General features: G+C 43.1%; 3 protein-coding genes and 1 pseudogene across 3 annotated transcripts in view; 3 read left to right on the forward strand and 1 right to left on the reverse strand.

The window, feature by feature from the left end:
- The window catches only part of PLAC8L1 (PLAC8 like 1), a 5,907-nt gene extending 3,835 nt beyond the window's left edge, over window positions 1-2,072 (forward strand). The window contains exons 3-4 of the mRNA XM_066612919.1: window positions 374-510; window positions 1,920-2,072. Of these exons, the coding sequence (XP_066469016.1) occupies window positions 374-510; window positions 1,920-2,072 (290 nt within the window). The remainder of the gene's footprint in view (window positions 1-373; window positions 511-1,919) is intronic.
- Window positions 2,073-16,270: 14,198 nt separating this feature from the next.
- On the reverse strand, window positions 16,271-97,131 carry SH3RF2 (SH3 domain containing ring finger 2). The gene is made up of 9 exons (XM_066617333.1): window positions 96,751-97,131; window positions 56,911-57,180; window positions 50,038-50,133; window positions 47,287-47,613; window positions 29,197-29,291; window positions 28,304-28,474; window positions 21,100-21,335; window positions 18,327-18,682; window positions 16,271-16,564 (listed from the first exon to the last, which is right to left on the reverse strand). Exons 1-9 carry the CDS (start codon window positions 97,129-97,131, stop codon window positions 16,271-16,273), a joined length of 2,226 nt encoding a protein of 741 aa, XP_066473430.1.
- On the forward strand, window positions 65,598-65,717 carry LOC136642434 (5S ribosomal RNA; annotated as a pseudogene).
- A 12,345-nt stretch (window positions 97,132-109,476) lies between the features above and the next one.
- Window positions 109,477-116,689, forward strand: GRXCR2 (glutaredoxin and cysteine rich domain containing 2). The gene is made up of 3 exons (XM_066618402.1): window positions 109,477-109,818; window positions 112,501-112,734; window positions 116,510-116,689. Exons 1-3 carry the CDS (start codon window positions 109,477-109,479, stop codon window positions 116,687-116,689), a joined length of 756 nt encoding a protein of 251 aa, XP_066474499.1.
- Window positions 116,690-124,823: the final 8,134 nt, after the last annotated feature.

Consider the following 124,823-nt stretch of genomic DNA (forward strand, 5'->3'; position numbering starts at 1 on the left):
TCTACAGTCCCAATGGGTGCAGTCCTGGCTCCATCAAATGTGATTGAAAGTGATTCCTATTGACTTTGAATGGAGTCCGTTTCCACTCTAGCCATCCATCACAACAGAGCTTGAATGAAAAGTGGCCTCCTTTGTAGTCAACATGAGCGTGTAGCCCATCATGTCCATGCCTTTTGTATACTTGTGCTGTGCTTCTCTGAATCATGTGAATTATCTACAAAAGAGTGGTGGACAGAGACTCTTGACACATAGTGAGAAGCCGAGGAGAGCATCCTCCATGGCTCCAGTCAGCCTGATGAGTCTATGAATATTCCAGGTACATCCAGGCATCACGATTTGATTGCCATGTCCCTGTGGTTGTGCTTAATGACAGGTGCGTGTGGTTCGCTGTGCTGTCTGTGTCTGGAATGCAGTCTCGCAAGCCGCTATGGGGAGTGCTTTTGTTTCCCGCTGCTCCTGGGTTCCACCTTGGCATTAAGAGTTGGCACCAGAGAGAGACACAAAATACGAGTAAGTCTGTGCAAGTGTTATACTCGGCTCCTGTAGTGCACTGAGCCATGTGCATCAGCTCTTAGTCCTCTCTGACTCATTCCTTGAGGATGCCATCAATGTTGTTCAAAATCTGTCAATGTGAGAATCACTTCAGTGTGCTAATGCATGGTAATCAATAGCGATGAGTTGAAAAGTTTGTCATGTTAGCAAGGGTGAAAAGTTCAACTGGAATACAGCGTTCAAAACGCAGGGCTTCACAGCAAACATACCTGCAATTCTCCTCACTTTTCCAAGTCCCCCATCCCTGCTACTTATTTGGAAAAGAGCTCTCGTTCTGCAGGGTTAGTGCCTCTTTAATGTATTAAGCTCTTGAAATAGTCTTTCTGTTTAACATAGAGGAAAAGACAACAGGCAGAGGCGTTTTATAATGGCGTATCAACACCAATGGCATATCAAGACATATGATTTTAAAGTACTGGAGTAAAAAGAGCTCCATTTCCTATTACACAGAAGTGTATTATCTAGAAGTTCATATAGAGGAAATACATTCTCCACATAATCAGAAAGCAGAAGAAAGAAGATGACTATGGAATCTGTGTTGAAATCAACTGAAACGCATGACTTTCTGAAATATCCTGTCCTTTGAAATTTTAAATATCCTTTACATATCCTTTGAAATTAAGATTTCAAAGGAAACGGGCAGCCCAATCCTACCTAACTCCCCAAACAGTGGTCCAGCCACACCAAAAAGGTATGCACTGCATCCTGAGGGGAGTTTCAGGTCCTGGAGATCTCCTCTGGGTAAGGGAACATCCTAAACTAAGTAAATAGAAAAGAGACTCATGAATGAACTTTGCTCTGCTGTGTGATCATTCATATAATTGCAAGAAGACTTTTTTTTTAAATGGATGAGCAATGGCTCTGACTGTAAAGAGACAACAGTTATTAAAGTCCTGCCTTAAAGGGAACAGGAACTGATTGACTAAGATCTGGTTCAGGTTTGCTGTTGCCTTTGGAATGAACTGGAAACAAGTAATTACAGTTGCAGAAGAAGCAGATGCAGAGAAGGAATATTGCAGGGACAGTAGCCCTGGAAAGTCTCAAAAGTGCTTTTCCAATCCACTCTGGACAGGTTGGTGCTACATTTGCTTGTTAATTCAAAAAAGGTGCCACACATTCACTTGAATACACTGGAACACTGTAATACAGAGTGGACCATGTTGTCAGATGGCCTTAGTGCAAAACACAAGTAAACAAAAAGTGTCTATTCAACACTGAATTGGCTGATGTGGAAGCAGCCCATGATGTCTTAATTTGGGGGTGAACTAGTTTAGAGAGATTCTAACTGGATCAGTGCATGGCGACATGGATAATTGGTTGCTTAGTCATCCTGATGTGGTGAAGATCTCCTCCTATTTTCTCTCCAGGGAACGCTATGTGAAGACTGGATGGCAGTTCATTGCTGCTGGCCCTTTGCAGTCTGTCAAATTGCCCGAGAAATGAAGAGGAGACCTATATTCCAGGTGTATGAAGCACACGCATCTCCCCCTCCACCTGCAGTCCAAGGTTCCTTAGTATAAAACTTAGTAAAAAAAAACAAAAACATTCAGATGAGAATATGCAGTGATGGTGCTTCTTCCCATTTCCCCTGAAATATCAAGATTGATTATTTTTAGAAATAAACATGCAATAGTGCACGAGAGCTTTCTTCCTTGTGTCCTGTGAGACAGATGTGAGTGTTAAACTCTGCTGGAGTGGCAGGAGCCTGAACTCATGTCAGTCGCCAGAGCACTGCCATGCTAGTGTGGTTTACCAATTCTGGGCTTTCAAAGACCCATTAATCTGGATTTACTTAAGGCAGTGGATCTTACACATTTAGCATCCGGACCCACTTTTTAGAATGAGAACCTGTCAGGACTCACCGGATGTTGTGACCGGAAGTGACATCATCAAGCAGGAAAATTTTTAGCAATCCTAGGCTGCAATCCTATCCACACTTACCCAGGAGTCCCATTTACTATCATTGTTAAAAGAATATACATAGTAGCTTGTTAAAAGTATAGGTCTGTTGTATTTCCCCAAATGCAGTCACATACCATGGTAGCATCAAATCTAATAGATTAAAAATAAAACATTGAAATGAATGGGGACCCACCTGAAATTGGCTCACAACCCACATAGTGTGTCCCAACTGACAGGGCGGGCGGAGGCATACAGGGAGCAGGATGCGGGGCTGAGACCTGGCTGTTATGCTGGATCCCAACCCCGTTCCCCAAACAGCACGGAGTGGATGCAAGCCTCTCTGCTCTCCTTGGACTTATGCCACCTCCGGAGGTGGTGCAAGTCTGAGGAGACCCATTGGGGCTTTGATGGCTTACCCAGGTGTAAAGGGAAGAGTTTCCCTTGCCTCCAGCTGAGCCACTTTGGGCCGCTATCTTGCACTGGATACAACGCAGGGTGGGGGCAACTTGTATGCCACCCCAAACGTCTTGGAGGAAGGGTGGAATATGTAATAAATAATAATAATAAATAAAATACTTCCTACTATTTTTGCAAGGATGACTGAGATAATGTCTGTGATGGCTTCTGAACACCCCCAAGTGCTATTCAAATATTTGGTATTATTTCTTGGTAAAAATGAGCCAATGGACAATTGTATGCAATATTGACTTGTCTTTGAAGGCTGTTGATTGATACAGCTTCATGTGTGCTCATTCTGGATGTCCTTGGCACTACAAGAGTCTCCTTCCCTTTCCAGAACTATTGTGGAAGTTGCTCAGCAGGGAGTGCATGCTGTTTCTGGCTACCTACTTCTTTTTTTTTTTTTTTTAGTGTGTCATTCTAAGCTAGTGGTTCCCAAACTTCTTCAACCAGCAGTTCCCTTGATTTACTGGGCCATTGGTCACAACTCCCCATTAGGGCTACAATCCTTTACATTGTATAGGGCAGCAGGTTTTTCACAACGATTCTGTGGCTCCCCTGGCTCATTTCCACGGCTCCCTGGGGAACCATGGCTCACAGTTTGGGAATGATTGCTCTAAGCCTCTGCGTTCCCCTGTGTGAGAACTGTGAAGAACAACAAAGTACAAAGAAACAGAGGCATTAAGCAGTATTGCACTGTATGACATGTGCTTTGCACCTTGATGATAGGTAGCAGCAATCACTTTGCTCTCTAATTGGGAAAGATACCATGGTTCTGCCCATAAGCTGAAGGTGAAGTCGTAATGAACAGGAGAACTGGAAGAAAATGGAGCAAATTGGGAAAATAGGGGCAGATATCCTTGTTTTACCCATTAAAGGTTTCAATTTTTAAACTATTTTTCTGTACCATAATGGGAAGAATTATGGAATGGAATTTGTTTCAGATCAGTACAAAAATGAACAATATCTGGTATAAACGGTTTCAGGTCTAAATTTCACAGCAATCAAAATGTGAGTTGAAAGTTTGGCCATACTTCTTAAATGGTGAACTTTTCACCTTGTCATTTTAACAAGCAGGATGCTGCTGCCCTTTTTTGTTCCTCAGAATTCCAGCATGGAAAGTCTAGTGCCCCATTAGACCGGAATTAAAACTGACCTACAGGTGATAAAACCATGTGAGCCAAAATACACAGATGGGGTGCACATTCAGAAACCGTTAGTTCTACAGTGAAGATTAATCATCAGTTTTTGTATCACGGTCTTTAACTGTGTTCCTCTGGGGACAAGAAAATCTTACATTTATTTCATATAATGATAAAAACGAATATGATCAGTTGCTACAACAGTTAATTTTATCCTTTAACCAACCCCCTCAATGATTGTACATGAAGTAAATCTCTCTCTCTTTAAAAACTGTTTCTATACAAAATGACTGTTCTATTTTATTAAGAGTTGATGCCCAGCACTAAAAACTGTTTCTATACAAAATGACTGTTCTATTTTATTAAGAGTTGATGCCCAGCACTAGTTATGTTGCACTAAAGAGGCTCCAGGTACTTGCAGAGAGCGTCTATCCAGAATCGCAGTGTGGATTCCGAGCCAACAGGTCCAACACTGATATGGTATTCTCCCTTAGACAACTGCAGGAGAAATGCAGGGAACAACGACAGCCACTCTTTATAGCCTTCATAGATCTCACAAAGGCTTTCGACCTGGTCAGCAGAGACGGCCTCTTCAAGATTCTCCCCAAGATCGGATGTCCACCCAGGTTCCTCAGCATCATCAGATCTTTCCACAAGGACATGAAGGGCACTGTTGTCTTCGATGGCTCCACATCAGACCCTTTTGACATCCGAAGCAGAGTGAAGCAGGGCTGTGTTCTTGCGCCAACCTTGTTTGGGATTTTCTTCGCTGTCCTGCTGAAGCAGGCCTTTGGAACTGCAACAGAAGGCATCTATCTCCGGACCAGATCAGACGGAAAGTTCTTCAACCTCTCCAGACTGAGAGCAAAATCCAAAGTCCAGCTGAAATGTCTGCGTGACTTCCTCTTTGCCGACGATGCAGCTGTCACTACCCACTCTGCCAAAGATCTCCAGCAGCTCATGGATCGTTTTAGCAAGGCCTGCCAAGATTTTGGACTGATGATCAGCCTGAAGAAAACACAGGTCATGGTTCAGGATGTGGACTCACCTCCCTGCATTACAATCTCTGCGCATGAACTGGAGGTTGTCCATGACTTTGTGTACCTTGGCTCAACGATCTCTGACACTCTTTCTCTCGATACCGAGCTAAACAAGCGCAACGGTAAAGCAGCTACCACGTTTTCCAGACTCACAAAGAGAGTCTGGTCCAACAAGAAGCTGACGGAACATACCAAGATCCAGATCTACAGAGCTTGCGTCCTGAGTACACTTCTGTACTGCAGCGAGTCATGGACTCTTCGATCACAACAGGAGAGGAAACTGAGTGCTTTCCACACGTGCTGCCTCCGACGCATCCTCGGCATCACCTGGCAGGACAAAGTTCCAAACAACACAGTCCTGAAACGTGCTGGAATCCCTAGCATGTATTCACTGCTGAAACAGAGACGCCTGCGTTGGCTCGGTCATGTCGTGAGAATGGATGATGGCCGGATCCCAAAGGATCTTCTCTATGGAGAACTTGTGCAAGGAAAGCGCCCTACAGGTAGACCACAGCTGCGATACAAGGACATCTGCAAGAGGGATCTGAAGGCCTTAGGGATGGACCTCAACAAGTGGGAAACCCTGGCCTCTGAGCGGCCCGCTTGGAGGCAGGCTGTGCAGCATGGCCTTTCCCAGTTTGAAGAGACACTTTTCCAACAGTCTGAGGCAAAGAGGCAAAGAAGGAAGGCCCATAGCCAGGGAGACAGACCAGGGACAGACTGCACTTGCTCCCGGTGTGGAAGGGATTGTCACTCCCGGATTGGCCTTTTCAGTCACACTAGACGCTGTGCCAGATCCACCTTTCAGAGCGCGATACCATAGTCTTTCGAGACTGAAGGTTGCCAATACAAATGATGCCCAGCCAATTTAAATATCTGAAAAAATTACTATCTTTATTTTTCATTTTTATCACTTGGGTAAACATCTCAAAGCTTTTAAAAGGCAGTGGTGGAGATGGAGAATGGGGAGATACACTAGTCTATAAGACAGAGTACAGAAGCCTACAGTTGGCTGCACAGGCAGCCGGGGAGGACTGTATGTGCTTTTTCTGGGAATTGATTGGGATGATAAGTGAGAGACAGTGCTGGTTTTATAGGCAGCGTAGCTGATTTATTCAGGGACCTGGGCAGTGTAGGAGGGGAGGTGTACCAGTGCAAACAGCTGATTTCTGGATCTTCCCAATTTTGCTGCCTCTTCGGAAGTGTGAAGATGCAGCAATGAGATCCACACACACATATTAGGACATATGTTACTGTGGTTATGATCTAAGAGACTAGATTCAAGTATTGTGTTATACCTTATCTAAATGTGCTACTGTGTTTCCACAGTCTTTTTGGGATTGTGAGCCCTTTTTGGTACAGGGAACCATTTGCTTATTTATTTTGCTATGTAAGCTGCTTTATGAATTTTTTTTTTAAATTATCAAAAAGCAGTTTAATAATAACAAACACAACAAAGCATTGGAAAAATATCATTGAACATTTGATCTTTCCTGTTTTAAAAAAATTATGAAGCATGACTCTGGCTTTAAGTACAAGGGTTAAGGCAACGACCCTATTCACAAGTGTATAGGTAAGGTAAGTGTATAGGTAAGTACCTGGGACAGGAGTAAGTCCCATTTGACTCCGTGGCAGTTGACATGCATTGGATTGTGCTGTAAATTACTTAAGCCCTGGTGCAGCAGTGCAATTGGGGTGTACGGTATAACCTGTGGTGGGAGGGTAGTTATGGAGGTCTACACAAGGGAAGGGAACATTTGTTCCCTTGCCTTGGGGCTGCATTGCAGCTGCACCGACACTGGAAAGTTGGATAGGATTGGACCCTAAGTCTCTAGGAGGAAGTCCCATCAATACAGGGTTGGCCCATCCATGAGGCCAACTGAAGCAGTTGCCTCAGGTTGCAGATTAGTGGGGATGATCTCTGTTCATCTATTCGCCTCCATGGCACTTCCTTCCACTTCTTGAATTAGAAAAGGGACAGAGAGGAAGAGGAGGTATAGAGGGAAGAAGAGCAATGAGCTAGGAGAGTAGGAGAAGCAGAGGTTGGCTTATCTCCACCTCTCAAGGAAGGGGGAAAATATTTGGCATGCTGCCTCAGGAGGTCTTGGTCAGCCCTGGTAGAACATGTGGACTTCTGAATAGAACTGTGTATACAACGTAAAATAAACCTGTCTATATAAATCACAATTTATGGGACAATGTGCAAGCAGCATGCTAGTTCCTCTGCGGAAGCACGAGAAGATGTGAAGCAGCCCTTTCTGCCTATATAGACAAAGTTCTGAAAGAGACAACCTTGCTGCTTTTCCATTCAACTGTACAGATGCAGAGAATGCATTTTATTGTGAAAAGCATAGGATGATGTGTAAGAAATGAATCCTCGGTTTTACTTGTTGCGTAGTTTGGTCAATGTAATTTTGGGTAGGCTTGATTTCATTCAGAATCGTTAATCATTTGGTGCTTGCGGTTGGTCAAGACATGACAACACAGAAATAGGGGGCAGCACCCAACCCAGCAGCCATAAAAGGTGGAGCTGAACTCCAAGGAGTTGCAGAAACCAATGCAATGCATTAAATATCTCTCTGAAGGCCTACAGACACGTTTTTCATACATTCTGTTTTTTCTGCAGCTCCTTGGAATTTGCTTCTGTTGCAAATTCTATTGCCCAACATTACATCATGCCACTCTAAGTTTCCACTATTGATGGAAACTGTTAAAAGCATCAGTAGGTCTTTCTGTGCTCCTGAAGGTTTACACAGTTTCATTTTGGATTTTCTACAATAAACTGCATATCGGGATTCACCTCTCTTTGTTTTGTTCCTTTTTTTGTTGCTGCCCTCTTTTTCAGAGCTAACACATCTCTGATCTTTGATCAACACAAATTCATAATTTTGATCGCATATTTTGGTCAATTGTATGGTGGCTTGCTTGCAGTGTCATGGCAAATAGGTAACTTCTTGCTTTTCTGTATTTTTCTGTTTGAAGATTTAGGGACAATCCTGTTCAATTTTCCAGTGCCAAAGCAGCTGCAATGCAACTCCAATGTTCCCTTAGCTTGAGGAAGCCTCCATTACTGCCCCCTCTCCCAGAATGCAGCTCACTCCATTGGCACAGTGGCATCAGTGCTGGAATGTTGGATAGGATTGGGGTCTCCATTATTTTATGAGTGGACCATGAGGTAGTTTGAAGTCTTCGCATCAGGAAGTTACCTTCCCGCCTATATATTTGCAACTTGGATGTTTTATTTTCTACATGAAGACTCCTATGCCCTTCTAAAGCCTTTGCACTTTTACTTCATACAGTAATGTTATTTCACTGACAGAAGTTGGATTCAGACAGGGTGCAAACTTAGATGTGTCATGACTCTCCCTACATCACCTATGGCAACCTTTGTGAGAAAATGGAAGAGGCAAAATTGGCAAAGAGGTAAAAAAAACAACCAACCTTGAATTCTCGCCCTGAATAACCTATGTAGCATGTGTTTGGAAGCAGAAGGTATCTATTTTGGCGGGGCAAGGCCGGCAAGGACAGGCAACACTGGGGGCAAATTCGCCTTGTTCTACATTGAGTATGGAGCTAGGGCACAGGGCATAGTTTCATGGAACATATGCCAAGTTGTAGGACAATCCATAGTGAGGATTGGGGAAAACCGGGCAATAATGTCCTAAGGGGTTGAGGGAGGAGTTTAAATTAATCACGTGCATAAAGGCAGAAGGGCTAATTCTGAACACTGGGGAATTGGCATGAGCCACTCTGTTTTTCAGGATATGTGGGCAAGCAGGAGGGCAGGAGAGGTTAAGACCTTGCTTAAGAATGTGTATTTTTGGCACAGCACACTCCCATGCCTTTCCAGCAAAGATGCAACCAGCACCTGGGTATCATTCCATTTTCTTCTCTTTTCTCATTGAGGACGAGGTGGTTGTTAAGTAGGAAAGTGGGTGTATTTTTTACAGCTTTTAAAAAAAGATCCATCAGTGTAAAACATGTCCACCCCCACTCTGAACTCCTCTCATCCATCTTGCTCTATTTTGGTCTTTCCAAGGAGCCCATCACCATGGCATCAAAGCACTGAAGCATCCCGCACAAGCAACCTGCTTTAGATATCTCCTGCCCTGGCTCAAAATAGCTCCATGCTGTTCTACAAAAAGCTTTATCATCTTTCCAGCCCCTCACGCTGCTCTTAAATTAACGTGACTGCATGTAAGCAAAATCCCTCTTCTCTTGGCAATATGATTCAAACTGCTTTGTGGTCACAAGGTAGTGAGTATGATGGGAACACGTTCTAGAGAAGACATATTAAATAGGTGATGAGGACCGGAATGCATTCATCAAGTTATAGCTGTGATGGACATTAGCTGCAAAACTGGCATTTCTTGTATCGGTTTCATTAACCTTCTCTCCTCTTCTATAGTACTGTATGTCAATATGGTGATTTCAACAAAAGGAATACATGTGCACCCAATCCCTATGCTCTCAAGTCCCTCATGACTTCACCCCATGGGCCCTATAGCTGCAGGACCAACAAGGGCGATGTGACCTGCCTGGGAAGAATACTGCTATCAGTGTGCAAAAAAGTGATTGAGCAAGTGTTGAGCCAAGAGTATCAAATGCTGGAGTGGGTGGATGTGCTAATGTGTGTTCCTGTGTGCATCTGACCCATTATCAACACTAAGTGCTTGTCTGCATTATAGATGATTTGTGGAGTCATTGTAATGGCAGGAGTTAGCACGGAGTTCTCCCCTTTATAATACTCCTGGACAAAAGGGAATGTTTTCTCAGCTGTTTGAAGCAGGAGCAGTACACGCATACCCTCTGCATGTCCCCAGCCTTATGGCTGAATGCAGACTTTAAACTGTTGCCAGGATAAACTTGAAGTTAGTCAATGATCACTAGATGCCCAAACCCTGACAACCTAGGGATCTTGGCAATTAGACCCTTTGTCCCAATAACCACTAGCATTTAGCACATGCAAAATGCAAAGCCACTTAACATGTAACTGGTAGGTGATAAGTAAAATATGAAAAAGGGGGGGAAGGGTCATTTTCTGGTTCTGTTCTTCTTTTATATTTGAAATTTATTTTTGGAGTTCTGGTTCCCTGCAGCACTTATTGCCAGCCATGGGAGTTTATAGTTTCTCAACCTTTCTGAAAGCCAAGTTCTCAGGGGATTCTTTGTTTCAGCCAAAGTGCTTCAACGGAAGATCCAGCGAGAGCTTAGTGTATTTCTGTTTAGCTCCCTTATTTTAATCCCATTGGATTGAACACCCTGCTGCAGGAGTGAGTTTCATAATCTGTTTCTAGCATGTATTTCTGGAGGGCAAATCTGTTACAACTCCGGGATAAAATTGACCAATCATTATTTTCTGTTCACTTGAAGTTGCTGGAAGCAAGTTTTGCTCTGTGACCGTTGTTGGAGGGCCTCAAATGCCATCTACATCCTGTGCCTTTTTGCATTGCTTACCAGTTGTTTCTCCTTCTAGAAGTAGTAGATGACTGTTTACCCCCTCTGTTGAAAAGCTACATCACAGGGAGTTACCAACTAGAGTCAGTATTTAGCAATGTAGTTACTGTCTTGTGATCCCTTGGGGGCTAGGGATAAGAATAGGCCCTCTGTTTGGCTGTACTGTCGTAAGAGGCAACTAAACAGCCATCAGGTAGATGGGATTCGTCAGCCTGGGAAGGCAGCTCATCTGAGAGAAGGAAAACTCTGATCCCAAACCTCCACTGCCTTGTGGCTACATCCAGTTATGGAAAAGGCTTCAGGAGTCAACCCCGAGGCAAAATCCGGAGCCGGAGTCCCTGAGACAGTTCAGTCCCTGTGGCTGAACACAGTCACGTTCTGGCAATTCCTGCGACGCCACTGGAACCAACCGTATTGGCCTCTGCCTTTCCATTGGACCACTTCAGCGACGTGGAGAGGGGGGATTTGCTGCATGGGAAACAGTCTATCCTCCATATCTACTTTACCCAGGCTTCGCACACTGGAGAGGACACTCTGTTCCAGAACCACCATTCAGAGCACGATATCATAGTCTTCTGAGACTGAAGGATGCCAACAATACTGTCTTGTGTCACCATTGCTGCATCAATCACATGGATCTTGTTAGAAAGCACAGGGATGGGAAGAGTCTCTGTAAGTCTTGAAGATGTAAGGGACTCTGTTATTCAGCATCGGCCTCTGCATGGGAACTGCCTAAAAGTCGACATGTGGAAGTCACCTCTTCTTCTCTCCCCCTACTGATCCCTACTCTGCTTTATACACAACTTTCTTCAGGTTGCTCTTGCATTCTGGACAAAAGTTCAGATGCCCCTCATATACAACATCTGCAAATATTCTTTAATATAGCCTTTCAGGCCTGGGAACCACCTTTGGCTGTAACATGGAATTCTTGTAATATGGGAACCACTCTGTAACATGGAACCCTTGTTAGTGATCTGTATGGCTGGTTCCCCCCATCTCTAAAACAAGCAAACAAACAAACAAACCACCTTGAACACACCAATGATAAGAAAAATGGTGGTAGAGTTGCCAGATTTTGAACCTGTTTGAATAGCTAATCATGTTTACCCCCAATCCCAAAAAGTTCCAGTTTTGTGCTGATTTTGCCACTTTAAACCTTGAGTAATAGGAGTGTCACAGGTCAGGTCAACATCTCTTTTGAGCAGCTGGAAATGCTACTGACCCCTCTTATGTCAATGTGTGACCCAGTGGAAAATCACCTCCAGGTGATTTAATCTGGATCTGCACTGCCTCCTTAAGCTTCATATTTACAAACACTAATGTGTGTTAGAATCTCCATTGCCCAGAGTTGAAAGGTGGAAATGTGTGTCTGTTTTATTACTGTGTAACTCAGATTGTTGTGAGTCTAGCAGGATGCTGAAGGGAGTTAAGGGACAGCTAATTCATCTGCTGTTTCACAGTCCTAGGGCCCTTGGGCAGTCTCAGAGTTTCATGCACCCTGAAGCCAGAATCCCAAGGTCAGGGTTATATCTAGATCACAATTCTGCAACACAGCCTAGGAAATACTCAGCTTAGGAAGGGACTGGGTTTTGTTCTGCTGTGTCTGCCACTGCTTCAGGTTGGAACAGCTGCTTCAATTGGACTGGAAAGGGTTCTCTTTGTTTTCAAATAACTCCTCTTGGTGAATAATTACAGTAGCATACAGTAAGCTCAAGCTTTCTCTGTGCCAAGGCTCCTGCTGCTGAAAGGCAAGCAATCATGAGATTGCCATGGTTTTGTATCAGGGCTGTCAGATCTTTGGACCACATACCCTGTCTGATGCAGCATAACAGCCTTTCTGGCTCTGCAAACTCTGTAATCAAGTCAGCTAGGTTTGGCTTCAGAACCATCCAGGCTAATGTAAATGGATGAAAGAGGTGCCCCCCCCAAAGGCTCTATACAGGCTCTAAAAATGCCAACCCCACTTTCCACGTTTTTGGTCTCTCTTCCCAGCTGGCGTCTACCCACCACTATTTTCAGTGAACAGAGCTTTTGCCAGTGACTCCATCTGCATATTTAATTCTCAAGCAATGGATATTTTTGGCTTAAGTGTGTCTCATGAATGTGTATGCACATTTTATGAGCAAGCTACAAAGAGGCAAGAAACTCAAAAGAATCCTGAAACACAAACAAATGCACCCCAATTTGATTTTGGCAAGCACCCTTATGCTATTCTATGCACCGGTTATCCTTGATGCAGGTATGACCTCTTTGTTCATTTTTTTTTTAAAGCTTGATATGCAATATTCTTCTTTGCTAGCCATGGAGGATGGCTTCATATGTGTCTAAATGTCTCTGGCTTAGTAACAGGGTTTGCACATGCAGCTTATCCCTCCCTCCACAATGAATGTCCACAGACACCATCACGTGCAAAATGGCACACATTTCCAAATGCATCCACATATGTCTGGAAGACAGAGGTTGCTGCAACTTTCACATACATGGAAACAAAGCAAGACAGTCAACTTGCGCTGAGCCAAAAAGGCTCTTTATTTGGGACTGTTATTGTACTGAACAGAAAGATCTCCTTCCCCCTCCTACAACGTACTAGATGCAAGGGTTTACAATTAAAAAACCAGTGAGGAAGAACCTTTCACCACCAAAATATATTGGTCACTTTTATTTATTATGTTATTTATACCCCGCTTTATTCGCCAAAGGGTGCCTAAGGCGCTCATGCTTTTCATTAAAGACCTTTCTATGATAGGGTCAGACTTGATGAGACACTAGAGATCTGTGCCTGGATTTCTTTTTCTTTCAATTTTTTTTTAAACAACCATGGCAGGGTGGGGATGGGGGCGTTACTCATGTAACTGAGTTTTCTTTAATGGGCCAAATATTAACTCACAGATTATTTACATTGGGAAAGTGGCACTGGGGAAAAGGATTAATCCTCCTTCATCATCATGGTTCTGATTCAATTCACCTTATTGACAGATGTCTTTTAAAAAAGGTTTAAATCTGCTCTACTCACAGTTCTGACAATAGATCTGTAGTGATTCATCTAGCCTGGGCTTCAGTGTAATGAAATAGGTCAGAGCATGCCAACTTCAAATCTGTGCTCTAACATATAATCAAGGCTATACACATTTACTCAGAAGCACACTATACTGAGTTTAGGTAAACATGCATAAAATTGCATTGCAAGTGGCCTTGGATCAATCACTATCTGTTAACTTACCTCACAAGATTATTCTGACAATAGAATAACAGCCTAATCCTATGTGCATCTACTCAGAAGTAAATTCCATTGAGTTCAATGGTGCCTACTCCCAGAAAAGTATGGATAGGATTGCAGCCTAATAACTGCATGTACCAAACAGTTGGTGGGGCTATCCTCTTAGTGGCTTTGCACACCAAGGTAGACATCTTTGTGATTTTTCACAAAAGACACTGCACATGATTGAACGCTGTTCATGCCACCCACCTCACACCTGCATACAAAACCTATGCAAGTGAAATGTGTGAAACTGCTCTGAATCAAATGTCAGTAAAAATAATCCGTTCAGTGTATCCAGCTCTATGCCTACCTTGTAAGTGTTCCCTAATTTATCAACACCCCACAGCTGCTCTGTGCATGTACACTGGAAAGATTTCAGCATTCTTGTATTTGCAAAGGTAATATGGAGGAATCAGCACAATTCTACAAAGGTCTAAAAAAGAGCTGACTTTGCACGACATAAGATCCAACATGTAGAGTAAATCTGAAAACGCAAATGATTGTATTCTGTTATGAATTAAGATGACACAGTGATTGGTGCAGCCTAACAGGTGGTTACAGGGCTGGCCTTATGATGAAGTGAGCTACAGCATGTGCTTTGAGTGGTGCCATTATTGAGGCAGTAAATCCACCCCTGGATCCACGACGGCAGTAGCACTGCACTTCGCTGCACCTCCTCCTATTCAGCCCAGCTAGCAACTCCACTGTGGCAATTATAATTTTGCGGTGCTGTAACCTTACCCCCACCGTCCTCAAATCCAGCCTGTGCATACATGTTGTGCTGACAACATGTACTGAGCATGTACTGCATGCAGCACTGTCTGTGGCCTCAAGCAACTAGGTGCTGGTTTCAGAGGGTACCATCTTATGTCTCGCCTCAAGAGGCAAAAGTTTTGGGCTGACCCTGGGTAGTTTTCTCCTTCACTCGCTTTTGGAGTCCAATGAAAACTTTGTCTTCAGGCACTGTTCAAATGTTGCATGCAAGCTGCAGTCATCCATTGTGTCAATTTCATGGGTTTTATGCAATCATCCAAGAATGTTAGCTCCCAGCCTTTATTGAAATGACACAACAGGAGCCATTACAAAATCTCATGCTCCCTCACTTTGGCTAGAATGTGTGGCCTTTGAACTAGCAGTGGGAACAAAACAAACAAAGCTCTACCATACAGCACTATTCTAAACATCAGTCACAGCTGGGTTAATATGACACGGCATTTTCATTTTCATTCTGCTTATTGCTGAGGCGAGGTAGCCGGGGAGAACAAGAGTGGCTGAGAGTAAGCAAGCATTGTGTGGATGAGATCTGCTGGTGATGGGGTGGGGGGAAAGTAAAGCCTTCTGCAAGACAGCACTGAGTCGCCCTCCTGTGACTCCATGTTGCTGACAATACAAAGGGACTGAGGACAGAACAGGGAGGAGAGATTGGATTCGGTGGAACATGAAGGACATTGTGGTCTACAATATGGTAGGTCTCCACCTTCATAGTCACTGGAAAAGCTGACATGTGACTGTACCATAAGAACAGAGAGTGCAGCCCACTGGTATTCTTGCTCCCTTAGAAGCAAGTCCTATTACGCGTGCTTAGGATTACAGCCCCAGATCATGAATTTTTAAAAATATGTCGACTATCTTATGAAGAGCCTGCAGCTCCTCTTCATAGTATCAGGGCATGAATTTCTCATTTAAAGTATATGCAGGATTTCATTTTTTAAAAATAACATGGAATGGGTGCTGCTGTTGAATCATAGGGCTACAAAATCCATGACTGAAGAGAGCTGATGGATAAGTTGTGTTTCATTATCAATTTTGATACATTATGTCTAAGTTTGAGAAAATATTTTATATTTGTTAACAATGCTTTTCAAATCAGAATATAAATTAACTCCAAAGTCTTTAAATGAAAACTGAGAAGTTAAACTTTCATAGGAATTTAAGACCTTGGCAACAGGGTACTGTTTCATCCACTCTGGGACTGAGAAGTGTAGAGAAAACAATAGGTTTCTTTTTTTCCTGAAAGGTTTGTTTTCCTATTTCCAACTGTATTGTACACTAGTGCAAGTGAAGTGGATTTTGAACAGCCCTCCATCCTCCTAATCACTTATACTTGTATATGCTGAGAGCAAATGTGTTAGCTACATTGTCACAGTCTTTGCATATGGCGAGAAATGCATGTCCATGACATACACTTGCAATTTGGGTTGTAGATCAAAGCCATACAAAACAAGACCCTTCCATATATGATCAGTGGCATCCAGCTTCCTTAAAGAGGCATTGTAGCTTCTTTAAAGAGGTCTAGTTCTTCTGTAAGTTAAACATTTTTAAATTGGGAGGAAAAAAGCATTGACAAATTGGACCTGAGAGTTTTGGCATATCTTACTGTGGGTTTTTTTTTTCTTTTCACAGCAAAGAATAATAGAATATTTCCAAAACGAAGCAATTAAGATTAACCTTTTTCAGTTTTAGGAGATGCTGTTGTAATGCTTTTTTGTTGGAAAGGTTAGGTGCCCTGCTTGACTGGAAAGGTCCAAAGATGAAGTCTTGAGATGTGGTATCCTTCTTTGATGAACTGGACTAGAGCTAATACGGTGGGAATACAGGGCTGACATTTCGGGGCTCTTGTTTGCTTCTGCTTGTGTTGTTTCTGTGACCCCTCCTTGCTCAGGTTTGCCATTGTGGAGGTTTGGTGAAGGTAGAGAGCTATGTCTCTTGGATGGTGGAGGGCTGTAAGTCTGAAATCTCACTGTTTTCACTTGCTGAAATAGAATAGAGATAAGGAGTTATTTTATTCCTGGAAGACTGTCAGCAAAATTGTCTTTGTCAACAAACTAAATTCAGCTTTAGACCTTCCCCAGCAATGTATAAGACTGCAGGTTACCTCGCTTTCCTAGTAAATATTGTCCCAGGAAGTGGTGAAACTATTGGGAGGGGGAATGGCACATTTACTAAACATTTGAAAGAGAAGTTAATTTAACACTCATTCTTGCTTGTATCTATAAAACTCAGACTGCAATCCTATACATACTTTCCTGAGAGTAAGTGCCACTGAACACAATGGAACTTACTTTTGAGTAATATTTATTCTATTTGTACTCCGCCTTTCTCCCTGAAGAACACCCAAGGAGGCTTGACATGAGTAGACATGCATTAGATTGTGCTGTTTGTTGTTTTAGAAATTATTAATCAAAGAGCACAAGTTTTTATAAAGTATAGTATATGAGTAAGGGCCCAATTCTATCCAACTTTCCACTGCCGATGCAGCTATGCCAGCGGGGCATGCATGGCATCCTGTGAGGGTCATATGTTCAGTGAGTTATGGAAGCCACCTCAAGGTAAGGAAATGTTTGTTCCATTTCCTCAGGGATGCATTGCAGCTGCATTGGCACTGGAAACTTGGTTAGAACTGGGTTCTAAGTTACATGAGCAGTATAGTTTTCACTTGCTTTTGCCTTCCCCTTCAATCCTGACAGATTTACCACTGAATTGTCGTTTAGAATAATTTTCAGGAAAATAATCAAAGAATAATACATAATCAAATTTCCTAGACACTGACGATAGGCCAAAGTGGAGACTGACCTGTGCAGCAAGAAGTCCCCAGCTTACATCTCACTTCTGTTTTAGATATTGCCATTTATTTGCTTGAGCCCTACCTTGTTTGCAAAATACAGATAATACTATTTTACCTTACAGGGTTGTGGTAAGGATTACTGAGATAATGTATGTGAAGTGTTCTGAACACTAAAAAATATTATATGCATGCTTAGTATGTATTTTTTTCTTTTCTTTTGTGAACGCTGATTTATACAGAGGTTCTTCTAGCATTTTTTTTGGACTGGGTCTCTGATAAAAATCCCAGAGCCCAATTTTCAGGAATAAAGAACACATGTGCTAGAACACATATGCACCCACCATTTCCTATAGCAATTATAGGATAGCAATTATACATTACTTCCACCTCTCTCATATTTCCATATTTCCATTCCAATCCAAAACCCATTTGCTCAGTGCAATATGGAAGATCTTTCTATGCTTCCTGAGAGAAGGGAAGTAAAGAAACATCTTGATATGCTTTATATGATATATATATATATATATATATATATATATATATATATATATATATATATATATATATATATATATATATATATATATATATATATGCTTTGTGAGATTTCATGAGTGATGCAGGCAGGGCCTGATACAGATTGTGAATTCTTAGAAGGTCTGGTTCTGTCAACAAAAAACTCAGTGTGGTTTTACAGTAAATATCCTAGCCATCAAGCCAACCAGGTAATCCTAGCCATCAAGCCAACCAGGTAATTTGAAGTTATTTGAAGTTGAGGTAATTTGAAGTTGAAGTTGAAGTAATTTGAAGTTGAAGTTGAAGGTAATTTGAAGTTGGCTGGAATCCTGTTTGGCTGGAATCAGGTGAAATATTAGTTTCAAGTCCTTCCATTAATCCTAAAATGTGACATGTAGAACTCCTCTTGTGTGATGAGTGAACCCCATAGTTACCTTCTCAGTGGTATTTCTGGAGGTGTCTGGCTTCACCAGTATTGAAGGTGGAGCAGATGCAGGTGGCCTTAGAGTCAAGTCACCTTTTGTTGGCAGTTCTTTGGTGTCCAATATTACTGAGCTACACACAGAAGGAGCTCTGCTGTTTCCGCTCCGGGGCACTACAACTAATGAAGAATCATGGGAGGAATTCAGCCTGGTTCCTGTGTCAGCTGTGCCAACTGCTCGGGGCAGAGTGGAGACCTGTTGATATGCTGGAGATTGCTGGGATCGCGGTTGGGTTGCAGAGGTGCGTCGAAGGGAATTGACAAATGGAATAAGAGCTGCGGGCTGCACAGGTTTTGGTAAAGATCCATCTGGGGAGACAAAATGCAGGTAGTGATGTCTATTAAGGTGACAAACTGCTAACTGTCAATCGCTGAAACATTCACATCAAAAAAGATGGGGGAAAATTGCTGGGAATGCAGTGCTTAGCTGAATTTCAGCATTTATACTTATTGACACCCACCCCATATATTCCTAGCAGTTTCAGGGTTGACAGAAAATTGCAAGGAGCTATAAGGCAGGCAATAAGCATTGCATGCAGAAGGTCTTAGGCTCAATTCGAAGTATTCCCAGTTCAAAGGACTTTGGGTAGCAGAAAGAGTCACTGCTAGAAAGAATATACAACAATAGGCTAGATGCCCCAGTTGCCTATCTTGGTGTAAAAGAGCTTCAGGCACCTGTCTTCGCTTGCTCTACAATGCTGACAGCTGCGTGAAGTATATTAAAAAGCTGAATGCAATGGAGATCCCAGCATTTTCTTTTGTTGTTTTTACAATGGTCTAACTAATTTTTAAGGCTGAGAATACAGGTTATGCCTCATTATTCACTGGGGTTTTGTTCTGGAACCCTCTGTGAATAAAAAAAAATCAGTGGATACCAAATTAGTGGAAAAATAGCTTTAAAGACCCCTTCCAGGTTTCTTGCTTCTCCATTGTTGCCCCAGAATGCATTGCTATAGATGCTACACTGCATTCAGTCACTAATGGGGTGAATAATGGAATCTAATGGAATGAAACTATAATTATTTAACAGTGTGAAGGGATTTGGGTGCTTTTTTCCTTGTTACAAGGCATGTAAATGTGGGCTCTGGTATCAGTGATGAGTCAAATTAGTGGATACCAACTCAGTGGAATCTGAGGTCCCACCTGTATTTCATGATCCAAATGTTACTCCTTCTATAAGAGTCAGGCATGATCCAGAATGCATGCTGTGCCCCCCTTTTTGTTAAATAGTGCTTGTGGCATCTGAAATGGAACATGGCTGCAGTGAGGAGTTTGGGAGCTTTAGGACTCTGCTCCTGCTGTAGTTCTGATCCCAACTGCGCCCCAGCTTGCATGCTACTTCTAATGGAAAAAATGTCAACTGAAATCCAAAGCAAGGCTCCCCTGCCCCACTAAAATGGCATGTGTGGGATGTTTGTATGTGTGTGATAAGAATGAATGCCCTACCTCATTTTTGCTGCATTTCATGGCCTGGCCATGTGCTATTTATAAATAAAACTAAAACCCCATTGGGCCATGCTATGCACTTAGCTTAACAAGTCGTTTGACCCTAAGCATATAGCAATACCTACAACAACATGGGGGATCAGTTCCTTGAAAACCAAATACTGTCTGAAACAATGCTATAGGACAGTGATTCCCAAACTTATCTGGGTCACAACACCCCCACTATGGCAGCACCCAAAACTTGCGAGATTTTGAGAGATCCAAGATGGCAGCACTCAAATCTTGGATCTCATAAAATCCTGCAAGATCCAAGAGGGCAGCCCCAAATCTCGGGAACAGGAAGCAGAGGTGACTTGTGGTACCCCAGTGAGGGTGTTGCAGTGCCCTAAGGCATCATGATGCACACATTGTGAACCCCTGCTATAGAAGATAAGACAGAAAACTGGTACTGACTAACCAGAATACACTGCTCTCTTTGGCTGCAGTAGTTATCAATCAACATAGGATGAAGAGTGGTATAGCAAAACAGTGGTAAGGAAAGCAGCATCACTGGAGATATTACTATATTCTGTTCTTATCCTATCTTCTGTGGAGAAAGAACTCAGCATAATTAGGGTTGCCAGCCATGCTTTTTACTAGCCCTGTGCTTGTGCTTTTATCAGTAGCTAAAGCAATTTAGTAAGTGGAGCTTTGCTCACCATTTTGATCTCATCACCAGGAAAACATTCACCTCTAAAATTGCTTAATGTTCTGATGTAGCTAAAGTCACAGGAGCAGGGCTGGCAAAATAAGGTGGCAACCAATTTGTTATCTACCATTTTCATTTAAGACAAATGCATTGTCCTTACTGTCAAAGATCTCCATTATAACACTGAATGTGACCTTTGCTTCTGCAACGTTGTCACCTTCAGTCACACAACAATCTCCTACTCCCTTAAGTAGTTTACCCATTCTCCCTTGCTGCCCCTTGTGTCTGGAACTCTTTCCTTGGACATGCATGTGGTGCCACGTCTTTTCCTTTAACTCATTTCCAAAATCAATGATGTCTTTGACTAGGTTGTCACCCCAAGTAAAAACTAGTGTGCACATGTGCCCCTGGTGGAGGAGACTTTCAAATCCAGCTGTATGCATGTAACCAAGGTCACAGCTCTGCAGGAAACTTAGCCTTGCATTTATGCTTCTTGCATCAGCCCTGAATTTCAGTAATGCTAATTAAAGCTTTCTAGTCATCTCTCTGCCACTCAAGAACAGGTTCACATGTCTCTGTCGCCAGCACTTACTCTTCCGATTGCTGCCACGTCCTCTCCTCTGTGATGCAGTTTGCCCAGATGTGCTTGGCACAGAGACATTCCTCACAGGCGAGGCCAAAGGTGTTGGCATGAAGGCATTCTTTGAAGGTTTGCTTTGCCTTGGGCCGTTCTCCGAGATGCTTCCCTGGGATGAAAGCGAGGAAGTGGATAATGTCCAAGTCGCATAGAGGGAAGGCATTTTTGAATCAGGGAAGCTGGAGGACTTCCTGGTGGTTGTTCAGGAGAGACAAATATGAGAGACTAATTTCAGATAATTAAAGAGCAAATACAACTGCACAATTGAGATTCAGATTTTTTTTGTTATCTAATTAGAAGCAGAAGGCCAAAGTGTGGAATCAGATCAGCAGGCATTTGTATTTTCTGAAATAAACTAGCCTAGAATCCTTGCACATTCATCCTGTTGCCTCCTACATGCTCAGAAGGAAGGCATACTGTATACTCCCCTTTTTGCAACTGATTCATGCAACTTTTAATGCATGACTTCAGAATTCTTTTGCACCATTTCTATGCTAACATTTCACAATAGCATCAGTAGGCAGAGGATTTATTTTTACCTTTAAAGAAATGCCACCAATGCCATATCTGAATATAGCAGGCTATGAGATATAATCCCATCCTGGTAGTTTTCATTTAATAAATCAGAATGTCAAAAGTACAAGAACATCACTCAAAATTACATATCACTCTGGTTCAAAATCAGCAACACAAATATTTCCGTGGAGTGAGCAAATTCAGTTTGTATGGGAAAGATTTCAGTGCTCACATGGCTGCCAACTCAAGTGTTCTGAGTGAATTAACCTATTTTAAAAGGTGGGATGGCAGGGCTCTCTGTAGAGGGTGCAGGACCTGGGGCAAGCTCGGTTCCAATTGCCCTGATAACAGCTCCCAAATATTCTTCCTCCTTTAAACGAAAATTGCATGCATCAACCTTAGTGCTCCAAGCTCCTTACCACCACCACTGCCTCCTCCACCCACAGTGCCTGATACTTCTTCAAAACAGACAGGATGGGAGAGTGCTGGAACTAGAAGAAGTCCTCTTTCACGCTCAGCATCCTCATGCCAGTCATGCCAGTCACCTCATGCCAGTAACTGACCAGACAATGGAGAAGGCCTGTAAGCGGTGCCTGTAAGTGGAGTGGGGAATGCATCTCCATTCTAGTCGTTCCCCTGGAAAAGGAGCCAGTAGAATGGGATAGCAGTGGTCCCCTTCTTCCACCCCCACTGCAATTGCTTAAGGGATTGCACCTCTGCTCCTCTCATTTTCTTGTTGGCTTTCCTTTCAGGAGAGCCAGCAAGAAGAGGATCAGAATCGCAGGAGGGAGAAGCATGGTAGCAGCAAGAAGCTGTGCTCTTGTGTCTGGAAGGTGCTCAGTGCCCTGGGGAAGCCACACGCAGCCTCCCTGGGCCTCAGAATGCCTTCTAAGGTCTCCTAGTGGCCTTAGAATGTAACTTCTGGTTTTTCGGGAAAAAAATGGAACACTCTAAGGACACTCTAAGGACACTCTGGACAGTCTAAGGCCTCCCAGAAGCTTAGAGGGTGTTCTGAGCTCCAGGGAGGGCACCCTCTGGATGCAACCAGAGCATGAGTCCAGTAGTGTTCAGAGTTCTTGCGTGCGCTGACCAGCGGATTTGTTTATCTGTGGGCTTTAGCATCTGTGGGTTCTGGGAATTGAACTTCCATGGATGCCGAGGCACAATGGCAGTTTCTGGTTATGTACTGTACTCAGTTTGAAAACTGTGAATGCACAGGAATGGTGGGACAACTGGAGCAGAGGTGGTGATGAGGCCTCAGCCAAGCCGTTTGCCATTTTCTGACACTGATATTTACTTGAAAGCAGAAAATGACAGCCAAAAGGAACCCGGAGGTGGGTGGGAATGGCACGTAAATAATGCAGATGGACATTTATATGTGCAAATAATTCAGAAGCAAGGCAAATCACTCAGAAGTAAAAATGGGGGAAAGGCAGTGATGATAACATGTATGTACAAACATAGTCAAAATTTATTTCATATTTTCTAGTTTGCATGGAGGGGTGCACATGGAAGCAGCTGCAGAATTTATTCTGTCTAGCAGTGTATAAGTCAGTAGGGAAGTAGATAAAATGTTAGCGCTCATAGATTAGATTCAAGCTATTGCACAGCAATTTTTTTTTTTTTTGCAAGAAAGAGAGCACCACTAAGGAGCAAATTAGGCTTGGTGAATTAATCTTGCTTCATTTTATAAAGTGCTGCTCTTCGTTGTTGTTTTTTTGCTGTTCAAATCCCACGGCCACTGGTGCTGCTCAGTAGGCAAAAAGAATGGGTTGTGCCCTACCAATTCTCCTGAATTGCCTGAACAGCTGGGGACGAAAGGAAGCAGCTTTTAAACTCAAATGGACTTCCTGATGGGATATCAAAGCAAGCAGCCATCCTGAAGGAAAGATTTGAAGGCGTTTTTGTACTCTTTGCACCTTGCCATTCCATTTCCCCAGCTGTAGACCTTTTGGGAGTTTTGTTTTATCCATGGTGAGTTTCCGTCACATTTAATTATTTCTTTCCTCGTCTACTCTCCCACACAAGGCCACGTGGCTCTTCCGCTGAAATCTGCTAAATTGCTGAGAAGGCCATCCGTCTTCCACTTGAATGGGGTGCTTAAGTAACCTCCCTTGGTGCTCCTAACTTGCTGAGAACCTGAGCCACGGAAGAAGTGTCTGTGTCAACTCCTCGGAGAGAGACAAACGGCCTCAACTTTTTGCTCTTTTTGCTATGTTCTACTGGCTGCTCTGCACTTTGGAAAAATGATTTATCATTTAATAATGGGGAAGTGATTCATCAAAATAACCAAAGCGTCAATTTGTTATGAAGGGACTTCCAAAGGAGGCTACGCAAGGCTACAAGTCCTTAAAATTGGTGCTCGTGACTGAGGTACTTTATGACGCTGCTTTGGATGTCTCAGGGCCATGCTTGGGACTGTTTGTTTCTTCAGTTTATTGGTGAGGCGGGGCAAAAGTGTTTTCAGAGGCTGTATCATGGAGAAATGAGCCAGAGAGATGAAGAATAATCACTATCTCTCCTTAATGTGAGGGGTTTAGTGGATACCTGAAGGGATAATTCTGATCCCAGTGGCTGTGGTTATCTCCAATTCGAACTGAGCAATTTAACATGGCAAAATATAAGCTAGGGAAGAAATGAGTAAAAGTGTGTCTTTGGTAAAAGTAATAACATGGACAGTTAGGTTTCCAGTAGGCCATTCCATAACACTGATGATAGACTAAACAAATTCTACAATTCATTACTCTTGTTTTTCTGCAGTTTGTTATATTACAAAAGCTTATAATGTTGTAGGCTTGGTTCAATCCTATGTTTGTGGTTGAGGTTATCATAACCATCTCAAACTAAACCATTCTAAAGAAAGACAAATGTTCCTCTTAAAATTAGCCAAGGTTAAAAAATGTACAGACTTATCTGCATTAATTCTACATGTGGTCATCATGGTTGACATGCATTAGCCAAGCTTCTATATTCACATGTCCTTTCTTTCATTTCCCCTGGTTGCTGTTGTTTGGTATATAGAAACTGGTTAGGCATTAAACACCACAATGTTCTACTTGGTTTCAGGTTTTCATTTGTTCTGTGAAATTGCACCTTTTTCACAATTGCACTATTTTGCCTATGTTGTTTGTAAATCTGGTCTGCAAGGGCAATCGATGAATGACATCTCACCGGTGAGGAACAGAGTCTATGATCAGCTAACACTTAATAGCTCACAGCAACAAAAGAAAGATGAGACACCATACAACACAGACTCAACAGTATAATATAGTGCCTAAAGAGGCACTCACATTTTTTTGGGGGGGAGGGGCCTTTTAAAACAGCACTCCATCCTCCCCTTCTGTTGTTGTCTCCTCCTCCTTGCCTGCCTAGTGCAAAGACAGCTGGGCCACCCATACAGGGAAAGGAAAGCTATTTCTGCCCCACCTCCCGCAGTGTGCCTGTCCAGTCTGGTTTTAAGTGTTCTTGCAGGTCAGGAGATAAGAACAGTGGAGCAAATGGAACAAGATTGGAGGCACAGCAGCTCCATGATTTCCCCTCCAGCCCTGCCACTGCTTCCTTGCAGCAGGGGAGAAAGATGCGAGTTGCTGCTCAGTATCAGTGAGTGAGGAGTGCAGGCTGAGGTAGGTGGGTGGTCGGTGGGCTGAAGGAAGTGGCAGCCAGGTACAGCATGCAGGGCGCTCTTGTCAATTTGCCATCTCCCAGGGACTGCTGCCCAAAGCAGCTGGTTCACCCAGTCTTATGGGTGGGTCACCTTACTAACTTCTGATTCTCATTTAACTGCAACCAGTTGGCTTGTTACTAGAATCCTGTCTTAGAGACCAAGCCATGCTGAGTTCTCTGGGCTTTGTAAATTGAAGGTTTAGGAGAAGTTCAAGCTTGCACTTTGAATCTCAGTGGCTGAAGGCAAGAAGTTTTGACCAGGAACTACACACAAAATAACACAAGGTACCATGTGATCAAGGAGCGATAAAGAATCTTCCTTGCCAAATAAAAACAAACACATTATGGTACTGTCATAGATAATTTGTTTCTATAGCCTGGGAGCTTTTGTGCGTCTCTTTGCAATAAATTCTACCATAATGTTCCTCCAGCCTTTTCTACAGAATATGTTAATAATGCCTGTCTCCTTAGCCATTTACTTTAAGTGCCCTTTTGTCCAAACTCATTTCTTCTCTAGCTTATATTTTACCATGTTAAATTGCTCAGTTCAAACTGGAGATAACCACAGCCACTTTGGGATCAGAATTATCCCTTCAGGTATCCACTAAGCCCCTCACATTAAGGAGAAGTAGTGATTATTCTCTATCTCTCTGGCTCATTTCTGTTGTAGTATGAAAACAACTAAATATATGCAAATAAATAGGAAATCATCACATCTTTCTTGGCTCTCCCCCTCAAACAGGTAGGGTGACCTTGTATTCCACTTTTCTGTGTTATGTGGTTAAAGATAAATTCTTCTTCATCTTCGTTGTCGTCGTCGAGGTATGGAATTCAGAATATTCATGTCTACCTTGAAATATTGTTTCACAAATAAAGGCAGGTGCTGTATACATGAATTTCAAATCTGCTGTTTCAGTTATCCACAGATGCAGAGTGTGCGTGCATGCATCAACACTATTTAAAAATGTAATGTGGGGTGAGGTGATTCTTGCTTTAACAGACCGCTGTAAGTATTTAAGCTTACAGCATGATGAAATCAGGCTCCATTTAAACAGGCATCCCTTGTATCCACGGTTTCCGTTTATCAGTGGGGGGTCTGTGGAATGGATCCCCCACAGAAAGGGGGGCATGCCTGTATTTAGATTACTAAATTAAAATGACAATTTCCTATCTCAGGTTGTACTATCAGGATCAACACTCATCTCTTTACTACTTGGATTGGCTTCAGCAACTCATCTCTTTTGCTGGTACTCAGCCTTTCTATTTCTTTTCAGAGTAGTAGTTTGCTGAACCCATGAGAGATGGCCATGCTATTCTGATATGATTACATATGAAAGAAGAGCTGGCTAATTTCGGAAGCTATACCCACAGGCCCTCAACTGTTCATCCTTGTGCAATACACTCATCATAATGTCATATCCATCACTGTCTAACCTATAATAAGTACTACTGGGAGGTACTACAGATCCACAATGAATTTTTCAGAAAGCCAATCTGCTGAAGACCAGACATTCCTAAATCATCATGTCTTGTAGTTGTCTGTCCCTTTTAGGGAACCAAATTAAATGGAAACCACATTCCTCTGGTGTCTGTATATTCTGATCCATGTAATTTATCATTTTATTGGATTCTAGTTTTAGCTAAAATAACAGTTTCTCTAAACTTGTTGATTTATTTTTTGTAAGAAGAGCCTTGCTGGATGAGACTGAGGGTCTATCTAGTCCAGCATCTTGCTTCCAACAGCAGATGCCTTGAGGAAGCCTACAAGTAGAACTCAAAGCCAATAGTACAACTTTATTGTATGATACCCCACTCCTGTTGCTGAACTCAGCGGTTTCGTCTTGCTATTATTGCTAACAGCTATTGCTAGGTCTATCATCCATGAATTTATAGAACCTACTTTGAATTCCCTTGAAAGTGTCTTAGTTGAATTCCCTAGAACAGTGAACCCCACCAAATTGTGTATTATGTGGAATAGTCTTTACATATTCTGAACCTAAAGGGATCAGTTTCATGAAGTGACTGGAGCTCTCTGCAGATATTCTAAATGGATACACCACATATCTGATGAAGTATGTGTCTGTTTGTGTGGGAGGATTGAGACTGTGCCCTCTGGCAGCATTCTATTCTAGATCGGTTGGCTGTTTTTGTGCCTTTAGCCATTTGTTCCACAAATTTCCTCCTTACTTGCTTAAGAGAACTGTTGGAAGATCAGATGGTGAAGATACAGAGCAACTGGCTTCCATAATTAATATAAAAATAGTTTTTCATTTGCATACACCTAGTGTTACATGTTTAGCTTCCTTATTCTGTCTGATGTGGATTCTACATCTCCAGGAGGATCTGAAGTGCCAGTCTTGGACAGGCCAATGTCTATACAATGTTGTTAAAAGGTTAGATTCAAAAATAAGAAAGGAAAAAAATCTGACCTATGGCTCAGTTGACATGGCCCATATCGGAACTTCTACCAATCCTTGCTGGTATTTCACTTTTTATTTATTAGTAACAGTGGTATACTAGTACGATTTATAATTTGATCTTTTCAGACTGAGATAGAACTTCTATGTAGGCCACATAAACACCTGTACAACATATGAAATGGTAAATGACTGTTGCTCATTTGCTACCAGGTCTTGGATAAACTTCTCAATCTGGTCTCCATGTGCTATCTATTTTGACAGTTCAAACTGAACTCTGGCTCACTGCTGAGTCAGTACAAAACTGCTTTTGTATGAGGTTGATTGTTAAATAAGCATATATAAAGACTGGTTGCTTTGGATTGTTATAGAATACCAGCTTCCCTTGTGATTCAGAAAAGGGAATCACCCTACCTGGAGATTCCAGAGATTGAACCTAGTTCTTTAGAGCTTTGCAACCACCTTGCAAGTTGGTCATGATCCCCTTGGAAGTCCTGGCCCACACTTTGAGACCCTCTGACCTCTATATGTATTTCTCTCTGCACAACACTGTTAAGTCAAACCTGAAAAATGGAGTGACGTAATTGCTGGGGAAGATTCCGACTTTTCCTGTGACCAGTGACATTCCCTTCAGCCAACCTTCTTGGTATTTCCCCAAAACACGAACGCCTTCTCCTTTTTGCAATTCTAGTTCATCAGGACCATGAGCTGTGTACGAGTGCAAAGCAACACACCTGGCAAAAGACAAGGGAAATAAATAGCATATAGTACTCCAAAGATGCAGCTCAGTTTGTGCACCATAAAATGAGCATATGACACAACAATCTGCTTTCAAACCACACCAGGAACTGTTGCTGTGACTTCTGCTACATTGGAGATGATGTGCCTTTTTAACAAACACTTCTGTCACGCAATGTGAGAATGCTTCAGAAGGTGAGTTAATTAGATGAATCAAAGACAACTCAACAGGAATGCTGAACAGGCATTTGCCAATGGAATGGTATATACATTACTGAAGCAGTAGAGTCAAGATTCAGAAATCCACTGTACTTCATTATGGTTGGGGGAGGGAGGAAGAGTGCAATTCAAACAAAAGGAGTTGTGGTTAACAACACAAAAGTATGAAATGAGGCTGAGTGCAGAAAAACTGCATAGCATTTAGTAGGTGTCGCAGAATTATAGTCCATAAAAACTTATGCTGAAATAAACTAGTTAGCCATCAAGGTGCTACAAGACTTGCCGCTGTTTGGACACCAATATGTTACAACTGTGAGTTTTTCACACACACACACACACACACACCCCACTCTGTACTCATTCACTTCTGGGAATTTCGGCCCAGTCTTTTCTCAGGACAGGGAAAAATAGCAGTGTGCGCTATGGTTGCTAGGCAACAGCACCTCTGGCCCCAGCACAATGCCCTCCCCACATAATTAATGATTTCTTTGTAACGTACATATTCACCGAAAGGTGTTGCTGTAAATGGGGGAGGCTGACAATGGCTGTCGAGTGCCCCAGGGATCTAGGTGAAGAATAATAGGAAGTGCTGACCTGCAAATGAGAAGAAAAGAATTCAAATAAGCTCCATTATATGCTCTCTTCAGAGGAAGTATGCCTGAAGAAGAACTGTCATTAAAGCAAAGCAACACATCCTGTTAAGTGGAAAAAAATACCTATTTATTTGATTCATGCAATTGATTCATTTAGAATTTTAACATTTTATTCACCCACATGGCAGTCAACACGTCAGACCGGTGTGGTTGTTGGTGGTAACGACAGAGTCCGCAATCAAAGACACAAAATTTAGCAGTCCACATTTCCCTGTGCTGCTAAGTATTTTGTAACTGATGTGGATTGAGACAGCACAATTCCCACATATCCATTATGTCGAATTCTTAAGTGTCTAGTGCTTATGTACAACCGCTAAAAGGAAGGGGCAGTCCTTTCTCACCTTGAGTCCCTCACTAGCTTCTTGTTGAAGATCATACATTGTGATACATGGTGGTTCTGGTATGCTGTACACAGCATGACAGGAGCTTAGACACTGATGACAGATAAGGAGAAAAGGCTTTCTGTTGAAGTGATTATCAAGATGGGTTTCAACTTGAATGCCATTAACAGAAAAGTGACTTTCACTGGGGAATACAATACAAGGGTGCTTCAGGGTTTAACATTTTCGTAGACAATTGTCATCCACTCTGCCAGTTGTGCAGGAAAGTCAGGACAAAAGTGTCCTGATCCTCATGCAAAATATTTTTACTCTATCCCATATAAATGTATGAACTTTGTCCCATATAAATGTATTTTGTGATTTGTAAGGTAACTTTCTGACAGGAGATGTTGCCATAACTGAGATTGATGAGCTCTCCATAAGGATATTGCACTGTTCACACAAGTAGACCACTCCCATGAATGAAGTGCTGGGAAGGAACATCTTTCAGAGCAGTCACTGTGTTAGTCTGTTGCAGCAAAAACAACAAAGAGCCTTAAACACAAATACATTTAATAACCTAAAGCCCAATTCTATGGGTGCCTTTTGGTGATGAAATGAGTACTCAGACAGCGAAAGGTCTACTTTGTTGGCAATGCAGCTGCGTCGTCAATATGCACAGCAGGAGCACCAGAGTGAAAGGCTGGCAAATGTGCATAAATGCCACTGTAGCACCCAGCCACCACCAAAGATGAATTGGCGTGGGGGTGGGGGTGAGCTGTGGCCAAGGAGAGGGAGGATCGGGATGGACCCAAAAAGCTAATGCAGATCCAAGCAGACCCATTGGGAAACATGAAACTGCAGAATAGGTAAGAAAGAATTTGTTTTCTTACCTCTCCATCATGCCATGGTCCCTGAACAGCCCGCAGGATGCAATAGAATCTGTGTCAGTGCCACTATGCCCCACAGGCTGGCCAAGGATAGGATTGGGCCATAAACATTTTCAAAGATGCATACATTGAAATTTAACTTTTAAAAAATGACATTTATTTCAGCACAAGCTTTCACGGACCAGAGTCCACTTCATGAGAAGTATGATTTTATTCTCAGATACATTTGCGCACACAGAAATAGAGAAAAAGAAAAAATGGTCAAAGGTGATGGTCAGTGGGCTATGGGATTCAAGAAGTAAATCAGTGGCCTTTATTATGTAAAGTTAAATGGAATAGTTAGGTATAGTGATAATTCCTTGTACTTATTTTAGTACTAAAAGTAAGTAGTTAATCATTCCTTATATTGCAGTAGCCACGAAAATACTTGTTTCTCACTAGGGTACCTAAAATGGAACTACTATTTTTGGTTCATGAGAAACATGGTCGGTTTATACAATATGTCTGCTGCCTATCCTCATCTCCAGGGCAGAGAAGAGGAATGCACACCTCGCCAGCATGCCATCTCTCCCCACTTAATTGCCAGTGGGACAGTAGGTCATCCAAGCCTCCTGTGAATGTGCAGATGAAATATTACAGTATTTTATTCAGGGGTGGTTCATAAGACCCTCCTCCCCCATGAAATTAGGCAGTGGGGGGATGGTGAGGCTGGTGGGGGAAGATAAGTGTGCCCACCCATCTCCCCCATGTCATAAGGACAGCCAGTGGATATATTGGACCAACTGGCTGAAGGAAGGAGAGAAGCAATTCTAGCCCGGCTACTACATTCTATGTTTTATTTGCACAGAAGCAGCAGAGAAGGGTCAGCAACCCAAGAGTCCATGTCACTCATATTCTTATCTATATCCCAATGCTAGGACTGTCTGCTAAACCAGCCTGTACTTTTATTAGCTTTTAGCAGATAACGGATGTGGTTTGCCTGCCCTGAAAAAGGAATGGTCACTGAACAGTTCAGTTAACTTATCAGGGAAGGCACAGGCAAGTTAGGGTCTCTGAGTTGAAGCTAAATCATATATAAATTTCCTAGGAAATGCAGTTGAAAAACAAGTTGTATGGCTCCATAAATGATCCCACCAGCATTGACCTTTAGCAGATAACCAGGTGGTGTCAGCAATTACTCAGCTCATGAAGTGTTGCTGGTTTGGTGAATTTAAGCTTAAGGAAAGCTTTAAGCTGTATAAATGGGAAAGAAAAAAAACAACACCCACTTATAACCAAGTGTCCAGTTCTGGTTGCCACATCTCAAAAAGGACATAGTGGAAATGGAAAAGGTGCAAAAGAGAGCGACTAAGATGATTACTGGGATGGGGCACCTTCCTTATGAGGAAAGGCGATGGCATCTGGGCCTCTTCAGCCTAGAAAAGAGGCGCCTCAGGGGGGACATGATTGAGACATACAAAATTATGCATGGGAAGGATAAAGTGGATAGAGAGATGCTCTTTACACTCTCACCTTACACCAGAACCAGGGGACATCCACTAAAATTGAGTGTTGGGAGGGTTAGGACAGACAAAATAAATAAAATATTTATTTACTCAGCATGTGGTCAGTCTGTGGAACTCCTTGCCGCAGGATGTGGTGACAGCATCTGGCCTGGATGCCTTTAAAAGGGGATTGGACAAGTCTCTGGAGGAAAAATCCTTTACGGGTTACAAGCCATGATTGTGTATGTGCAACCTCCTGATTTTAGAAATGGGCTGTGTCAGATGCAAGGGAGGGCACCAGGATACAGGTCTCTTGTTATCAGGTGCGCTCCCTGGGGCATTTGGTGGGGCCGCTGTGAGATACAGGAAGCTGGACTAGATGAGCCTATGGCCTGATCCAGTGGGGCTGTTCTTATCTGTCCTGGGACTGGTGCTTTTCAATCTGCTCATAAACAACCTGGAGACAGGGTTAAGCAGCAAGGTGGCCAAGTGTGCAGATGACACTAAAGTTTTCTGAGTGGTGAAGACCAGAAGAGATTGTGAAGAGCTCCAGAAGGATCTCTCCAAGCTGGCAGAAGGGGCAACAAAATGGCAGATGCATTTCAATGTAAGTAAATGTACAGTCATGAACACTGGGGCAAAGAATCAAAACTTCACATATAGGCTAATGGGTTCTGAGTTGTCTGTGACTGTCAGGGCCTCTCCCAGATGCCCTGACCCCCGACTTACCCTAGAGCAGGCACCCGATGCCCAGGGTGGGGAGGCTTCCCTACCCTTGAAGGGGGCAAAGAAGGTTGGCTCACCCCAACCAGCCAGAGGGGGCTGGCAGGGCAAACAAGGAACATTGCAGTAAACAAGCTAGGAACAGGAAAAGCCTTTTCTGCCCCACCTGGAGGAAGGGGAGGGGCCAAAGGGGGTGGGCTTGCTCCATAAAACAGGGAGGCCAGGGATGAGAGGCAGGCAGTGTGAAGTAGGGAGTTGTGAGGTTAACAGCTCCTAGGCCAGGTTTGGCAGCTCTGCTAGGGAAGAGGACAAGGGTGCTGGAAACCCCCCTCCCCCTCCAGCCAATCTGAGGCCGCCCTGGGGGTGGAACAAGCCTGCTCCAGGTCCCTCCAGGGGTGGGCCCCTACAGTGACAGATCAGGAGAAATCTTGGGGTGCTAGTGGACAGCTTGATGAAAGTGTCGACCCAATGTGCGGCTGCCGTGAAGGCTAATTCCATGTTTGAGATCATTAGGAAAGGCATTGAGAATAAGATGGCTAATATTATAATGCCATTGTACAAATTGATGGTAAGGCCACACCTGGAGTACTGCGTCCAGTTCTGGTTGCCACATCTCAAAAAGGATATAGTGGAAATGGAAAAGATGCAGAAGAGGGCAACCAAAATGATTACTGGGTTGGGGCATCTCCCTTACGAGGAAAGGCTACAGTGTTTGGGACTCCTCAGTCTAGAAAAGAGACACCTGAGGATTGAGACATACAAAATTATGCAGGGGATGGATAGAATGAATAGAGAGATGCTCTTTTCCCTTTCACATAATACCAGAGCCAGGGGACATCCACTAAAATTGGGTGTTGGGAGAGTTAGGACAGAAAAAAGAAAATATTTCTTTACCCAGGGTGTAATTATTCTGTGGAACTCCTTGCCACAGGAAGCAGTGATGGCATCTTGCCGAGATGCCCCTTTAAGAGAAGATTGGACAGATTTCTGGAAGAAAAGTCTGTCATGGGTTACAAGTCATGATATGTATGTGCTAGCTCCTAATTTTAGAAGCAGGTTACCTCAGAATGTGTGATGCAGGGGAGGGCACCAGGATGCAGGTTGTGTCTTGTCTTGTGTACTCCCTGAAGCATTTGGTGGGCCACTGTGAGATATAGGAAACTGGACTAGATGGCCGTTTGGCCTGATCCAGCAGGGCTCTTATGTTCTTACAGGAGAAGTGTGGCATGGTGAATAAGTGTATATTGAATGAGTAAACATATGAGAGAGTGAAGGGGAAATGGACACACCAAAATGGACATACATCACATTATACACACCTCCATTTGTGAATGCCTCATCTATTTTGTATCATTCAGAAGGTGTGGATGCCATTGCCCTGCCCAAACCTTAGCACAGGTGTGGGGAGTCCTTGGAACTGGCTGCAGTCTGATGCATGGCAGAGTGGTTATGTCATTGCTCAGTGTCACCCACTGGAAGGATGCAGACAGCTGAGCAGCTGTTAGTGATCTAGAGAAAGAGGGGGAAGAGCACAGGCAGGGAAGGCAAAAGGAGGGAAGGGCAAGAACTAGGGGGAGAGGCAAGAAGGAGGCGGGACAGGAAAGGAGGGGAGAAAAATGCATAGGAAGGAGGAAAGAGAACAGGAAAGCCTCAAAGGGGGAAGGAGAAACAGACTGGGAGGAGAAAAGAGGTGGCAAGAGGAAGAGCCAAGAGAGGGGAAAGAAGAGCAAGGAAAAGGGGAGCAGATAAAAAGCCAAGACACGGGGGGGGGGGGGGGAGGAAAAAGAGAAAGACCAGCCTCTCCAGTGGGAGAGGGAAGGGAAGCCTCTGGGGAAGGGAACATCTTAGCCTTTGGTAGCCTGAGGTTTGGGGGCTGACACTCATAGGCAGGAGCCTGAGGAAGGCCCCAGAACTCCCCCCTCTCTGTAGGGTGGATGCAGACTCTCAGAGCCAGGGACAAGTCCAAGGAGGCAGGGGAACTGGGGAAAAGGACATCTCTTTTCCTGTCCTATCCATGAAGAAGTTCCCAAAAACCTGAATTCTGGAGAACCTGGCAGTGAACCAGGGGCCTTAGAGGTGTACTAGTGGACTTGGAGCATTCCCCATGATGGGTAACTGTAATTCCCTTGAGAATAAACCCTCTCAGCAGCACCTTATTTGTCTTCTCTGCCCTGGGAGCTCAGCTATGTCCTACCCTACCTGTGCCATATAATGTAGAAATAGCCCCCTTCGGATGACACTGGGGGGGGGGGAGCAGAGGGCCTGCAGAGGGTCTAAAAGCGAACTGCAAAAGTCATAATAAATAAGTGGTTGAACTCTGGTGTAGAAGAGTCTCTTTTCCACCAAGAAGCTTAAATGTGTCCAACTTTAACTCCAGGCAGATTGTCCTCACTATTAAGCATAGAAACAGCGGTCATGTAAAGGCCCTGCTTGATATTAGAATTTTTAGTCAAGGGAGTGTACATGCAGATTAGTTCCATGATAAAAATTGTAACAGTGGAAAGATTTATGCACATTCCTGTTATAGTGACTTCCCCCCCCCCCTTGCCAATATGAACATGGCTACCTTTGTGAGCAAGCTCTTATGAATAAAAGTAGCGAGGCTGGAAGCATACATGGTTCACAAGCATAATATTGTTTCATCTATTATCTTCCTTCCTTCCTTCCAATATGCTTTTCCTCCACATCAATTCTGTCCTGACACCCACGAAGTTGGTATGTTCCAGTTCATTTTACAGTGTAGTGTGTTATGCCACTTGGTAATGGCACAGCACTTTGCAGTAACCTTAGGTTCACATTACGTCAACACCACCTATTGTAACAGTGGGGGAGACCATGGGAGTCACGCTGTATCAGCTGAACTGCATTCAGAAGGGGAAGCAAAGACAGAGTGCCACTAATGGAAAATACTTAAGAATTTCTTATCAGCAGGAAAAATAATCAAGCAATTACAGTGGAATTTGGCCAGGATACCAAAGTAAATACTCTGCATGCATTCCCCGCCCCCCCTCTCTTTCACATTTGCCAAAGCAGTTTGGCCCTTTGCCTCCCATCTTCTCAGAAAATGTGCTTTAATTATCATGCTAGTGCATTTAGTCCTCACTGCCATTTGAAGCAAGTGCTTATTATTCAATCACAAATTCTACTATTTCCCTTCTGCCTGAGTCACGTAACAGAGTGTGAGACTGCAATTCTCATATTACATTGTCCTCGCACATACAGCAAGCCAAGTATTAAGCAGCTTGCACTCCCTTTGTATTCAGCAACCTTTAAGGGCACAATCCTAACCAACTTTCCAGCACTGACATAACTGTGCCAATGTGGTGTGCACTGCATCCTGCAGTGGGGAGGTAGTCAAGGGGGTCTCCTCAAGCTAAGGGCATGTTTGTTACCTTACCTTGGGGGCTGCAGTGTGGATAAGTCAGTGCTGGAAAGTTGGTTAGGATTGCACCCTAAGGGACTTCTCTGAACCAGCCAGCAAGAGTTACATGAGTAATTTCAGGGGTGTTTGAATTGTTCAGGAATTGTGAAGAACGTTCCATTCTATTGGCCTTGTGGCTTCTTTTCTTTCCAATTGTCATCATTGCCACAAAATGGCAGGAGGAAAGGGTCACTTCCTGGTGCCCATCCTCTTTTTGAAACAATGGGTGTGGCTTGAGTGGTCCAACAATGGAATGCCTTCTCTTTCTTTTCTAAACCCTATCCTTTGAAGCAGGTTAAAACCTGTCATAGTCAAAGCAAAAGGAGAAGAACTACAGTCTAGAGATGGGAGACAGGCACTACCCAACAGTAATAATCACACACTACACTAAATTTCAATAGGCCCCTGCAACACATGCCCAGCCATATTTCACAAAGTATGCATAGTCACAATGGATGTGCTATTGGGGGAAGAATCACAATAGTGATAGAATCTAGTGACAAAATGTTCAACCATTATCTATCATGGGTTAGATTAAAAAAACAACAACTATGAATGGTGGGGAAAAGAATGACTTGGTATTGGGGGTTGCATTACAGTACAAGAATCAACACGAATAAGGAAGATACAGGTTTTAGCACAGAAATTCTAGCATTTCAAAAGCAGATCTTGGCAAGAGCTTGGGCAAAGTAATGTCCATAGAGCTGGGGTTGCTTATGTCATGAAATGTCTTTCTGCTAAATTGGAAGTATCCCACTGTTGAGTGGAAGAGCCGTTCTGCTAGCAGGAGAACACCTTGGATCTAAGCCATAATTCCCAGGACAGATGTGCAACCTTGAACAAAGATGTCTACATTTTGATTGCCAGTTGAACAACAGCATGATTTAGAAATGTTCAGGGACAGTCCATTTGCCAGGGCTTTGTGGAGCCATGTGTACTAAGGAAGCTCAGTTTCATTGGAGAAATGTCTGCTCTTGTTTATCCCTTTGGGGCTACTTTGAGATGCTCCTGCTGCAATTATCTGCACAATTACTGGGGAGTAAGCCCCACTAAATACTTCTCACTTCTAGGGTAAGCAAAGGACTGCTCTGTCATTTTCAGTCTTGAACATGCCTTTTAATAATGCATTCTGTGCAACATGTAGTTTGGCCCTCTTGCTTGTGTTGGCCTTACCGTTGGGCTTCCAGCCTCCACCCATAGCCTCACACACAGGAGTGTCCTTAGGTGTGTTTTCATCTGTACAGCATTGGAGGATATGCCTTCCTTTGAGGTTAAGTGCAGTCTAATCACAGTAATTCCTTCTTGTCAGTAAATAATAATTTTCTTGACTTACTCCTACTTCCCACACTTCTAAGGTTTTCTTGGGGATTTCCCCATCCTCTGTTAGCCCAAATACCTAAAGTCAGCTGTTAGTCCAAATGCTTTTGTTCCTTTCAGCAAGCTAAACTTATTTTGTCTCTGCTGCCTCCTCCATTTATATAGGACAATGAAACTAGGCCTCTGCCTCAAGAGAAAAGAAAATTCCACTCTGGAATAGTTTCCAAAGCAGCTGATTTCAGAGCAGAGGTGAGCAGCTGCCACACAAAAAACAGCAGTGGGAGCAAAAAGACTTGTAGGTGTTGCTGACTTGGGTAGTTTCTGTCATTTACAGGAGCAAAGCTTCATCTCTTGAGGTGTGGCACCCTGGGGCAAAGTACACAGTTCCAACACACAGGGATCGAAATGACAGCCTCACCTATCTGTATGTGGAGTTTGCCTGACTCTCCAATCCACTGAGGGAGGATAGCTGTTTTGGACATCTCCCATATACACATTGCTGAGGGGATGATTACACAGTATTCAGGAGGACGTTAACACTGTCATCCACTCCCTTTGTTCTGAGTCTATTTTCTACTTAATTCACCCCCTTTTAGTAAAACCATGGATTTCTGCAGTCCTGTGGAAAACAGATTGAAAACTCAAAGAGGGTAGCTGAGACCAAGCTGAATTACCGAGACCCCCCTTTTTTTCTATCATTGTGTTCTACAGGCCCATTCAATTATACTGTAATTAAAGGGTGTACAGTCTCAGTTTTGCTCAAGGTGCATGTGTGTGTGTGCTGAGTTATTATTAGGGCAAGATATTTAGATGTTTAGGACTCGGGTTCAGGGTGCTATTAGGAAATACGTACGTATCAAATCAAATACTATACAGTATGTATAAATCATGGTTTTTTCTTTTGAAATATATGCGAGGTGACCCAGAACATGGTCTGAATGCACACCATGCAGCAATCTTGTTGTAGATAAGTAGGGCTGGGTGTGACCAACAGCATAAGGCCAACTGAGGTAGGGCACCCAATGTCCATCTGCATCTGTCCACTCCTCCTGTTTTCCATGTCTCCTGCCCCCTGGATTTGAAAAGGGGGAGAACAGAGCAGAAGAGAAAATATGCAGGAGACTGATGAGCTGCAGCTTCTTGATGCTCCAGACCAGTGGTCTTTAACCTTTTTTGTGCCATGACCAAATACATACATACATACATACATACATACAGGGGACCAATCGTTGGTCCCACCCCCCTCCTGGGAACCTATCTGCCCCACTCCCTGCCCTTTTTGCCCCCCACTTCCCACCCCTGTTATAACCTCCCAGTACTGTTCACTGTAACCAAATATTCTTACTGAAGAGAGCTGAAAAAGTTACCATGAAGCCTGACACTAGTGAAAGCTATTTTAGCACAATTGCTAAGAACCTGAGCAGGACTGGGACACAATCTCCTGGTACCTTAGGGGTACACCAGATCCCTCCCCTTTTCCCTGGTGGTGTTCTAGGTCAGTGGTCTTCAACCTTTTTCATTCCTGTCACCCCACAACTGAGGTTTCATGAGCCCATTGGGGTCCCGACACCAAGGTTGAAGAACACAACTACTCTCCTCCTATGCTCCACAATTCCTCTTCTACTTCATTTTGTTTTTCCTTTTGGAATCCAAGGAGAAACAGCTGGAGCACCCCGAATAAGAAGCAGGAATTTGGCATGCCACCTCAAGGATTGGGAGAGCCAGCCCTTGTGTATTAACACTTGGACAGGAGAACACCTGGAACAGTTTCAGGCCCCTTTTATGTGTTTTGTTATTGTTGTGAAATCTATATAGATGTACAGCATTTGTAATTCCCATAGTATGTGTGTATTTTGTCCTGGGTATCCATAAGTCTTGTAAAGTGCTCTGTAGTCAGTTGCAGCAAAGAAGATAAAGAGCCCTGTGGCACCTTAAAGACAAGCATAATGCTACATCAGCATTGGCAGGGGAGAATCTGCTTCTACAGCTGCAAGATGATACATCAAATGAAGTGGATTTTTGCCTACAAAACCCCAGGCTGCAAGAAGAAAGGATGCTTTTGCACATGAGATTTGCTTGAGCCTCTCTTGTGCTATTTATAATATGAATGTGTGATACTTGTTAATGCCAGATAAGAGTGCACAGAAGAGGCATTTGTCATGCGAATGAGCATCTGGTCAATGTATGCTTCCTGTTTGCATTTCAAAGAGGCAAAACCACTATAAGGCTGTGAGCCTAGGTACAGGATCCCAGAAATAAGTCAGTGGAACTTGCTTCAGAATAAGCATGTATAGAATTGGGCTATACACTTTGTGAAAATGCATTTAGGGTGCAATCCTATGCACACTTACTGGAAAATAAGTCCTACTGAGCTGAGTATATGTATTGAGGATTGCAATGCAAGAAGTGGCTTAAGATTTTACCTCCTCATCTGCATGTGAGAAATACCACATCAGTGGTTAGGAGCAGCACCAGTATGATTAAGGCTTTCTAAATTCTGATATTCACCAAGACCATAGTGTGTGGCAAATTATACTACAGTAGATGGTCTTGGTTGTAACCAGGTGGCTTTGTTATAAATGACTAACTGGGCTGTGCTTATCAGGATGGGAGAATATTTGAACAATCCTTTGAGACAGTTTGTATCTGGGTGTCAAGTGATGATTTCACAGTAGATTCATCTGCCTCCTTTGCCTGGTACAGCTGGGGGAAGAGATGTGACAGCTGGCTGAAGTGTGTGGAGAATTCTAATCAGAAAACAAATGGTTGTCTTCAAGAGAGCACCCTTGGGATTCTTGAGCCAAAGGCAGAGATAATGGAGTCACAGCTGGTGTTAATTAAACAGAAGGATTGCCAAAGCCAAAGATTAAGAAATTACGAGTTAACCCCTCCCCCTTCTCGGAAGCACCAGTTTCAGATTATAACAATGGGACTGAAACCACACTGATGTTTTCCATTGTCACTTTTCATGAATTTCTCAGCAACCATGAAAGCCAGAATGTTATTCACTGTACGTTGAATGAAAGCTGAAACTTAGCAATAGTATTTTAACAGGATGACAATGATAAAAGATGCAAGTGCTGGCACTGTAGTTAACTATGCTTTGCCAGATTCCTTCTGTGCAGAATTTTATATCAGATAACATTCAATGTCCCACCTTAAAGGATGTCCCAATATTGTCACAGTAGTTTCAAGTAAATACACTGAGGTTTAAGACATAAATTAGATATGCGTGAGCATACATAGGATCCACATGCTTGTTGGCAGATAATCTGTATCTTTTATTGAATAGACCCTGAATTGATGCCAATGGGAGGTCTCTCCCCACCCTGGGTAAATAGTAGCTGGATTAGAACAACAGTGTACATTAAAGGTTAAAGCTACCCTTCAATGGTCCTGGTCAGTGGAGCTAGTGGGGGGAGAACGTCCAATTCAGCTGCTATTCACTAAAGCAAAATTACCCACCAGGGCTAAAGATGCTTTAAATATTGGTATTCATGTGAATTGTCTATTGGTTTCAACAGAATCTTCTGCTCTGGATACACAAAAAGATGTTATACAAGTCCAACTACTGGAAACATCAGTTCTGCAGTGAATGAAGACAAAGGCATCATGGGGACCTCCTCTAGGATTGGCGGTATGTACTTGACAAAAGCACGGAAGACATTGGGTTGGAATGGGAGACAGATGGGTGTCATATTTTGTGATGCAGGTTAAAACAAGTTCCTAAGAAAAGGGTAGGAGTGAACTTAATTTTTTTCCTTAACTGAAATTATCACAATCTGTATAAACACAGTGAATGCAAATTGCTTTCACTCACATATTATCTATTTTTTGTTCATGTTATTTGGGATATTTTTAATGGCCGAAATACAGCATTGGAATGTGGTGAGCTAGAGCTTGAAATCTGTAAATGGAACATCATTAGATGCTACCTGGGTTGTATGTGTTCCATGAGCACATGAGATGACCAACTTATCATGAAGTATGATAAGTTTTCTTGAAGTATGTGTGTCCATTTGTGTGTGGTTGCCAGTTGCTCATAAGCTTTTTGCCCAGAAAATACAGCAGGAGGTGCTGCATCCAGGTTTGCAAAGTGCCTTTCCAAATGCCCACCTCCTAAATGTTACCTTGGTAAACATGTGGTCCAAACCTCACATTTGCTTAGATAAACAGCAAATGTGAGGGTGGGGTCACTTACAGGGCAGGATCAGCCAACAGGAAGGAGGATGCTTAATTCTCTGCTAGGTCTGCTGAATCTTCACTGCAGATGCCCTCTCCAAGGCCATTTTCCCCACAGCTGGGCACATTTCAGAGTCCAGCTGGGGAAAATACCCTCAGAAGGTTCTGGAGGGGGGAGCATTTAAAGGGGAGAATTGGCAGATTTGTAAGATTGAGTAATCCTTGCAGCTTGCACATTTCCCTCTGCAAATATGCCCCTGCAGACCTCACATTACTATTGTGAAGGATGTTTCATGTTTTCCTCATAATATCTAGTTTGGCCCTCATGCCCCTATCATATTTCCAAAATGCAGCAAAGTGAAAATATGGTGTGTGTGTGTCCCCCACTCACTCACCCACATGGCTTCAATTTTTGTTATGAACCAATGACATCCAAATGATATTGATGAAAATAACAAGGCAGTGCAAAGGTTATTGATGGGTAGTGGGTGGTGAGATTACCCAGAATATGGCATCTCCTCTTGACAAGCAGAAGTCAGAAATGAGTGGAAGGGACCCTCTGTATGAGTGGAACACTCCTGGTCTCTTAGAGGGAACCTGTGTTTACAGAGTAGGCTTCCATTCATGGAAGTGTTATCCTGGATGTCACCCATGGTGGGGGCAAAAGTCATTGTTTACTGCCAAGCCTGTTGAACAAGTGATTGCATAGTCTGGCAATATTCATAATGAGCAGTAACCATAACTAACAGTAACCTCCAGCAGTAACCATCTCAATGGACTCTTGAAGCCCCTTGTGGTTCCTTTACACGAATGGACAGATGCTGATCAACCTTCACTTTTCAGGGTCTAGGCTAAGAGCTGCAAATGCTTTCAAAACTAAAGCAAAGCTTTGAAAGCTGTTTCCTACTGTGCTCTTTTCACTTAAAATAATGACTTTTTTTTTACTTCTTACAGAAAAAGGTCGTAATAATCCCTGCCCCTTTTACACACAAAAAAAGCATAGGGTACAGGTTACAATCAACAATGGGTTAAAGAATAAGCAACTAACCTCTCAGAGAAGCCAAATGAACCCATTCCTTGAAGCTGACATGAAGATGTGGTCAATCTCAAGCTATCCTTTGAAGAAACTGACAGGCTCACTGCTCACCAGAGGACAAAACAACTTGCCAAGTCCACACCCAAAAGCTAGGAATTCATCCAAGGCTAAAACACCTCTTGGATGCCTCCAAGAGGTCAGCTTCCTGATTAACCTCTCAGGGAACTGGAATTCTGAGCAAGCACTTAGGCACACCTCATGTGCCAAAAATGTTTCACAGATTTTTTTTCCTTACAGGGTTGTTACCTTATTTTCTGACACAGTTCCTGTGGAGAGGTTCATCAATGGATGTTTTTCCCAACATGGAGCTGCATGTGTTAAATTTCTGTATGCTATGGAATGGTTAAAAGCTCAAGAGACCTGAGAAGCTCAAGATCTGAGTAGGATCTGAAAACCCCACTCAAAAACCGACCAACTTACAATCTGAATACTATTTCTGATGTTACTAGGCCTTTATATGATAAAATATTATACCTTGGGCCAGCTCAGAGAAATGTTTTAGTTTGAAAAACTTCACCTGCCATTAATTTTTTCCATTATTATTTCATGGCTGACGGTGCCAAGAGCTGTCATTCAGGCACAGAAGAAAATAACAAGGACTTTCAAATGGATCACTGGGAAGTGCAAAAGTATCCAGCTGAGAATGATGTAGGTGGGAAGGTAGGACCTGCATTCATTTATTCTCTGTTCCTGCTAGAGCACCACTCAGGTTGATCTGCTATAAACAGCAGGAGGCTGGTCCCTGGCACAGACCACTGCTGTTCTTTAAAGTGCATGGATTTGCTAGAGCGGCTTTCTGGTTATCATTTCATTTTATATCTGTATGGCCAGAAATGACTCTGCGACAAAAGAAGTGGCTTCCTGTTCCATCACCCTTCTTCCTTGTAAGAAGTAAATATTTTTAATTAACATACATTATCCAAATGGGTAAATCTTGCTGGCCAAAGTTTGAGTCAGCATGCACCTCCAGCTATATAATTACAGAGTCTCGTGAAATGTGTAATCCTCTTACGTGTGCCAGCCCATACTGTACAATGTCAACGTCACTATCGTCCTGCTTTGTGCATGATCTTATTAGCAACCCATATATCTATAGGAGGGTGGTCCAAATTTAAAAACTACAGGGGCCACAAGACCCGGGCATCACCTCCCCTGATTGTGCTGACATGGAAGTAATTGGTGGTGATGTGATGATGAGAATATTTCTGCTGACGTAAACGTTTGTAATTTTCGTTCTGGTCATTTTTATTAATGTTTTAGTTTAGACCTGAATAGAAGTAAGAAAAATTCTTACTAAATTATATATATAAGAAGCCTCTAATACCAATGGTTGTTTAACAAAGGAATGCTATTTGTAAACACACAGTTGTCTTTTACAAGAGCTCTACAGAAGTTAGATAGTAGGTAGATACTGGTAAGAACATGAGGGATAGATTAAACAGAATTGTCCCCTGAAGATTTTAGTTCAGAATGGCTGAACTCTACCTCCATCTTGCTGTAGGGCAGATCTGAAAATGATAGATGTCGCGCACTAAAACTGGTTTAATAATCCTGCAGGGCCAGTTTGGCTAATAAGGTTAACTGGTCTTACCAACCATGCAATAAGGGGCATGAATGCTCAGATCCTCTCCCTTCTCCTGCTGCATTGTTCCAATCTGCATGATCTGAATTGCCCATCATATGTACTGAAATACTACATTTAAGTAATATTTAAATTGGGTGGTTACAGGTGCCTTGAAAAGTCCACTCCCATGTGGTTATACAGAGCAGAATGGTGCACTGTGAAGGGAGTGGGATGTGTATGTCCATTCCATCCTAGCATGATGGGTGCAACAGGCTGGAACATCTGAACTGGACCTATTTCTCTATGGGAAACTGGAAACTAGTTCTGTGAATGGAGCTAGGAATCTGTAATAGAATTCTCAGTGCCTTGGCCAAACTATAATTCCTGCACTGCTTTGGTGGAAGTCACAGCAGTTAATAAACTGGTATACAGTTCCAGTGTACAGTGGGCCCTCAGTATCTGTGGAGGGTCTGTTCCAAGACAACCCGTGGATACTGAAATTCTACTAACCCTAACCCCTCCTCAGCCTTTCTATATGTAAATAAACAAATATTACAGAAATATCTCTCAAGTCTCCATGCTTTTCACGTTACAAGATAATTGACCCTGTAAGGCTGCCATAGAATCTCCTTTTATTTGGGGTAAATGCAAAACATGTATTTCAGGACATAGCAGAATATCTCATTTCAAATCTCAATCCTTTTTATTCTCGAATTCTGCTTTTCTAGTCTTGACAAGTAACAAATAAGAGCACAAATGAATGAAGCTTGTTCATCTTTAATTTCAGCTCCTCCTGTATAAATCATTGGTGGCCTGAGTGACTCATGAGGCAAAACTTTCAATTTCAATGGGAGCAAAAATGTGTGGCACTTAAAGGATGTGCATTGCCTTATGGGCATTGTTAATACTAGTGATTTATCTCTCTTCCCTCCCCACCTTTGTCTGACACACATGTTTTAAATTGAGTCTTTAATCTTTATTATTCTTGCTCTAGAGGCTTTAAGAATGCTTAATAGTCCTGTTCTTTGTCAGCTAACCTCCAGGTTGAAGTAAACTAAGGCACACAACAGGCTGAGCCAGTTCTAGAGGAGCTCAAGGCCAGTCAACTCAATGCAGGAAACAAGTTTTTTTTCCCTTGATAGTGAGTTCCACCCATTGATCTGGTGCTAGATTCAGAGTTGGAAGGAACTCAAATGGATCATCTGGTACAACCTAACACAGGACAGCCTTGGTAACATGTTATCTATTCAGCTTTATATTTAAAGATGTCTAAGGGTGCAATCCTAACCAACTTCGCAGCACTGGCATAGCTATGCCAGTGGGGCATGTGCTGCATCCTGCAGTCAGGGGGCAGTCATGGAGGCCTCCTCAAGGTAAGGCAATGTTTGTTCCCTTGCCTCGGAGTTGCATTGCCCTTATGTCAGTGCTGGAAAGTTGGTTAGGATTGTGGCCTAAGAAAGGAAATTCAACAACCTCTGGGATAGTCTGTTTGCATAAAAATATTCAGTTAGAAGGTATTAGATTTAGTTCAACATCACCCCTGAAAATTAAACTCAGTTGCTTCAATTTACCATGAATTTAGCATGTGCTTGACTGCATCCATGCATATAATCCTCTAAAATATGGTTTTCAAGATTAGCTTTGACAGATTAGCTTTGACATCACCTGTTTGGGGTGATGACTGATTCCGGGCCTTTCCTTCTTTTCAATAGAGCATCAATCCTTGCATACAAGTAAAGGCTTGTAGCCTTTCCTTGCCCTTTCTCATCTCCCCCCCCCCCACTTTCCCTCCTCTGTCCTTTTTTCTACAGGCAAGCTGTTACTAAATATGTTCTTGAGCAGGGGGTGAGTGTGGTTGGCGACAGTAACCCTAGAGTCACTAGTCAAAACAGGTGATTCAGTTTGTGGGTGGAAGGTACTTTCTGGTAGTTTGGGATTCAAGCTAAAAAAATGATGTGATGGAGGCTGCTAGACTGTTGCCACCAGGGCTCTTTGTTGGGCCCTGATTCAAAAGAAGCTGAATCAGCTCTTTTTTCCCATGTGCTTGCCAGGGAACATCCTCTATGATTCCCCTTCCTTTCTGACATGCCTGGGCCAGCACTGGAAAATCTATTGATAAACACAGTCATGAAGACTAAAGCCGCCATCCTCTGAAAATTGGAGAAGTCACTTCTAAAACAGACACTTCTCCCCATGCCAGGTTATCACATAAGGCCCTGATTTCCATTATACCATTTACTCAGATAAGATCACTCAGATAAGAGCCAGTAAGTAGAGCCATTTTGGTGGCCCCTTTGGAATGCTGTTCTTTGAGGCCTTAAGACCTTTGTATACCAGTTAAGGGTCTCTTTCTCTCCCCCTTTAAAGTCAGACTATGGGCGCAATTCTAACCCCTTATGTCAGTGCTTTCCAGCACTGACATAAGGGCAGTGCAGCTCTGAGGCCTCCGTGAGTGACACCCAACTGCAGGATGCAGCACATGCCCCATTGGCACCGCTACGCCAGTGCTGGAAAGCACTGACATAAGGGGTTAGGACTTTGCTCTATGTTTGTTAACTCTGTTTTTATGGCCTTCACATTAATTGCCCTGAGGACGTGGAGGTGGAAAGAAATTCACACATTATAAATAAAAAAACAAATATCAGCTTTGTGAGAAATAAAAACTGTGTACAAATGAACAACTACATCCTGGGCCCAGTGAGACTGCCGTAGCTCCTTTAAATCCTAGCACAAGAGTTTTTACCACAACAGATACAAATCTTTAGAAGCCAGAGTTAAATCTTCCTAGGAAATGCATCTGTGGCAAGCAAGGTTGGCTTTTCAAGCCACGACTTGCTTACCTAGCAAAAATGTGTCTGTGCAGTGTCTCCTCTTAAGCTTCCTGTTTGCTTAATGCTTTCAGTCTTACAAGAAACACCAAAAAAGGAATTTGGATTTACCTGAACAGGAGTGCTGTATGGGAAGTCTATCTTCTCATTGTTGTGGAGAGCTACAGAAGGGTTGCTGGAGCTGATGAGCACAGGCGAGCTGATTTCTAGAGTCTGCCGCCCTGTGGGTGAATGGACCATCCTATTGAGTGTATTTAAGGCAGTTGTGATAGAGAATTGTTTCATGCTCTTCCTCCTAGAGTCAGGACCTTTGCAGAAAGTGGGCAACTCCATGCCTTTGGCTCTGGGCAAGGATTTTCGCAAAGGTGAAGCATATTTCAGCTGGGAAGATGAGTAACTTTTACTTGTTTGTAGAAGTTGCTGTGCTGTTGCATTTGGCTAGAAAGAAAAAAAAAGGCAGACGTGGATTTGTTGTTACTGAAGCTCAAAGATTCTACGGTCCCAAACTCCAAGAATAATTTGATCTGGTATCTTCAGGATTGCTCACATGTAAGCTGTACCCTGTTGTCAACATGAGAAGACTTTTAATGTTAGTGATGGGGGAGCTGACATGGTGAACTGGACTTGGAAATGCTGATGCACTGCAGTTGTGGCTTGCCATGCCCTGGTTCAACCTAATTTTCAGAAGCTTTGGAAGCAGTGCTGGTACTAGATTGCTGCAGCTATGGGACAAAATCCTGCTGTGGGCCTACCATGCCACCTGCTGGTACACGGAGTAGTACCACTGCCACCCATATGTGGCATTCAGGGGTGTTCCCAACTGGGTGAGAGTGGTGGTCCTGGACAGTGTTGGGACCAGGGGGCACAAAAGCCCAAGGTGCCACACCTGTGGGGCCTGTGGAGACAGCACCACTGCACCCGCTGCTGCAGCACCGCTGCCACCTTTGCCCACCCTCCAGAGCCCTTCCAAAGGTTGGGGAGGCCCCACGCTGTGTTCACTGGCCCTCCAAAAACTTTCTGAGGCGTCCAGTGGGCTGTTAAACAGTACTCCTGTTTTCAAAAAACTGTAAATACTGTTTAACAGCCCTTCAGAGGCCTCAGAAGGATTTCAGAGGGCCACTGGATATCGCGCAAGACTCCATAACAGAGGTAAGTTTCCTCTCTGGGGTTGGTGGCATTTTGCAATCCTGTGCCCCTGGGCAGCACAGGGGCCAGGTCCACAACTGCTGGGTGAGTCCTCTTATAGACAATAATCCCTCTAAAGGGTTCACAACAGTGCGCAAACCCCTTCAGATGCTGTGCTGGAGCCCTGCAGCATTTCCGGACATATTGTGATGATGTCACACATCATTGCTGGACTTCAGGAATGCTGAGCTCTAAGCTGCAAGAAGCTCGCCTTCCCAGGGCTTTGACCTGTGTGGCCATATGGCTAACTGGAGCAGTGCTCATAGGTCCAACCTGACGTCACTCTGTTTGCAGGACATGATGAGCTGTGATTTAGATTTGTAGTATTCACAAGATTATGCCCCAAGGCATCTGAAAAGCCAGGCTGCTATTTTTTTCAGTATTCTTTAACCCACATGTGAATCAGCATCATCTACATTTGGACTCCTTTCCAGGTTGGCTTTAGAGAACTTAAATAGCACACCAGAATTACCAGAGCTCTGCAGGGCTGGGGATGATCAAAGTGCAGCATTGCCTTATCCTGGCCTGAAGGTGCAATCCTAGACACACTTACCCAGGAATAAGTACTATTAGACTCAGTGGGGCTTACTTCTGAGTAGACACACGTAAGATTGCACTGTTAGTTTTCACTTTCCAAATCTAGCATTTGCAGTATCTTCGAGATTCCTCTTGTTGTCCATAATGACAAGCCGGCACTGGGAGGGTTAAAGTAGCTGTAAGCCTTGAGGGTGTAAAGAGGGTGCCAGCATTGTTCCTGCTCCTGCCATGCCAGCCTGGCAGGAGTGTCAGAGACGCTCACTATGGCCAGAGCCAATACACACCCACACACGCATCCTCCTCTCCCTCCCCCAGCAGTGCTTTTGACAGTTTCCTCCTTCTAGTAGCTTCCTCCCTCCGCCTATGCGTCTTCCTCCTTCCAGCAACCTGGAGCCTCAGCAACCTGACAGTGACAAGATGATGTCATCACATCACCAAACTTTCAGGCTGGTGAGCTCTGCACTGGGTGACAGCACCCCCTTGACATCCCTGGTTATATATTTGTATTGTATTGGCAACCTTCAGTCTCGAAAGACTATGGTATCGCGCTCTGAAAGGTGGTTCTGGCACAGCGTCTAGTGTGGCTGAAAAGGCCAATCTGGGAGTGATGGTTATATATGCACAAGAGATAAAGCATTATTCTGGTTTTCAAAGTTGGCTTCCACTCATAAATACTACTTAACATTAGCATAGGGCATTGCATATATTATTTCGATAAAATCTTTACAATTTGTAAGGTAAGCAAGCACTGTTACTGTCATCTTGCAGCTGGGGAGCTGAGGCTGAGAGAGAGTGGCTTGCCTAAACCCTCCTGACAAATTTGCACCAAAGGTGAGTTTCCAATCAGCAAAGTCACAGTTCTGTCTTTTAGCACTATGTCTCAGCATTGTATGCAGTGCTTGTCCCAGCATTTAGCTATGGGGATGGGGAAACTCAACTAGTCCCTCTAACTTCCCTTCTTCAACAAACCGAATCACAAGCCAATTGTGAAACTGAAATTTGAAAGCTCCCTCCTCCCCACGCTAACCTTGTAATTCCATCACTTCTTACTGCTTAGAAAGCCCATTTCTGAGATGAAATGGTGCAAATACAAGTGTTGACAGGTCAGTGCTTTGCATGTGCTCAATACATTGCTCTTACCTCCACAAACAAGATGGGGAAAATTCCAGTTTTGTCACCCAGTTTGCCCTCTGCCCAGTTCTCATCCACTTGGCTGATTACAGTGATTATGTCCCCCTGAAAGGTAATAGATGGTTACCAACATTCTTGCCGGTGCTTGAGAGATAACAGATGGGTTTATCTTCTCTATTATTGCAAGAGATGAACCATGGTAACCCTGGCTTTTACACCATTAAAACATGAAATAATGCAACATACAATGACATTTGTCAGGTTAAGACGCTTAAACACTGGGAGGCACTTGCTCACTTTTTCTGTGCGGGATTTATTAGTCTCTCTCTTCCCTTTTCAAGGTTTCATGTAATTTTGCACTTAACTCTGTCTTGTTCTTTTTAAATGCCCTTCAGGTTTTTCTGCTCCTGTTGAACAAATCTATAGAACTGAATAGGGAGTTAATTCAACAACTACCATCACTGTTTTGACCACCAAAATGCATGAGTTGCAATGAAAGGCACACCTGCATTTTGCAAAACTATTTTGGCCCAGCGAAAGTGTAATAAAACCATATTGAGGACAATCTCAGCCCAGTACCTGCTTAACAAAATTTGGTCAAATACTGTAATTATTTAAGTTTTTTGACACCTATGCTTGATATGACCCAGGTTTAACTGAATGTGGCTCTCAGATTCATGTCCCATAACCTGCTTCCAAAACATGGTTGGGGATTCAGGACTCCACATGAGTCCTGTAATACAGCTGTGTTAGCTGCCACATGGTGAGAACATGAAATGTATGACACATTCCTCTACATTGTTTAGGATTCAAAGTGCTCCTTAGATTCTTGCAAGTGTACATTTATTTTTGATTCGATTTCTATCCTTCAGCTTAGCTAAGATAGTTGGGGCAGATCACTGTAAGTATAGGGCAAAACATTACTCTTAAAACAGGGTTGGTAATGTGTAGAGGGACAGTTTGGATGAACTCTGCACATCACAATTATGTTCAAGAATCCTGATGTGCCACAAGTGGGCAGGTTATGGATGCTCACAGTGCTAAAGAAGAGCCAGTGAATAATAAAAAAGTAAAACAGTCTGAAAAAGCAAGATTGGAAGAGCAAAAGCAAAGTATGAAGGAAGGATAAAATAAGAAATTCTTGGACCACCATATAAAATTCTACCCAGTCTCTTATTAATGAAGACAGAGTTTTTCTGGAAGACACATGAAAGGGCATGCACTCTATGGGGAAAAAGAAACAGTCTTGACTGACCTTTTATGAGGTTGCCACTGGGTACCTTCTGGGATCTGAGTATTGTTAAGAACAATCTCTCATATATCTTTCTCCATTACCCTTGCTTAACATCTGAAGATCTGTTCTGTGATCCTCCGTCTTGTTGGTGGCCTCAGAAGAGAGGATCATTTCAATTATAGTGCCAACTTTCTAGAATTCTATCACAGGAAGTCCACCTGGCCTCATAGTTATTAACTTTTCCATGCCTGGTAGACATTTGACTCTTTAGCTTGGCCTTTGGGAGCTGATAAAAAGATATTTTACAAGGCTAGAAAGACACAGGGCCAATCCTATCCGACTTCCCAGTGCTGGTGCAGCCGCAATGCAGCCTTGAGGAAAGGAAACAAACTTTCCCTTATCTGGAAGAGGCCTCCATGATTGACCCCCCCCACCACCACCGGATGCAGCTCATGTCCCATTGGCATGGCTGCACCAGAGCTGGAAAATTGGGTAGGATTTGGTCCACAGTACAAATTCCAACAAAAACTAAAAATGACTCCTGGCTATTATTCTCAATGGGCCCCATAGGTCTAATTAAGAATAAAACCTGTGATAGAGTAGAAATTCCTGTCTTTGTTTCTACTTTTTCTTTGGGGAGGGGGAAAGAACACTTAGGTGTCCAAACACAGCCATGAAAAATTGATTTTCTCCCATTTTTTTATGGGCAGTTCTCATTTCTGTCCAAGGAGAAATTTCAAAACAGTTTTTCAGCGTGAACCAGGAAGTGACCTGTACAGACAATGAGATCTGGTCTTATATCTCTCTCTAGTCTTCTTATATCTCACTGTGGGCAATTGTTGATTTCTGTTGTTGATTTTATTGATTTTACCTGCTGTTATACCATTGGCATTTCTGTTGCTGCTAAGTCTTCTGCTTTTCTGCTCTCAAGTTTCACTGGCTATATTGTTTTCAACATTTTAACTAGTTTACCTTTTTATTCTTGCTTTGATTTACTTGAAAAGACAGTGGGTGGAGGATCCGGTGTCTGCCCTTAGGCAAGCAAGAGTTTGGGGGAGGGAGGGGAACCAGCTTTGGTCTCCAGAGGCTTCCCAGCTTGGGGATGCAGGTTGGTAAACCCTCAGGCTTGAATTGTGACACCAACCTTACAGGCTGCCCTGCTTGAGGCAGGCAGAGCAATTCAGCTTCCTTGACCCCTTTACACAGAGGCTGGCAGTGATGAAGCTGGCAGAGCCGCAAGTTGACCCTAAGTTTGAAGACAGGATGGTTATGCCCAAAGGTGGGCTTTGGCAGGTAGCTCTTTTCCTGCACCAGAGGGTGGTGTGCCATGGGCAGGACTCTGCTGCATTTACCAATTGCTGTTTCACTTAAAAAACAAAAACAAACCAAAAAATAGCCCTAATTTCTACCCCCAAAATTCTGTGTCACATATGTTTATGTGGGAGAGTACCTTGGGCAATAGATACATACTGAAAAACAGGATCTGTTTAACTACTATTTTGCAAGGATGTTTGGAAGTTGTTTTCATCACAGTCCCAGTCAAGACATAGCCTGACTCATGAAATTCTGAACTTCATAGAACCTTGTTTTTCTTTCATACCCTGCAGGAGGATCAGTCACAGGAGCATCCATTTGAAAAGTGTGAATGGAATTGCACCTGAATCCAGTTCACAGGGCTGGGACGAAACTCCTAAGGGTGACAAGAGTGAGTTCTGCAGGGATATCCTGCTATAGGTGGGTATGAGAAAAGAAGGCTACTTACTCTTTGGAGCTTTCAAAAGGAATTAGTAAAGCAATTGTTAACTTGCCTACCCCTAACCTGCAAAGGTGTTCTGTCATCATCAGCTACAAGTATGAGAATATATTTATTCTCCCCTTGCCGAAATGGTGTCTGCCTGTTTTATGCAAAACAGTAAATGCCAGGTTTGTTAACTGCTGCGGAAGTGGAGAGGAGCTTTATCTACTCCAATAGCAAATAAATAGAATGAGAAAGCACCAAAATGAGGACAAATAGAGAAAATAAAAAGGAGAACAAAACAAAAGCAGATGGCATGAAATTGAGGCAATGCATACAGCTCCCTGAACAATGGCCCCTTCTCCTGTGCTACTATCAGTGACATGGGAAGCCACTTTTACAAGCGTTGACACTGACCAAATGAGTAGCATTTATTTATTTATTTATTTATCCATCCATCCTATGGCATATAATACATGGACTTATACAACAATTAAACTAGATCAAATATCAATGTCCAGTTCATCCAGCCATTCAAGGACAGAGTTACCTTCTAGCAGCAGAGTAGCAGAACATGCCTCAGTGAATTTCTCTTCATTCTAGGTTGAGATGACAACTGGCTCTTTTATATCTGAGCCATTCCTCTACAGCCTCCCCCGAGCCCATCCTATACTCAACTGGGTGTTGGGAAGCATTCTTAAAGTGCGCTTTGGCCTCATCACTCAGTTTGCCATGTTGCAATCATATACCTGAAAGCTCAAGGCTTGGTCAATATTATTATGCTATGAGCCAGTTGCTTATTTAAGAATAATACTTGCCATTGGTATGGCACTACTTTCTGAGTGCAAAGTGCTTCACATGTATTACTGGGCAGTACTCCTTACAACAACCCTGTAAGGTAAGTAAGGATTATTAACTCCCATGTTGTAACTGGTTTGCAGAGGCTGTGAGAAAAGGGCCTGCAGCTACATACCAAGTTTATGGCAGAGGTGAGATGCAAACTAGGGAAGTTCTGATTTATAACTCAGGGCGAAATCCTGAGGCGCCCATGGGCCAGTGCAAGTCCCTTGCGCCGGCCCAGGAGGGCTGCAAACATGTCTTAAGTCACGTTTGAGCCTCCTTGGGAGGAAGCCTGGCCAGCGCTCAGAGGTGCGCTGGCCTGCAGAGGCTGACACAAGCCTTTGTGCTGGCTTCCTCGGTGAGCCTTGCATCGCCGAGGGGCGGGGAGGAGGCAGGATTAAGGCGTTCCTGGGCGGAGGGAGGGCAGGTGGTGGGTGGCCCTGGGGGTGGGTGGGAGGTGGGGATGGGATCCAGCACTTAGGCTGGATCCCAACCCTCATTCCCGGGGAGTTTGGAGCAGCGTGAAGCCGCTCCGCTCTTCTCGGACTTGTATCACCTCAGGAGGTGGCGCAATTCTGAGGAAACCCATTGGGGCAAAGGTAACTTACCCGGAAGTAAGGGATAAAGTTTCCTCTCAACTCTGGCTGAGCTGCCTTGGGCCCCTATCCTGCGCTTGATACAGCGCAAGCCTCTTGACTTGCCTGTTCCAGAGTGAGGTAGGATTGTGCCCTCAGTCTTCTATCCATTATGCTACCTACATGGCAAAGTATATCTCTTACCATTTGTCAGATGTTGTCAGACGTTGAGGAGCACATACTTAAGAAGAAAGAATGGCAGCCTTGTTCATTATGCTTAGTGCAAGTGGCAGGATTTTTACTACAAAAAGTTAATATAATTTTGTAATGCAAAATATGTTTAGGATATCTGCAGTGTGATGTAGAAAATGGAGTGGCTGCTTCTCAGAAGCCTGCTTGTGCTCTCATTCTCTCTTCTAACATCATCCTAAACCGTTTTCCATTATAACAAAATGAGACCTTGCCTGGAAAAATGACATTTCCAGTGTTCGAGGTTCTGGGTAATGGATATCTGTGCATAAAGATACTATCACTGGTTATGAAATTTGCTTTCCAACAGCCCAACATGTGAATTTACAGTCCTAATTTCATAATGTATCAGATGAAGCAAATATACAGCAATAGGTGACAGGATGGTGAGGCTAGTAGGTGAAAGCTGCGATTATGCTTGAATTGTATAGGCCTCAAGTATAGGGATACATTGATATAAGTATGTTTCTAGAGTGTTTTTTTTTCTCCAGAGGGAGCTGCACCCATTTAGGGCATGATCCTAACCCACTTTCCAGCACTGACTTAAGGGCAGTGCAGCTCCTAGGTAAGGAAACAAACATTCCCTTACTTTGAGGAGGCCTCCGTGAGTTGCCCCCAATTGCAGGATGCAGCACACGTCCCATTGGCACAACTATGCCAGTGCTGGAAAGTTGGTTAGGATTTGGGCCTTAAAGGAACTATCGTATTGTCCTGTCATCACTGACAGCACACATAAGAAAGGGGACCCAGTGAGTTTTCATGCTGGATGCTCCATGCTAATTTTCTGACAGGACACTTCACTGTAGCAAATCAGCTCATCTTTTAACCAAATGGTAATGCTGGTTGTGTGGGAAACTGGTTAAGATTGCAAACTGCAAAACTGACCCACCTGACTGACAAAAATGTATTAAGCCCTATGAAAACCAAAATGGAGCTACTACTCATGAGTAGGCAAGCCTGCCTTAGTTCACTTTGGAAGGTAGGCCGAGAGGAATGTAATGCCACCAGAATGGTACCAATCCAATGAATGCAGGCCACAAAAAAAACTCAGGAAGAAATATCTGCTGGGTCCCAGCCCTGCCTCCTGCTCCCCATCTGCCCTTGGGACTGCCCTCCATCTGCCCTCCCCACACCTGAGAATGCCTCCCTCCCGCCACCTCCCTGCCCACCCCAGACCCTTGCATCGGTGGAGCTCAGCCGACGCAAGATTCCCTGTCAGAGTCAGTGTGGAGGCTGAATTCAGCCTCTGCGGGCTGGTGCACGTTCCTGCGCCAGCCCAGCCGACTCTAGAGGAGGCACAAACGTGCTTTATGGCACGTTTGTGACCCATCTGGGCCAGCTCAAGGGCAAGCTAGGATTGCGCCCCTGGTCTCATAAAGCTAGGTGAGTCCTGGTGCTAAACCACTTGGGAACCACTCATCCTTCTATTGACTATACAAAGTTCGGCGGTCTTTGAAGGAAAGTTTTCACAATGGGAAGTGAAGCTAACACAGTGAGGGATAACAGAAGTATAGTAGGATCAACACAGACAGTGAAGTAATAGGTGCTCATGTGCAGGATGTCCCTAAGCCATGGGTAGCTAACCTGCAGCACAGCCATAGTAAGGAGGTTGTAGCTCAGTGGTAGAGAACATAACTTGTAAGTAGAAGGTCCCAGATTCAATTCCCAGCATTGTCAGGCAGGGAAGAGAAATATTTTTGAGAGCTACTGCCAGACAATGTCGAAATACAGTATTGAGCTGAATGGATCAACAGTCTGACTCAGTAAATAGTAGCCTCCCAAGTGGTACAGGTACCAGGAACATGTAACACACCTAGATGGGAGCAGTAGAGTCTATGGGTGTGGCTATGGGACTCCTGCTGACCTCTGTGGTGCTCTAGTGATCCCTGTTCCTGGCAGCCTAGAAGAAAAACTATTCCAAGGTGCACGTGGCTGTGTATACAGTATATACTATGGAATGCATTAAAATGCATATGGTGTATTGAACTTGTGGAAGACTTGTAAAAAGGGGTGGCCACCACTGCCCTACTCCTTAGTCATCCAAAGTTGCCATGAGTGGCAGTGATTGACACAATGAGCATAGTTGCCATTACCTTTTGCTATTCACTGTTGTGTCAAGTACTTATCCCTGATAGAGACTAGAGATTCTGGCCATGATAAATCACTGATAGAACATCTGAAATACTGTCAAGGTAACTGAGCATGCTGTAATGAGATCTCCCTCCTCGGCTCGTGAATGCCAAACTTACCTTGTGAAATGTCAGGCAGTCTGATTTTTCATTTTTATTCCTGGATTTCAGATCAAAGTTATAAAGTGCTCTGCAGAGGGGCAGTGGCTGCGGCAACTGTTTGATCACTTGCACGGAGTTTGTTGGGAAAACGCCGCTGACCCCATTGATCTCTCCTAGGTACCAGTTCTCATCCAGCTGGCGGTGCAATATAATGATGTCACCTTTGTTGAACTTCAGTTCTCCAGGGTTGTGTCCTCTATAGCTATACAAAGCTTTAGCTTGGGGAACCTGCAAATGAAAGATATGAGAGAAGTGAGTTTGCTCATGATCAGCTGATACAGTATTGAACAATGTGTGATTTGGAACCATTTATGTTTTCAAGATTACAGCTAGTAACATGGAAGCTGAAACAATGTCTGAGGTTCTCAAGCATCTTTAAAATGATAGGTTCTGAACTGGTAATTACTGATTTTACACCCCTATCTAATGCCACTGCTACCAATGAGTAACATAAATCCTTCTCAAGTGGTTTTGTGGGATTGAAGTCTCTCTCGTAAATGTAATGCGAGTCTCATACCAGCTTTAATTTAACAAAATTGTTTTGTTTGGGTTTTTACTGTTTCAGTTTAAAACACCTTGTTGTTTAGCTTTAGAAGCAGAAGTAAATATTAGGGAGTGCTTTAGTGAATACGGAATGTATGAGAAGAGCAGCCATCTTTAGATCTCAGTTCAACTCAGCATGCCTTGCTAAAACTCATTAGAAAAACCTTGTGCATAATCATAAATGGGGGGGGGGGATCCAAGTATAACTTGTCAGTATGGACTGTGTCTAGTTTCCAGCCCATCTGGGTTGAAGACTATTCAGGCACCCAAAGAGATAGTACAAATCAACCATTCACAGAAGCTTCTACTGCAAAGCTGGAACTATCCCCCGGTTCTTTCACATGGCCTTCTCATGCTGAGGCCTTCTAAGCATGCCTCTTAAAGAGGCAGTACACAACATACACATCTGTGCACTCTCTCTGTGTCTCTCAATGAAACCAGGGGACATGTTGAACTTTGACTAGATTGTGCCCTTATTTTCCATCCTATCTTTTACTTTCCATATTTGATTTTTCCAAGAATTTAACTAAGGACAGGATTGCAAAGGGCAAAGAGAAGGGATTAAAATAAAAAAGGCATAGAGCTTACAGGTAAGTGCACAGTTAAGAGAAAGATGTATATGCAATAAGAACCACAGGGTAGGACAGAGAATGTGTGCTCCTAGAAGTCCTAAATCAAACATCGACAAACCCTTCTAACCTAACAAAAGTTAAAAATAGTTTTTGTAATTGAAAGTTAAGGGGTTAATAGAAGCTGAGGTATGTCCCGCAATAGCAGATTCTGCTGCTGTTGCCTCCTATACACAACTGAGACAGTCCCTATACACAACTGAGATTGGAGAGGCACCTCCATTCCTTTCCCCAGCCTGCAGAGTTCCTACTTCCATTGAAATGAAGGAAGCAGCTTGTGTGCAGGAACATTTGTAAAACCTTTGCATTTATACAAGGGTTTTCTGGAGCAGGGCAACAGAATCCTGGCATTTCCTGAGTGGCCTGATTCCCAAAGACAATGGTAGTGCTTACACAAAGAACACAGTGCAAAGTACACAACACAATGATGATAGAAGCAGCTTGTACTGCTGACCTTGAAGCAGAATTGTATGCTTGCCAAGCAGGACAGAGTGAACCAGATCTGCCCTCGTTTCTGAGAAATGCCTACAAGTCATTGGCACGGTACAAGAGGGTTGGGTTTGTCCTTTATTTTTCCAACCTCTCCTTTTCGTTTGAACCCAAGCCAGTTCTGTGTTCTGCAAATCTGCTCTTCTGCTAGCCAAATGGCAGAAAAACAAAATGTACGGCCACCAATCAAAATGTCCCTGTTCAATGTGGATTTGAATCCCTGTTTATCAGTTTCTGGATTTTCTGTTTTGGACCATGCTGGGTTTGATATTTCATCAGGGGCTACTCCATATAAAATCAGTGTGGGAAGAATTTTACTGGAATCAGGAGAGTCAAGAAAACTTCTTTTTAAACAAGTTTTTTTTTCCTTTTGCCACAATCTTCAAAGTAAAGTGACTGTTGGGTTAAAATATCTACTTTACTGACCCGAATCCTATTTTATTCACTCCAAAACTTTCAATTTAACATACAATAGACCCAGATCATTTAGATTGCTGGAGCAAACCCATGGCCTTCATTGGATTCACTGTTCCTTTTGCAACTACAATCTGAGAGCAGCCGTGCAGTTTTTCCTCTCCAGAAGAAGCATAGCAGTGATAAGCAGAAAGGTACTGTTCAATGCACAGTGGCTCCAAATATGCGACACACACTCCACGTGAATCAAGCAGAGAGAACAAGTAGATCAGAAAATGAGCTTGCAAGTGCCAGGAAGTGACTTAATGATACAGACTGGTGGAAACACTGGGCAGGATTTGAGCCCTTCTGACATTCCTCATGAAAGCAAATGGACGTGCAGCTTTACACCGACAGGTTTACAGAGGACGAGCTAAATGGAACATTAAATTGCTGACTGAAATATAAACTGGCTGCGAAGTTGGGACTGCTAGATGGAACGTTCTACCCACAATACATCACTGTATGACTATTTAAAAATTAGGCAAATTCAGCCATCAGAATGGGTTTTTCATACCGTGCTTGTAAGCACCCCAGACCTGCTTGTATCCACCCCATGCCTGGCTACTGCTGGGAAGAGAACACAGAAACAGATTGGAAGGCAAAGGCCAAAGCCAATTCTTCAGTATAGGGGGCCTGTTGACTCAGCACATAATTACAGAATGTTAAAATTGGAAGGGACCACGGAGGTCACCCCTGCTCAACACAAATGGCCAAAGCATCCCTGACAGGTGGCCATCCAATCTCTGCATGAAAACCAACAATGAGGGAGAGCCCACTACTGTACAGGGCAAACTGTTCCAGAACTGGACAGATCTTACAGTTAGGACATTCTTTCTCCTGTCAAGACTAAATCTATACCCCTTTCAAGCCATTGATTCAAGTCCTGCCCTTAGAAGCTACAGAGAGTAAGTCATCCTCTTCCTCTGTGTGAAGCATGTTCTACACTGCCCTTGTGGTCACCATGTGGTTACAATGAAATCAACCTAAGTCAAATGAAACAACAACAAGATTAAAGGATATGTACAGAACTGTCTGCAGTGAATCTGATTCATAATGTACAGCTTTCACCCTGGTCCACCACCAGCTCCTTTCCTTTCTGTACATTCTGTGTCTGACATTGGTGTTCATATATGGCACAACCAACTTTTTCTCATACATACGTGGCTACTGTATTAGAAATCTCTCTACAGCCAGAAGCATGGCAGTATTATGACCCTGGCATCTGGCCCTTTAAGTATAGAAAAAGAAGGGGAAAGGAGCATCTGCATTGTATGAGCTCAGTGAGGTTTTCCTTATTTTATGGCTTTGCGGTTTCACTTTTGCATATTTTTGCAAAATCAGTTATAGTTCATGCCTCGTTATCCACTGGGGATGCGTTCTGGAACCCTCTGTGGATTAAAAAAAAATCCGTGGATACCAAATCAGTGGAAAAATGGCTTTAAAGATCCATTTCCAGGTTTATTGCTCCTCCATTGTCTCCCAGAATGCATTGGTAAAGACGCTATACCGCATTCAGCCACTAGATGAAGTGAATAATGGAATTAATGGAATGAAATTATGACTGAATGCGGTATAGTAGTGGTTTCCAACATTTTTTCACTTGCATACCTCTTGGCAGCCCATTTCCATAAATTTTACCCCTTATATTAGCCCCGCAAGGAATTCTAATACCAGCCCGACAAGGCATTCTCATACAGACCTGCCTTTTCTGGCATTATTCAATTCTTTTTCAAGTACCCCTAAAGGTCCTGGCAAGTACCCCTGGGGTACACATACCCCAGGTTGGGAATCACTAAGATATAGTGTCTATACTGATGCATTCTGGGGTTACAATGGAGGAGCAAGAAACCCAGAAGTGGGTCTTTAAAGCTATCTTTAACCCCGAGAAGCTTGCAACGAGTGCTGTTTAACAGCACAAAGGCAGGAAATGGAATTTTTACAATTTTTTTTCCTTGTTACAAGGCATTTAAAGATGGACCTCAGTATCAGTGGTGAGTCAAGACAGTGGATGCCAAATCAGTGGATAATGAGGATAACCTGTACTGGAGTTATTGGTTAATGGAGGAACCACAGAAAAGTTACTGGGGGAACTTCCTGAAGGACAACCCAAAGAGAAAGTGGGATATTATCTTATAGGAGAGCTATTTTAAAATCCTAAGCGCAGGTTAAGATAAATTTCTTTAAGGAAATAAATGCATTTAAGGAAATAAAAAGAGCACAACAATAATTTTGCCCATTTGACCACACACACTGTCAAATGTATTGAAACTTGTTTCATGGTTTTTCTACCTTCTTGGATGGTGTGCCCCAGCAATATGTGCAGACTGTGCTTTTACAAACTGGAATTTTGAAAGAGATGGCCAGAGACTAATAAAATCTTCAGTGATCACCTACAAAGAGTATCATCTGAGATCATTCACAAGTTGGAATTTTAGTCTTTCAGGGATAGTTGTATCCTGACTTGCCACTTCTCAATATTTGAAGGAGACAGTGAGAGCCATTGAGTTCCTGCAAAAAATTGCTAATATAAATCAGAAAATTGCTTGCCTGTAAAAATTTGCCTGTAAGTTCATTTTGCCATTGGTCCTTTCTTAATCCTAGTAGTGTAAATATATTAAAAGAGAATGTTGCAGTTGCTCTTCTGTTGTATAATAGTAGAATTATGTTATATAAGTATATGAAACTACCTGCCCTTTAATATCTGAGAGGGAGGCTCTCTTGCACGGCCCACTAAGATTAGGTTGGTAGTGAGATGGCCTTCTTGGTGGTAATCTTCACCCTGTGAAACTCCCTGCCACGTAATATGCATCTGTCTCTCCCCCTTTGCTGTCTTCCACCAGAGATGTGGTAGAAGACCTGTCATTATGGGTGACAAAACTTGGCTTTTTCAGCAGGCATTTCCTGAATTTCTGTTATCCCCTTTGATTATTTTGCTGATTTGTCATGTTCCTCTTTTTGTAGCTATTGGATTTTATTTAAGAACATAAGAACAGCCCCACTGGATCAGGCCATAGGCCCATCTAGTCCAGCTTCCTGTATCTCACAGCGGCCCACCAAATGCCCCAGGAGCACACCAGATAACAAGAGACCTCATCCTGGTGCCCTCCCTTGCATCTGGCATTCTGACATAACCCATTTCTAAAATCAGGAGGTTGCGCATACACATCATGGCTTGCACCCCGTAATGGATTTTTCCTCCAGAAACTTGTCCAATCCCCTTTTAAAGGTGTCTAGGCTAGATGCCAGCACCACATCCTGTGGCAAGGAGTTCCACAGACCGACCACGCGCTGAGTAAAGAAATATTTTCTTTTGTCTGTCCTAACCCTCCCAACACTCAATTTTAGCGGATGTCCCCTGGTTCTGGTGTTATGTGAGAGTGTAAAGAGCATATCTCTATCCACTCTGTCCATCCCCTGCATAATTTTGTATGTCTTAATCATGTCCCCCTTCAGGCGTCTCTTTTCTAGGCTGAAGAGGCCCAAACGCCGTAGCCTTTCCTCATAAGGAAGGTGCCCCAGCCCCGTAATCATCTTAGTCGCTCTCTTTTGCACCTTTTCCATTTCCACTATGTCTTTTTTGAGATGCGGTGACCAGAACTGGACACAATACTTCAGGTGTGGCCTTACCATAGATTTGTACAATGGCATTATAATATTAGCCGTTTTGTTCTCAATTTATTCTGAATTGCATTGATTGCTTTTCATGAGATCTATAAATCATCTTTGTCCTCTTTGCATCCTGCTTTCTTTAGCATACTGATGGTAGATTCATCCTTTCCACTGCAAGTTGTGTAGCTTTGCTGTTGCTTTGAATAACATTTCTGCTTTGTAGAGTGCTGGACAGACTTTAACTTGGTGGTTCCTGCAACAGCTTCTAGGCGATAAGCTACCATTATTTAATATAAAGTTACTCTATTTTTCAGAAGAGGAACAGGACTGTGAAATAATTACCTTGCCAGATGTGCCAAGGTCATATATGGCTCTATGAGCAAAGGGATGTTTAATTCCCTCCAGTTTTCCACAACTTCCTATGATCTTTTTCAAACAAAAAAGCCTCTGTGCTCAAGCTTTGACTCTCTGGATGCAGATCAGTTTGAAGCAATCGTGGTGAGAAGCAGGATCAAAGCAGGATCCTTTCCTCCTTTTCAAGTAGAAAATGCTGAAGAAAGTAGAAACAGTAATTGCTTCCGCTTTCACTGCTCTCCAGAAAGGCCCAACACTCTTCCTCCATCTGCAGTTTCTAAGCCAGGGCATCTACTCTTTCTTTAAAAGCCAGTTTGCACCCAGGAGTGGCATAGACTAAATATATAGTCAGCACCAGAAATGCCAAACTTCCCACCTCCCATGTTTTAGATACCAGATTGATATTAACTGTTCATGCCAAAGACAGCAGATGCAAATGCCTCCTGCTTTTTATAGCTTCACTGTAATTTCCAGAGGCCTTAAGCCTAACCTTCACCTTCTTGCATTTTTCAATTTAGGAGAAGAATCCATGGGAGAAGAATCCATGTACAATAGCTGGCAAGGAAGCTTCTTTAAAGCATCAGGAAGTCTGAACCAGAGTATTAAGATATGGCATAGCTCCTTACATTGCTCTTCTGTATTTGTTAGCATCGAGTGTTTCAAATGGGACTGATGCCATCAGATGAAAACTAAATACTGTTAATGAAGAAACACTAAAAGTTTCTAAATGTTGCACAACAAAATACTGTCTGCAAAATCTACCATTTATGGTCTGATCCTATAACAGTATGGTGCGCAGGACATATCTGGCTGAAATGCCTGCCCTTTCCTAGGACACCTATTGTACAGCATAATTCTACAATATCAGGCCAAAATCACAAAAACTGTGGCTCAGATAACCATCATCACCTCCCAAGGTACAGGGAAGGGGGGAGGGAATGTAGTGGTGCTCATTGTTGAAAATATGTCCTGAATCACACTGAAAATGATTACTTTTTAAAATCTAACTATTTTTCCATTTAAGTACCACTAAATTGCTCACACAATGATTCACTGTTTCCAAATTGCCCTCCCACAATCCAGCACCAATCCAGCCTGTCAAAAAGGAAGCTGAGAGCACAGGTTTTGAAATACTGATTCTTGAAAACGGCACTGTGTTTAACAAAACTGAAAATCCAGAAAATGTTTGAATTTAATCCTTCTCACTAGCTTGCAAATGCTGTAGCTGTTTCATATACATAACCTTTAACCTTTGTTTGACCTGCTGATTTGATCAATGTCTTTGGTTCATATTTTGTGGTTTTAGTTGTCATTCCTACAGCCAAATCCTAACCTGCGCTAGGCTGAGTGGGCTACGCTGTATCCAGTGCAGATTATTTCCCCCTTATCCTGCATAGCACTCCAGTCACTCCAAGGGGCTGCTTGGATCTGAGCCAGCAAAATTGCTGGCGTAAAGCTGAGCAGCCCATGTACTGCTGCTCAGGCCAGGGAGGGCTGGGGGTTAGGATATGGCCTGTGCTGCCATAGCTGGTCCCACCTCCCTTCCTCCTGGGCCTGATCCGCCTCCCAGAGCACCCCCTCCTCATTCCCGTTCCACCCTCCCATCACCCTCTCCCACCCTCTGTGTCTGTCTGCCCAGGATGGTACAAACTTACCCTATCCTTGCGCCAGCCTAACTGGCTCAGAAGTCATTGCAAACATATTTTATGGCATGTCCACAACACTTGTAGGCTGGCACAGGGGGCCTGTGCTGGCCTAGAGGGTGCTTAGGATTGTGCTCCTAGCCTTTGAAATCATTGCATTGAAAAGCAATTACAAATCTTTGTTAAAAAAAATACTGCAGAATATGCATTTGCATTAGGTATATGAAAAGAAAATCATGCAAACTACAAAGCTAAAGTATTTGGTAGATGTTTAAAGATGAGTGAGAAAGATGATTGAGTGAGCGAGTTGTGATCGCATACAGTTTTTCCTGATGAAACTGTGCAAACTTCTAAGTTGGACACGATTCTTTGTCCAGGTGGAACAGAAATGGTAACCTAAGATGAGTTTACAAAACTAGTGAAATAAATAGTAAATAAGTAGTAAGCTTGGCACACCTCATACTTCATTAGCTAACTGCCGGGGGGGGGGGGTAAGGTTAATCAATGACAGCTGATCTATGACAGATTTTGGCTGTGTTTGCACTGGCCCAAATCCACATGCTGGTTGGACATCAGTTGCATGCCAGTGTGTGAATGACCAACATGATCTACACTGCAAGATGAAGCTGATTTAACACACTGATATACGTACAACCAACAGTTTTGATATCAGGTAATTTTTATACCATACAAGTTCTGGCTGAAGAACTGTGGTCTGTTCCTAAATAAAAAGGTGCTGGGGTGCAAGCCTGTCTAGAAACCATACTCTAGAATTCAGCTCTTTAATCCTTGAATTTCATTCTGATTATTGGTAGCAACAAACTCTGTGCATGCACAAAGTGCCAACAGGACAGGGAAGCAAGCATATAATCGTCCCCTCCAGTTTTGTCCGAAGACACTCTTCTTCATGATTCTTTCACATGTTGGCAGCAACTGTTACCCTGCACATGCCTGATCTCGTCTGATCTTGGAAGCTAAGCAGGGTCAGGCCTGGTTAGTACTTGGATGGGAGACCACCTGGGAATAGCGGGTGCTGTAGGCTTATACCATAGTCTTTCGAGACTGAAGGTTGCCAACCATCCAGCACAAGCTCTGACACTGAAAACACAAAGTAGAGGTAAGCCCTGGCCCTAGTTAAAACCAGTAGTCCTACAACATCCAGCTGTCAGTCTGTCCTCCCTTCCACAGTATTCCCTTCAGGACCTGCAGTAGCTGACAGACATGTTTTCATACTGGCAACAATTCCACTACATATATGAGATAGGCTCTTGTAATACAGCATCAAAAGCTGGAGAGGTGTCAAGGTTAAGAGTGATTGCTATGACCCAGGAGGTCTTTGGGTTTTGAATGCCAACTCAGCCATTAATTTGCTGGGTGGCCTAAGGTAAGCCATTCTCTCACTCCCTCATTTGCAAAGTGGGGATAATGATTACTGCGGTAACATGCGTGGGTGTAATTTGACACTATAAAATATTGTTATTGTTATTATTATTGTAATGTGAGTATATCTCTGTCCTTGTTACATGCAGAGGAAATTATCATCCTAATGGAAAATAATTTCAAAGAGGACTTGTGTGCTTATTTCTCAAGTTACTTCACATAGTTATTGTCACAGTGCTGACAAGTCCAGAGAGAGACAAATAGTGCTTTCATGTGGCATCATGTTTCTCTAAAGGTTGCTGATGGACACCACAAATAATTTACACAGTAGCATGGCTAGAGAACCTAGCGCTGCAGCAGGCAAATCAGACCATCAGCCCGGAACAGCTGATTATGCCTTCTGCAGACAGAGCAGTGTGGTGTCAGGAGGGGGTCCACCCTGGCTACACCAGTTTTTCACATGAGATTGCTTGTTGCCTGTCACTCCTTTCCTCCATCTCTTGCCATGTTAGGGAGATGGTAAGCAGAAAGGTACCTCTTCAGTGGTGGTGACCCATCTGTTGAATACTCCCCACAGTGAGATTTCTGAGATACCGTCATGAGGGTATTTTGAAGAACATTGGATCAAAATTGTCTGCACAACACTTCCAGATAGCCTTCACTGAGTGAGGTCTGTTTTCAGTGTGTTTCTTTGATTTATGTTCTGGAAACAAACACCAAAAATAAATTGTGCACTGTGTTAATTTAACACGTTGTGTAAGCATCTAAAAAGATTTTCTCATATATACATTTTCAGTATTTGAACTGAAATATTTGAATAGGAAAAAGATTCACTGAAGCCTTTGGCAACATACCACAGACCTCCTTCCCACAGTAACCAAGCTCAAATACAACTGAAACAGCCTTCTATGATTCCCTGTCTACCCCTGTCTCCAGTCCCCTCCCTCCCTCCCTCTGTTGTCTTCCCTTGTCAAGAAGTAGACTGTACTCCCATTGGGGAAGGAAGCTATCTTTTCATTCTACATAAACAGATGCCCAGGTACGTGAATTCAGGCATGTGTAGCACAGCAACATTCTGGCAAACAACTGACTACATATACAGTGGTGGTCCTGCTAGCTTTCTTCCTGGTTCAACTGGCTAACCAGCGCTTCACGCACTTTCCACATGTCCTTTTGCCAGCTAGCTGCCTTCTTCCTGGTTTCCTGGCTCTGCAAGGCATTCTGGGACACAACCCAGCTGTCATTAGCAGTTGCCCTGACAGCAACGGATGTGCCTTAATGATATGTTTGCAGAACATGTCCCCATAGTTAAGCGGTGAATACGACTGCAGCCTTAACGTGTGATTTACATGTTTATATTTTCAAACAACCTGAAGGCTTTCTTTAGAAATAATTTTTGCTAAAACATTGGTAAATATTTTAAGCCATGACAATTCAATAGCAATGCACTTTCCTTATACAGTTTGTATACTGGAAAAGGAAAAAAAAAAGACCTGAAAGCCCTGGAAACATGTCAGTAGCCAAGTTTTAAAGCACAGAAAGGGGTTCACTTAGTTTACTTGGCTATTGCCCTTTGGGTAAATTCAGAGAGATAATTTGTCCTAGCTAATAAGTAGAAGGAGGCCATGCTGAGTATGTTTAACCACAACTGAGTCTGTCTGTAATGAAAACAGTCTCATCTTTCAGCATCTGAGGCAACTGGTAGAACTTTAAACACTTAGCAAAGTATTGTGTAAAATGCTTACTGATCGATTTTGTATTCACATATGGATCTTAAAAGCACTGAGAGATTTGAATCCACATGACCATCATGTGATATGATTTACAGAAGGAGAGGAATTTCCCCGAGACCCTCTGCTACAAGAGGCAATGTAGGAGAACAGAGAGCCTGAGGGTGCCAGGGGCCTGAAGCCCACCCCAACCTGTGGCTGGAAGGACCCAACCCTTACAAACTTGGGTCTGCTACTGAGCCTCCAAATGGGTTGAGACCTATGCCTCCTCTGCTGCCCAATCTCAGGAGTAGGAAGGCGAGCCTCCGTGTGAAAGCCAGGGAGGAGCAGCCTGCCCAGGGAAGGTCCCAGTCCAGAATCCATGCCCAGCTAACAGTGACAAAACCCCACTGAGGGATGACAGGATCCCCATTCCTTTGTTTATGTGAGTCCTTCCCCTTGCATCATTTATGCTGAACTGTAATAACATAGGAACACTAGAACACACTCTGTGCTTGCCTTCTACTAGTTGGAACATGGCCTACACAAGCCCAGTTCACTGTGGCCTACAAAAAGCTTTGAGGTTACCATACAATTGCAGAAACAACATGCTAGCTTATGCCTAAGCTGTCTTGGAAGTTGAATCAAAACTTTATCTTCCACTTAGCCAGAAAGTTTTCCAGGAATAATTATGTATTACATTCCTAACACAGAACTCCAAGAAATACAACTAGTATTTAGGCCAAATCCTTTATATGCTTCTATAAACTTTTTAGAAGAAGAAACCAAATGCCCCACAGCTTCCCTCTAGTTTTGCAACTTTGGGATATTTTAAGCAACCTTTTCCTTTCATATCCTCCTGTGATTTTTCAAATATGGCTAGTGCTTTATGCTGTCTTCAATGGAATAGTCACTCTATTTCTCAGCTTCTTTGCTGCATTTTAACTCTTGTACCAAAGCTGTACAGCAGCATCTGAGAATGGGAACCACTGGTGGGAAAAGCAAAGCAAGGGCTTCTTATAGCTTCCCAGGAAGCCTAAATTCAATTTCCCTTGCCAGCACACTGACAACACATCCACTCCAGTGCTGATTAGAATTCTGCAATTCATTGTTGCCTAGTGTGTAACAAAATCTTTGCAGCTGCTTCTTCTAAGGAAAATAGCTTGGGAGGGGGAGTGAAGAAGTGGCAGGGGAAAGAAAGCATCCTTAATCCTTTCCCCAGCTGCCACTTTTCCTTGGTCACTCTTCTTCCTCAAGCTGCTTTCCCTGGATTTCTAGAAACATGTTTCTGCAGGTAATTGGTTGGAGTGCTGGCAATGAAGCAGTGGAAAAAAGGAAATGGTAAGGATGTAGCCACTCACACTTCCACCACCACTTCTGCTCCAGCACACCAGTACCATCTCCTGAAGTCACTTTCCTTTAGAAGTTTTGGCAAACATCGTTGTGCATAAAATCTGACTAGTTCTTTGTATAGAATACTGGTATAACAATAGTTAATGCTCCATAACAATGGTTAACGCTTTCTGAGTGTGCAAAGCACTTTACAGATATTTGTCCTTCTGACAACCATGCAAATTAAGTAATGATTATTATCCCTGCATTGCAGATGGGGACAACTGAGGCTGAGAGGGAGCGGCATGCCCAGGTAGCATATGAAGGGGGGAACTGGGGCAGTGTGCCCCTCTTCGTGGTGCTCCGGGTGTTTCCTGGACTCCCCAGTGGGGATGGGATGGGTAAGCATTGCAGAGTTGGGCCCACCTGCTGTTCCTCCACTCTGGAAGCAGGGGGGACGGATGTAGCAGGTGGAGGGGTGACATGGTGATGCAGGCAAGTGATATTTCTGTGTCACCACATTGTCCTGCCCTAGGTGCCAGGAGGCTCTGGGACACCACTGGTTTTCCCTAAAGCCATACAGTGAAAACTCATGGCACAAGCAACATTTGAATTGGGGAAGTCCTGATTTGCATTTCACTCGCTACTCTATACTAACTGTAGGAGTTTGAGTAAAGTGTAATCCACTTTCTATCAGGGTGCATGCATGCTCCTGCATTCACATAGACAAATTTGTCATTAGAGCACTTTAATAAGAGAGTCACTGAGTAAGTTAGTGACTATGTGAGTGGGTTCATTGGTAATGGTGAACTCATCTGTGTAGTCAGTTATATTGAAGGAATTATCGAAGAAACACTTCAAGAACGCTGGCAGACCGAAGAAATGATTTGGCACACCAGACGGTTCAATTAGTTCTTTTTCCATTTGGGGAGAAAAAGCAATTAAGGGGAAACTTCATCCAGGTTGTAAAATTATGAATGATATGGGGAGAATAGAGAGTGAGATTTTTTTCTCCCCCTCTCATAATATTGATTGGAAATTGCTTGACAGTATGTTTACAAGGCCGCCATCCTAATCACTCATAGCTAGGAGGAAGCCCTTTGAAAACAGTGGATTTACTTCTGAGTAAACATGCATAGGCTTGCACAACATGCATTTCACTTATGAGGTTTGGTGGACAAACAGTGAAGGATGAACTTGTGGATCTACTTGTGGGCTTTTGGGATGTGTCCTTGATCTGATTCAGCAGTGATTTTCTTACGTACTTAGAGTATTCCTCGTGCAAGTTTTGGAATATGCCTGTGGTACAAAGAGAGAATACATTTTGACCTTCATAAAAATTGTTTTTTTCTCTTATTCGTGCTATAATCCTTCTTATCTTCAATTCCTTGTCAAGAAATGCTCCCCATTCAAAATTCTGTTTAAATTCCCTGTTCAAAATTCAGCTTCTCAAAATTCTGTACTCATCAGTTAGAGACCTGCAGTGGGTCTCCATTGCTTTTTATTTTGGTTCTTCCCCAGTAGGTAGCAAGGCAAACCCTTAGGGGGTGTGTGTGTGTGTGTGTGTGTGTGTGTGTGTGCGTGTCCCCTTCCCCATCCCTCCACAGGCAGCAAGGAAAACCCTTAATGGTGTGTGTGTACCAAGCAAGCCCTAGAGAACAGACTCAACAGGGGACAATTGGATTTGCTAAAAGGAGCTGATCTAGTTCACTGTAACTGACATCTACAAAGATAAACAACACAGTCCTGTAAACATCTGAAAGACTGGCTGTTTTATAATGGCATAAACTTTTCTGAACTAGAACCCACTTTGACAGATGCATGAGGTGTTATCTCCAGCCTGAAGAAAATACATGGGTACTGAGAGAAGGTGTTTGTCAGCCATGGAGCCCAATGCAGATGCAATGGGCAACTGTAAGTCAGTCACATTTCTGTGCAGTGTCCAAATAAGAACAGAGTTCTCTATTTACAGCAGCCAAAGCAGAGACAATTAGAGCCTTTGCATCTTATGCATCAGAACTAAGTGCCATTTTGTCCAACGAGGATTACAATCAGGGAAGTGTGTACAGGTGGGGCCTCGGTATCCATGAGGAATCTGTTCTTGGAGCCCCCACGGATACCGAAAACTGCAGATAACAAAATCTGTGGTTTCAACCTCTTTAAACTCTCTGAAGGCAACTGGAGCTGCACTCCAGTCACCTCCAGAGGGCTTTCTGAAGGGCCTCCTAATACCACAGAGGTCATGAGTGGATGTGCGCAGCCTCTGTGGGCTTCAGAAAGCCCTCCAGAAGTGACAGCTCTAGTTGCCTTCAGAGGGTTCAGGTTGGGCCAAATCTGGCTCAGTGTGGGTCAAAGGCTCCAGGTAAACAGGCTCCACGGGTAAACAAGCTCCACCTGTATAGGATTGGAGCTTATTACCTCTTTGTAGAGGTAAAGATGCCACCAATCTCGCTTAAGTACAAATGGAGTAGAATTGAATTTGATGATCATTTCTAGTTTGGCAATTTCACACTGGAGCCTCTCTTTTGAAGTCTTTTTGTTGAAGTCTCATAGCCTTGAGGTCAGCAGTACAGTGTGCAAGGAGATTGAAATGATCCCCTACTGGTTTCTGAAAGTTTGATTAGAATCCCCTCTGCCATTTGTTGACAAGAGATTGATAGTGTGAGCTGTGACAATAGCAGCCAGTTTCTCCAGTATACCTTTTTCAGCTTTTTTTTTCTTTCTTCATGGACAGATGGACAAGAAATGTCATTTTGTGGGCTTCTGGGATCTACCCTGGTACCAGATGCCCTGCCCCCATTTTTCAAGGGTGGTCAGTCTTGTGACATCACCAGCCCTGCTTCTGAAATGTCAGCTTTTTGGATGCATCCAACCTCATAATCCTAGCTGTAACCCCTTTAAAAACTTTCTGTGTGGGTCCATCTGTGATCTGGGCCAGTTCACAAATTACGCAGAAGTGACCTTGGGATTGCAATTGAGCCTACACTCAACAGGAGTAAGGCTCCTGTTTTTGTTTTTTTTTTGCAAACGCATTTTGGTGACGTTCATATACCACATTTTTAAGTGGACACTAATAAAACTTACGTGAACATCTAAAAATGTAATGTGTAAATTAACCCTCAGCACCCAAAGGATTTCTAATCCTGCTTTCATGAGCTGCACAGCCCTTGCTCTTGCCCCCTTTGTTTTGTGTTGCTTTGTTCCTTCTCTGCTTGGCCTTTCCCCTCCTGCCTCTGTTCTGCTTCACCTCGTCTCCAGGCTACATCCCTTCATGAACTATCTAAATACATCTTGTTGACTGCACTGCATTACATGCTTCCTTGACAGCCACACATCCTTATCCCCGATGGTGTGCACACATCCTACTTGTGAAGCATTATAATTTGGGTGGATCCTTTCTTGTCATGGTAGTGACGTTGCAATAGGTATTAATTACATTGACGATTTCTAGTACTTGCTTTCTCTATTTTTCAGGCTCTGCTCTCATTGTTTCACATAAAATAGCTTTTTTCCCCTCACCCTGGGCTTCCTTTCTTCCTGTTTTTTCCCCTAATGTTTATATTCCAATTTTATTTTTTCACCTAAGTCCCAACTGAGACTTTCTTCCCAAAATATTTTCACTTGAACAGCTTGTAGAGGCCTAGGAGCTTCAAATCAATCATTTGCTCTGCTCCCCTTGCCTCCAGAGGGTCCTCTGAGCCCAGCAGAGGCCATGGACAGACGTCAGACTTAAGGCAAAAAAAGCAAGTTCCAGTTTCTCTGTGAAACCGGACGTGATGTTTTTAATTCCTTCTAAGGCATTAGGAGGCCCAGGTAGTCCTCAGGTTCCCCTCAACTCTGGAGGGTGGACGGGGGAAGCATTCACTTGTATCCACAGTTTCACTTAACAGTGGTGGATTCTGAAGCGGAACCCCCATGGATACGGGGGCACACTTGTACTTAAGATGGAGCTCTTGCCAATCCTGGTGCCATGACAAGTGTATGCTTATGTGACAAAGTGGTTCCCAAGATATTTTTGTTGTAATCACACTTAAATTGTATAATCTAAAAAAAAAAATATTCATGTGAAGAGGCTCTACTCATTCCTTGGCTCCTTTTGTTCCCACAGGTTTTTTTGCATTGCTCATGTTCAAAAGTCCTGGAGACAGAAACATTTCCTGAAGTACACACCTCTGACACCATAGACTAGATCAAAATCAGTTGCTAAATAAGTATTACCTCTTATGGAGCAACACCAAGATCTATAGGAATGCAAATAATAATAGCTAATTAGAGGTGTTTTGGCTGCAATCCTGAGTATACTTCCTTTGAAATATTCAGTCAGGGAACTGGGACATTTCTGAACAAACATGGTTAGGATTGGTTTCTTAATTCAGTATCTATAGTGTGTTTTATTTCCCATCTGCTAATATACGCACAGCAGGGGAAAGACTTGATTGCACCCTTCCTGCCCATCAGGAAGACCTGTTTGAGACAATCTGTTTGAGTAGAGATAATGGTAGTATGATTTTCTACAGTTTCTCTGCAATTGGGTTTCAAAGACACACTGCCTCTAATCCTGGAGGCAGCATACAGCTGCCAGGACTAGTTGCCATTGATAGGCCTGTCCTCCATGAAATTGTCCACTCCACTTTTAAAGCCATCTACACTAGTGGCCATCACATGTTTTGTGGCTGCAATTCCATTCATTAATTATGCACATAGTGGAGAAGTCTTTCCTTTTGTCATTCTAGGGAGGGGAGAGTAAAAAACACCCAGTGAGGAAATGCACCCCCAGATCTTTTCATTTTTTGGTATGCCTTCCTAAGATTAGTTAAAAAAGCATATACAGTCAGTTCTTGTTATCCACTAGGGTTAAGTTCCTGGAAAACCTAGGGGATATGGTGGATACTGAATCACTGAACCTGTGGGAAAAATGGGGTTAGGTTCCAGGAGACCCTCTTCATCGTACACTCTAACTTTATGAACCTGAACCTTAACTTGATGGGGCTGGGTGATAGTAAGGGCTCATCAACATCTCCAACATCTAATGCTTCCTTCTCTGTGCTAGCTAACCCTCTACTCATTGAAGGCTGCTAGTCCAACAAGGTCTCAAGTGTTCAGCAGTGAAGAGGGGGTTGCTTTACCCCTCCTCCTCCACCACCTGTCTCTTGGCTCACCCCAGCCCCAGAGTAGCTCTCAGGTAGCCTTCCAGAAACCACTCATCATAGGCCTAGATGCCTTTAAAAGAGGATTGGACAATTTCTGGAGGAAAAGTCCATCACAGGTTACAAGCCATGATGTGTATGTGCAACCTCCTAACATTAGAAATGGGCTATGTCAGAATGCCGGATGCAAGGGAGGGCACCAGGATGCAGGTCTCTTGTTGTCTTGTATATTCCCTGGGGCATTTGGTGGGCCACTGTGAGATACAGGAAGCTGGACTAGATGGGCCTTTGGCCTGATCCAGCGGGGCTGTTCTTATGTTCTTATGGTCTCTCTTTGCCTGGGTTGTGAAAACTGGAATCCCCAAGATGGTGGGGCAAGTCTGGAAGTGGGCATAAATGATTCTCCATGGGCCAATATCAATGCCCATTTGATGCAGAAAATTGACCCAATCCAAACAACTTACTAAAAAAAACTAGGAGTACTGTATAATTGAAGGATCATACTCTGAACGTAATTGACTGGACGTGATTACCACAACCCCCTCCCACATCAAACATATACTGTATAGATGCCTCTTCCTCTCCCCCCTGCACAGCACTGACACTACATTCTGCTAATGTAGAATGTAACCACTGTCTCTTCTCTTTCTCCTCTCAAAACCTATCTTACCCCCACCTGTCGGCTCACAGCTGTGCTGAGCCCCCATCCCCCTGCCCTGAGTGCACTGGCACATTATTCACAGATAAGAAGAACAGAGTCACAGATAATGAGAGGTAGGTGGCAATTCTGCCCCTCAAAGATAAGAGAATTCACGGATAATGAATTTGCATATAAAGAGAACTTATAGTGCATCAAATTAGTGGACTTGGAATAAGACTACCATATATAATGCCTGAATATGTGTTCCAGAAAGAGCTTCCTTGCTCTGAAGCTCTTTCTCTTGCATTGAAAATGTACTTTGCGATTATACATTCTTGTGGAGCGTTTGCATCTGTCTGGTCTGCATTCAGAAGAAGTGGTGCTTAAAACCCAGCAGTTACTCTTGGTACATTCTCAGAAATTGATTCCTTGAACCCTTTTTCTCCTGATGAAACAGCAGTTGATTGTTGAAATGTACTTGAACTTTGCTGAAAAGCAGTGTAATTTACAGAACAATACCTTTTCATCCAAGCAATTAATTTGCTCACAAATATAGCTGCTGGGATCAGGGACAGTCCAACTGCATCCACCACCTGATGCCTGACCCACTGCAGCCACAGCTATTGCACAAGCTACCCTGTAGGTTATCCTGCAGAAAACCAAGGAACAAAAACTGCAGTTGCTTACTTTGCTCCTTCCTGCAGAATCATTTTGGACAACACCAGAAATGCGGGTCATGCTGGGAACTCCCTGTGTGCCCCATACTTTCTGTTCAGATGAAGGAAACTAAAAGGAAGGAGTGACAGAAATGGCTGATTCCTTCCTCATGCAGTCTGTTAAAGGGATCATGTTAGGAAGGAGCTAGGCAAGTGTGAAGGAAACAGATTGATGCAGTGCCACGTGTGGTAGGCTGGAGAGAGGCAGTGGTATCCTTGGGCACTCCATGAAGTGGCACTCCAAGTTTGCTGCTGCATTTGTCACCACCAGCCACTCATTCACATCATGGATGAGTGGGCCCTGACTGACTAATTGACTGACACCCACCTACCCACACAACCTCATGAACAACAAATGAATAATCAATATAATAATTTGAAAAAGTGAGGTTTCTGCATCATCATTCCCTTGAAGCCCTGCAGGTTTATGTGACCTAGTCCTAGAACTATCTCAGACTTGAGTCACATCAATTTTACTGCAATTCCCAAGTATGCAGTTTTATTGACTACTGGAACAAGCAGCCAATTGAGGCTGAATATATGTTCTTCTGTGGCCATTTGGCTCTGGCTTTAGCCCTGCTACAAGAAGGTTTCCTAGGAAGTTATTGAGGAGATTCTTGACTTTTATGTTACCTCTGTTTGTGTGCACATGTGCAAAGGATGAAGAGCCAATAAGACCTCAAAAATAGTGTTTGCGGATCCTCATAATTGCTGACCCAATTCTGAATTGAGATGAGGGGAGTTTGCCCATCACTACCTGAGAAAAAGAAGATGCTTCTAATGTATGTTTGGGCTTCATTAAGGGCTAATCCAGAGCTAATTACACTGGCCTGTTTTTAAACCAACTTGATGGAAAATGCTGACCTAGTTTGTATCTTATTTTGCTCTTCCCTGAGCAGGAGAATATTTCAGGACAGCCATTTAAAGGATTAAAAAAAAAACTTTTTGGATGAGAAAACACTGTACCCATTGGAGCCCCAAACTTAATATTATAATGCCGTTGTACGAATAGATGGTAAGGCCACACCTGGAGTATTGCATCCAGTTCTGGTCACCACATCTCAAAAAGGACATAGTAGAAATTGAAAAGGTGCAAAAGAAAGTCACTAAGATGATTACTGGGCTGGGGCACCTCCCTTATGAGGAAAGGCTACAGTGTTTGGGCCTCTTCAGCCTAGAAAAGAGACGCCTGAGGGGGAACATGATTGAGACATACAAAATTATGCATGGGAAGGATAAAGTGGATAGAGAGATGCTCTTTACACTCTCTCATAACAACAGAACCAGGGGACATCCACTAAAATTGAGTGTTGGGAGAGTTAGAACAGACAAAAGAAAATATTTCTTTACTCAGCATGTGGTCAGTCTGTGGAACTCCTTGCCACAGGATGTGGTGACAGCATCTGGCCTGGACACCTTTAAAAGGGGATTGGACACGTTTTTGGAGGAAAAATCCATTACAGGTTTCAAGCCATGATGCGTATGCGCAACCTCCTGATTTTAGAAATGGGCTACGTCAGAAGGCCAGATGCAAAGGAGGGCACCAGGATGAGGTCTCTTGTTATCTGGTGTGCTCCCTGGGGCATTTGGTGGGCTGCTGTGAGATACAGGAAGCTGGACTAGATGGGCCTATGGCCTGATCCAGTGGGGCTGTTCTTATGTTTGTACGTTAAACTTTAAAAAAAATTAAAATTGCAGTATCTTTCTTTCTAGCCACTCCCAAACTGTTCTTTTCAGTCTCATATGTTTTATGAGTCATTCAAAGAGCCAACATTGTTGCTCTCAATCAGAGACTGCTGTCCAGTTCTATCCTTGTACACAAAAATCTAGAGCAGCCATTTTCAACCACTGTGCCGTGGCACACTGGTGTGCCGTGAATGATCCCCAGGTGTGCCACGGGAATTTGGGAGAGGGTCATTTATCAATAGGACCATTAGGGGATGTGAGCCCTCATTGACAGCACAGTGTGCCTCGTCAATTGTTAAAAAGCTGATGGTGTGCCTTGACCATTTTAGTGCCTTGCCAGTGTGCCGCGAGATGAAAAAGTCTGAAAATTACTGGTCTATAGACAAGGGGCATTTTGCATAAGGGTCTGCCACAATTCTATTTATATGGTCAGCTGGTCATTTGAGTTGTTTACCATGAGCCCAATCATTGGTTATGCCCATGGTCACTTGTCAGGTTCCTTCGCACATGACTCATCAAAAAATTGCTGAAGATCATACAGGTCAGCTTGGTCACCTACAAACTCTTCAGTTAGATATGTGTGGGACACAATATCTAGGAAGTATAAATTTGATCCATTTACTCATGCCAAATTAACTCTTTGGGTCTAAACTAAAAATAGGAAGGAAGTCTTTTTTTGTGGAAGAAGTGGACAGAGAACAATTTTTACCTTGGATTAATTAATGTATGATATAGTCTTGGGCAGTCAGGCAGTGGAGGTCAAGAGATCTCTGGCATGTCGAAGTCTGACGTTCAGGGGGTCAGGTTCCAGTTGTGTGGGGGGGGTCTCACTGCTTGGTGCCCCCCCTTAGGCTCAGGTACTTCATCCTGCATTTCAGCAGCAGGTATTATCACCCCCCCTTCCAAATCTGAATCTTGGCTGTCACTCAAGGTCAGGGTTATTATGACAAATACTTACAAATGTAAAAAGCTATTTTGTGTATTTGTACGTACATTATTGTCAAATACTAACTACCACTGTATACCGTGTTTTCAGAAACTATCAATTCTCTGTTATCAGAAATGTTTCTGGTCTCAGCTGAATTGTGGTGATGATCCGATACGCTTGAATTTCCCAAGGAGGATGAAGAGGGGGTGGGACACATTGTGTAAAGAAAGTTCTTCAGAATCTCTCTTCATAGCTTGAGGAAACATGCACTATAATTACGGCTAATGAGCTAGTTATAATTTCCTTTTCTGTTGACATTAGATTTATAATAAAATTGCCTGCTCATATTATTAGAAGGAAAAGGGAGGGAGGGTCACTAACTTAAGAAAGAGAAATAATGCATCAATAATATGTTGGATAGAGAGGGCTTATTAGATAATGCAATAGTTCACCTGGAACCTTTCTAATTGTTGCCTCTCAGTGTTGTCTGCATGACCCTGTCTGTGGAAGCCCTGGGATCTCAAAAAACACAGAGAAGGCCGCATCTCAAAAAAGATATAGTGGAAATGGAAAAGGTGCAAAAGAGAGCGACTAAGATGCTTACGGGGCTGGGGCACCTTCCTTATGAGGAAAGACTACGGTGTTTGGGCCTCTTCAGCCTAGAAAAGAGACGCCTGAGGGGGGACATGATTGAGACATACAAAATTATGCAGGGGATGGACAGAGTGGATAGGGAGATGCTCTTTACACTCTCACATAATACCAGAACCAGGGGACATCCACTAAAATTGAGTGTTGGGAGGGTTAGGACAGACAAAAGAAAATATTTCTTTACTCAGCGTGTGGTCGGTCTGTGGAACTCCTTGCCACAGGATGTGGTGATGGCGTCTAGCCTAGACGCCTTTAAAAGGGGATTGGACAAGTTTCTGGAGGAAAAATCCATTACGGGGTACAAGCCATGATGTGTATGTGCAACCTCCTGATTTTAGAAATGGGTTATGTCAGAATGCCAGATGCAAGGGAGGACACCAGGATGAGGTCTCTTGTTATCTGGTGTGCTCCCTGGGGCATTTGGTGGGCCGCTGTGAGATACAGGAAGCTGGACTAGATGGGCCTATGGCCTGATCCAGTGGGGCTGTTCTTATGTTCTTATGTTCTAAGGTACTGAGCCAGGGACACCATAATAGGTGTCAGAAAATGTCTTAATTTATCCAGCACTTATTCTACACATTACACAGGCTGACACAGACAACTGAGGTGACAGAATTCTGAACTATGTCACCTCAGATTGCAAGAGGGGGTATATTTTTAAATATTCTCCCATGTATTGAAGAAAAAAACAACACTTCATGCTCCTTGCATGCAGAAAGGCTCAGTGTAGCTCTGTTGCTGGTTCTTTTTCATTTACAGCAGAGAGGGCAAACTTTCGACTTTAGGGATCCTGGACCTTTAACCATTGTGTAGGAGAGAGAATTTCAGCTGGAATTTCTGTACCTGCTGAAATTCCCTCTTCTATACAATTGTTAAAAGTCCAGGATCCCTAAAGTTGAAAGTTTGCCCGCTCTTGATTTACAGCATTCAGGGAGTTCCCCCCCCCCCTTGGAAGAGCATTCAAAAATATGACACCTCACCCCTACAGATTGAAGTGGCACTGTCCAGAAGTGTAATGCTCTCCTTCATCTACCACCATGGTTTGAGGCTTACCAGAGAACATGGGATGTTTCTCACCTGCTGATAGCTTTGGCAATAAGCCAATACCTTGACACAGACCTCAGTTCATCTACTTCATCTACCTCAGTTCAGGATTCTACTACTACATGACAAAACATTTGGGAGACCGGTTGGATCTCTCTGTTCCATTCAGGCATGATATGTGAGGAGAGGGGTATAAATGAGAGCAAGTCTGCTAGCCACACAACAGCACCTTCCTGTATTTGGGACTACCTTCCACAAACAAGCATCAAATGCATGGAGTACCAGGAGGTAGCCAATAAGCACATCAGTGCAGGGGCCATGACTAGCCAGTGAATTTCCATTTCCCTCTGCCCATGTTCAACGTATGTGAGGAGAGTAACAACCAAATTGGAGCGACGGCACTGAGGAATGGGATATGTAATCACCTCCTCCTCCAAGCTGCTGCTGATAGCTAAAAGGTCAAGTCCATTGTACATTGCCTTGAGTTTTTCATAGAAAGGCAATTAACAGATAAATGAACACATTACTGTATTTAACACACACACACACACACACACACACACACACACACACACACACACACACACACACACACACACAACTAGTCCATGCTATTGTTCAAGACAATCAATAGCAGTTCCTCCCATAGCACTTCCATGAGGAAAGGAGGGATTCTTATTTACATATACTTTGTGCGATTAGCTTGCACAACTCCAGAATCTCTTCATGGTAACTTCATTATAATTTCAGTTCTGTTTTTCTGCTTTTTATCAGCTTCAGTCTTGTCACATAGAACAATACTGTCAAACTGTGCCCTTGTCATTTCAATCTCTCTTCCTATAATTATATTCCGAGAATTCAAGACAGTTGGAGTTTCTTTGACGTTACTTTTTCCCTTAGAAAAACTACAGAGTTTCCCTCAAGGAGATGGTGGAGAACAAAGCTCATTCCCTGTGAATGTGTCTTCATATGGTGCATACACCAAAACCTTTTTAGTAATGCTTGGGTTCAGGAGGTCAAAACTGTAGCTACTGATAAGAAGGCTGATACAGAACAACTCCCTTTTAGTTCCTGAACTTTCTTTCATGCACTACAATGCCTACATAGCATCCACTAAATAGCATCTTTTGAAGTGTGAATATAATTGTCAGAATATTGCCCTTCCCCTTCGCTTATCAGCAGGAGGAAGCTTTGCCCTACTTGACCCTGAAGTCAGGGTGCTAGGGTAGAAATAAAGATGCACACACTGGGGAGCAAGATCAAGGATGCAATTTCTTTAGGCTGATCCTTCTTTCTCATGCCTAGTGTTGGAGCAAAATGGGTGACAGCCTGCCTACCCAAGGATAAGCAGCATGGGACCGACCAATTGCTTTTCATAAGGGCTGAGCTGGAATCTTCTGCTCCTCGCCAGGTTGCAGAGATAAAGCCCTTCCTCCTTTTCACACTGTTCTGGCAGGTCGATAACACAGGTTTACACACATTTTGCTGTCTTAAAGTTAGACCTATTCTTGAGTATATTTGGGGTACTGAATCCAAACATGGCATCTTTACCCAATTAGCTCTATTTCTGAGGGTACAGCATAGCCACCTTATATGTTGATTCAAGCAGTTTCCTTGTGAGGAAGCCATATTGTCAACTTCTTCACGAGGGAGATGCTTGAATCAGCATTTAAGGTTGCTATGTTATACCCCCAAAATGAGAGCCAATTGACGGAGGTATTCTAGGGCAGGGGAAGAGTGAGTGGCAGGCAGGCCTGTGGCCGGGCTGGGACAGAGCAGGTTGTGGGGCTAGGATTTGGCACTTAGGCTAGATCCTGACCCCCCAGGTGACCCAGCATAGCTCCAGAGTGGTTGGATCTGCACCACTTCTTTAGATGGTACAGTTCCAAGTAGCCTGATTGGGGCTGCTGCCACATTACCTGGAGTAAGGGGAATCAATTCCCCTTGCCCTTGGCTGAGCTGCAGACAGCCCCAACCCTGCAATGGTCAATGGGGCTTACTCTCAGGAAAGTGTGGGTAGGACCACCAGCCAAGGCTCGTCTGCCTACTTGCGAGTAAACACGACCGTGAGGCTGCTTCACTTTCCATAGGGCTGGGAGGGAGGGACCTCCTTCTCCCTTTTCTGTTTTTGGGGGTTGCATTCATTGGATCAGGACCATTCTGACGTCCTTGGGGTCCTCTCAGCCTGCCCTGAGTCCTCTCAGTCCTTGTCTGGACTAAGGCAAGTTTGCCTACTCACGCGTAAACGCGGCCATGTGGCTTCGTTTTGGGCTCAATAGATGCAGCTGGGAGGGAGGCAGGGACCTCCTTCTCGTGTTTTTGGGGGCTATATTCATTGGATCGGGACCATTTTGGTGTCATTGGATTCCTCTTAGCCTGCCCTTTCCAACGGACTATGGCAAGTATGCCATAGATTTTTAGATTGTGAGCCCTTTTGGGACAGGGAGCCATTAGTTGTTTGCTTGATTTTCTCTGTAAACCACTTTGTGAACTTTTTGTTGAAAAGCGGTATATAAATACTGTTAATAATAATAATAATAATAATAATAATAATAATAATAATAATAATAATAATAATAATAATTGTGAGTAAACGCACGATACGGCCCACTTTCACTTTCCATAGGGCTCCATGCATTTTTTCTTTCTGGTTTTTTCGCCATAACTTTTGAAGGAAAGAAGCTATTTCAATTCTGTTTTTGTGCATTGCACTCCGCTGGACATTCCGCATCCAATGGTGTATTGCACAGTGCGGTAGCTCTTGAAGCCGCAAAGTTAGCGCATCCTCCCCCAGGGCACGTCACCCCCCCGCGTGTCACCAGGTGCGGACTGCACCCCCCGCACCCCTTAGCAATGCCAGTGCCTGGGTGGGTTATAAGAGAGTTGCTCTGCTACTACCACACAAAAGTAATCTTGGAGATCAGCAATGAACCCAATGAGGAAGACTTCTAATACCAGCCCTGGAGTAAACCAATCTGACAGTTTACCTCCAGAGGACTGTTTGCACATTATGCTGCACTTGAGTGCACACTTCCATGTGAATGACAGTGCCAGGGTTCATTTTTACAGATCAATAATCCGTGTGTGTTGCACATCATAGCTTGTACGTGCATTGAATAGAATTTGTGAATAACTGTACCCAGTACAGTCACATGTGAATGGCCCTTTAATCTTAGATCTTTTCTTCTCCAACCTGTCCATTTTACCAGTAGCAGATCTCTGGGCCCAATTTATCTGTTACCTTGATGACATGATAGTTGCAAGAAAGGTAGAACTACACAAATTGCATTCTATACGGGAAGCAGTTGGTGTGAATTGACTACCCATGTAGTCAAAAACCTATGTATTTGTGATTATATTTTAACACCACCAGGGGACCCCTTTACTGAGATGTGGGTTGTATTGGTATGGTGACAATGACTGCAGCCATGTAAGGAGCTGTTTCACACATGGAATGCTCCCCATATGGGTTTATTATTCTGTGAGCGCCCTGCCACAGAAGTAACATGAACCAGGCTCTTTATTGATGATTTGTTGCCAACAGGGTTCTAGAAAGAACAATCCTGTGTTTTAGCTCACGCAAGCTCCCTGAAGCTCTTCTCAGCTCATAAATGTTGATTGATCTTGTCCTATAAACTAGGAGCCAATCCTTCTCAAAGTGAGAAAGTGTGCACTGGGTGTGTCCTTTCCCATTAGTGTTCCACAGCAGCAGAGCGAAGAATGCTAGAAAGTCAACAGCAGCCACTTGTCTTGATGATCTGTGTAATAGCACAAGGAACAGCAAGCAAAGTAATTGGGGTTACCTGGGATGGATCTATTTGACTATGCTTGTTCAAATGTCCTGGTTACAACTAATCAGGAAAGGAATTCATGAGGGTGGGGGGGGGGGAGGAAAAGGAAATGGGACATGGAACCTGTGAGCCACTTCTAAGGCCAAATCATGGTTGGCAATCAACAAGCATGGCATTTAAGCCCAGCTTGTGACCTAGTTCTTATAGAAGTGGCAAGTCTGTGCTTGACCCTGTTCCACTTTAGGCTGCAGATGTGGGTTCACATGACTGAATGCTATTCTCCTATAAAAAACATCTCTCCACAATATAGTGTTAGGGATAAACTGGAGACTAAAATGAGCTGAAAGAATGCAAAGAACTCATAATAAAATAGCAGCTCTTGGAGTTTCCATGCCATGCCAGGACAAAAAATTATATACACCATGGGGATAAACTAATTGCCACACTTGGCTTCCAGGATGTACACAGCATACCATGCTTGATATGGGCCTTGTTGTGGTTTCTGTCAGTCAAGCAATGGAAATAGGACGTTTATCAAGCATCTGCTGGTCTGCAATACATAGTGGGTACACCATGCATCTTGCATAAATCTCATGTTGACTAGACCAAGCTGTTCTTTCTTGTATGCAAACAGTGGTAGAGTACTCAACTGCATGCCAATGGACAATTTGGAAGGTTAATTTTGGAAGAACCAGGCAGGAAAATCCCATCTGTGCCTTCCAAAGGGGAACAGGGTGGTTTTTTGAAAGAGAAAAAAGTACCAATGCACATATATAGAGGGATTTGAGTGAAGGTGGCAGTGCTGGAGTTGGGTATATTTTTATCTTGGTGGATGATGAGTTATCTGTCTCATCAGAAGTATGGGAGGGATGTCATTCTCTCTTTCATACATTGAGGGTACTGAAAAGGACTTTTAAAGAAGCCTTTTTAAATCACAAAGGAGTTTTGACATCTGTTTGAGATTGTAGCATTGAGATGTTTCTTTGACTGCCCCAGTTTGATCCAATGTTTCTTGACCTATATAACATTCACAATAACCTAAATAGCTCTTTGTCATTCATGAAGCAAATTCTTGGCAGGAAGGAGGAAGAATGAAATGAACACTACTACATCCATGGAAGCAGTGCTTGTGCAAGGACCCACAACTATTGAAGTATCTCTATACATGTTCCTAATTTGTGCCTGTTCTCTCCTCCTCCTTCCTTTCTTTTGATTCAAGGCTGTGCTTCCTTAGAATGTTACTATATTTTGCACACACAGAGAGAAAGAGAATAGATTTAATGGTCTAAAGCATCATATTTTAAATTATTTAAATTCCCTTGTGTTCTGCTCTTGCCAAACCCTTTATTCATCTGGGCTAGATAAATTGAGTTCCCTGCAACTTACTTGTGTGTGGAGGGAAAGTTTCCTTTCTGAGAAGCTCTTAAAAAGCAAAGTCTTGTTTGTGTGCCTAGGCTTTAAAGATCTAAAGATGCTTCTCTCTAACAAGTGATGATTGCTCAGATTTTTTGTGCGTGTGCCCAAATTTCCCTTGCCTTCTGACTGAGAAGTATACTGTATATTATTAAAGAATTTCCATTCAGAGGTGACTGCATAGCCATGATGCGTGTGTACCGATCAAAGCAGTGCACAAAATATGCACCTGTCTCTAGGAATATTTTTCAGATATTTTTCAGGCAATAGTTAATTAACAGTATTTATATACCGCTTTTCAACTGAACGTTCACAAAGCGGTTTACAGAGAAAAATCAAATAACTAAATGGCTCCCTGTCCCAAAAGGGCTCACAATCTAAAAAGATGCCAAGGAATACCAGCAGACAGCCACTAGAACAGACAGTGCTGGGGTGAGGTGGGCCAATTACTCTCCCCCTGCTAAAAAAAGGAGCACCCACTTGAAAAAGTGCCTCTTACCCAATTAGCAGGGGTTTTATTGCAAATCCAAATTTAAAAGTTGCAACATTATTTTCTATAGAAGGAAAATTCCTAAATCTTTCTACCACCTATATCTCATCTAGCGTCATCACCTATACAGCATTTTGAGTTCATATTTTTTCATACCTAGAAATCATGAGAAGATGCACCTGAAAGCTGGTGTAGAGCAGTGGTTAAGAGTCAGGACTCCCCCAATTCAAATCTCATCTCTGCCACAAGTGCATGAGGTGACCTTAGGCAAGCTTATCACCCTCAGCTGTATTATAAGATTATTTACATACCCCAAAGAGGAGTTGTTAAGAGTTACATCAAGCACGTTTATATGAAGTGGTCTGCCCATTCAAAAAGCTCCATACAAATGCTGAATATTATTATTACAATATACTGATCTTAGTAATTTGTACAACAACTTTGGGAAGAATACTGGTCTACTTTACACAATGCAGATAGATAGTGGTGACTGAGGACACGATCCAGTGTTGATGCAGCCGTGCCAATGGGCTTGCACAGCACCCTGCAATGGGGGAGGGGCTGGTCACAGTGGCCTCAAGTTAAGCAAATTTTGCAGCTGCAACGGTGCTGGAAAGTTGGATAGGATTGGGCCTTGACCCTGAGAGACAGTGCCTTTTCTTAGGCCACTCAGAGCTGAGCTTTGGACCAGGGACCTTCTGGCTGTTTACCAGTTTCTATCTGTATGCTTGAAAGAGACAACCACATGGCTCAGGGGATTCGTAGTCAGGGCACAATGGCAATACAGATGCAGCCTATTTATCCACGGATTTTATCCATGGATTTTTTTTATCTTTATCTTTTTATCTTGTAGCTTGTAGTTTGAGGTACAGCTTCTCTGAAAACAAGATTGATATTTTTGCCATCAAGCTTAGAAACCAGGTGTGCATCTGTTCCAGAATAAACAGGAAACAACTCAAATGGGGTCTATTCAGTCACTCAGAGTTGACTGTGCTACAGAACTAATATAAATGGATATAAAATATAGCTTGTCATTTTTCAGAAACCTGTTGATTTTTGTTATGATTCAAAAAAAATCTTACTTTTACAAGTGGTTTGTGTCACCACCTGCACTGGCAGCGGTAAGAACTCCCCTATGCAGCTATCCTCTAGTGGTGGCTATTTTTACTCATATGCCCTGGGACAAGGTTGGTAAGATATAAGTTACTGAAGGGAGGAGGATGACCACTGAAAATCCTGCTGCTGCTATGCTAGGCAAAAGCAAAAGCTACTTGTAAAAAAAAAGGGGGGGGGAATAAAAATAAATGGGCCCAAAATTAATGACAAAAATATAAATAAAGTGGAAAACCCAAAAAGAAATGGGCCTCCTAAAATGAAAATATTTTGAATGCCATTACACAAACAGTTTTTGTTTGTAGAACGAAACGTTTTGAAATCTTGCAACCTGAGCCTCTATTAGGCTGCATGTATTAATGGATAGCTTGTATTCTTGTATCCTAGAGCCCCTTCAGCTTTAAATTCCTCACCCACCTTTGTCACAGGGTACATCAAAACAGCATCTGGTATGTCAACTGATACTTGGCACATTCTGAAAATAGAGTGAATTTTTCAGTGGGCCTCTGAAAGTGTTCCGTAGTATGATCTGCTTTCCCACGCTCACTGCTGCAGTATGATGAAGCAGGTGTATTTTCTGTCACTGTGTGCTGACATTACTTTCTATTTCCTCAAGGAAGGGTGAAAAGGGGACGAGAAATAGCTGTGGTCCAACACAACAAGGCGACGCACAGACACGAGGCACAAGAACATATAGAGGAAAAAAGATGTGACATCAGACAGGAGTCTGAAAACATAACTAAAGGAATAAGCAAGCAGTTTCAAAGATTTGACAGTTTCCATATACATGAGGGCTCCGTTGTGGAACCCCCCACGGTTATGTGAGACCATAGATATGGTTTCTCTGCATAGATATGGTTTCTCTGCTCCCCTGGCCTCTGGAGGGTCCTCTGAGCCCGACAGAGGCTGCAGACATCCATCCATGGCCTCTGCCAGGCTCAGACTGAGCCCAACTGTTTAAAAAACATGACTTCTGGTTTCTCCCTTATAAGTCATTAAAAATGTAACTTCTGGCTTCACAGAGAAATCAGAAGCTGCCTTTTTTTAAATGTCGAGCTCACTCTGAGGCCATGGATGGATGTACGCAGCCTCTGCTGGGCTCAGAGGACCCTCTGGAGGTGAAACGCATGGGGGGGGGCATGGACCTGATCCGTGCATTAGTGAATCCATGGATACGGGATCCATGGATACGGGGCTCCCTGCACATTCTGATAATCAAATTGCACACAAAATGAATATGAATGAATTTTTGTTATACTGTATTTCGAGAGTAATTCCCCTTCTGTTATCTGTGGAATGAAATCTCATTCCCTTTTTCCTTCTTTTAGGGCCAAGTCAAAAAAGCTACTTCCATTTTGGGTGGATATGTTTTCAGTGGTACATAAAAATACCTTCCTGATTTTCAGCTGTTTATGAAAGTGTTCAATTTTTTTTTAACACTGTCTTTCCTTGTGCTCATCTCAGTAGCATTGATATGCTTCAGTCGATTCTATAAAACACACTGGAAAATTGCCCACAGAAAAATCCCATTTTTATAAATGCCCACATGGAAAAATACACACAAATAGTAATTTTCAAAATAACTGTAACCCATTGAACCCCCCCCCCCCCATCTTAATTATTTATATGCATATTTTTCCATGTGGGCAATTTTCCATGTGGGGTTTTCCATGTGTGGGCAATTATGATAGTGGGGTTTTTCCTGTGGGTTTTTATAATGTGCTTTTTTCTGGTTATTATTAACAGTATTTATATACCACTTTTCAACAAAAGTTCACAACGTGGTTTACAGAGAAAATCAAATAACTAAATGGTTAGGGCTTAAGTTGCATTGTAGCCGATTAGATGTGGTCATACTATAGGCTGTGACATTTTGTTCACTATGTGGTCCCTTATTGGCTAAAGGAGAAAAGAGAAAAAAGCAGCCACCAGTAGGATTGAGAGCACCAAAGCATATAGGAAAAAAAGTTGAATATTTCCATGTCAGGGGAACAGGTTCTACCATACTGAAACTGCTACTTTTGAACTGAAAAACAAAGGTAGAGACTATTTGGTGCACCTCCCTGCCCCATTCCTAGGTTGAATAGGACCCAAAGCTTGAGCTCTCTTCCCTGGATTCTTGCAAAACAGAGAATACTGTACAACTCTTTAAGTTCTCCAGTGTTGTACAAGTCATTTGATAATTTTATTTGTACTTCAGCTTCTTTAGGTCACCTTAAGTGGTAGTGTGCTTGTGTGTACAAATGCTTTATTGCAGAATTGGAAGTTTCTCAAGGTCTTTGACTGGGCCCTGATGTGAACAGTCTTTCCAATGGAAATAAAACTAGAATGAACTCAACTCCTCATGGGGAGCGGACTCCTGAGAAATTCAAAGTGTGAATTGAATGTCTACCAACACTGTCTTCCTCACTTTCACCTCACTACAAGACCTGCGAAGAAGCCAATTTTTCCGGTGTTGCTGTGATCAAGCCTGTAAGCAGATCAAGCCTGTAAGTGAGTCGCCAGCTGCGATTCAGGAAAGAGCAGTTTCCTCAATGGAGGAGTGTGTTGAATTGGCCTGATGTCAGAAGACAGAGGTATGAAACACAAGTTAGAAGAGTCATGTTAGGATCAGAGTTTGTTATGGGTGGTGCCATCTTGTGCAGGATTGCAGCTAGGCAAGGAGGGAAACCAGGAGGACAAGTTGAACTAAAGGTTAAGCGTTTCTTCAAATACTTGATGAAATTGGCAAGCAAAGCCTTGTGTCTTAATATGCATGAAACAGGACATTTCAGTAAAGACAAGAAGGGCAACAGACCTTAAAATGATGTGTGTTTTGATAATGTCTAACTTTTTTTATTTTTTAAAGAACTATGAACATTGGGTCATTGCAATTACACTATATGCACCACCCATAACAAACTCTGATCCTAACATGACTCTTCTAACTTGTGTTTCATACCTCTGTCTTCTGACATCAGGCCAATTCAACACACTCCTCCATTGAGGAAACTGCTTACAGCAGGGGTGCTCACACTTTTTTGGCTCGAGAGCTACTTTGAAACCCAGCAAGGCCCGGAGATCTACCAGGGGGGAAGGAAGCGTCTGACAGACACCCCCTTTAATGTATGGAGCCCCTGCTGGAGTCTAGTCAGTTTTGTTGCTGCATGCCTGAAGAGCAGCTAAAATGTCAGTTTCAGTGTCAGTTTAGTGTCAGCTAAATATGTCAGTTTTGTCTAGTCACTAGACGAAACTGACATATTAACAGTTTGGAGAGACAGGGCTCCGCGATCTACTCATTTTGCCTCGCGATCTACCGGTAGATTGCGATCCACCTATTGAGCACCCCTGGCTTACAGGCTTCTCATTCATAGGCTGAATGAATGAGAAGGGTTCTCATTCAGAGAAGTGAGATCATGTAAGCAGATCATGTAAGCAGGCTCCATGTTGCTTTCACTTCTCTGAATCTAAGTAGGAGTAAGTCCTATTTAAAGCATATTTTACCCTGGCCCATGTTTGCGCAAACATGGGCCAGGGTAAAATATGCTTTAAATTGCTGGTTTTCTTAGGCAACAATTCTAGACAAACTTTCCCCACTGAACACAATAGGACTTACTTCTGAGTAGACATGCCTAGAATTGTGCTCTTAAAATTATTACTTATTGCTCTTAAGAACATAACATAAGAACATAAGAACAGCCCCACTGGATCAGGCCATAGGCCCATCTAGTCCAGCTTCCTGTATCTCACAGCGGCCCACCAAATGCCCCAGGGAGCACACCAGATAACAAGAGACCTCGTCCTGGTGCTCTCCCCTACATCTGGCATTCTGACTTAACCCATTCCTAAAATCAGGAGGTTGCGCATACACATCATGGCTTGTACCCCATAATGGATTTTTCCTCCAGAAACTCGTCCAATCCCCTTTTAAAGGCGTCTAGGCTAGACGCCAGCACCACATCCTGTGGCAAGGAGTTCCACAGACCGACCACGCGCTGAGTAAAGAAATATTTTCTTTTGTCTGTCCTAACCCGCCCAACACTCAATTTTAGTGGATGTCCCCTGGTTCTGGTATTATGTGAGAGTGTAAAGAGCATCTCCCTATCCACTCTGTCCATCCCCTGCATAATTTTGTATGTCTCAATCATGTCCCCCCTCAAGCGTCTCTTTTCTAGGCTGAAGAGGCCCAAACGCCGTAGCCTTTCCTCATAAGGAAGGTGCCCCAGCCCCGTAATCAGCTTAGTCGCTCTCTTTTGCACCTTTTCCATTTCCACTATGTCTTTTTTGAGATGCGGCGACCAGAACTGGACACAATACTCCAGGTGTGGCCTTACCATCGATTTGTACAACGGCATTATAATATTAGCCGTTTTGTTCTCAATACCCTTCCTAATGATCCCAAGCATAGAATTGGCCTTCTTCACTGCCGCCGCACATCGACCTGTCCACCACCACCCCAAGATCTCTCTCCTGATCTGTCACAGATCTTCTCTCTGCAGGCAGTAGCAGAGCCAGAGGGGGGATGAAGCTCTTATACAAGACCCACACAGCTCCAAAACTTGCCATGTAAGATACCCCTCCCACTCACTTTCAGGACCATTCAGAGAAGTGAAACAACATGCAGGAGATGCCTCCACGCTGCTTTTGCTCCTTGGAATGGCTCCTAGAGTGGGTGGCAGCTTACATGGCAAGTTTCAGAGCCATGCAGCACTTACAGCTCTGGCCCCCACCAGCTCTGCTACTACCTACAGGTGATGTTTTGATATTTTTCTTAATCTCGATTTTGTAATCCGGTCATTACAAGACAAGGAAGCTGTCAAAATAATATGGGGAACAGTTAACATTTCAGAGGTTCTAACATGCTCTATATGGGCTAAAGTCACCTTTGTGAATCAATACCTTGTAAATTTCCTTTCTATAGGTTATGCAACAAGATTAATGATGCTAGTTATCTTTGATGTGGTTTAAAATCAACCGAAAAGACTCCACTAACTTGAAAGGGATGTTGAAAAGTCTTCTATATGGTACACTCATTATCTAAAAAACTCATCAGATAATCCTAACATTTGGAAGTTGTTCCCACAGAGCTTATTAAGGGAGGGGACATACTGTGATTTAGATAACTAGAATTTTTGGATTAGTTAGAGGCAGGCTAGACGCTGCATTTGCCATTCCATTTGCATGAAGTTTAGGTTTTTGTTTTCCTCTAGGAAAAATAAACAAACTTTTTGCAAGCAGAGGTGGCAAATGCAGTCCCTGCCTGCTCGCTCCTGCTGCTCCGCCAACTCCCACTAGCAACATCCCCCTCCCACCCAACCCCTGAGCAAGGGAAAGGAGTGGAGCACTAATTGCTATCTGAACCAGTGGGGGTGGGGCATCCCCAGAACTTCTCAAGAACATGTGAGTCACCCAAAAAGGCTCCATGGGCCATATCTGGCCTGTGGGCCATATGTTTTGACACTCCTATCCTAGGTCTTTATAATTCAATATAGACTCGTGTCCAGAAACACTACTCTGTTTTGTCCATCTTTCCACCCAAAAGCTGACTGTGAAGACAGGACAGCCTGGCTGGTCCCTTCATTTCCTCAGGTATTCCCCTTAGTTGCTCATTGTATGATCTGTGAAAGGGCTGGGTCTCCTTCACTATAAGCTTTTGGGTGATGACTTAAAGCAGGGTATTGAACATATGTCCCATGGGCCGTGCATGGCCCGAGGAGTCTTTACGGGCAGCCTGCATGCTCTGGGGGAGTTCCAAGGTCACCCCACCCCTGCTCGCTCTGACCTCAACCGGAGCTCTGCTCCGGGTCAAACCTGGAAGTGACATTTTAAGGCCTTCCAAAGCCTCAGAGCATATGTGACATCCCTCAGAATGTCCTCTGGAGGCAACCAGAGCAGAGCACTGGTCATGTTCGGGCAGTCAGCATAACTTCCGGGGGCACTTGGTAGGTGCCATAAATTCGATGTGGCCCCCAGGATGGAATGAGTTTGACATCTGGGCTTAAAGGAATGTCACCCAAGAGCTCTTGCTGGAAGCAAATCTGGAAACCTCATCTTTGATATCATTACTATCTTCTCCTCCTCTGTCTACTTATCATCTAGAAGTAATTATGAAAACAGGCTTGACATCTTCACTGAGTCTTCTACTGCCAACTTTAGGCCATGCTCCCCACCTCACAATTTCCAATAGTATTTGGTGCAGATGTTCAAATAAGACGATTCTCATCATACAATTGAGTAAAAGTTATTAAGAAAACAATGTGCTTCTTAGAGGTAATATTGCCTGTTTCTCCCTCCCTTCAGTTATATGAAGTATTAATTCTGTCTTCGCACATGTAAACTGTCCATTTTTTTTTCCAGGCATACCCACCCATGAATGGTATTGCATGAAAAAACCTCAGTATGAACTAGGCTATATATGCAACCAGACTGCAGCAATTTCCATAGAACCTCCCCCACCACTTTATAATGGAAGTGATTATGGATTGTGTTCATGTACAGCCCAGTACAATATCCTACACAGGAGGAATTGCAAGGAGAAAACACATGACCAGTTCTCCTGTGTGAACCATCTCATAGTTTGTTTCTAATGTTAGCAGCATGTGTTCCTTCTTCCTGTTATCTACCATGTACCCTGCCAACAAACTCCATATGCCTACATACCCTAGATCTTGCACAGAAATGCATGCAAAGTAACACAACATACTCTATGAATTTTGGATTTGTAGCAGAAATTAGACTACTAAAATCTTGCCAGAATGGAAAACTAATGGTTTCTTTCACAGTCTAATCACAAACTAATGGTTTCTTTTCACAATTGTATATATACATCAACAACAATCTCGACCACTTAAATATCGAAAAATTCACTAAAGTCTTGTGAAATGAGTTTGAGAGTACTGTGTGTATATGTGCCTCCAGCCCAGCCCACTAGTTAAGGAAATATAGGTTTTCAGTTTTTTTAATCAGTCACCAACATGACAAGGCAGGGATTCTTCAAGCAGGGCCTAGGAGAGGGGGGTAAAGGGGGTAATTTGTACCCGGGCCCAGGGTCAGAAAGGGAGCCCAGGAGCCAAAGAAGGGGGCCCAGAAATTTCCTGGGATCTGACATTTTCCAATTTCACGCAGACTCACTGCCTACGCGGGATGCTGGGGTCTTACCGTGGGCCCGTGGTGGCGGATACTGACGGAAGCCAAACACACCAGGCCCAGGAATGCATACATTCCTTAACAGTGTCACATCTGGGAGGAAATTGGCTGCTCCAGTGCATCTTTAGCTTTTGGGTCTGCTAACCACGAAGGAGTGTAGAGGAGCTCAGGGACACAGCTGTGGGACTGCAGCTGCTGCAGAAGTACACAGTGTACACAGGACACTTTCCATTCTAGTGTGAGTCTAAACACAATGCTACTAATCTCCTGCAATGATTTTCTATATTTGAAAGGTTTTAGAGAGACTTAGGAGTGTGTTTGCTTTTCCATATCGAGCTGCCGATGCTGGGCAGGCAGGTAGACCTGAGTTCTGCATTAGGAAGACTGGTACACCTGGGCTCCAAAGACTATTCTGGCTGTTGCCACTTTCTCCCTACCTGTTTTGCCCCCAATCTGCCCACCCAATTGCCATCCCCCCAGTCTGTTTCACCGCCTCCCTCTTTGGGAAGGGGTCCAAAATAAACTTTGTACCCCCTGATAAAATTCATCTCAGAGGCCCTGTTTTCAAGTTCATCCAGCACCTGAGATACCAGGCCAGATACCACCTCCATTACCAGTGAAACAGCACTGGAGGTGCTCTAGCCAGTTCCTCTCCTCTGCTGTTCCTCTTCTGCTCCGTTCCCATTTTCCTTTTCAAAATCAGAGAGTGGGAGGAGTATTGGAAGCGGGCAAGTGGACAGAAGTGGCCACTCCCTCAATCTGCCGCCTAAGGTATTGCCTCAGACCTCATGATTTGGCTGGCCCTGGTGATTCATTTAAAACAAACCCTTAATTCTGTAGCTATACAATATATAATTTTGTGATGTAATTGCATATTATCAGTAGGAGGTCTTGACTTGTCCTGAACAATAAGCAGTAGTGTATTAATCACCTTTCCGCAAAAGAAATTGTGGTGATATTTAACCCAGCGGTGTGAGGAACTGAGAATCCAAATGGGAAGAATTCCAAGACCTTCCTTCACTAGGTAAATTCAGCCCATAGAATTTAAATCCTGCAACTTTCAACCTTTACTTCTTAACTCAGAGATTTTCAGGCCATGTGCTGTGGCACACTGGTGTGCTGTGAATGGTTCACAAGTGTGCTGTGGGAGGTTGGGTAGGGTTATTTATTAGAAGGGGGGAGTTTATTAGTCATTGTCTGTGTGTGGGGGGGGGTGAGCCTCTCACCAGCAACACGGTGTGCCTTGTCAATTGTCAAAAAAAACTGATGATATGCATTGACAATTTCAGCACCTTGTCTGCATGCTGTGAGATGAAAAACATTTAAAATCACTGTCTTAACTATTTGCATTTAGAGTCATCTCTTGATGGCCAGAAGTGACATGCTCATGAAGTTTTTCAAGCCTTGAATCCTGTCCAATGTAAGTTGTTAGGGAAGAGTATAAACACCCAGCAGGGCATTTAATCTTTAATCAAAGCATTTTGAAGTGATTGACTCCAAGCATGATTTGAACAGGAAGAATTACAATTTCTAGATATAAGATTCTGAGATGTTTTTTAAGTTTCTTAACTATGAACTTGAAACCTCGGTCCACAATGCTAGACTTGCTGGACTGCATTTGCCTCCTGATATTTGTGAAGCACACTACCAAGTTCATTTCAATGTGGTTTGTACAGGAGTGCCATGTGGTAGGTTCCACCCTTTCTGAAGAAGTTGTAATACACCCCTTAAAAATATTTTGGATGCCTTTGCCATGTGATGATGATCTGGTGGGTGATAGGAGATGACAGGTCAGTGACTGACCTGGATACTGATAACTTCAAGCTTGCAGAGATGGAGAGAAGAGACTTGGTTGCTTTCACTCATTCTGACTGGCTCTAATTGCTTATCTGGGCTGCAGTTGCCCTAGTAAATAAAAATCAGCTGTGATGCCACACAGAATTAAGAGGTCATGGGCTAGCCTAAACCTAACTTTCTTTGGGTTGCAACATCACATAATAAAAATTTCCTTAAAATCTCTTTTCCTTACCCAGTGAGTACTCAGTTGGTTGATCCTAGATGGCAGCTGTGAAAGAAGACTGCAATATTCCTTTAGGAAATACAAGACATAGCAAACTGCAGGCAACTCTGAGCAAAGTCATAGCCTTGTAAAACTGTATTAAGATGCACACCCAGCAGCCTATAAGTTTGTGCTTCTTAACTGCCCTGGTACACAGAAGCCCTTGCCTTTGCCAAGCATCCAAGTTTCCACACGCTGTGTCTTCACAGTAACGTGAAGACAAACATAGGGGGAAAACCCCCTGGTGAGATTTTTGTGAAAGTCATTTGAACACAGAAAGAGACTGGTGGGACTGGGAGCAGGAAGAATCTAGGACACAGCTGACCTACTTTTATCCATATTCAGACACAGCCACTTCTCTTTGGAGAATCAAATAACTTGATTCTAGTCTTATAGAAGATAATTTTTTTCTGCTTATGTGGTAATCGTACAGGACAAAGCATTACTTTTTAAGTGTTCTGCAAAAATAAAAAACCTCATCTGTCCTCAACAGGTGTGAAAGTAGCTTTGCTCTTCCTCATGTACACAAATTCTCCATTCCCTGATTTAATCTAGGTCTGGAAATAAAAAGTACAACAATTCACTTGAAAAGCCTCAGCACAATTTTGGGCTCAGCTGGAGATGGCAATCCCCTGAAAACCCACAAGCCAGATTCTTAGCTTGAAATTGTTCCAGATGGAATAAATTTAAACTTAAAGAGAGCTCCTGCATAAATTCCAGGTAAGATAGCAGAGGAGCAATCAGCCAGCTCTGTAATTAAGTGAATTCATTAAAACCCTTGAAATGAAAAATGGCCTAAACATATCTGGCTCATAAAGTTAGTGGTAGGCAAGAAAACAAACCATCCTTACCCCTTCCATTGGAATCCTGGGACTGGAAGTCAGCCTGTATGGACTGAGTTGCAAAGCTCTTGGATCTCCCTTGACTCTCCTGACAGAGGCAGGAGAAGAGAGAACTCCTGATCTTTGGAGTGACCCAAACTTCATCATACTGGATCCAAGTCTGATGCCATCCAGTAAGCGGATTAATAGCAAGTTGGATGGAAGATCTTCAATGTTGCAGAGGACCAGTGTTCGACATTCAGGACATCTCAACTCCTTGTGCGACTTCAAGATCCTCTGGAGGCAAGGTTTGCAGACCGTGTGCTGGCATGGGAGTACTTTGGCTGAGACATCCAGCTTTTCTAGGCATACTGGGCACTCCAACATGTCGAATAAAGCCAGGTCATCCATGGTTGGGAGCTTTATCAGCAAAAGATTCCAGTCTCAAATAGCACCAGAAAAGTCCACATAACATTTAGCTGAACACAAGGGCTAAAGAGGAACCTTCTCTGATGTTCCACTTACAGTTTTAGAATCTGAAAACCACCATCCTGTGCAAAGAATAGAACAGAGAGCCAATAAAATTACAGAACCTGACTACTCACTGTTATGAAATGCATAGCACTTATAGTTCAAAGCAATGACTTATGAGCCAAATTGTATGGTATGCTCTTTTCCTTCATTATCTGAGTTTAAGAAGAGTCATTTGTGCATGAGTACCAACAAGCAGAATTCTATCCAACCTGTGGCCAAAGTGTGACAAAAGCCCCAAGTTTCACTCACTGGGACAGGAGAAAAAAGAAGACCTCACTCATTCCATTCAGAGTAAGGTGATTCTATCAGGGCTAAACATTCCTTTCTAGATGAATTGCAAAGACAGCTTTCTTTATTGCAGTGCAGCCCATCTTAAAATCATGTAATCCAATAAATAGTTGTGGAAGTAGTAAAATGATCACACCAGATAAAGACAGAAGGTGTTCTGGTAAAACACATGGATGATGAGCACATTCCACCCTCCTCTCCCCTTTTCTAAACAGACCAGTCCTTACACACAGTCTCTCAGAACCACCCACAGTGTTTCATAATATCTTAAAAGACAATTCTTAAAATTTTCACTATTTTCTGATAGACAAGCCACTTTGATGGCAAAAATTACTCTGGCATACCTGAAAGTGAAAGAGCTGTGCCTGATTTCAGGAGAGTGGCAGTTTTGCATCTTGCCTCATCTGAGCTCTCTCAATAATCCAAAAACAGCCTGAGAAATCATTATTCCTCCCACAGCATAGAAGTCACTCAACCTGTTAAGCACCTTTCACCAACCATATATACCATGTTGCAGCAAAACAAGATACTTAATTCCAAATTCAAGTCATGGCCTGCAAAAACGAGCACCATCCTATATCACACCAAGGGTGTGTGATTGTGAGAGAGACTGCATAAAAATCTACCCTGATTTAGTTTTCAAATGTTCCTAATTCTGACACATTCACTTCCCCTTGAAAATTCTGCTTTATGTACTTCCACTCATTACCCACTGAACAAGTTTCACACTGATGAGGAAGGGTCAGAAGCTTGGGAGCCAAGCCTTCTTCCTCAGTGCAGCTTCGATCTGAAGGAAGCTGTGAAAAAAGAAACTGGAGCAGGTTACTGATTTTTGTGTGCGAGTACCACTAACCTTGTTTGTGACCCCTTTAAAATGGGTTCAGCTCACCAGATAACAGCTCCTGATCCTGCCTTTTTCTTTCTCTCTCGTTCTCCAAATTGCAGCCGCATTGAAAACTTTAACTAGGTGCATTACTCACTAAGCTCAACTTAACACACACACACTGCCTGGTTAACTCCTGTGTTGCCAAGCTGCTACTCCTACGCACATTTCAGACAAGGAGGAATAGTTCGATCTGATTCTGAACCAGGAAGTAGATTAAAAAGAACACAACTTGTGAGCTCATTTGGCTTGGTACCTCTGTCAGTTAGATTGATCATTTGCTTCAGTGACTATTTTGCAAGGGGCTGATTTTTGTTTTTAGGAACAGAGGAGGAGGAGTGGAAGTGGATTATGGAAAACAAAACCCAAAAGAGCCTGCGCACAATGGAATAGCAAACACCAACAGGAATGAGGAATGCATTTTGACTGGATTTAGTTAGAAGGTAAAATGAAACCAGCCACAATACAGTATCAGCTGTAAAGAGCAGAATTCAGTCACTGTGCTTTTAAAACTCCACTCCTTATACAAGTGAAAAAGCAACAACACAAAGCAAGCTCAAGAACGGGCTTTCTTTTTTTAAAGCCTTCGTTTGATTAGTTTAGCTCTGATTAAAAAAGACATGCTGCATCCAAGATGCCAGCTCTGATTTCAGCGTTACATAAAATCTGTCGGATAGCTAATTTTGGATGCTCTCTTCTGTGGGACATTTGTTCTCCATAATAAGAGCTGCTTTAGGAAAATCTTGACAGCATTTGAAATCTTGATTAAAATTACTCTTTTTTTCCAGGATATTTTGTACCACATCTCATGCTCAAGGGTGCTTGGATGCTGATGCTTGAAGCACCCATTTCTACATTTAGGGGCTTTCAGTTGAGTAAGAACTCGGTATTTTCAAGTCAGGATTACTGGGACTTTGGGGGAAGAAAGCATGAGTCAACAGGTGGGTGCCCCACCTTTTTAAACATGAAATGATACAAAATGATCCTACACCCAACCCTATTATTGTTATTGTTATGTGACAGCTACCCTCAGAGGCACTACTGTAGTTTTTCAAGATTTGATAATTCTGCAAAAAACAAAAAAAGCTTTTTTGTATGCACAAATTTCATTTTTTGCCCCATAGGACAGATCACTTGCCAACCTTCAACTTCTTGTTTAGCCCTTTTAAAAATGACTGGGTTTTCACATAGTTGTTTTAATGGATTCTTCCTAGAAAATTGTAATGGAGCATTAAGTGACATGACTGAACCAAACTGGTATAACACTAATTATTATAGGCAGCCATTTTGTTTGGTTCTTTGAGAAAGGAGTATTTCTGTTTTCAGAGACAGAAATTGTTAGTGTAAGGATGTAAGGATGACAGTTTACCCATAACAGTATTTTTGGTAGGTTTGCTAACTGACCAAGGAAAAATTGATTTGGCTATTTTGTTTTGTTTTGCTTCCTGGCCAGTTTTCACAAAAAACAGTACCCCCCCTCCCGCTTTTTTTCTTGTTGCTGGTCACCATAGCTAACATTTTGTGTTGGGCTTTTGCCCCTTGCCCCAACAAAAACCATTAGAATCTGCCACCTGTCCTGCCACAAACTGCCAGCTCTCCAGTTCAATTCATAGAATCATCCTGGCCTGTATTGTGGGGCACAATAAGCATTGCCCTTGGGCCCTTCCCAAGTTTATTTCAGGTTAGCACTACTATTTTAATGATATGGTGATTAAGCTACAGAAACGTTTTTCATTCCTTAAGAGCAGTGGTAGTTAAAGAACCCAAGTGATGAGACATGAGCATGAAACGTTTTGATAAATCTTTAAGTATCGTTTTTATTGCTAAAGCCAAGCAGGCCTAGGTCAGGTCAGTGACCAGATGGCAGACCAAGCAGAGTCCCCATTTTTGCCACTTTGGGTTCCATGCTGGATGAAAAGTGGGATATAAATATTGCAGCAGTGATCCTTGTTGTGCGTTGATAGTCAAATTATTGTTTTGTGTTGTTTTTAATTAAAACTACAATTTCCCTGCAGTTCCCTGCAGTTGAAGTAAAGCTGAAGGAAAGGGGATGTCTGAATTGCTGCTACAGCTGAGTGAAGACTATGCATTCCTCCTATAAAACAAGATCATCTGGAATAGTTCCTGAACCCACTCAAGTGAACTCCAAATCTGGTCTAGATCTGGTGCTTAGTTGATATTATAATTATCAGCATAATTATTTAGCTGAGGGCCCAAGCCTATGCGGGGGAGGGGGGAACAGAGAAAGATTCACATTCATGGAACATTAGATATTTTTAGGGATAGAAATCAAATTGTTTTAAATGTATCCTTTAAAGAAAAAAAGAACGGTGACAAATATTTTTGTAAAAAAATGCATCCAAGTATACTTGTCAGGGGCCATAAATAGTTACAGTTCCCTCATAAGCATATGCTCAGTAATAAACTTGAGCCTGCCTTGTCATTATTTGAGAAATGTCCCTCAGCAGCTCCAGATCTCTGTCTTATTGAGTATGTCATACTAATTTGACAGCTTGCTTGAGTGAGACAGACTCAAGCTAAAAGTCACAGCTCTGGAGAGAACCAGCACTTCCAGCTTTGTGTGAACTTACCATGCTTGCACAAAGGGAGAAAATCATTGTCATTATTCACATGTAGGACTAAGTCCTAAAAGACACGAATGTGAGTTGTAAGCACACACAGCATGTTTATACTACAGTTTCTTTTGTCTGGCTGTCAACCATTTGGCAAGCATAATCTTGCGGTGTCTGCCCATGTCTGGGAACTTTGGATGTTGCCAAACTTATCTCAGCACTTACTTAGGACAATAGAGAATAATACAGCCTACGTCAACTTTTGACATCTTTTTCAGTTAAGTATTTTACTGGTGACCTGGAAGATGTTATCCTTGAAAATGTTCACCTAATGATATGATAATCATTTAAACTCCGTACTGCATAGAAACTGTACATCATTCATTCAACTCCACTTTCCTTCAGCATCAGCAGACGCAGCTTGTAGCAGCCAAGGTAGAAGTGTTCAAATTGTGGCTGAAGACCCAGGTCAAGCCTCTGGGGATTTCCTGATCAATTATGGGGAATTCTTAAGATATGGATTCCCTCCTGCACTCTTTCCAGTGCTGTCTTCTTCCTCTACTTGAGTGCAGGGTGTGTGTGGGTGAGTATGCACACGCACCGGATGGGTGTATACTGCTTTTGCTGTCCACACTGGCGAAGTGCTTAGGGCACAGTCCTAACCAGCTTTCCAGCACCGAGGTAAGGGCAATGCAGCTCTGAGGTAAGGGAACATTCTCTTACCTTGAATAGGCCCAGTGAGTGCCAAATAACTGCAAGTTGCAATACACCGCTATTGGCACAGCTATGCCTTTGCTGGAAAGTTGGTTAGGATTTGAGCCTTGGAGTCAATAATATAGCCAATATACAGTCAATATAGACAGTAACTGTATATTCTTCTTGAGATTTATTATGTTGGTCATATTGCAGCATGATGATGTTGCCCATTGTTAGTGTATCAAGTCTATTGCCTGTTCAGAGGCTGAGATCTTGCATTTGTGGCTTCAAAGTTGTGCCAGATTGCTGCGGTCCCTGGGGCATGTTGTCCCCTCTAGCACCCTGCTCCCCCCCCCCCAGATGGAGCATTGGGTGCTATCACTGGTAATGCAGAGTCAGCTCAATCTGGCAGGCAATATGATGGCTGTGGGCCCTCAGCCAGTGCCTGAGCTGGCCCACCCCTAAAATCAATCTCCAACGTGGTTGACCCCTAAGCCTGTTTCAGAGCTCTTTGGGCAGAACCTGCTCAGAGTTCTGCTAAAGGATGTTCTGTTCCAGGACACTCTACTGGCTTGCCTTTGTTTGAGGGAGTTGAGCCTCCAGAATGGAGTGCCTTTGCCTGTCAGCCTAATCGCACAAGCTGTTCCCAATATCTCAGACAGCATCAATGCAATGTGCAGATCCAGTATTTGGAAACAGATTTGAAGTCTGGGAAGGAAGAACACAGAAACATTTTGTTATCATTGTCTCTTATGCAATCAGGGATAAGTGAACAAACAGATCAAAATCTACATCGTATCATATTTTTACAGTGCAATCCTATGCAGGTCTATTCCAAAGTAAGTGCTATTGAGGTCATAGGACTTACTCTCAGGTAAATGTGTACCTATTTGGCCACAGCAGAGGGAGGGCTGAAAGATTTATCCCTTGGAAGAGGGAGTCATGTGCAACTGACACAAATCTCCCCATGGTGAAGGTTTAAGTCCCTGTGAGGGCATTTGCGACCTAGAATGAACTTTTTTTTTTTGGCCAGGATTAGGCCTGGGGCAAGCCACAAGGGGAGCTTCAACACACAAAGGCAAAGCAGCATCCTGATAGTTCACTGCACAAAGACACAGACTGGGATCTGGGTAAAAGCGGTTCAAGACCAACCAAGGAATGTCCCCTAACTAGCAAGGCACTCACCTTTTCCATGACTGACTACAAAAACACATAGCAGAAACAAAGACAAGGGGGAGGCAGGTTCAGAACTCACATCAACTACACAAAACTCTCTCTAACCACCTGCCACACAATCTCCTCATTCAGCATTTTGACACCTTGCATCACTGCAAACAGGGACACCTGGCCAGTAGGCTGTAGCACAGAGACCTATCAGAGAGAGCACTGCATGTGCCGATCACCAAGCTGGCATGTGACACAGGGTGCCTCCTGCAGCAGCATATCCATCTGGCCACACCACCCATACACCCCATATCCCATTTTTCACTGCTGGCACAGCTATCAGTAAGCTGCTCTTCCTGTTCCACTGACACTGTTTGCTCCTGTGATAGAATAGTTAACAGTTTTGGTTTCTGGGAGGATTTTCCTGACAGAGGCATTCCTGGGGGTGCCAGCATCTGGGGCAATCCCCCATTTTCCATCCCCTACACCTCCTTTTCCACCCCCGCCCCTGACCCGGAAGTAATTGTAGTAACATCATCATCACCACAATTACTTCTGCACAGCTACCTCCTCCGTTCCCCCTTTTCTTCAAAGGAGGAACGGAGGAGGCAGCCGAGGCCCTGACGGAGTCTTCTGCGCCACTTGTAAGTGGCACGGAGGTCTCCACTGGAGCGGTCTGGGGCTGCTGGAAGCAGCCTCAGACTGCTGCAATGGAGACCTCCAAGCCGCTTACAAGTGCTGCGGAAGGCTCTGTTAGGGCCCGGGAAGCGGCACGCATCTCCCCCAAAATTGGAGGGGACATGTGCTGCTTCCTCTCTGCCTCTCAGGGACACCCTCAGAGGCAGAGGAGGGCACCCAGGAGCACTGTGGAGCAGCAGTAAGAAGCTGCCACTTCAGCAGTGCCTCAGCACCAGACTGGGCCACCCCCTCCCCTCCTCCTTTATAGGAGGAGAGGAGACAGGCGCCCTAGAGCATCAGCGTGACGGGAGTCGCAACTCCCTTTGGTCTGCCTCTCTAGGGCACCCCTTTCCTCTCCTCCTATACAGGAGGAGGAGAGAGAGAGCGGCCCAGTCCGGCACTGAGGCGCTGGAGAGGTAACTTCTCTGTGCCTCTCCACAGCGCTCCTGGGCGCTCCTCCTTGGGGGGGCAAGGCAAGGAGGCACCCCTGGAGGGTTGGCGCCTGGGGCTTTTGCTCTGTTCACCCCCCTCCAGGTACGCCAGTGTCCCGACAATTTCCATCTAGTTCTGAGGTACTTCATTTTCCCTCCAATTCTGAGGTGTTCAGGTTTGAAAGGGGAGCCAGACAATTGGAGAGCTGGGAATGTGGGGCTGGAAGAAGGTCTCTGAGCTTGAGGAAATTTTTTTTTTCTCTCTCTCTCTCTCTCCTGGTGCTTCAGCCTGGGCAAGTCAAGGAGAGCCCACTCTCTGATGAGCAGCGTGGAAGACTGCTGGGGACAGCCCAGGGAAATAGAGAAGGGACCAACAATAAGATAGGCATGTCAGATTTTGTGTGTGTTAGTTTGTCCTCCCCATCCAATTGTTGGGATCTCTTGGTCAGGGCGTACCCGTGAGAAACCAAGCCTGTTTAGATTGTTTTTTCTCAACCTTTTTGCTTAAAATCTCTGCCATGTTCTGAAAAGCGTCGCTCACTCCTGGGAGCCCAAGGGTTCAGGGAGTAAGAATACTGCACACCCTGAGAACAGAGTGTCCCCTCCACCCCCAACGGAGTATGATCCTGAGGTTAGCTGAGATAAGAAACAACCAGGGTGGGAAGAAGGGACCCCTGTCTGCTAAAAAGGAGACAACAAGGGTGATTGTTTCAGCCGGAATAAACCTCTGGGTTCACTCCTACAGAAGCTGGTAATGCTTTGCCCCTAGAACTTCACATGGGAAGTGGGGCACGAACACACAATGATATTTTTGTACGCAATGTTTTCTCAATGTTTGTCCTCCATCACACCACTTCACATGGTCCACTTTTTGGAAGCACCACTGGAAGTAACTGGTGATGGTATCATTACCAGATACCTCTGGGTTGGGAGGCCAGATGCGAGGTGACAAATACCAGTAAGATGCTCAGGGTGGATGGGAGGGCTTTTTTTGATCATGGAACAGCATGTTTTGGAGCTCTGCCCACCAAGCAAAACCTCCTACTGCTGTCTGTTTCATTGCATTGCTGGTCTCGCTGCCAGGCAGCAGGTATCCAGGGTTCCCATGCATACTACCAGACACTTCCTCAAATACCAATGGTGGTACCCATACCACTGGTTGAGAAACACTGATATACACTCTTGCTGGATCAATCCAGGTCCACATTGTCCAGCATTTTTTGCAAGAATTCCAGCATTTGATTTACCTGCAGAAATTATTATTAACACTATTTATAACAGTATTTATTAGCTAATAGTCTGCCAGTGGACAGCAATCAAACTTCTGCCCACTCTTACCCATGATCACTTTTGCACCTAGCGGCTTTGCAGAGTTTTTAAGGCTTTGCAAGTCTATGCTTTGCGAGTCTATCAGCGTACCTACCAGTTGTCTGCATGTGGTATCCAAAACATGCCTCTTTTGCTTGTCTGTTGAAGGGGCTGATGGTTTAAATCTCTTGCACTAGCCTAGAATGCATTGTACCAAATTTCCACAGGATATCACAGTTTCAAGAACGCTAGACTGCAGTTTCTGTGATCCAGGGACAACTGTCCCTTCCAGCTCATGTTACTGAGTTATCCTATAGTAATGCAGAGAATCACATGACAATTTCAGTACAGACCATGCTGAGTGGTGTACCACTGATCAACCCACATTTCCTCCAGAACCTAAAAGCATCAGAATTCCAACTACTTCATATGCAAAGACAGTCACTTCTGTGCATGCTGAACCACAGCTATAGCGCATGGAAGTGGTTGTGTTAGGTGGTCATCATGGAGAGTCCAAAAGGAGAGGGAAGGGAGAACCAGGAAAGCATTTCACTTGGAAATTTATGTTGACAAAGACTTACTTTGTAAATACAGTTCTCTTTTTAGGGAAATCTTAACAGCCTCGTTCCTTTTTTTAGATCCCCAAAGATAGGGTGAGTAGGGTGCTAGTTACAAGCTACTACAAATTATAGATCTAAAGCTAACTGCTTGTCCTCCCACCCATAAATCAACACTGCACAGAAGTCCTCTATTTCTGTTGCCTTTGAAGCTTGGCAGAAAATGGAAGATGCTACTTACCTGTGTCTTGAAATTTTCTAACTAATGTCCAGAAGAAAAGGACTGAATCAGGTTGGTCTTAATTGTTCCAAATTTTGAAGGTTGCAATTTGGAAAGTAGAAGCCAGAAATAAAGTAGTATTTTTAGGTGCATCTATCTGCACCTGCCATTTTTCCCCGAAATATGGCTAAGGAGATATCTAAAGAAACCACAAGAGGAATTGTATTCCCTGCAGGTTTATTGCTTGAAATTGCAGCCTGGTACCCTAACTCACAAGCATGTCCTCTTGTGTACAAGGTTGCAATCCTATACGCATTTTCCTTGGAGTAATCCCTATTGAACAATGTTGGTCTTACTTCCAAGTAAATGTGCATAGGATTGTGCTGTAAGAATCCTAGCCTGCTGTGTAAAGGAGGTACATCTACCCAAACCTGGATGCTCTTCTAGTCTTATGAATAAATACTCCATCTGATTCCTTTTCTTTTTCCTGAGTTTGCTTGCAACACCACTGCCACTTCATGGGGTCCATTTCATGGGATCCTTAGAGAGCTAGCAGAACTTACAAAGTAGTCCTATCTGCAAAGGGAATCTGAATCCTGTCTGTCATGCAATAAGAGTAAATTAGTACATTCTATTTACCTGCTTCTTCTAGCATTTTCAATGTAAATATTAATACAGTTTAAGTGCACTCTTACTCGTGTTTCTTCAGAAGTCTCACTATGTTCAATCAGTCTTATTCCCAGGAACGTGTACATAAGATTAAAGCCATGGTTATTTAGCAGAAGTGTAGTTAGTCAGCTCTAGCACATGATGCCATTCCTGATCCACTGACCTCTGATTTCCCACCCAGGGAGTCCACAGATCATGCCACCACTACCATCTTGGATTCTTTGGAAAGGCCTGGACAAAGAACTTTTGGAACTTCATGAATGCCTCTAAGCCAAGCTGTGTAAAAGGCAACATTTTCATCCTTTATGTTTCTGCCATTTATGCAGCATTTTCTCCTTTTCTTAATAAGTTTATGGATGTCTGTTGCACCCACATTGGATGGAAGACATTACCTAAATTACTGGATCACAAGCTTTCTTAAAAAGGATCCTGTGGCCAGATCAACCATGAAAGCCAGAATGCACTCTTCTCTCCACGAGACATTAGTATTCCAAGTTTTCCGAGGAGCCTATTTTTAAGACTATGACTTGAATCCAAAGGTGCCCTTCAGCAAATGGAAGGCATCTTCCCAGAAGAGCTGCTTTATACTTTGCCCTAGATTGAACATTGCATGGGAACAGTGAAATCAAACTGAAAGATGCTCTTCCATTTGTGTGAGAACTGGCACAAATCCTTACATAAGGCAGGTCAACTGCGGTAGAACCTACATTCTAGCACTGCAAGGACTCTTCTTCCACAAGTATTCACAGAAAAGCATAAGCACCTATTTTCTTTCTGCTTATGGTTCTATGGATTCAACTTCATACTCAGGGTTACTGACCTCCCTGATATAAGAAAGGCTGGTGGGCTAGTTAAAAAAATGTCTTGCCAACTCCAAATAAATTTGAATGTTTATACCTGTCTAAATGTGACAAGGAGGTTTTTTAAAGTGGAGAAAAAAAAACCCACCAGATATAGACACCGTATGGAAGGTATGTGACGATAACCCACTCTCTCATACACGTGTTTTCAACCACATGTGATTTATTCCTCAGAAACACTGTAATCTCTGTTATCTTTATAAGGCATAATAAAAAGAAACCACAACCAATGCTTCCAGTATACATAACTTCTTGCCGTTTATTCTTAGATATATTGAAGAGTAGACCTTTGAACCTTGGCGTGACTTTTACTCATGCGACTGCACTATATGAGATCTTTACAGCTCTTGCAAAACTCATATTTCCATGTTCAATGAACTTGCTATTGAGGAGGCCACTTTTCTCTTTCTAAAATTGTTTCTGCCAATCTCAAAACTTTCTCAACCTTTATAATTGTGAATTGTCATCACGCTTGTCCCATAAAACTTGGGCTTGTCACTAGATGAGGCCACTTTCATTTTCTACCATGTGATACTCCTAATTTCAGTTTTGTGTTCTCTCTCTCTCTCTCTCTCTCTCTCTCTCTCTCTGTGTGTGTGTGTGTGTGTGTGTGTGTGTGTGTGAGAGAGAGAGAGAGAGAGAGAGAGAGAGTGTACACACATGATTGCCTACTGGACCTGATGATCTGATGAGGTGGATTGTAGTCCACAAAAGCCTGTGCTGAAAAAGATTTGTTCAGGTTTAAGGTGTCTCAAGACTTCTTGTTTTACTGCTCGATAACACCTGTATGGCTGATAGATTACCAACACTCAGAGACTGCAATCCTATCCACACTTACCTGGATAGTAAGCCCCACTTACCTGGAGTAAGCCCCACTGAATATAATGTGACTTACTTCTGAGTAGGCATGCCTAGGATTGGGCTCTTAGATTGTCAAGGGACAAACAGATGAAAGGGGGAGAAACTAGATGAGGGGAAAAAATGGGAAAAGGTAGGCTTTCTAGCCAGAGCAGATCCTTGAGGCCATCACATCAACTTTTGGGGAGAGACCTTTGCATATGAAAAGGTTTGGGTTGGCACTAATTTGAAGCATTTTATGCAGCAAACCTGCTGAAGCTCCACAGGCCTGGGTCTGGTCAGCCTCTAAATGGGAGATCATCTGGGACTCCTATCTATGCTATCTCGGGTTTGAGAGAAGAAATTGGGATATCAGTAAATAAATATATAACACCCCTCCCTCCTGAAATAGCACCTCTCTGCTTATAGTTCAGTCTTACTGCTTCATGTTACTTCAGAAATAAGTTCCACTGAGTTCAATGGTGCTTATTCCTAGGTAAATGGGCGTAGGGTTGTAGCCTTGGTCTCTCCCCTCTTTCTTGTGATCCATCTGAGAATTTTTTCAGCCTGGTGTTGCTCTCTTCAATAGTCTGCTGTTTCTTCTTTTGAGTTTTGTATCCGTACTATGTACAAACCGAAATGATTGTAACTATAGAATGTGCCTGTGTATGCATCTATATGAGTATTTTCTCTGGTTATACCTTTAAGATATTTTTTGGTGCTCATGTGAAAATGTACTGTCACCCATGATAGACAGTAAAGGAATATGCATAACCTAGAGTTTCATGAAGAGATCTGTTTTAACATTTTTATGTTTGGTGAACCAACACATTCCCTTTTCACTTGAGTACATGTCTTCTTGTGTTTCACTGCAATTGTTCCCCCCCCCATGAGACTTTATCAATGTTTAATATCAAGGTGTCTTCTTAGACTGTAATGCGAGAGGGCTCAATAGAACTTTTGAATTATACATGGCACAGATGAATGTCATCCGCTTTCTTGTACATTCAAAGCTACCCTTGTGGACTAATTTCTGGAGGGTACTGTGAAAAAGCCATATGGATGAGCTTCAGAAGAAACTGAGCCAGAGGCACGATGCAAGACCCCGTAAAGTGAGATTCAAAATCTCCTCAGCATACAGTGGTCGAGTCTTAAAGCAGGTCTATGAAGATGGGCAGGAACTTGAAATCCCTCCGGAAGAATTTCCTCATCGTCTTCGACACAGAAATTTTGAACCCAGAGACCGTTTCTTTGGGCTGGGTGAGGCACCGGAATCCAGGTTTTGCCCACCAGCTAAACTGAATGCCCAGAGGATCAGCGTTTTCAGAGAAGGGGGCAAGTATACGCTCACAAATAGCCCTTCCCTCTTAAATGACTACCAGGCAAATGATAGCCGTATGGTAAGTACTGCTAGTTTTTGGCTCTTTGGCTGACTAAAAAAAAAAAAAAAAGATTGGCATGTAAGTTTATTAAGTGAATGTGAACATTGTAACAAAGTCCAATTGACCATTTGGAGTAACTTCTGAATTTGTGGGCTCAGCTTCTTAAGTCATATTTGCTAGTTAGCTTTACAGCAATGTGCCCAAATGGTGTATATGAAGAACACTGGGAAACAGTCACTGATATGCTGCTGAGTGAAAATTAATGGATTAATTAAGATTAAAATGGATGGATTCATTATGAAAATGTATGGGCTCATTATGGTAGCTAACAGCCAAACAGGCCCCTAGAGTTTCATCAGGACCATTTTGTGGAATCAAAATATTTATAACTTCCAGATGGGTGGCTATATTAGTCTATGGAAGAAACACGCACACGCACACGCACACACACACAAGTCTTGTAGTACTTTAAAGGTAAACAACGGTCCAGATCAGATGATACTTTAATACCCTAACTAGTCCCATACAATTAGTTAAAGCAATACCTTAATCCCTGAACTAGCTCCATGAGATAAGTGAATGTTTTAGCTCCTCCCCTCTTCCTAGATAATTTTTCTGAAACTACTTCGGTTTGGCATTGAAGTTCAGATCCCCCTCCCACGCACTGTGAATAGCAAAACAAGGAAGGAAGGAAGGGGAGGGGCCAGAACACTCATGTCTGCAGTATGAGTGTGTATATAACTAATCACATGGGGCCAGTTCAGGCATTAAAGTACTGTCTGAATCATGGGACTAGAAAAAGGGGGAGTTGTAAACTTTGAGTGAAAGGGCTCTGGGATGGAAGAAGTATAATCAATGATCATTATTATATAATGCTCAGTTGCAATTCACAACAGAAAAAGCAGTCTTCCTGGCTATGCTGGAACTGGGTTGCAAACCCCCCCCCCCCCCCCAGAATTGACTTGCAGTCTTCAGGTTTCAGCACAAATCTCCAGGAGACCACCAAAAGCAATCCTGGAGATTTAACAAGGCTCCTTGGCTTAATGATCTTACATCACATCATGCTGGGGGAAAAAAATAACAAGGAATAGTTTCAGCCCAAGATGGCAACCACTTATTTATTTAGCTATGTAAACTGTTTTGTGAACTTCTTGTTGATAGGAAGTATATATTCTTAAGAATAATGAATTAATCTATCTCTTTTATATGAAATTTCTGTATTTCAGTGCAGATCTAGTTTGCCCAACTTGTGATCTAGCAAACAAAATGCAGTTCACCATCCAGTATGGTGCGTCACATATGGCTCAATCAGCCTGTTTTATTGTCTTCCTGGAAGTGCAAAAACAGAAGTGTTGTTAAGCAGTAAGGAAGCCACAATACATGGTTGGCGGCTTTTTTTTTTTTGGTGTGTCACAATTTGCACTGATTATATATGGCCAATTAAGGAGGTAATAATACTTTTCAAATGACAAATGCTACAGGGAGAAACACCATAAAGGCCTCATTTTTGTTAGTAACTCCCCCTTTAGGATGTAACTTTTTCTCTTCTGTGGTGTTTAGACACAGACATGGGAGCGGTGTGTAATAGGAAGCACAACATGTGTAATACAGTAGGAAATAGAAACTGCTACAGAATACACCTAGGAAAGAGACCAAGAATATGGGCCAGCTGGGTAAACTTACTGCAATAGTCAAAGTGTACAAACCCACAGTGAACATAAAAATCGATAGCAAACAAGAGAATGCCAGAATTTATGAAACACTTTATTCAATCTTACTCCTTGCTGTTAAAAGTGAAATCCAATAGGACGCAGACCACTTCTGATCCCTGCAGTGCTTTTCCTTCAAGGACCAAAATGTTTTGTAAAAAATGAATGAACTAAGTATCAGTAATACCGTTTATCTTCTCCATCTCACAACACATTTACATACATGGAAGCTAGAGTTCATCAGGCATCATCTTGCTAGCTTCAAATGTTTTTTGACCGCACTTTTTCATTTCTGAAGAACCTTATGGTACTCAAGCTACAAAACCGAGACCTGCATTTTGTTGGATGCATTCAGTTAAAGTAGAACCCACTAAGGATTGCAACCTACTGGAGAGCAGAAGACACAGTACAAATCCTTCGTTCTTTGAATCCACCTCTGTTCTCCGTTCTGCTTTTTGAAGCCCAGTGGTACTCAATATGAGGGACTTAGGTGTCATTGCTGCTCGTTTTTACAGTCATTGAAGTTTTTAGTGCTAAGACAATATATTGATGCTAATTACCATATTGCTCCTTTAGTTCATTCAGAACTATCAGCATTTCCTTTCAGGTGAGCAGAGCAGATGAAGTATGAACATTGTTATGGAGACTGATTAGATGAGATTTTGAGCCTAGGTTTAGAATCTCAAATCCAGATTCAAACATTTCCCAACCAAATCGCACGCATCCTTTTCATGTTAAAACAATAGCCCTTCCAGCATGGAATTATTTTTTTTAAAAATTTCACCTTGGAAATGAAAGGTGAAGGTGAACTTTAGTGGGTTGCATACAGAACTCAAGAGCGTGATTCCAAAGATCTTGGATGTTGATGGAAAAATATTTTATTGACTTCACAGGGCTTTGGTGGAAAGTTAGCTTATCTGTACTGAGTATCTATTGACCTCATATTTCAGGTTTCAGCTATCTTAGACATACAAATCCTGTTCCATTTCAGCATCCCCCTATTTTAGATTTTGGAAAGATTATAATCTATACTAGCAATCTGAAAATCATCCGAACTTCAATGAATAAGAACGAGCTGGTGAGAAAAATCATGCAGAATGAAAGTATTGATGACTGGTCCTTCACATGCCGTGATGGAAGAGGAAGAACTAGTGGCAGCAGCAACCAAACTGATGGAAACATGAAAGATACTGAAACCGAGCCTGCCCACACTCAGCAAGTACAGGTAAGAAGCGTCTAGATGTGGCCAGAATCTCAACCATTATTGCATCAGCTACAGTCCCATCCTTTGCCACAAAGCCTTTAATCACCTCGGTAATTACATAAGGTGTCATTGTTTATGACGAACTTCCTAATTCATTCAATGGTCAAAACAACCCTTGCTTAACTCCAAAAACAAATGTAGATTTTTCCATTTCCATGACCACTGGAACAGAGGGAGAAAAAACCCTTCTAGTGCTTGCCATGAGCAATTTTCTAACCCATTCTACGCTCATAGAGCTCTACTGTAGAGAATGTAAGTAACCTAGAACAGAATATAAAATTTCACTTCAGGTAATTTAGGTCTTCTCTGATTATAGGTACCAAATTACAGGAATCTATGTTTACCTAGAATATTCTTTTTCTCTGTGATAACTTACCCTGGACTGCAGTTTTTTTTGCTACAGTCTAATGACTTCCCCATCCCATATCTGGGAGATGGAAAACTAGTTCAGTTTATAAATTCATCCAATTACTGTCATGCTTGTTCCTGATTCACATGTTCTGACCTCACCCCATGCTTCATATTGACTGTATCATTCCCTGAGGTCCTCCTTTGCATTGTTAAGTTGTGAAAAGGAAAGGACAGTAGGATAGGCTCCAGGTTTGTGATGTAACTGGCACTGAGCAACTGCATGTCCATTTAAGATAAAGCCAGTCTCAGGAAGTTCTGAGATCTGATCTGAAATAGATCAGGTTGGGGGGGTGCCTAAAATTCAGGGTCTGAACCTCTAGTGCTCTGTCAACTATTAAAGCTATAGATGTGATCTCAGAATGCGTAAACAAGTTGGGTTTGCATAAGTATGCGCATGTTTGTGATTAATATCACATGTTTTTAAAAATCTATACACATTTGAGGAACTTCCTCTAACATACAAACAATTCCCAATGAGAAGCATGTATTATCCATCCTTGAAAACCTCCTTTTTCAGATGTTATTGAACCATGGATTCTCTCCATAGTCAGAGATGTCCCAGTAGTGCAGGCAAGCCCACCCCCCATGTGCTCTGTAGCTCTGCTCGTCACTCTCCTTGTGAACTGTATTTGTCTACATAGACAAACACTGATCATGGGAAGAGAGTCTCCAAGTGATTTCAAATGCTGGAGACAAGAGTATTTGTAAACATGGGAAGAAACATTCTTTGGGGATAAATGCTGCCCATAGGGAGAGTCGGGGCAGACGAGGGGGGCTTCTCAGTGCATTCCCAGACATATTACAGCATATCTAAATAGGATTGCAGCCTAGCCTTGCTCCTTTTCCTTCTGCCTTGTTGCCCAAAGGCAAAATATTTCTCATTAGGGAAGATGCTGTCACTCAGTATCTGCTTTACAGACAGAAGATCTCGGGTTTAATCCCAGTATCTACATATAGTGCTGGAAAAGACCTGTGTCTGAAACCCTGGAGAGTCACTGCTGGTCAGTGCTGATAATGCTGAGCTAGATGGATCAATGGTCTGACGGTTCAAAAGAGCTTCATAAATTCAACAGTATGAAGTTGAACTTCATAATAGGGATTATGATGGGGGCAGGTTCTGCTGAAGTTGCCACAGCTTTCCAACTTGGGTGCGCATATGCAAGTTAGTGGAGAATCAGACTGTGCAGATGGTAGCAAGTGAAGCTACATGGCAAGGTCTCTTACAGAGAGGTAGAAGGAAATCAAGCATTCATCATGCATCTTACTGGGCTACTGTATTTTTTTATAGCGAGAACAAGTAATCACAATTTAGAGAGAATTGCAGTAGAGTCCTCCCTTTTTTACAGTTTGTGATAAGCCACATTTATCTCAGGTTAACAGAGAATGAAAGCCAGGCGCACTTGCCAGCTGCAGACACAGACCAAAGTTCAGAACCTTTTTTCATGTCTCCTATTTCCACATTGACCTTCAATCTCCTTTTTGTATCCAAATCAAGGCTGCGATGGCACTCCTCAACCAAAGTGGCACTGGGTGTAATTGCCTAGATGTGCCTTCTAGTCAAACTGCCCCTACCAGACCATCGCCCCACATTTCTTCAGATTGTTTTTCAAGACATGAGGGTGAGAAGTTAGGTCTTAACAAAAGTACTTGGTAGAGTTCTGGATTCTCTCTGACATTGCCAAATTCTGTTCAGGAGATTATATTTCTCAATCCACAATGCAACTGTGGCCATTCTTACTCCAGGCCTTTGGCTATCACGAAGGCTTGAAGGGAGTGCAAAACTGTACCAATTCTAACCTGAATAGCTGCCAGCCTGGACCCATGTACTCAGGGGCAGCGAAGGGATCAGTCAACTGGCACACTGGCCAAGGGTCCAAGGCTATCAAAGGTCACATGACTGCCTCTTTGTGGGGTGGGGGATATACCTTAGTGGTGGCAGCGGCTCACAGTGCTCTTTGGCAGCCATGCTGGATTCCACCCTCTTTGTTTACCAATAATGCAATGTCCCTCCCAAGGGAAGAGGCAGGAAAAGATTCAGACAAACGGGCATTTCTTTCCACACCAACTGCTGCCAGTCCTCAAGCAACCACCTGTCCTTCCAGCTCACTTCCACTTTTGTCCACTTAGCTGCCCACACTTACCGCTTCAGTGCATTGCCCAGCTAATGTAAATCGAATTTTGTTTGCCTCAAAGACAGTTAAAATTAGGGAAACGTATTTTGATGGGTCTTCATAAATTTGATGGGTCTTCATAAATGACCTGGAGACAGGGTTGAGCAGTGAGGTTGCAAAGTTTGCAGACGACACCAAACTTTTCCGAGTGGTGAAGACCAGAAGTGATTGTGAGGAGCTCCAGAAGAATCTCTCCAGACTGGCAGAATGGGCAGCAAAATGGCAGATGCGCTTCAATGTCAGTAAGTGTAAAGTCATGAACATTGGGGCAAAAAAATCAAAACTTTAGATATATGCTGATGGGTTCTGAGCTGTCTGTGACAGATCAGGAGAGAGATCTTGGGGTGGTGGTGGACAGGTCGATGAAAGTGTTGACCCAATGTGTGGCGGCAGTGAAGAAGGCCAATTCTATGCTTGGGATCATTAGGAAGGGTATTGAGAACAAAACGGCTAGTATTATAATGCCGTTGTACAAATCTATGGTAAGGCCACACCTGGAGTATTGTGTCCAGTTCTGGTCGCCGCATCTCAAAGAAGACATAGTGGAAATGGAAAAGGTGCAAAAGAGAGCGACTAAGATGATTACGGGGCTGGGGCATCTTCCTTATGAGGAAAGGCTACGGCGTTTGGGCCTCTTCAGCCTAGAAAAAAGACGCCTGAGGGGGGACATGATTGAGACATACAAAATTATGCAGGGGATGGACAGAGTGGATAGGGAGATGCTCTTTACACTCTCACATAACACCAGAACCAGGGGACATCCACTAAAATTGAGTGTTGGGAGAGTTAGAACACACAAAAGAAAATATTTCTTTACTCAGCGTGTGGTCGGTCTGTGGAACTCCTTGCCATAGGATGTGGTGATGGCGTCTAGCCTGGACGCCTTTAAAAAGGGATTGGACAAGTTTCTGGAGGAAAAATCCATTACAGGTTACAAACCATGATGTGTATGTGCAACCTCCTGATTTTAGAAATGGGCTATGTCAGAATGCCAATGCAAGGGAGGGCACCAGGATGCAGGTCTTTTGTTATCTGGTGCGCTCCCTGGGGCATTTGGTGGGCCGCTGTGAGATACAGGAAGCTGGACTAGATGGGCCTATGGCCTGATCCAGTGGGGCTGTTCTTATGTTCTTATGGTCCCTTTTGTCTTTCAGGAAGGAGATGATGAGAACTGTTGCTCCCAATGTAAGGGATCAGGCTCTGCACCCTGCTCTGTGTGCCATGGAAGCAAGTTTTCAATGTTGGCAAACCGATTTAAAGAGTCCTACAGAGCTCTGCGATGTCCTGCATGTAATGAGAATGGCCTGCAGCCCTGCCAGACCTGTGTACAGTGACTACACCTGCTATGTGGCTTCTAACTTTTGCTCCCTGTTTTGTGTAGGAAAAAGAATCCTTCAAATGTACCTCCTATGTACCTCTACTATGTACCCCCTTAATGATGATGGGTACTCAGGCACTTTTACTATAGGAAGACATTTAAAGGTGGTGGCATGGTGCGAGTCCGTAATTTGAAAAGAGCATTGCCTTTCTGCAGCATGGAAAGTGCTTTCTCTCACTATCAGCTTGTTAACAAACTGAACCATAATCTAGCCAAAATAAAATGTTTTCAAATCCCATTGATTTCAGTGAGCAAGATTTCCACTTACCTCTTCAAATGAAATAAATAAAACTTAGGAGGGATAAACTCTGGCTGGATTGTGTCCTGAATTCTTATTCTTTCAATTTACTCTCCAATTATAAATTGGGATCTCTAATTTATTGTTATGAAGAAGTAGTAGTGAATGCTTACTAACAGTGCTTGAACTCAATGAGAAAGCAAATAAGAGGCTTTCCCTGTTGCAGAATTGGGATTATTTGAATAGAAATCTCTCTCTCTCTCTCTCTCTCTCTCTCTCTCTCTCACACACACACACACACACACACACACACACACACACACCCCTTTACTGCTTCCCCATAGGAGATATTGAGGTTGTGCACCTGTAGATAGATAGCTGTCGTTCAGTAACTCTTGAGCACATGTTTATTCCAAGCTTCCATATGTTTAGCCCATATGCTCATCATGAATAGATAACACCTTGTATTTTATGGCTGTAGATGACAAGGATTCTAGGGCAGGAGTTATCCTTGTGCAGCTTGCTAGAACAGAGCAGTACCAAACCTTAAATCAACGTTTAGGTGCAACCACTACCAGAAGCAACTGCAGTTCTACGAATGAAATAAATTATATGATGCTGTATGATAACAATTTCCGTTGCTAAGCAAAACATTCCTTTCTGTTTAACATTCCTGGGTATTTTCAATTTACACACCATTTTGTAATTAGTTGCACATTTATCCCTCCAGTGGCGCATGCATTTTCCTGCTGATCCAGCTCATTTCAAATTTACTGTTATGAGAAAACACTGTTTTCTGCTGTTGTATGATTTACGCAGCATTTCCCAATTCTAAATGGTACTGTAGAGAAAAAACAACAACTCAAAGTTGAAAAAAGAAAAGAAAAACACATGTTTTATGGCCTTTTTCAGACAGATGCTACATCTGAAGTTAAATGGAGATGTTCTGTCTCTCACAGGATTTGGTTGATAACAAACTGAACTCCTGTTCTTTAAAACAAATTCAGTATTCTGTTGTAATTTCTAAACCATGGACTCTGATGGGTTTAAATGACAATGCAATACTGAAAACCTAGCATGTTATTTACCAAAAGCAACCCCCTCAACTTAACAAATAAGAGAACTCTCTCCCAAATCCTATTGTTTATAGTGACAATGTTAATGTCAGTGGTGGCTTGCCTTACTTAGGAGATCTAGGACCCTTAATTAGCAAAGAGATTTCTCATAAGCTATTTGCTGAAGTTGCAAGTGTAGCCATAACGACTGATGGCCAAATTTGTACTTTGGGATAGATATGTTAGAAGATTTCTTGGAAACAAACATATTATTAGCTCTTAATGCCATCATATTTCTGAAACCTGCCTTGATTATCCAATGTCAAATTCACTGTTGCATATCCCATTCACATAAATACAGCTTTCAAGATTGTATTGTAAATGTATAACTACAGGAAAAGAGGAGGGTTTATTTTTCCCTTTAAAAAAAGAAGAAGGCATAATATAGAAAATTTTGAAATTTCAATGGAAGCATGGTGAATCTATGATGGGGGAGAGGCTGCTTTGAATATTATATAACCTTTTCATCCACATGGATCTTAAAACCCAGTTATATTTCAGTTCTGAATTGTTCCATGCATGTCAGTTTCACTTCAGCAATGTTACTTTTTACTTTATTCCCAGGTCATGACCCTGAAAGCATAGGATTACATGGGAGCAAAGATCTGCATATACCCTGTAAGAGTGGTGGAAAATGATTTTTCCATTAGCAAAACTAGGAAGCCTGTGTGCTCTTAGGACCCAACGTGATAGTCATGAGGCACATAGGAGTGTGGTCCTCTTGAGGTTTGGGACCCAGGACACCGAGATGATGACATTGACCTACATTTTTCTCAGGAAGACTCCACTTATTTCTGGTATTGGAAACCAACTGGGACAAAACAAACTTAGGAAGTGGACTGCAGAGGTAAGAGTAGTTGGCAGTGAGGGTTCAGGACCCCCATCCATGTATTTAAACCAGGCCTCCCCGCATCTTAGTTATGATGAGGGCTGACCTGCAATTGAAGACAAAGGTCTTCAATTGGCAAATCTAGTTTGAGTTGCAGTAGGGAAAAATTTATATGCAATTGCCTGTTACCATTGAAAAGTGACTCACAGGATAGAATCCAGTACAAAAAATTAAGGCTAAACTGTGTTCCTAAACACAATACAAGGAAAATTCAGCAACAACTCTTGGTATACCTTGACTCAAGTTTTTAGCTCTGATTGGAAAGCTTCATAAGAGCTCTAGTGTCCACAGTGGCTTATCACTCACTTGATTGTCAGTGACAGTTTTGTGCACACACAGTGGGGATGTATATTCAGAGATGTTCCCACATGGGAACACTTCATTGTGTACTGAGTGCTGCAACCTATATGCCCACAGAACTTCTGAATAATTTTGTGATTTGCTGTCAGTCAGATTCTTTTCCTTATACATTATGTCACATTTCTACACATATTTCCACACATTATTGGGGGGGGGGGAACTGTTGAAATAAATAGGACTTACTGCCAAGTAATGTGCTTGTAACTGTGATACAGATTTCCATGAATGCTATTCATTCCATAAATAACAATTACTGTATTGCTTTGTGGGAATGCATTCATTAAAATAGAGCTAACATTTTTTAAAATACTATTTTTGTTTTTTGCTCAGTGGAGTTATATTTACTGCCTCAAGCATCTTTTCCATAACTATTTCAAGTTTTTTTTCCTTACAGATCACAGTTCTGTTTCCTTTGATAGAAGTATTTGCACTAGACAGCTTTTTTCAATGTTTGTCCCCCTCTGTCCCACTTTGCATGGTCCACCTATTGGAATACCACCAGAAATAACTGGTGATGATGTCATCATCATCACCGGTTGATTGGGAGGCCAGACATAATGCAACAAACACCAGTAAGAGGCTCAGGGTGGATGGGAAGGTTTTTTCCATTGCACAGAAACTGCACACTGGAGCTCTGCCGATTGAGCTGAGCCTCCTATCACTGCTTGTCATGTTGCTGGTCTCCCTGCCGGGTGGCAGGGTTTGACCATCCTGCACATACCACCATACACCATCTCAAGTACCACTGGTGGTTGAGAAACACTGCACTAAGGTTAATGTTTTACCAGGGTCATATATAACAATGTTATTTCCCTGCTTTCTCTTGGTCATGCTGCAGCAGGGCAGGACATAAAAGACAACATGTCTCTGTGCCTGAAACATAGAAATACATTGCATCATCTCCTGAATTATCTGGCATTTGCAAAAGATGTCAGAATAAGGTTTGTTGGAGGAAGCCCTGCATCCTGTATGCTTCAGTCTTTCTTGTCCAGCATCAGCTAGGGCAAGATGATGGGCTGCGGGATATAGCAGGGTGGAGAAGCTGTGCCTTACAGCCTGTCTTCTATGCCTCTGGTGACACAAGACATGGGTGCAGCTCCAGTTCTGCAGGTTCTACTCCATGCCTTTCTCAGTGGCACTACCAGTGACTCAGGCCCAAACCATATGTTCAGAAATCCACATGGTAATGGGCATTTCCCATGGAATAAGAGCTAATTAGGAAGCAATACTCACATGGGTTTCCTCATCCCATGGGCTTCATGCCTTGGAATATCCAAGTATCTTTTTGCCATTCACCAGAGAGGGCTCTTAAGCCAAGGAGTGAATTTTCAGGAACAAATGATGATGGTGGGACATCAGCTTCTGCTGGGACTCAACTAATAGGAACAAAGGAGGCAGCAACAGAGAATTGTCCAAGGTCATGACAACAAAGGTTGAAAAGGAGCTCTGTAATTAAATAGCTCTTTTGATAACTCTGGTATTTCATCTAGAGTCACCTGTGTACAATAAGATGCTGTATGCAGTAAATACTGCATGTGATCCTTTGATGTTTGCCCCTATTAGAAGATGCCAATTGCCTGGGCTTGAAATTTTCTGTTCACACTACTCAAAAAGCGTACACTGCCAAATGAACATTGCTGCCATGTGTGCCTTCTGAGAGGAAGCTGGGGCACAGCACTGCAGTGTCAGATGGTGCATTGTGGGCTTCTGCCTTTAAGGGCTTCTGGCCTCAAAGGCAGAAAGCTCGCTCAAGTTCAGAGCCTGACATGGCACTACCTAGCCTCAGGCAGCAGCCTATTATGTTTCCTAGCTGGGACACAGCAGAGCTCATTGCTGGCTGTGTATTCTTCCTTTCCCAGTGGAAGAACTTGGTAGCTGGTCATGCAGCACTGAGGTTGCCTGGCTCTTTTTAGAGATGGGAAGATCAGCTAAGTCACTTTTTGAGCACTGTGACACCATGGGGGAAATGCAGTTCAGTACTGAGGCACCAGCTCTGCCTGGCTCAGTTTTTGTGCTTCTGGAGCTGAAAAACTTGCAGTGTCACAAGAGCCAATGAAAGCAGCAGTAGGAGGGTGGAGAGCAACAGTGGAGGAAGATGACTACATGTTGTAGGAGAGAGGGTGGGGATGGAAATGGAGCAGAGCTTAGTCACTATGATCAGGGAGTGGGCAAGAACCACCTGAAATGTTATCTGTAACACCAGCAATCACACTACAAGACTGGGATGGTGTACTGGCTAAGAGAGTGAGCTGTGACTCAGGACTTCTCTGGTTTTAAACTTGTCTCTTACATAAACTCAGTAGGAGGCTTTAGGTAAGGCACTCCCTCTCAACCTCAGTTCTCCAGCTGCAATACAGGGATAATGATGCTTACTCACCTTACAAGATTTTTCTAAGGACAACTTCAAGTTAATAAATGTAAAGTGCATTGCACACTGTGAAAGTGCAATACAAAGATTAAGTATTTCCCTGAGCTACAATGGTCTCTAGCAGTGGACCTAAAAATCCATTATGTCAATCTGCACAGGATTCACCTGCATGCAGTAGTTTTGCTCTTGTTCTCTGTGGGATCTGTTTTTTTAGGGGTGGCATATGAAGAACAGCTACTCTCTCAACACAACTCTACAGAAGAGGATTACTGGACCAGGGAGCCTGTGTTTACTCAAGCTTTCCTTGATTGCGATATTGATCCACCACTGAACTTCCTGTATTGCTCTTTCTAAGCAGCAATACAAAATACCAGCACCACAATTCCTCATTCTGGCTTTCTTATCCACATGCTTCTTTATGGGGCTTCTGTCAGGGTCAGATCCAGACAGAAGAGGGCTGCTTTGGGGAAAACAGTGTGGCAGAGAGCCCCCTCCAAATCCCAGGGCTTCTCTGAAAAATCTGATGGTACTGGGTCGCAAGCAGTCTGCGAAGACAGGGCAACCAACTCGCTCTGGAGTGAACTGAGACCAGGGAGTCAAAACAGTAAAATGAAAGGTGCTAATTAAAAAGGTTCATCCTAGGATGGGTTGGAAATAAAGACAGGAAAACAAGTCAATTTTTGAAATTAAGCAAGGTCAATGAATATGCAGGTTGGGAAAATCTTGGAATGGAGGATAAATGCCAGACTGAAAGCAACATATACATCTAATGCCTTTCTGGAGAATTTCTCTCCATTAGGAACTTTCTCCAGTCCAGGAGATTGGTTCCTGTGCCCCACACTGGGTTCAGGGGCTCAGACCTTACCTATGCACCTGTGGCTCCAGATAAAAGACCAGGGCAAATGTGGACCAGGGCAAAGGGAGATGTCATTACTCTAAATTCAGGAAGCTGGACTAGATGGGCCTATAGCCTGATCCAGCAGGGCTGTTCTTATGTTAAGTCTTATATAAGAATTTCTTACACTTTAAAATCTGTGGGTGTGATCTAGATTTATTTGATCAGTTAGTTACTCGGGGTCACCAGAGACCTTTGAATTATCCACTGTGGGGTATCAGGTGGGCTTCACATCCCAAAGAACTGGTTCCAAACCAAGTTCTTTGCTTTCTGGTCACTTTGGGAGGAAGGAGAAGGTCAGCAACAACTAAGCAGAAATAGCTGCTCAGTGGCGTAGCTAATGAATGTGTAGCCCGGTGCAGAGCTCAAAATGATGCCCTGGAAGTAATGTCACAACCAGAAGTGACATCATGCCCAGGCTTTACAAAATGTGCAAATTGGGGGAAACCTACTTCCTCCCCTCAGCAGTTTACCATCCACTTGATCTGTCACCTCTCCCCAGCCAGTGGCATAGCTAAGGCATCTAGCTGCTACCTGGGATCAAAGAAGATTTTGTAGACCCCCATGACAAAAAATCAAAATAAAAAGTGTGCCCCTTATTGGTTAGAGACACTGTGCTGGGATGAAGAGGGACTGTTATTTCTCCCTGCTACATATAAGAGGAGCACCACTTGAAAAAGTGCCTCTTTACAAGTTTGAAGGAGCAGCAATATTATGATACATGGAAATGAGAGCTGACTCATATTAACACCTTATTGGTTCCATGCTGCATCATAGTAACATCTCATAGGCTCTCAGAACAATCAGTCTTATAGGTCAGTTTTGAGTTACGGAAAGCCACGTTTTGTTAAGGTAGTTGTGTTTTCATTTGCTGGTTAATTGGCCATAACATTTGATAGAAAAAGATATCCTAATGTGGTTTGTTTCATTGCATTCTGCATTAAATTACCTTTCCAATGATGTATAACATGATGGTATTATTCATACATACCAAGATTTTCAGTTTTGGCCACTAGTGTCAAGCTCAGCTTGTTGCCCGGTGCAACTGCTACCCCCTGCACCCTTTAGCTACACCACTGCAGCTGCTAGTCCAAAAAGACTCTGAGCCCAATCTTAGACATGTCTACTCAGAAGTAAGTCCCATTAGAATCAATGGGGTTTACTCCCAGGAAAGTGTGGATAGGATTGCAGCCTCACAGCACAATCCTATCCACACTTTCCTGGAAGTAAGCCCCACTGACTCTAATGAGACTTCTGAGTAGACATGCATAGGATTGGGCTCTGAGTCACCACTTCAGGATGTTGGCCTCCTTAGGGGAGAGGAAGAGGAAAAACAGGTTAAAAAATTGGGAGAGGGGGATACAATTTTTACCACATCATGAAACAGGATTTCTGGTTTGGGTGCAAAGATGCTGCAGTTTTTGCAGGCTTCTTTAAGTGCAATGCGAAATATGTTTACTAGAGAGTAACCTCGATGGGACTGGTGGCATTTATTTAGGAGCAGGCAGGGTCCTAAATATTCCAGGGTCCTGCTCCCCATTGGAAATGTAGTTTTAGGCTGCAATCCGATACACTCTCCAGAGCGTACATTTCATTGAACCCAATGGCTCTTACTTCTAAGGAAACCTGCGTCGCATTACTCGGTTAGTGACATATTTCCAGCGACTCCCCAGCATCAGCAAAAAGCAGCGGCGGGGCGTAGAGTTACATTGTGCCCCAGCAGCTGCAACAACGTTGGCACGCGAAACTAGAACCGGGGAGCTGGGAAGGAGGTGTGGCTGGAGACACGTGGGAGGATCGGCAGGCAGAACTGGACTCGGTGTGGGCAGTTCAAACACCATAACTTTCTTGGGTGGAGAGAGGAGTGCTGAGCCCGGACGAAGGGTCCCCCAGGCAGTGTTACTGTGCATGCGACCCCTTCTGCAAGGTTCCTTGGAAGTGCTTTCACTGTGCTGTCTTCAGGTCCTGAGGGCCTGATCCTATCCACACTTACTTGGGAGTAAGCCCCATTGACTATAATGGGACTGACTTCTGAGTAGACAGGCGTAGGACTGGGCTCTCAGTTTTTGCTTTGCAAAAGGCTGCAATCCTTGGCGCACGGAGAGCCCGATCCTTGTGCATGTCTACTCAGAAGTAAGTCCCGTGTTAGTCAATGGGGCTTACTCCCAGGTAAGTGTGGATAGGATCGAGCCCTAAGGTCCTGAGGAGAGCACAGTGAAAGCACT

This window comes from Tiliqua scincoides, chromosome 2 (genome assembly GCF_035046505.1).
Source record: "Tiliqua scincoides isolate rTilSci1 chromosome 2, rTilSci1.hap2, whole genome shotgun sequence".
NCBI lineage: Eukaryota > Metazoa > Chordata > Lepidosauria > Squamata > Scincidae > Tiliqua > Tiliqua scincoides.

What these genes read in the sequence shown, in the direction of transcription:
- SH3RF2 (XM_066617333.1), bottom strand. Translation starts at nt 97,131, where the DNA reads ATGGATGACCTGGCTTTATTCGACATGTTGGAGTGCCCAGTATGCCTA. An exon ending in TCCCCATCTTGTTTGTGGAG is followed by an intron (nt 47,614 to 50,037) that starts GTAAGAGCAATG and finishes TTTTCTTTCTAG; the next exon opens with CCAAATGCAACAGCACAGCA. An exon ending in CCAGAAATACCACTGAGAAG is followed by an intron (nt 16,565 to 18,326) that starts GTAACTATGGGG and finishes ATTCTATTTCAG; the next exon opens with CAAGTGAAAACAGTGAGATT.
- GRXCR2 (XM_066618402.1), top strand. Translation starts at nt 109,477, where the DNA reads ATGGATGAGCTTCAGAAGAAACTGAGCCAGAGGCACGATGCAAGACCC. An exon ending in AGGCAAATGATAGCCGTATG is followed by an intron (nt 109,819 to 112,500) that starts GTAAGTACTGCT and finishes GTTCCATTTCAG; the next exon opens with CATCCCCCTATTTTAGATTT. An exon ending in CCCACACTCAGCAAGTACAG is followed by an intron (nt 112,735 to 116,509) that starts GTAAGAAGCGTC and finishes TTTGTCTTTCAG; the next exon opens with GAAGGAGATGATGAGAACTG.